This window comes from Cenococcum geophilum, assembly GCF_001692895.1.
Source record: "Cenococcum geophilum 1.58 unplaced genomic scaffold K441scaffold_65, whole genome shotgun sequence".
In the NCBI taxonomy this organism is placed as follows: Eukaryota; Fungi; Ascomycota; class Dothideomycetes; order Gloniales; family Gloniaceae; genus Cenococcum; species Cenococcum geophilum.
Window position 1 is genome coordinate 51,878 of NW_027137623.1, and position 144,179 is coordinate 196,056.

At 35.7% G+C, this 144,179-nt stretch overlaps 5 protein-coding genes across 5 annotated transcripts; 3 read left to right on the forward strand and 2 right to left on the reverse strand.

Annotated features, from left to right (window-relative positions):
• Positions 1 to 35,050: 35,050 nt before the first annotated feature.
• K441DRAFT_668698 (histone acetylase complex subunit) lies at positions 35,051 to 37,060 on the reverse strand. The gene is made up of 4 exons (XM_067650035.1): positions 36,737 to 37,060; positions 36,289 to 36,526; positions 35,717 to 36,104; positions 35,051 to 35,659 (listed from the first exon to the last, which is right to left on the reverse strand). Exons 1-4 carry the CDS (start codon positions 36,898 to 36,900, stop codon positions 35,478 to 35,480), a joined length of 972 nt encoding a protein of 323 aa, XP_067498115.1. The 5' UTR covers positions 36,901 to 37,060; the 3' UTR covers positions 35,051 to 35,477.
• Positions 37,061 to 37,162: 102 nt separating this feature from the next.
• K441DRAFT_668699 (uncharacterized protein) lies at positions 37,163 to 38,101 on the forward strand. The gene is made up of 2 exons (XM_067650036.1): positions 37,163 to 37,520; positions 37,587 to 38,101. Exons 1-2 carry the CDS (start codon positions 37,212 to 37,214, stop codon positions 37,893 to 37,895), a joined length of 618 nt encoding a protein of 205 aa, XP_067498116.1. The 5' UTR covers positions 37,163 to 37,211; the 3' UTR covers positions 37,896 to 38,101.
• Positions 38,102 to 64,631: 26,530 nt separating this feature from the next.
• K441DRAFT_668701 (uncharacterized protein) lies at positions 64,632 to 66,630 on the forward strand. Its single transcript, XM_067650037.1, has 5 exons — positions 64,632 to 65,290; positions 65,359 to 65,457; positions 65,519 to 65,556; positions 65,611 to 65,774; positions 65,846 to 66,630. Exons 1-5 carry the CDS (start codon positions 64,938 to 64,940, stop codon positions 66,266 to 66,268), a joined length of 1,077 nt encoding a protein of 358 aa, XP_067498117.1. The 5' UTR covers positions 64,632 to 64,937; the 3' UTR covers positions 66,269 to 66,630.
• K441DRAFT_304763 (uncharacterized protein) lies at positions 66,420 to 67,679 on the reverse strand. The gene is made up of 3 exons (XM_067641064.1): positions 67,657 to 67,679; positions 67,493 to 67,567; positions 66,420 to 67,349 (listed from the first exon to the last, which is right to left on the reverse strand). The coding sequence occupies exons 2-3, from the start codon at positions 67,494 to 67,496 to the stop codon at positions 66,628 to 66,630; spliced, it is 726 nt and encodes a 241-aa protein (XP_067498118.1). The 5' UTR covers positions 67,497 to 67,567; positions 67,657 to 67,679; the 3' UTR covers positions 66,420 to 66,627.
• A 96-nt stretch (positions 67,680 to 67,775) lies between these two features.
• Positions 67,776 to 70,311, forward strand: K441DRAFT_646209 (DUF1741-domain-containing protein; the record flags this gene model as incomplete). The annotated part of the gene is made up of 9 exons (XM_067646813.1): positions 67,776 to 67,859; positions 67,911 to 68,036; positions 68,087 to 68,167; positions 68,217 to 68,370; positions 68,422 to 68,534; positions 68,581 to 68,909; positions 68,959 to 69,369; positions 69,419 to 69,480; positions 69,538 to 70,311. 9 exons carry the CDS (start codon positions 67,776 to 67,778, stop codon positions 70,062 to 70,064), a joined length of 1,887 nt encoding a protein of 628 aa, XP_067498119.1. The 3' UTR covers positions 70,065 to 70,311.
• Positions 70,312 to 144,179: the final 73,868 nt, after the last annotated feature.

The following is a 144,179-nucleotide window of genomic DNA, read 5'->3' on the forward strand; positions in this document are numbered from 1 at the left end:
CCATAAATAAGAGGTAAGGAGCTTCTTTATAGATTAGAGAATCTATAATATAAACAGTAACTAGACTAGGAGACAGATATATAGACCTAGAGGACTTACTAATAGATCACAGTGTTCGGACTAAAGATTAAAAAGTTAATACTAAGATTAAGAAGCAAGAGAACTTTAAAAATTAGAGCGTGAGACGCAAACTAAAAAAAACTATAGAAGAGTTTAGGCAAAGAATTATCGCATGGTAAGAATAGAAACTAGATAAGAGATCTAGCATATTAGGACGTATAAAAGATAGAGCGCTAGTATATAGAATTACTAATAGGCCTAGGGTAAGCACATTAAAAGCTAAGTAGCTTATTGAACTAGAAAACGAAGAGGATCTAGGGATCCCTACTAGATTTAAGGAACAACACATAAAAGGTTATCACAATGCAGCAATAAGAAGATACTTCCTTACGGATAAGCTATATACACTCCAGTAGCTGTACTAAAAGTAGTATAGGTAGAGGTATAACGATAAGTGGGAAGATTTCTATATATAGTTAAATAAATAAGTTATCCAAGACTACCCAATTACAGAAAAGGTTATAAATTACATTAAAGGAGCCTTAATTATAATGTTAAAGGATCTAGAGGAGCGTTTAAGGGACTAGAAAAGCGAAAGGTATATCTTAGTACCTATAAAGGAAGTCGCAACGTTTAGATTAGTACGGTAGAGGTTTAAACTTAAAAATAAAGATGAGTTAAGAGTTAACCCAAAGCACCTAGCACACTATACGCTATTATAGATTGTATACGTGGATAATATATATAAAATGTATAAGAATCTAAAAGAAAAGAATTGGAAATACCCTATAAGGATATATTAGATAATAGATAAGCAATAATATAGAAATACTAAGTATATATACGGCTGGCATCTAGTGGAAGTTTAAAAGTTAGGTAACTTAAAACTTTAACTAGGAAGATTCCTTATAGAAGAATGCTTAGACGGACAATAGTAGTAAAAATGCCTAGAGAATATGTGTCTATAGCATATAGAGGACAAAAAGCGAATAAAGTATTGGCTAAAGAGTAAGCTAAGTATATAAGGATTAAGCAGCTAATAGTTGGGAAAAGTAGAGGCCTATAGGACCAAAGGGAGCCAATAGTAGAGCCTTAGACCCTTAAAGGAATTTAAGGACGATACCTAAATTTACGAGTTAAATGGCAAGATTAGTAGTTTAAAGCGCTAATAAATAGTAGAGCAACGCGAAACCACATCTTACTAGCCGTAGTTAAGAGGATAGGGTTACCTTATAGACAAAAGGAGCAACCTTACCTATTAATTACGATTTTAGGAGATCCAATAGCCTATAGAGAAGGGATTATTAATCTTAAAATAGGACCTATTTAAATAACCATTAAAGGAAAATAAATTAAGATGTCTTTTAATATCCTACTATTAGGAAGGGATAAGGTAGTATTAGGGATGCCTTAGTTATAGAAATATAACCTAAGGATTAATTAGGTCACAGGTTAAGTCGATATTAGAGATACTTAACACCACAAGATATAATAATAAGCTAAGTTAGTATAGTACTAAGTTAGAGCGACATATAAAGAGACTAAGTGAGGCTTAAGTTATATACTAAAAAGATACCATAAGTATAGTAAGAAACTATAGTTACCGGAAAGTAAAAAGCTATTAGAGTATACAGTATAGGACTATAAGATAGAGTTAGAACTAAAAATAAGTCTAAAGTTCTTTTTAATCTATAAGCTTACTGGAGAGGAAGGTAGAGCATTAAAAGAGTTTATCTAAAAAAACTTATAAAAGGGATATATTAGACCATTGTAGTTATTAGCGGGTTATCCAGTACTATTCGTACTAAAGAAGAATAGCAAACTAAGGCTGTATATTGACTATAAATAGTTAAACAGCATTACTAGAAAGGATAGGTATCCTTTACCCTTAATTAGCGAAATCTAGGATAGGATAGGTAACGCGCAAATCTTTACAAAGATAGATCTAAGATAGGCGTACTATTAGATTAGAATTAAGGAAGGTAATAAATAGAAGGCAGCCTTTAGGTTAAAGGAAGGACTATATAAACTATTAGTTATACAATTCGGGCTTATAAACGCACTAGCAATATTCTAGAAGCGTATTAATAATATATTAGGAAAACACTTAGATGAATTTATTATAGTATATCTTAACAATATTATTATCTACTTAATAACTAAGGAAGAATACGGAGAATATGTTAAATAGGTCTTAAGGAGACTATAGGAAGAATAGATGCTAGTAGCAATTAAGAAATGCGAGTTCTTTACTAGAAAGACCAATTTCGTTAAATTTATTATTAAACTAGGCTAACTTAGTATAGATCTAAAGAAGATTAAGGCTATAGTAAATTGGTAAGAACTAGAGAACGTTACGCAGTTAAGATCGTTCCTAGGGTTTTATAATTACTGTAAAAGCTTTATAGCGCAATAATTAAAGGATATTAAACCATTTACGCGATTAATAAAGAAAGAATAACTATAGATATAGGGAGAGGAATAGTAAGAACTCTTTAAAAAAATTAAGGAGTTGTTTACCTAGGAGCCAGTTCTTAAGATCTATTAACCAGGACTAGAAACGGTTGTAAAAATAGATATATTAGACTATACACTAGGGGCGTACTTTATATAGAAACATTAAGACGGATGGCACCTAGTAGTATACTATAGTCGGAAGATAATACCACTAGAGTTAAACTATAACATCTATAATAAGGAGTTGTTAGGTATAGTTATAGCACTAAAGAAATAGAGAGCATTCTTACAAGGCACAGAGAAACCATTTATAGTTAAAACGGACTATAAGAACCTAATAGGATTCTTAATAATAAAGGAGCTTAACTAAAGACAGGTTAAATAGGCAGAGATACTTACGGAATACTATTTTAAGATTTAGTATACTAAGGGTATAGACAATACGCGGGTAGACGCGCTAAGCTATAAAGCTAAACTACAAAGTGACGAAAAACTATTAGGGGCTTTACTGCGAAAAGACATAGACGGATTAATTAGGTATAACCATCTAAAGATTACAGTAACTTAAGAGAGTAACGAATTAAAGAAAGTCTATAAGATATTAGAAAGCTTTTAGGAATAAAGGATTCTAGAAGTATAACTAGAAGATCTATAGACGGACATATACGGAAATTAAGAAGTAAGGTATATCCTAAGAAATATAGCAGAGCAATTTATGGAAGAATTCTATAAGGGATTAACTTAGGGATATAATAGAGCTATAGGCTTAGTGTTAAGACTCTAAGAGAAGTATATTATTAATAGAATCTAGAAGATAGCTAGAAAGATTATAAAAGAGTATCTACGGTAGGAAAAAATTTACAAGCATCTAATTTTACTTTTCTGCCATTTTAGCATTTTCTAGCATTTCTAGCATTTTCTAGCATTTAGCAGCTAAATGCGGCATTTATTACTAAGTACTAGCATTTAGCGCCAAATGCCGCATTTATAATTAAGTATTAGCATTTAGCTGCATTTATAATTAAGTATTAACATTTAGCTGCATTTATTACTAAGTACTAGCATTTAGCCGCCAAATGCTGCATTTATAATTAAGTATTAGCATTTAGCTGCTAAATGCTAGAAAATGCTAAAATGGCAGAAAAGTAAAATTAGATGCTAGTAATTTTTTTCTAANGTTCTACATAAAGTTCGAGGTTCTGCATAAAGTTCCGCACGAAGCTCTGCGCGAAGCTCTACACGAAGCTCTGCACGAAGTTCTACACGAAGCTCTACACGAGGCTCTGCACGAAGCTCTACACGAGGCTCTGCACGAAGCTCTACACGAGGCTCTGCACGAAGCTCTACACGAGGCTCTGCACGAAGCTCTACACGAGGCTCTGCACGAAGTTCTACACGAGGCTCTGCACGAAGTTCTACACGAGGCTCTGCACGAAGTTCTACACGAAGCTCTGCACGAAGCTCTGCACGAAGCTCTGCACGAAGCTCTGCACGAAGCTCTGCACGAAGCTCTGCACGAAGCTCTGCACGAAGCTCTGCACGAAGCTCTGCACGAAGCTCTGCACGAAGCTCTTATACAAAGCTCTGCACGAGGCTCTACACAAGGCTCTACATAAAGCTCTGCGTACAGAGGCTCTGCACAAGGCTCTGCGCGAAGCTCTGCGTACGGAGGCTCTACACGAAGCTCTGCGTACGGAGGCTCTACACGAAGCTCCGCATCGGGTCCCCGCTATATTCCCGATAGCCTCTACACGTGCCTCTGACGACCGTCGCCGGAGCCAGATGACCGTCGCCAGAGCTAGACGACCGTCAGAGCCAGACGACCGTTGTTAGAGCTGGACGACCGTCGCCGGAGCCAGATGACCGTCGCCAGAGCTAGACGACCGTCAGAGCCAGACGACCGTCGTCAGAGCTAGACGACCGTCGTCAGAGCTGGACGACCGTCGCCGGAGCCAGATGACCGTCGCCAGAGCTAGACGACCGTCAGCCAGACGACCGTCGTCAGAGCTAGACGNCCGTCGCCGGAGCCAGATGACCGTCGCCAGAGCTGGACGACCGTCGCCAGAGCCACACGACAACCGTTCGAACGACCAGCCAGCGAACACAATAAACGATTCGATCGATCGAATCAAGGTGACATAGACAGGTAGGCACAGATAGGTAGGCATAGACGGGTAGGTATAGACAGACAGACAGATAGACAGACAGATAGACAGACAGATAGACAGACAGACAGGTAGGCAGGCAGGCAGGCAGGCAGGCAGGAGGCAGGTAGAAGAGAACCGTCGCTATATTATATTAAATTATCTAAAACAATACAATTTATTTTGCACCAACTGCGTAAAAAGAGCAATATTTATTGCTTAAAGTGAGCAAGATATATAAAATGCGCGAGGAGGGCATTATGTATAGAATGCGCGAGAAGGGCATTATNTACAGAATGCGCGAGAAGGGCATTATGTACAGAATGCGCGAGGAGGGCATTATATATTAATTGCGCATTAAGTGCAAAATGCGTAGTTAGCTGCACTGCATTATTGAATACAGCAGTATGCCGCAGTGTATTGTTGAATACAGCAGTATGCCGCAGTGTATTATTAAATACAGCAGTATGCCGCAGTGTATTATTGAATATAGCAGTATGCCGCACTGCATTGTTAAATATAGCAGTATGCAGCAATATGCCGCACTGCATTGTTAAATACAGCAGTATGCCGCACTGTATTATTGAATGTAGCAGTATGCCGCACCTTAGTCGATACCATACGCTACACGTTATAGTGCGCGGAATGCGCATTTGGCCGCCAAATGCTGCCAAATGCTGCAAAAATGCTGGTAAATTTTTTCCTGACGTAGATTGCCAAAGGAATAAATTAATAAGGCATAGGCTATACAAAGGGCTATAAACTATTAAAATACCAAAGAGATTATAGGAGGTTATATTATAGGACTTTATTATTTACTAAAGTTAAGAGATCCTATTACCGGATAAGATTATAACGCGATTTTAGTAATAGTAGATAAGCTTACAAAGTAAGAATACCTTTTTTTTATTATTTATTATCCGTTGTATTATACTACGTACAATACTGCGCATGCAGCCTCTGGGCTATGGCGCTATAGTTCTATATACATAAATCCTTTCTAGGCAGCTTAATATGTACTAGTAGCTATGTCCTAATAGTTTATAAACCCCTAAGGGTTTATAGCTCCTTAGTAGGATACTAAGTTGCTATAACTACTAGGGAATGAGAAAACTGTAGGAAAAAACTATAGGAAATCCTAACACCTATCCCTGTCCTTTTGCAATTTATTTCTTTTCTTTTNCTCTCTATTATCTTTTCCAAGAGCCTAGTAGGAGTTACCCCCTTCTAGAATCCTATCTGTTTTATTTATATACTAGTTTAGCTGCTTTAAGATTCTTACAGTCTTTACTATTAGCAAAGTGTTCTTCCTTACAATTAATGTAAAGAGGGGTAGTGTGCTTGCAAGGCCTACCTAATATTAAATAGGTAGGACAGTAGTGGTCTTTAGATAAATATACAGCCGTATAGAATCTATAGGCTTTAGTAGAGCATCTATCTCCTATATGGCCAAATTTTTGGCAGCTAGTGCACTGCGTAGTAGGAGAGACTTNGAGGTATTTTACTACCTTAGTAGCTGTACCTGCNATTGAGATCTCTTTTTGCTTAAGGATTTCTTGTCTTTTTTCCTCGTTCTCTATAGTAAAAACTATAGNGCCAAATCTNGTCTGCGGATNNTATCTTTTTACACTAGATNAGATCCATCTAGGTAGTCCTTGTATCTTTATAGGATTAAAGGTCTCAATTTCTTCTTTTAGAAGCTTAGAGCCTCCCTCTCCTAGAAAAGGTAGGGTGGGAACCCTATAGGCTATAATTTGAACCTAGGGCTCCAGTTTTTGTTCTCTTTGAAAGGTAAAATAGTTACGCTAGATATCCTTATATTTGACTAGGAAATCCGCATTATACTCTTCTGTAGTTATAAGGAGAATATTTTATTTTCCTTTGGTTCTAGCTATAGACGCTAGTACTAGCTTTTCTACTTGCAGTTTTAATGCAAATAGTTAATTGANTTTGTTTCGTATAGAGAAGGTATCTAGCAGTTGGTCCTTTTCGTCTATAATTAGGACTAGCTTCCTTTCTTATAGCTGCTTTTTCTTACTTCTAGTAGAAGTAGAACTCCTACTAGAAGGAGAAGGGGTAGAAGGTGGTGGTGGTNATGATGATGAGGAGGGTAGGGAGGACGAAGAAGGGAGGTCCTTCTTTAGCCTCTCTGNNTAAGTTTCCTTAGTAGGAGCTACCTCCTTACGGAGAGCTCTTACTTCTTCTACTAGTCCTCTTAGGACATCTTTTGCCTTTTCTTTTCCTTGTATAAAGGGGGTTTCTCCTGCTAGGATACTCCGTGTGTAGTCCTCTAGCTGTTTAACTTGTTCTTTTTCATCTTTTTCTTCTTCTTCTAGCCCTTTATAGGCCTNAGTTAGGCTTTCTAGAGCTTTTTGTAGGTGTTGTTTTGGAGAAAGGGGAGGGAAAGGTATGCTAGGTATACTATCCGTAGTAGTCGTTGGTTTTATTATCTTTTTTACAGGTTTTTGGTTTTAGTTTTTATTTTTAGGAGAAGACTAAGGATGTCCTCTTTTTTCTCCTGCCCTAAATAGGCCAGAGGAAGAAGAAGAGGGGAGAGAAAAAGTGAATATATCAGACTGATGATTACTTATTTCTAAAGGAGGCTTTTTTTTTTGCCTACTTGACTTCGGCATTTTATAGGGGGGTTTCCTAGTTTATACTATCCTTGTACCCTTTCTCCTTACTAATCTTACTAGAAGATTTCTGGGGAAAATTAGGCTAAAAGGTAGTAGAGAAACTAGCCCCTATTTTGTAGTTTTAGTATTGGTGGTAGTGGTAGTAGTTTTGGTATTCCTGTCTGTGCCTCGCTTACAAGCTAGGGCTACCCTTAGGAAAATTTTCTGTTGAGGGAAAGGGGGTAAGACGACGACTGAATCCACCTCTAGCTCGCTAGGCGGTAGGAATTAGGTCTTAAAAGTTGGAAAATCGATTGTTCTTGATGGAAAGATGGGTATGCGTAAGTTTTGGAGTGTGGCGCTACCTTTTGGTAAGGTTGCATGTGCGGTGAAGGTTTTAAGTAAGAATACTTTATAGCATACACAGAAGAAATATTAATAGAAGATGTCGCTATAATCTACGTTAAAGAAGTGTTTGTAAGACATAGAGCACTAAGCAAGATTATATTAGACAGAGATCTAAGATTTATAGTAGCATTCTAGGAGGTATTCTTAGCGGAGTAAGAAGTTTAAGTAGCAACTTCCACCGTATATTACCCGCAGACAGACGGTTAAACAAAAAGATTAAATTAGACGCTAGAACAGTATCTAAGGCATTATATTAATCACGTACAGAATAATTAGGTATTATTATTACTAGTTATACAGTTTATATATAATATAACACCTTAAGAAGGAATAGGCACATTACTATTTAAGGTAAATTATGGATATAAGCTAAGAATATCGTTGTTACTATAATAAGTAAAGAAAACAAGTAGTATAGCTAAAAAAAAGAATAAAGACGTTAATAAATCTTTATATAGACCTTATAGAATTAGTAAAGAAAGTATAAGAGAGAATAAAAAGGTACTATAATACTAAGAGATCTAAGGGACTAGATCTTAAGGAGGGAGATAAAGTATAGCTACTATATAAAAATTTTAAGAGTTAATAACCAAGCAAGAAATTAGACTATGTTAAACTAGGACCTTTTAAAATTACGCAAAGGATTTTACTAGTTACGGTTAAGTTAAACCTACCAGCCAAAATAAAGATCTACCCTATACAGTATATCGTAATACTAAAGCCAGTATATAGGAATATTAAGCTACTAGTTTATAAAGCAGACACATATAAAGGGCAGGAAGAAGATAAATAGTAAGTTTTAAAGATTATTAGTTATAAGGATATTAACAATAAAATATAGTACGAGGTTAAGTAGATAGGCTACAATAAGACTACCTAGGAATCACTAGAAAATTTAAAGAACGCTATAAGAAAGGTATAGAAGTATTAGAAAAGATTAGGTTAGGTAGTATTAATAAAGAAGGATCGCTAAAGAATAAGTCACCTAAGGGGGACCTAAGAAGAGCAGTTGCCGAACTACTTAGATCTATTTCCTTCTCTATTAAAAGAGAATCCGTTCTTTTATCACTAAGTTCCTATAAACCTTATTTTATAAGTTTCTACTCCTTAAAACAAACCTTCTTACGGACCTTCTTAAGACGGATTAACTAAGTAGATGCCGTAAGATAAGACTTAAGGGCCCGTTGCTAAGTATCGGCAGCCTTCTATTCTGCGTTATAAGAACGGCGCAGTTCCGCTAGAGCAATAGATAGTTTATTATCTAGCTGCGTAGTAGCAGATTAAACATAAGACCCTAAGACAAATTAATTAGAGAACTAGACGACTATTAAGAGTAATAGGTCGCGTATATTTAGTATTAGAGATAGAGCAAACGTCACAGGACAAATAAATATTCGCTTTAGTGTACTCTAAGTAAGAGGACGGTTGTCGCGAAGATAGGTTCGCCAACGCAATATAGACTAACCCCTCTTTTAAGCAGCAAGAACATGGAGACGATATAATCTCACTAAGAGACAATATTGCAGCAATGGTACGAGCACAACGTTAGGCGTGTAAGGAAGAAATTGCTTTAGGCATAATAAGTAATAATATTAACTAAATTAATTAGACGGATATTACACCTTTAGTAAACGACTTAGAGATATTTTAAATCTTTAAGGACGAAGATAAAGAGGAGGGAGATGGTGTTATGGACGCTTTAAGTACAATATTATAACTACTTAGAGAAGAGTCGGAAGAAGCTAGTTAGTTAATTTAAGCACGGTCTAGGATAGAGCTAGTAGAACTATATAACGAGGAATAGTAACTAAGGTCATATAATATGCTACGTATTAAACGAGAGGAATAGGAGGAACTTATATACCTTATATATAAGACGTATATTACGTACAAGAAGGATTTTATAGGAGTACGGTTATGTATTTAAGGACCCTTAATCCCTACCTAGATAGTTCCTTCCTTATAGTAATTCTCAGAATATAATTAGAGTTAATCTATTAGGCAACTACTCCACCAGTTGTTATTACTTGTCGATGATTATTACTTACATTTCCTATACACCTAGCCCAATAACAGGACCTACTGTAGTTCTTGCTACAAGGTTCCGTTATATTTAGTAAATGTAATAAATATATAGCCGGGTTACCTCTTTAGTATTAATGTTCTTATAATAGGGAATTAAGAATAGACGTTTACTAAAGTGATTAACTATAACTATAACTATATTATATCCGTTGCGGTCCCTAAGTAGTTTATAAAAGTCTATAAAGATATACTATTAAGGGCGCTTTAGTATTAGAAGTGGCTTAAGTAATCCTAGGGTTTTATCCCGTGGGATTATAGATCTCTAATAGTCTTTGCAGTTCTATATATATTAATTAATATTTATAACTATTCTTAGCTAATAGTAGCGGCGGTTAATAATCCTATAGGTTTTATTTTTGCTAGGGTATGCTATAAAGACTTAGTAATAAGCTTCGCGGATTAATTTAGTCCATAAATTAATTATTAATTTTTTTTAATATCTATTGTATTATACTACGTACAATACTACATATGCAGCCTCTAGGCTATAGCGCTATAGTCCTATATATATAAATCCCTTAGGGCAGCTTAATATATACTAGTAACTATATCCTAGTAATTTATAAGCCCCTAAACTAGGGGTTTATAGTTCCTTAGTAAAATACTAAGTTACAAGCAACTACTAGGGAATAAGAAAATGGTAAAAAAACTATAAAGAATAAGAGATCCTAACGCCTTTCCCTGTCCTTTTGTAATTTATTTCTGTCCTTCTACTTACTAATATCTCTTTTCTAGAAGCCTAGTAGGAGTTACCTCCTATAGATCCTGCTGTTATTAGCCACTTTTTAGTAGCTATCCCTGTCCTACTTAGAAATAGAAAAAGCGCCTCTCTTCCTTTTTATGTATAAAATAGCTTCTTTAGAGAGAGAGAAGAGCCTAGTTTCTTTCGCATTTCTCTTCTTTCTTCCCTATATAGATTGCAGTCTAGTAGTAGATGTCTAGGGGTTTATAGTGCTCTATATTCCCTAAAGCATCTACCTTCTTTATCCTCTCCTATTACTTTAGTAAAGGATTTAAAATAGCCTTTTTCTAGCTTTAGCTGGAATAAAGCCGATTGTAGCCTTTTAGGATATTTATCCTTAGGGGCTTTAAGAGAAAAGGAATGGCTTCCTTTACAGATCCTAGTATAGTGTTTTCCTTTATTCTTATTCTGCTGCTAGTTGTTTTTCTACTATTCTAGTATCTCTTCTCTTGCCGCTCTCCCCATATATAGGCTAAGAAGGTATAAAAAGATTGTAGTTTTCTTCTAGAAAGGCCCCTTTTTGCTAGCTTATCTACTATTTTGTTTCTATAGATTCCTAAATAGCTAGGAACCCAGTAAAAGTTGATATAAATCCCCTTACTAGCTAAATAGGAACAGCTTTGCGTAATTTTAAAGACTAGTTCTTGCCCCCCTGTAAGAGAATTAAGCTATAATCTCTTAATAGCCGCTTGGCTATCTATAAAGATATAGACTTGTTTCTCTTTTAGTTTTTATTGTTTTAGGTGTTCTAGGGCCCTATAGACTGCATAAAGCTCTATATCTATAATTTCTATATAGGGTCCTAGATTCCAATTCGTTGCATATTTAATCCTATTTCTCTCCCCTATTTTATATATAGCAGCTGCATTAAATTTATTGTCTTTAGAGCTATCTATATAGTATATATCTACTAGGTCCCACTCTAGGGATTCTTAGAAATTTTCTACTAGTCTTAGATGTTCTTGTACAGCTTCTTCTTTACTACCCCTTAAGATAGAAAAGAATGCAGAGATAGGAGGAGACCACGGTTTTTGCCATTCTAGAGAGATTTTCTCTATTTTCTAGTTTTGAATTAGCTGCTAAACTCTAGAGGCTAAAGATAGTAGCTATGTCTTTGGCTGTAAGAGGTACTTTATAGTAGAGTTTTTAGGGCTAGAACTAGAGCTAGAATTAGCTGCTAATTCGTCCCTATCTTTGCTAATCTCTTCTATATAAACCTTCTTAATTACGTGGTTTTTCTTAAATTTTAGGATTTTTAATGCGTAGTTATTGCAAAGCCTTTTAAATTTAATTCTAGGAGGAGGAATAGAGGCTTTAATCTTTATAGCTTGGCTAGGAGATCCTCTAAACGCTCCTAGAACTAGTTTTAGGGCCTTGTTTTATAGAGATTGGTACCTATCTAGTAAATAGTCTCTAGATTTGCTTTTCTACTAGCATTATATACCGTAGTCTACTATAATGGTAACGTAAGCTATATAGAGCTGTCGTAGGGCTTATAGAGATAGACCTCTTTATATATTACCTAGTCTTCTAATTAAATAGAAGGCTGTTTTTGCTTTAGAGATTTGTATTTCTATATATTGTTTAAACTTAAGCTTTAGTGTTTATAAATACTCTTAACCACCTAACTAAGGGTTTTATGATATATTTCTACGTCTTCTAGTTTAATAACGGCTTGTTTTGCGTTTAGTAGATTTGTATTACTAGTATGAAGTTGTATAAGCTCTGTTTTACTGACGGTTTAATCTATTAGTATCTTGCCTTAGCTTTAGGCATTAGCTATTACTGACGACCCTATTCTCTCTGGCTCTTCTTACTATTTAGACTTTGGCTGAATTTAACGTGTAACTATATTTTCATATCTTCTATATCAGCTTTGAGAGTAGGCTCCTTCTGTCTGTTCATGGTGCAGGTATTGCTTACTCTTTAGAAATAAAATAGGGGATATAGGCGATCCCTATAGTATCCCTGTTTCTAGTTCTACTTTTTCTTATATTTGCCNATTAAAGGAGAGCTGTAGCTTTCTATTGCTAAGGAAAGTAGCTACCTATTATGTAAACGCTATAGGTAGTCCTAGTTCCTTACAGATAGATANAAGCTNGTTTTTAGAGANATGGTCAAAAGCCCCTCTTACGTNTAGNAATAANGTAGTNGCTATCCTTTATCTAGCTTTTTTCCTACTATTTTTAGATTGGATATTATTTAGAAGTAATAANACTGCGTCTATTANAGACCGCTNTCTTCTTCCTCCTAGTTAAGAATCTTAAAGNAAGCTAGTAGTACTAGCTAGATATCCTAATCTAGTAATAAAGATCTTTTCTAAAGTCTTCCCTAGGCAGTTTAGTAAGGAGATAGGTCTATAGGACTTTGGTAAGGAATAGTCCTCCTTATTTACTTTAGGGAGAATAACTCCTTAAGCTTCTCTTTAGACCTTTAGCTAATAGCCTAGGATAAATAAAATCCTATAGATTCTATATAGAAGATCTTCTATAGTAGGGTAGGCCTTTTATAGAATTGTAAAAGATATCCTATCTGGTCCTAGAGCCTTTTTATTAAAGCTAGAGAAAATTGCTTATTTAACTTCTATTTTCTTTAGTTCTGGCCATTCCTATTTATTATCTATTATATAGTCCTTCTACTCTATAGGGCTAGTAGAAGGGGGGGGTTAGGGAATAGAGTAGTTGTAAAAGCTTTATACTGGTCCTTGAAGCTTTCTACTAGTCTAGTAATCCCGTCTTTGCTATACTGTAGACTAGGGATTATTCGCAATGTTCTCTCCTTTGTATATTTTAGGGTTGTAAAATCTTCCTTTTCTTGTGCTTTTTCTAGGAAGCTATTCCAGCAGCTAGTCTTAGCTTCTCTTATTGCGTAAAAGTATTAATTTTTGGCTTCTTTATAGGCTTCTAGTCTAGAACTTCTAGTAGGTTATTCTTCTTAAAGTCTCCCTAGGTTTGCCATTTTTTGTCTTTTCTTTAGAAGCTCTTTATTCNACNATNGTTTAGAGAATTCGCAGGTTCTAAATCTAGGGATAGCTTTCTCTGCTGCTAGCTTTATACCTCTAGTAAGATCTATTACTAGATTATCTACTAGTGTACTTAAGCTTCTATCCCTAGGTCTATAGGAATCTTCTAGAGAGGCTAGGGGACCTTTTTCTCCTATCTCTATATAGGGGTTTTCTCCTACTAGTTCTTCTAGTACTAAAAGTTTCGCTTCTAGTTCTAGCTCTAGAACTTGCTCTTTTAAAGAGGTAGAGAAAAGCTCTTAGTTTGCCTTTTTTATAGAGAAAGGAGTTTCTTAAAGAGGGTTTAGGTATCTTTACGTCTCTCTAGTAAATAGAGAGAATGCTATAGTCTTGTAATTAGATCCTATTTCTTCTATTATAGTCTAATTATCCTAGGTATTTTCTTGGAAGTTTCCTAAGTAGAAAGCTAGGTCTATAATAGACTTTTCCCTTATATTAGATCTATAGAAGGTCCCTTCCTATTCGTCTAAATTTAGTAGTTGGCAGTTATATTTGTCTAGCCAATCTACTAGTTCTTTAGCCTCCCTAGTTGGGTTCCTAGCTAGCGCGTTCTACTATTTATAGTGTAGGTTATAGTCTCCTATTAGTATAAAAGGGAGATCTATTTCCAGTTCTAGAATGGCCCTAGAGATAGTAGTTATACTACTTCTTTGGGTTCTAGAGTTTTCGTCCAGTTATCTCTTATTATAGATGTTAAATAGTAGAAAACTTTTAAGTTGGCTATAGATTTCTAATACTATAATATCTGTATCTTTGTAGATATCCTCCCTATTTCTATATTATAGAATACTAGAAATATTTTTCCTTATATAGATAGCTACTTTAGGTTAAATAGCTAGATTACTAGGGAGGATTAGGTTAAATATAAGATGTGGAATAGAAAAGTAGGATTCTTTTTGTCTATCTTTCCAGGTACTAGGCTCTTATACTAGAATAATATCTATTTTTTTCCTAAATCCTATTTCTAGTAGGGTTTGCTGTACTTCTTATCTTTTTCCTATATTGTGTTGTATAAAGGAGATTTCTCCCCTAGTTTTAGAAACTAGAGAGATCTCTTTTTCTTCCTATATAGAACCTTCTAAGCTTATACTTATTAATATACTAGCTTAGCTACTTTAAGAGACTTGCAGTCTTTGCTATTAGCAAAGTGATTTTCTTTATAATTGCTGCAAAGAGGGGTAGTATGCTTGTAAGGTCTTTCTATTATATTATAAGTGGAACAGGAGTGGTCCTTAGATAAATATGCCGCTGTATAAAATCGACAGGCCTTGGTAGAGCATCTATCTCCTATATAGTCAAAATTTTGGCAACTTGTACACTGTATAGTAGGAGAGACTTTTAGGTATTTAACTACCTTAGCAGCTACCCCTGTAATTAGGATTTCCTTCTGCTTAAGGATTTCCTATCTTTTCTCCTTATTTTCTATAGTAAAGACTATAGAGCCGAACCTAGTTTGTGGATTATATCTCTTTTCCCTAGGTGAGATCTATTTAGGTAACCCCTGTATTCTAATAGGATTAAAAGTCTCTATTTCTTCTTTTAGAAGTTTAGAGCCTTCTTCTTCTAGGAAAGGGGAGATAGGGATACTGTAAGCTACTACCTAAGCCTAGGGCTCTAGTTTTTGTTCCCTTTTAAAAGAGAAGCAGTTAGACTAGATTTCTTTATATTTAACTAAATACTCTGCATTATATTCTTCTGTAGTTATAAGGAAAATATTCTGCTTTTCTCTAGTTCTAGCTATAGTAGCTATTACTAGCTTCTTTATTTGCAGTTTAGATGTAAATAGTTAATTAACCTAATTTTATAGAGAGAAGACATCTAGAGGCTGGTCCTTTTGGTCTGTAACTAGGACTAGTCTCCTTTCTTATAACTGCTTCTTTTTTCCTCTAGTAGAGGTAGAGCTAGTAGAGCTAGTAGGGGGGGATAAGGAGGGAGGGGGAGAGGAAGAGGTAGTAGAGGAAGAGGTAGTAGAAGAAGAAGGAGCAAAAGTAGAAGAAGAGAGGCCCTTCTTTAGCTTCTCTGCGTAGGTTTACGTTTTTAGGGCTGCCTCCTTACGGAGAGCTCTTACTTCTTCTACTAGTCCTTTTAGGATATCTCTTTCTTTTCTTTCCTTTTCTTTTATAAAGGGATTTTCCCCTACTAGAACACTCTATATATAGTCCCCTAGTAATTTAACTTACTCTTTTTCTTCTTCTTCTTTTAGCCCTATATAGGCCTGGTTTAGGTTATATAGAGCCATTTATAGGTGCTGTTTTGGAGAAGAGGTAGAAGAAGGTATACTAGCCGAAATAGGCTTAGGTATTAGTAGCCTTCTTCTTTAGTTTTAGTTCTCTTTTCTATTTTTAAAAGAAGATTGCCTTCTTTTCCTTCTATTCTTTTTCTCTACGTCCTCCCTAGATGGGCAGGGAGAGGGCGGAAGAGAAGAGGAAGAGAAGGTAGGTGAGGTAGGTAAGGTAGGTAAGATAGCTAAGAGTTTGTCCTCGCTTGTCTCTATAGTGTCTTTACCTCTAAAAGGCTTAGTAGCCTAAGGTTCTCCTATCCCAAATAGGCTAGAGTAAGAGGGGAAAAGGAAAGTGAATTCCTTATTATTTATCTCTGTATTATTATCTTTAGGAGGCTTTTTAGGCTTAGTAGCCTAAGGATTCTTTAATATTTTATAGGGGGGTTTTCTAGTTTTTTCAGTAGATAATAACCTCCTTAGGTCTCTTATCTCCTAGTCTTAGAGGTGAAAAACTAGGCAAAAAGCCTTGCTAGTTTTTACTATCCTTTTTACCTTTTCTCCTTACTAATCCTATTAGAGGATTTCTAGGGAGACTAGGCTAGAAGGTAGTAGAAAAACTAGCTAAAAAAGACTAGCGTAGTTATTTTCTTTTCCTTTTAGAATTAGAAAAAACTACTAAAAAAAGTACTTGTTAGGCTTTTGCTAGCAAAAAAGCCCTAAAGGCAATCCTCCTCTTACTAAGGAAAGTCTGACTAAAAGAGATATAGAAAAGTACCTACACCCCCTATTTTATTAGGCTTTTACTTTCTATAGAAGAAAAACCTAAGAAAAGTCTATATTTTGTAGTTTTGGTATTAGTAGTGGTAGTAGTTTTAGTTTTAGTGTTCTTATCCGTGCTTTATTTATACGCTAAGACCCCTTTTATTAAGGCCTCTATCGCAGAATAAAGGGGGTAATGAGGGGAATAAGTTTACCTTTAGCTCGCTAGGTAGGCAGAATTAGGTCTTAGGAGTTAGGAAAACAATAGTTTTTAATAGTAAGATGGGTATGCGTAAGTTTGGAAGTGCGGCGCTACCTTTTAGTAAGGTTCCATGTGCGGTGAAGGTTTTAGTCCATAAATTGTTAATATTAGGGACTATAAGCTGCTCCTAGTATAGGAGCAATCCTTCCTTTGTCTTAGAATTGGGGTCTCCTTTTATAGCTTATTTATAAAGGGCCCTTAAGGCATTAGCCGTGTAGTTTATAGTTAGGAGGCGGTTAATTAGCCCTATTAGCTTATCTAATAACTCCTTTATTAATACTAGCTTGTTTTACTAGGAGTTTAGCTCCTTAAGGATTTATAGGTTAAGCTATTTTAGATAGAGGAGGGCGCGCGTTTAATATTAGGTCTTTAGCTTGTCCTAGAGTCCTATATCTTATTCTCTTTAGGTTAGGGTATTAGCCTTAAAGTTTTACTTACTAGAACGATATATAATTATAAAGAAGAATTAGGAGAGTATTTCGGCCTACTAAGCTTATTATTTAAAAAGCTACTTTATAGTTATAAAGTACTTTAGGGCTTTATAATCTATATATATCTTAATTTAGAAGTTTGTACCTTTAAGCTCTACGCGCTATTAAGAGAGTAATTAAATAATAGCTAGTATTTCTTTGTTATGTACTTTATAGTTATACTTAGCTAGGTCTATTATCTTTAAGAAGAAAGCTATAGGGTACTATTTACTGTCTAGATATAACTATAATAGGATTCCCGCTATAACCCTATTAAAGGCGTCCGTTTCTAGCATTAATTTAAGGTCTAGGTTATAGTAATAAAGAATTAGGGAAGAGATAAGCCGATTTTTTTCTCTCTCTTTAAAGGCTTTTATATAGCTATTATTAAAAATAAAAGGCGTGTCCTTCCTAGTTAGTTGTATAAAAGGTTTTACTATAATTCTATAGTTATAGATAAATTAGTAGTAGAAGTTATAAAAGCTAAGAAAGAATTGGATTTCTTTTGCTATATAAGGGGGCTTTTAGTTATAGATTACCTCTACCTTCTTAGGGTTAACCTTAATTCCTTCTATAGTTACAATAAACCTAAGGTATTTTTATATATTTAACCCTAAACTTATATTTCTTAATATTAACTTATAAGCCCGCGTTCCGTAGTCTCTTTAAAACCTTTTTAATATAAACTTAATACTTAAGTTTATTATCTAAGTATATAAGAATATCGTCTAGGTATACTGTATAGAATTAATTTAGGTAATTAAAAAGAACGTTATTTATATACCTTTAGTATATAGCTAATCCGTTTATTAGTCTAAAGGGAAGAACTTTATATTTATAGAAGCTATAATAGGTATAAAACGTAGTTAAATCTTTAGATGCGGGGTCTATTCTAATTTAGTGGAAAGCTTAATAGATATTAAGTTTAGTAAAGATCTTTACCCGGCTTAGACGTGTAAGGGTCTTATTAATTAAAGGAATAGGATACTAATCCTTTTAAATAATAGCGTTTAGCTTTTAATAGTTAATATAAAAGCGGAGGCCTTTATTAGGCTTTTTTATAAATAGNATAGGGGAAGTAAAAGNGGCTTAACTTNGCTNNATAAACCCTTTATNNAGGTTATTAATTAAGTACTACTTTATTACTTTTAGCTTATCCGTTAATTATTAGTAGAGGGGGCTATAACCTAGCAAGTTATTAGCTTCTAATTAAATCTTATAATTATATATCTAGTAAGGGGGTAACTTATCTAAAGCCGCCTTTAAGAATATATTCTTATAATTTATATAAATAGTAGAAAGGAGGCGTTTAACTAGTTTCTTATTAGTTTCCGCGGCTAGCTCTTCCTCCCTATTATTAATAATTTGGTTAATCTTATATAGGCTTATTATAAAGACCTTATTATCCTTTTAGTACATATTAAAGTGGAATACTATAGCGCTAATTACGGCGATATTTATAGTGGGGGGGGGTTATATAATAATAGGGGCGTATATAACTTTGTGGACTTCTAGGGCACTAGCGTTATTATTACTCCTTTTAACTTCTATTATATCTTTTAGAGGTTATTCCTTATATTCTATTAATGCGTTCTTTTTTATACTAGTTAAATCTACGTAAATTAGACATTATTTATATTACTATTTATCCCGCTTCTATATATAGAGTTTTTAAATAGTGCTGCTTTAGGGCCCAGGCCCACATAAAGGAGGAAGGGAGACGCGTAAGAGGCCAGCAAGGACAACAGCAAGAGAGAGAAAGGAGTTAAAGTAGAGCATAAAAGAACGCCAGGAAACCATCTACCGCAATACAATACTGGCTGGACTAATGCTGGAGAGGTATATGGGAGTCGAAGGTACAGAGGCTGACTAAGGCAAGAGAAACCCAAGCTATAGCATAGTTAACGCTATAGGGGGTAAACACTCTAGGGCTCCAAGAAGGCCTAATAAAGGCAGAAAATATAATGGCAACACTCTTAAGAATAGGAATAATAGGACTAAAAGACTAGCTCTACTGGGTAGGTGTCCTAATAGGTAGCCTAAGATGCGAATGTAGCTGGCCAAGATAGACACCAAAACACGTAATACTGTTATGCCCCTTACGCACTAACTAAAAAGTAATACTCTTAATAGCTGGCACAGAGAACTATAAGACACTACTCTCAATATAAAAAGGCCTTAAGGCGGTTACCTAGTAGCTTATTAGCCAAAATATACTAAACCAGTTCCGAGTTGCAAAGGAAATGACAATAAAAAGTAGGGGGGCGAGCAACGGGCGCCCCCTAATGACTCTATAGTAGTAGAGTAAAGTATACAATACTAGCGCGTCCGTAGGCTTGTTACGGCAGCAGTGGTTCCCAAGGAGGTTAAAAAGTAAGGTAGTAGAAGCACTACAGGTGACTTATAGGCGCCTCGCAGGCGCCTTGTAGGCGAGTCCCAAAAGGTAGGGAGATAGATTATGGGGTTTTCTTAAGTTGAGTCTTTCTTAATTTGAGTTTTCTCCCTATATGTAAATAAGGAGTAGTCCGCGTGGGCCTAATAGCGATCCGAATCGGACGTTAAGCAATAAATTATTATTATTATATATAGAGTTTTCTTTAAATATAGTGTTTTAGAAAAGTATTTTTATTAATACGGAGTTCTTTCTAGCTTTATAGCGGGCGTTTTTTTAGATAAAGGCTAGATTACGGGCTAGGACATTTTACTAGTAGGTATAGTTAGCCTCTATAATTAGTGTCTTATAGTTAGTTTAGATCTCCTTAATAAAGGAGGGTAACCTTAGTTTATCTTCCGGCTAGATAACCTGTCTTTATTATATATTTAACTAAATATTAAAATAGGACATATATTTTTGTCTAAGGATTATATTATAGGACCCTAGGTCTAAAATGCAAAAGGGGATACTATATTAGCGTTATCCGTTAAGAGCGATATATAACTTTAAGATATAGGTAATAGGCTAACCGGCTTAGCCGTTATAGCCTTTTACCTAGATAGGCTTCTCTAGTTAGATAGCTTTTGCATTTAAACACTTAGCAATATTATTTATATAGGCAGTATTTATAAAAGTAAAGCTATTTGCTCTAGTGTTAATAAGGGTAGTTATATTAACTCTATATTCATTTTAAAATACTATATATAGAACCGTAAAATACTTTCTACCCATTAACTAACTAAGATTAATCTCTTTAAAATCAATAGAGTACCCTAGGGGGGAGTCTTTCCCTAGGGTTCTTCTTTTCCTAACTTATTAGACGTTTTTCCTTCCTTTATTTCCTTAATATTACCTATATTCTTTAGCTCTGGGCAAGATAAGATAAAGTAACCCTCTTTATTATAGTTATAGCATATAGCCGAGGTAGGGTTAATTAGAGTATTACGGCGAATACTAGTTAATAGCGTGGTATATAGCTAGTTAGGCGTTACTTACCGGTGCGTAGTTATAACCGCCTTTAGTATAAAAGTAGTTATAGCTTATCTTCCTACTTCTGCTTTTATAGGTATAGCTAGCGAGTTTTAATTACTACGGAGTTGCTTCTACTAATTAGAGTAGGCGTTAATCTGCTTTAGTTCTAAGTCTAATAATAGGTAATAAGCTGCAAGTCTTTTATAAGTTAGTAAGTTATTTAAGGTTATAACGATTTTTTCTTATAGCTGGATTATTAGCTTATTATATAGGTCTAATTAGTAGTTCTTAAAGGGAACCTAGCCTTCTCCTATAAGGTATAGGAATTAAGTTTAGAATTTAGTAAAGGGTTAGTTTAGTTTTATTATTAGGCGATTATAGTTATAACGGGTATTTTATACTTTATTTAGGTTAATATAAATAGCCGCTAAGTACTATATTATCTTATTAATAGATATAAATCGGATAGGGAAGTCGTCCTTAAACTTGGCTTAAAGGTACCATTAGGCGTCCCTAGTGGTTTAACTAAAGAGGTAAAGCATTTTAGCTTCTTTAAAAAGGAAATAGTTATAGTTAACGCGGAGCTTTCCTTATACTTAAATCCTCTAATTCTTAAAGGTAGGGTCTATCCTATTAAATAGTAGTAGGGGGTTAGGGAGCTTAACGGACTTTAATTACTTTATTATTATATCCGTACTCCCTAGTATATTGCATTTAGTAGAGTAAATAGGTTAGCTAAGGCTTTAAGAAGGGGAAGCTAGGCTATTTTATAGGGCCGCGAGGCTTTCTAAGATCTCTTATATATTTCTTACTTTAAGACAATTAGCTTCCTAGCTAGCTATAAGGGCGCGAATATACTCGCGTATATTTATATTTATATTATTATCTTTAATTTCTAATCCCAATTGGATCTTAGGTTCCTCTTAGGTAGAGATAGCTCTCTTAAATAAACTTACTTTAGGTGTTATTATTAGCTTCCTAAGGTTTATTGGTATTATACGCTTTAGTTTTAATTCTGGGGGTATAGGTCTAGTCCTATTTAGCTTATAAGGTAGGATATTATCTAGGCCTTCTTAGGCAATATAGAGTTGTTTTAGTGTCTAAGTATAGCGCGTTAATACGTTATTATAGACGAAGTTTCTTTAGAGTGGGATATTATTAAGGCCTTCCTAGGCAAGGTAGGGTGAGCTTAGTATAATGTTACGGCTTAAATAAATACTTTTAAACCGAAGCTTAAACAAATACTATATTATAAAGATACTAAGCTAAAGAGAAGAAAAAGGGGTTACTAGGACCAATGTAAATAAATATATAAGGTAAGCCGCTAAGGCGCTAGCTTTAGGCGGGCCAATTATAGGTCGGCAGAATATAGTAAAATTTGGTAGGTAACGTATAATATAGATATACGCGTAGCTTTAATTCTAGTATTACTATATAGACTATAGACTCTAAAAACCCTACTATGCTAAGGGATATATAGTTAGCGGCAACTAAGCGAAATTAGATATATTCCGAGTTAGAAACCTATAAAAGGGGGGGTTAAAGATGGTAATATATATAGCTATATGTAAGTAGGAGCTTACCGTATATTATTTCCTACGCTTTAGACCAAAAAGTATCTTAGCTGTTACCGATCTTAAAAAGTCTATAAATATTATCGCTTATTAAAACCGGCTAGATAGGAAGGAAAAACTATTATTAATAGAAGGTTAATGTTTTTATTTCTATACCGCAAAAATAGGGGCTACTTGTTACGGCTTATATAAATACCTCTAAACCAAAGCTTGTAAAATGCTATATTACGAAGATACTAAGCTAAAAAGAAGGAAAAAGGGTTGCTAGGACCGATGTAAACAAATATATAGGGTAAGCTGCTAAGGCGCTAGCTTTGGGCGGGCCAATTATAGGTTAGCAGAATTTGGCAGAATTTGGCAGGTAATGTGCGATAGCGCCGTTACACCACCAATGTTTCCTATTTATAATTGCGGTATATAGTTATCCGCCCTATAGACTATTCGCTTACGCTTATAGTCCTATATAGCTTAATAGAATACTAAGCTTAACGGAATATATACTTAAGATTAAGCCTTACCTATTTCCTTATATAATTAAATTACTATAACTATATATATAGAAACTAAAATTATTAAGATATGTGTATAAGTTATACTTTATAAGTTATTACATATAGGAACACCTAATATTTAATTAGCAGCCCGCCTATATAACACGCCGTTTAAATATATCTATAACCGCGTTAACGGCATTAAGAGTAAGATGTAAAGGCCTAGTAGTAATAAGATGCTTAATTATACAACTTTACCAAAAGGTGGCGCCGTACTTTAAAACTTACGCATACCTATCTTCCTATTAAAAACAATTAATTTCCTAACTTTTAAGACCTAATTCTCACTACATAGCGAGCTAGAGGTGGATTTATTTGTCGTTTTACCCCCTTTTCCCTAATAGAAAATTCTTCTTAGGGGTAGTCCTAGCTTATAAGCGAGGTATAGACAGGAATACTAATACTAAATACTAAAACCACAAAATATAGAGGCTAGATTTTCTACTACCTTTTAGCCTAATCTCCCTAGAAATCTTCTAGTAGGATTAGTAAGGAGAAAGGGTATAAGGATAGTAAAAACTAGGAACCCCCCTATAATATATAAAATGCTAAGGCCTAATAGGTCTAAAAAAAAACCTCCTATAGAAATAAGTGATAAAGATTCTACATCTACTTTTTCTCTCCCTTCTTCTTTTCCTGGCCCGGTTAGGACAGGAGAAAAAAGAGGTTATCCTTAGTCTTCTCCTAAAAAAGAAAACCAAAAACCTATAAAAAAAAAAGACAATAAAACTAATAACTACTACGGATAGTATGGATAATATACCCTCCTTTTCCTTCTCTTTGGAATAATATCTAGGCTTTGCTCTAGAAAGCCTAACCAAGGCCTATATAGGGCTAGAAAAAGAAGAAAAAAAAAGAAGAAAAAAACAAGTTAAATAGCTAGTGTACTATACACGAAGTATTCTACTAGGAGGAAGTCCCTTTATATAAGAAGAAGAAGAAAAAGAAGAAGAAAAAGAGAAGGTAAATAATGTCCTAAAAGGACTAGTAGAAGAAGTAAAAGCTCTCCGTAAGGAGGTGGCTTTTACTAAGAAAACTTATATAGAGAGACTAAAGAGAGACCTCCCTTCTTCGCCCTCTCTACCCTCCTTATTACTACTACTACTACCTTTTAATAGGAGTTCTACTTCTGCTAAAAGTAAGAAAAAGCAGCTATAAGAAAGGAAGCTAGTCCTAATTACGGACGAAAAGGACTAACCTTTAAATACCTTCTCTATATAAAACAAAGTTAACTAACTATTTATATTAAAACTATAAGTAAAAAAGCTAGTACTAGCGTCTATATCACGGAACCTTATAGCAAGAACTACGATAGGCTCGTTAATAGGCTAGGTATGTAGGTGATGTAAGTTAAAGTCAATAACGTAATAATAACTGGTGGAGTGGTTGCCTAACAGATTAACTCTAATTGTATTCTAAGAATTACTACAAGGAAGGAACTACCTAGGTAGGGACTAAGGGTCCTTAAATACACAACCGTACTCCTATAAAATCCTTCTTATACGTAATATACGTATGCTCTATCTACTTTATTACGGATTATATAGATTATACAGATTATACAGATCACGTCACGTGACCTTAGTTACTATTCCTCATTATATGGCTCTATCGGCTCTATCCTAGACTGTGCTTATATTAACCAACTAGCTTCTTCCGTCTCTTCTCCAAGTAGTTATAATATCGTACTTAAAGCGTCCGTAATAGTCTATAGCTAAAACTAAAGGAAAATAAAATATTCTCCTTATGACTATAGAAGAGTATAATGTAGATTTCCTAGTTAAATATAAGGAGATCTAGTATAACTGCTTTACCTTTTAAAGAGAACAAAAATTAGAACTATAGGTTTAAATTATAGCGTATAGGGTTCCTACCCTACCTTTCCTAAAAGAAGGAGGCTCTAAGCTTCTAAAAAAAGAAATTAAGACCTTTAATCCTATAAGGATATAAGGACTACCTAGATGGATCTTATTTAGTAAAAAAGATATAATCTATAGACTAAATCTGGCTCTATAGTTTTTACTATAGAGAACGAAGAAAAAAGATAAGAAATCTTTAAGTAAAAAGAGATATTAATTGCAGGTACAGCTACTAAGGTAGTAAAATACCTTAAAGTCTCTCCTACTACGCAGTGCACTAGCTGCTAAAAAATTGGCTATATAGGAGATAGATGCTCTACTAGAGCCTATAGATTTTATACAGCTATATATTTATCTAAAAACCACTCCTGTTCTACCTGTATAATAATAAGTAAGCCCTATAAGCATACTACCCCTCTTTATATTAACTGTAAAGAAAACTACTTTATAAATAGTAAAGATTGCGAGGTCCTAAAAGCAGCTAAGCCAGTAGGTAATACTAGCTTAAAAGGTTCTATAGAAGAATAAAATAAAACAAATAGGATTCTAGAAGGAGGTAACTCCTACTAGGCTCCTAATAAAAAGATATTAAAGAGTAAAAAGATAGAAATAAATTGTAAAAGGATAGGGATAGGTGTTAGGATTTCCTATAGTTTTTCCTACCGTTTTCTTATTCCCTAGTAGCTGTAGTACCTTAGTATTTCATTAAGGAGCTATAAACCCTTAGGGGTTTATAAACTACTAGGATATAGCTACTAGTATATATTAAGCTACCTATAAAGGATTTATATATATAGAACTATAGCGCTATAGCCCAAAGGCTATATGCGTAGTATTGTACGTAGTATAATACAATTAGGCATTTAAAAAAAAGATGCTTAATTAATAATAGGAGGCTATACTCCTATTCTATATTAATTAAATAGACCGCCTTAGAGTTGGCGCGCTGTTTTACCAAGTCTATAATTACGCGTAGCGTATCCTTAAGCTCTATACACCTAACGGCACTAAACTACCTACTCTTAAATATGACTAGATTAAGATATTTAAAAAAAAACCTAATAGTATATAAGGTTAAGTAGAAGCCTATAGAGATTAATTAAGCTACTATAAATAATCCTACCGGGATATAGAAATAGTATACTTTATATAGAAATATAAAGAAGTAATAGTATTCTACTATGCGATAAATACAACCTTAATATGTCTAAATTTTATATTAGAATTAGTAGCAGCTAGTAGATAATTACGCGTATATTAGACACTAAGAGGATATACTTATCCAGTAAGATAAATCGCGATTTCGCGTTAATATTAGAGGCTATATCTAATAATAGGGTTATATTTACTTTAGCAGTTATTATTAAAGGCTAATAAATTATATATTAATACCTTAATGATATAAGTATACCTAGCAACTATATGCTAGGCACTTAAACTAAAGGCTATTTAAATAACAACCTCGCGTTTAATTGGATTTAGCACTTTAATAAGTAAAACGCTACTTAATAGATAGTTACGCATTAGCTACTATTACTAGATAGCTATATTTTATACCTTATAAAGGAATTTATATAATATTATAAGGAGAAGAATATATATTTATTAGCTATTCCGCCCCATATAAGCCACTTTCTATAACTACTTAATATTATTCTCTTTTAGCCGTTTAAGGACTACTATAGAGAGGCTATTAAGATAGCTGTGCGAATAGACTATATAAACCTTAATACTATTAAATTTCTCTATACTCTACACTAAATTTATATAGCTATATTTAAATCTTTATCTATCCTATTAGGATAGGTAAAGACTAGCCTTATTCTATCCTATTAGGATAGGTAAAGACTAGCCTTATTCTATATAATCCTAAGGTTATATTAACTAGATTACAACGTTAAATAGCTATAGTACGCCTATTTACACTACTACCTACAATACTATAACTACCGCGGCTATAACCTATAGTATTATAAATGTAACGGAACCTTGTAGTAAGAACTACGATAGGTTCGTCAATGGGCTAGGTGTGTAGGAAATGCAAGTACAAAAGTCGGTCAACGTAATAACAACTAGTGGAGTGGTTGCCCAACAGATTAACTCTAATTGTATTCTGAGAATTACTATAAGGAAGGAACTATCTAGGTAGGGACTGAGGGTCCTTAAATACATAACCGTACTCCTAAGAAAGTTATTGCTCTGTCTACTCTATCTACTCTATTCGCTTTGCAATAGATCTTATAGATTATATAGATTATACAGATCACATCACGTGACTCTGCTTACTATTCCTCGTTATATGGTTCTACGGGTTCCATCCTAGACCGTGCTTGTATTAACTAACTAGCTTCTTCCGACTCTTCTCTAAGTAGTCGTAATATTGTACTTAAAGCGTCCGTAACACCATCTCCCTCCTCTCTATCTTTGTCCTTAAAAATTCCTAGCATCTCCAGGTCGTTTACTAGAGGTATAATATCCATCTAATTAATTTGGTTAATATCGTTACTTATAATACCTAAAGCACCTTCTTCTTCCTCTATAGCCCGTTAGTCTCGTACCGTTGCTATAATATTGTCTCTTGGTGAGATAATGCCATCTCCGTGTTCTTGTTATGCGAAAGAGGGGCTAGTTTGCGTTACGTTGGTAAGTCCTTCGTCCTAGTAACCTTCCTCTTATTTAGAGTGCACTAGAGCGAATATTCGGTCATCCTATAACATTCGCTCTATCTCTAATATTAAATATACGCGACCTATTACTCTTAATAGTCATCTAGTTCCCTAATTGATTTGTCTTAGGGTCTCGTGTTTAGTTTGAGGCAGAAAAACTTAAGGGTAATCTTGCCGCAGCGCTGGCGGAAGCCCATCGTCGATCCAAAGAATCTGCTCGTGCCCTTAAGGCTTAGCAGTCTGCCTTTATGAAAGTTTAGCGTCTTTAACGCGTTTGTGAGAAGGTTTGCTCTAAGGAGTAAAAACTTATAAAATAAGGTCTTTAGGAACTGGGTAATAAAAGAACGGATTCTCCTCTAATAGAGAAGGAAATAGATCCGAGTAGTTCAGCAACTATTCTTCTTGGGTCCCCCTTAGGTAACTCGTTCTTTAGCGATCCTTCTTTATTAATACTATCTAACCTAATCTCTTCTAATACTTCCGTACCTTTCCTATAGCATTCTTTAAATTCTCTAGTAGCTCCTAGGTAGTTTTAGTGTAGCCTATCCACTTAACTTTATACTATGTTTTATTGTTAACGTCCTTATAACTAATAATCTTTAAAACTTGCCATTTGTCTTCTTCCTGTCCTTTGTATATGTCTGCTTTATAGACTGGTGGCTTAATATTTATATATACTAGCTCTAGCATTATAATATGCTATATAGGGTAGATCTTTATTTTAGCTAGTAGGTTTAACTTAAACGTGATTAGTAAAATCCTCTACGTAATTTTAAAAGGTTCTAGTCTAATATGGTCCAATTTCTTACTTGGTCGTTAACTTTTGAAATTTTTGTGTAGTAGCCACACTTTATCTCCCTCCTTAAGATCTGGTCCCTTAGATCTCTTAGCATTATAGTACTTTTTTATTTTTTCTTATACTTTCTTTACTAATTCCATAAGGTCTATATAAAGATTTATTAATGTCTTTATTCTTTCTTTAGCTGTACTACTTGTTTTCTTTACTTACTATGGTAATAACGATATTCTCGGCTTATATCCATAATTTGCCTTAAATGGTGATGTGCCTATTCCTTCTTAAGGTGTTATATTGTATGCAAACTATATAACTGGTAATAGCGATACCTAATTGTTTTATGCATAATTAATATAATGCCTTAGATACTGCTTTAGCGTCTAATTTAATCTTTCCGTTTAACCGTCTGTCTGTGGATAATATGCGGTGGAAGTTGCTGCTTAAACTCCTTACTCCGCTAAAAATACTTCCTAGAATGCTGCTATGAATCTTAGGTCTCTATCCAATATAATTTTACTTAGTACTCTATGTCTTGCAAATACTTCTTTAACGTAGATTCTAGCGACATCTTCCGCTGAGATTTCTTCTGTGTATGCTATAAAGTATCCCCACTTCGTAAGCTTATCTACTATTACTAAGATCACGTTATGATCTTGTCCGGTGATAGGATCTTTTAATTTTAGTAACTTAATAATAAAGTCCCATAATATGACCTCCTATGGTCTCTCTGGTGTCTTAATAGGTTGTAGCCCTCTATATAGCTTATGCCTTATTAGTTTATTCCTTTAGCAATCTAGATATTCTTTTATAACCTTTCTAGCTATCCTCTAGATTCTATTAATAATGTACTCCTTTTGGAGTCTTAACACTAAGCCTATAGCTCTATTATGTCCTTAAGTTAGTCCCTTATAGAAGTCCTCTATAAACTACTCTGCTATGCTTCTTAGGATATACCTTACTTCTCGATTTTCGTATATATCCGTCTATAGATCTTCTAGCTATGCTTCTAGAATTCTTTATACCCAAAAGCTTTCTGGTGTCTTGTAGACCTTCTTTAGTTTATTGTCTTCTTAAGTTACTGTGATTTTTAGGTGATTGTACCTAATTAATCTATTTATATCTTTTCGTAATAAAGCCCCTAATGGCTTTCCCTTATTTTATAGTTTAGCTTTACGGCTTAAAGTATCTACCCGCGTATTATCTGTACCTTTGGTATACTAAATCTTAAAATAGTATTCCGTAAGTATCTCTGCCCATCTAACCTGTCTTTAGTTAAGCTCCTTTGTTATTAGGAATTCTATTAGGTTCTTATAATCTGTTTTAACTATAAATAGTTTCTCTGTGCCTTATAAGAATGCTCTCTATTTCTTTAATGCTATAACTATACCTAATAACTCCTTATTATAGATGTTATAGTTTAACTCTAGTAGTGTTATCTTCCGACTATAGTATACTACTAAGTGCTATCTATCTTAATACCTTTATATAAAGCACGCCCCTAATATATAGTCTAATGCATCTATTTCTATAACCATCTCTAGTCCTAGTTAATAGATCTTAAGAACTGGCTCCTAGGTAAATAACTCTTTAACTTTCTTAAAGAGTTCTCTTTGCTCTTCCCCCTATGCCTATAGTTCTTCTTTCTTTATTAATCGCGTAAATGGCTTAATGTCCTTTAACTACTACGCTATAAACCTTCTGCAGTAATTATAAAATCCTAGGAACGATTTTAACTATATAACGTTCTCTAGTTCCTACTAATTTACTATAGCCTTGATCTTCTTTAAATCTATGCTAAGTTAGCCTGGTTTAATGATAAATTTAATAAAATCGGTCTTCTTAGTAAAGAACTCGCATTTCTTAATTACTACTAGCATCTGTTCTTCTTGTAGTTTCTTTAAGACCCATTTAACGTGTTCCCCGTGTTCTTCCTCAGTTATTAAGTAGATAATAATATCGTTAAGATATACTATAACAAATTTATCCAAGTATTCTCCTAATATATTATTAATACGCTTCTAGAACGTTACTAGTGCGTTTATAAGCCCGAATTATATAACTAATAGTTTATATAGTCCTTCCTTTAATCTAAAGGCTGCCTTCTATTTATTACCTTCCTTAATCCTAATCTAATGGTACGCCTATCTTAGATCTATTTTTATAAAGATTTGCGCATTGCCTATCCTATCTTAGATTTCGCTAATTAAGGGTAAAGGATACCTATCCTTCCTAGTGATGCTATTTAACTGTCTGTAGTTAATACACAGCCTTAGTTTGCCGTTTTTCTTTAGTACGAATAGTACTAGATAACCCGCTGATAACTGCGATGGTCTAATATATCCCTTTTGTAGATTTTCCTAAACAAACTCTTTTAACGCTCTACCTTCTTCTTCGGTAAGCTTATAGATTAGAAAGAACCTTAGACTTATTCCTAGTTCCAATTCTATTTTATAGTCCTATGCTGTATATTCTAATAGCTTTTCACTTTCTAGTGACCATAGTTTCTTGCCGTACTTATGGTATCTCTTTAGTACATGGCTTAGTCCTTTTTCTATTTCTTTGTAGGTTGCTCCTACTTAGTACTATACCAACTTAGCTTATTATTATATCTTGCGGCGTTAAGTATCTCTAATATTAACCTGACCTGTAATCTAATTAATCTTTGGATTATATTCCTATAACTAAGGTATGCCTAATACTGCCTCGTCCCGTCCTAATGGTAGGATATTAAAAGACATCTTGATTTATCTTCCTTTAATAGTTATCTAAATAGGTCCTGTTTTAAGATTAATAATCCCTCCTCCGTAGGTTATTGGATCTCCTAAAATTGTAACTAATAGGTAAGGTTGCTCCTTTTATCTATAAGGTAGTCCTATTCTCTTAACTACTACTAATAAGATATAGTTTCGCGTTGCTCCACTATCTATTAGCGCTTTAAACTGTTAATTTTACTAATTAATTTATAAATTTAGGTATCATCTTTGAATTCCTTTAAGGGTCTGAGGCTCTACTACTGGCTCCCTCTAGTCCTATGGGCCTCTACTTTTCCCAACTGTTGGCTGCTTAATCCTAGTGCACTTAGCTCGTTCTTTAGCTAATACCTAGTTCGCTTTTTATCTTTAATATACTATAGATATGTGTTTTCTAGGCATTCCCACTACTATCGTCCGTCTAAGCATTCTTCTGTAAGGAATCTTCCTGGTTAAAGTGCTAAACTTCCTTCCTCTTAGGCCTCTACTGGATGCCATCCATATATATATTTGGTATTCCTATACTATTACTTATCTATCATCCAGTATATCCTTATAGGGTATTTCCAATTCTTTTCTTTTGGATTCTTATGTATTTTATATATATCATCTACGCACGCAATCCATGATAACGTATAGTATGCTAGGTGCTTTAGGTTAACTCTTGGCTCGTCTTCGTCCCTAAGTTTAAACCTTTATCGTGCTAATCTAAACGTTACGACTTTATTTGTAGGTACTAAAATGCGTCTCTTACTTCTCTAGTCCTTTAAACGTTCCTCTAGATCCTTTAACGTTATAATTAAGGCTCCTTTAATATACGTTATGGCCTTCTCTATAATTAGGTAGTTTTAGATAACTTTCTTATCCAACCACATGTAGAAATCTTCCCACTCATTATTATGCCTTTGCCTATACCACTTTTAGTACAGCTGCTGGAGTATATATGGTCTGTCTATAAGGAAATATCTCTTTATTGCTGTATTGTGACAGCCTTTAGTATATCGTTCCTTGAACCTAGTAGGAATCCTTAGATCCTCTTCTTATTCCAATTTAGTAAGCCACTTAGCCCTTAGTGTGCCTACTCTCAGCCTATTAGTGATTCTTTATACTAGTGCTCTATCCTTTATACGTCCCAATGTGCTAGATCTTTTATCTAGTTTCTGTTCTTACCATGNGATAATTCTTTGCCTAAATTCTTCTATGGTTTCTTTTGGTTTGCGCCTTACGCTCTAATTCTTAAAGTTGTCTTACTTCTTAATCCTAGTATTAATTTTTTAATCTTTAGTCCAAACGCTTCGTTTAACTAGTAAATCCTCTAGGTCTATATATTCGTCTTCTAGTCTAATTACTATTTATACCGCAGATTCTCTAATCTATAAAGAAGCTCCTGGCCTCTTGCCTATAGGTGTCTTAATTCATACTCCGAATCCTTAACCCTTTAGGTTCTTTAATCCCGAACTTATTTCTGACTTAAGTTTAGCCCCTACCTTAGTCTAATTAGGCTTAACTAGTATCCTCGTCTTATCTTAAGAGTCCTAGATCTCACTTATCTCGTCTTAAAAATCTTGTGCCGTTAGGAATTCTTATCCCGAGCTCATTCGTATGTTTTTAAACTAAGCTACTGCTCTGCTCCATTAGTTTCTGTCCGTTGTGGGTCCTTAAGCTTGCCTTATCTTATCTTAAGAATCTTAGTCGTCTCTTATCTCTTCTTAAGAATCTTAAGCCTTTGGCCTTTTGCCTTTATCGAGTGCCGAAGTGGTTCGCTATCCTACTTCTCTTGCGTCTTATAAAGCGATAGATATCGTGTCTAGTAGGGTTTTGATCCCTACTAATATTCCCTATTTTATAGTGGAATCATCCTCTGCCTTTAGTATGATATCTCCAAGGTCTACTCGCTCCCAGTAAGCGGCCCTTATTACCTCATTATTACGGAATATTTCGCCTGGGTTAAATTCATCGTCCTTAATATCCGATCTGCGAACTGGTTTGTTAGTTCCTCTGTATCCTACAGGTGCTAGCTCCTATAGCTAATAGCTTACGCCGTACTTAGCGTCCTTATAAATTTGGCATACGTTATTATAACAAAACGCAAAACTTTTAATTAAACATTCTTTTATTCCTTGTAGTATATTATCGTCCCTCTATATATATATATCGTCTGCTAGTCTTATGCCTTTTACTATATAGTAACTCTACCCACTTCTATAGTCTCTAATGTAATAACCCTATTTTCCGCAATTTATGCAAGCTCCCTCTTTAAACCATTTCTCTTATTATAGAGTCCGCCTAAATGTCTTCTGCTATTAAAATCCCTAATTTGGCCTCTGCTCCTTAGACCTTTAATTACTTAATTCTTATCCTCTAGGTTTCTATGGTTTGCTCCATCTCTTATAGGCTTCTTTGGTACTACTTAGGTCTATTAGCTCTGCGCCATACCATAGTTTCTAACTTAGCTTTTATTGTTGCGTACTCTGCGCCTTATATAACTATAGAACTTTATCCTAGCCTCTCTTAGCCTATTCCCTTTAGTAGATCCGATTGTTAATCTTAATTGCCTAATCTATTAGTTCCCTTAGGGTGTCCGCATCTTCTATTAGGATAATCGCGTCCTAGACTTTAGCCTTAAGTCCCTGTTTATACTATGCCATAAGCGCCTTATTATTCCACTCTACTTATATTGCTAGTGTCTAGAACTATATTATATACTTAATTACTAAAGTTTGTTATATAAGGTTCTGGAGTTTTCTTTCCGCTATAGTTGTTTCTTCCAGGTCTCTAAATATCTGTGTAAGTCGTTTTGCGAATTCTTCCCAGCTTAAGAACATAAATCGCACGTCTTAGTTAGTGATTATTATTCCGTTTGCCTATATCTCTATAAAGTAGGGTTCGAACTACTTAAGTGCTTTTCCTAATAAGAATAGTCCTGCATAGGCTATCCGATCTATAGGTATAGGTAACTTTACTCCCTCCTATAAGACCTTAAAGTATATCTGCGTAAGGAATCCTTTAAGCTTTAACCTTTCTCCTGTGAATCTCTTAATTAATAGTAGCTTAATCTTTGCTGCTCCTATCCCGTTAAGTCTTTCTTCTAATACTATATTGTTAGCTGTTAACTAGTTAACTATTTCCTGTAGCTGTCCAACCGTCACAGGTTGCTATAAGTTAGTATCTGCTATACTAGTGTCACCTCCTGTCCTTAAAGTAGTTGCTGCCGTTAATGGCGTTATAGTAGCTGCTTTTGGTGGCATGTTATTTAACTTCTTATATTAATACCGTAACTAGGTAGTAATTGTATAACGGAACCTTGTAGCAAGAACTACGATGGGTTCGTTAATGGGCTAGGTATATAGGAAATGTAAGTATAAAAGTTGGTTAACGTAATAATAACTGGTGGAGTGGTTGCCTAATAGATTAACTCTAATTATATTCTAAGAATTACTACGAGGAAGGAACTATCTAGGTAGGGACTAAGGGTCCTTAAATACACAACCGTACTCCTAAGAAAGTTGTTGCTCTGTCTGCTCTGTCTGCTCTATTTGCTCTGCGACAGATCTTACAGATCATATAGATTATATAGATCACATTACGTGACTCTGCTTACCATTCCTCGTCACATGGTTCCACGGGTTCCATCCTGGACCGTGCTTGTATCAACCAACTAGCTTCTTCCGACTCTTCTCCAAGTAGTCGTAACATTGTACTTAAAGTGTCTGTAATAATAAATACCTAGTATACCGCGTAGCTTATAGATAACAATAAACCGAGTTCGCAGCTTTATTATTAAGCAGCCTAATAGGGTAAGGAATTCTTTATTAATGCTTTATAAGAGCGCTAGGAAAAGCGCTATACTTTACTTATTAGTAGAGGAGGACCTATATTTAATATAGGTAGCAGTATACGCCTATATAAAGCGTTAAAGGACTAACTAACAGGTTGTTTAAAAGGGAGGCTTAATACCTATAGTAGATGGACGGCTTAAAGTATTATAACGAGTTTAAAAGGAAGTAGAGAAAGTAGGTAGGGCAGCTGCATATACAGTAAAGAAGTAGGCAAAAGAGGACGCTACACAACATGCAGAGGCCTTAGACTCGTAATATTTGGCAGGATTATAGCTAGGCTATTGCTTAAGGTGCTCCACCAAGGATTTCTGTATATATATAGCCTACGCGGAAATCTACGGCTTTAAAATTATGTGGTGGGGCTCGTGTTCCGTTAAGCTCGGTGTTCCGTTAAGCTGCGTAGGACTATAAGCGTAAGCGAATAGTCCGTGGGGCGGATAGAGGGGAATTTTATGATTAAATGCTACCTAAATAAATGTTTAGATAATGCATAAGCAAAACTCCATATTGGTGACATCGCTATGGATTAAAAAAAACCACCCAGTGCCTGGCAGGAGAACCAATATTGGGATGGCCACTCAGCCCGTGCATGATAGCCAATACAATCATGATCACCGCCTTGGGTGTCTTAAATGCTGCCCACTATGTCCACCATTTAGGTACGTCGAATTGCATTATTCGCAATAAATTCGATTTCGACATCGAAGTGACCAGGGCGCGCCAATATCACTAAAGAATGATAGGGCCCTAAGTTATCACTTCAAAATTAAGTAAGAAGGCAAAAGCTTTGTCTACGCAACACCACGGATTTTATCGGTATACTCTTGTCCTGGGCTCTCGTATGTCGAAGCAAAGTATGTGTTTACGTTGGTGTCCTTTGATAGCCAGTTGAGCATACTGCTAAGTTCTTCACGTAACCGGTTGATGGATTGGTTATCCATGTTGGTTTGGGCGATCAGCTCTGGCATGGATACTAGAATCAAGGTTCAGTCATACGTATATGTAGACAGTCGGTAGGATAGATGCCTACCAAAGAGTCGCAGGAGGTGTTCTCCGCCATACACATCTGCAAGAGTTCTGCCAGCCAAATCTCCAGTTGGGGATTCCATCCTTGCATGAATATCGTAGAATTGTTCGCGTTCGAATCGGTACAAGAGAATTCGGCCCAAGCTCTTGTTGAAATACTCCTTCATCCCCTGGACAACTTCCTCGAGGATATCTGCTTCAGGGCTTCCAGGCCGCCTCTTAAGCCTTTCAACTTCGAAATATTCATCTAAGATAACACTAGCTGGCTTATCAGATGGTAAACGGACTAATTGAAGATTCTTGGTAACATTCTCCCAGTCGTCGACCAGCAAGCTCTTGAGTCTGTCTGGTGTATATATCCTCACTGCAAGCCGAGTCTGGAATGCATCCTCCTGTCCACGCCATCGTTAGTTATCAAATTTCCTATGGGTGTGTTAAACTGTAGGTAACCAAGAGGAAAACTGGCCAATAGGTGATTGTTTAGCCTATCGTATATAGACAATAGAAAGTGATCCACGAAGATGATCAAAAAATTAGGAGAAAAGCATATTAGCCCTATGTGTGGGTTTGACCAACCTTTTCTATTTCATAGTCTCTGCCTCTCTTCTGACCTCTGGGTCCGGTACCCGCAGCCACAGATGTCTGTCGTTCTTCACTACCTCTGGTAGAGCTGTGGGCCTTCTTCTTATGCGAAGTAGGAAGCGCTCTTTGGCTACGTTGAGCCTGTAACATATCGTGTCTTAAGTTATGAGCGAGCTCTTTGTTTTCTGGCGTGAGCTTGCGCAGGCGGTCTTCAGGAACCCAATCGTCCCACCTACAACCAGATAGTCAACTAAGATTCTTATAAACGCTAAGTAAAGATGCCAGACAACAATAGCGTTATACTTTTAAAAATTGAAAATAGTAACACGTAGACATTACAGGACCAAAACGTGACTGGATTCAACGGATGATGCGCAAAACTTGAAAATTGAAATGCAGACACAGAAAATTCTGTATTGAGAGTAAGAGAAGCGTAACATACGTATTCTTCCAACCTTTGTAGTGCACCTTATACTGGTACGCACTCTTCTTATCGTTTGGGTCCACGGGCTTAGAGTCAAGCACTTTCGCCTCGTAGAGAAGTTCGTGGTGGAAGCAAAGCGCCTTTTCATCCCTCTTGTAAAGTGGTTCTGACGGAGGGGCCATGGTTGGGCGAGGTGAAGATGGAGGAAGAACGGGGGCAGGAGTGAGAGGCAACGTTTAAATTTGGCTACTGAGAAGTGAATCAAGAAAACGAGACAAGTCAAAGAATAGTGGCACGACAGAACAAAATGGTTGACCTGAGATCTCACGTATTCACTTGTCAATGGAACTTTCATGTTCACAGTCCACCGAGTTTCTCAATGATACGCTAGACCGAAAGCGGCTGACGCGTTCGACATCAGCCTCACCGAGAGCAATTATTTCCCCACAGATCAGAGTCGAAGTCCAATTGCCTGCTTCGCGCATTACACATCATGTCGCCTTCAGAAAATTCTATTCTCACCAACTTTCTACTCCCTCCCGCTCCGCTACCGGCTATTATCTCACTCCGTCAGTTCACAGAACTCTTTCCCCGCGCGTACCAATCCAACCCGCACGTCAAAGTGCTCTATCAGGAGCTACAGCATCAGCGAGTTATTGATATCGATGATGTCAAGCGTGGGATAGCTACGGAAGTTAAGAGAGGAGAAAAACAGAGGCGGCAAATATCGCGAACCAGGCGAAAGCTAAACCAAGAATATGTAGCAGGAATAGGTGGACAAGAGGCTCTCATAGAGGCAGAGGTACGTATTTCGCTACAACAGGTCATTTTCCAGCGTTTACTCTTTTATCTCTGACTAGGGTTACAGCTATTTGGTAATGCAGCGAAACCTCCGACTACCCAGCGTCATACTGGGCAAACAATTATACCGGAAATGGGACATGCATGTGCTGATATTGAGGCAGAAATTTCAACTATGGAGGCAGAGGCCGAATCACTTCTCGCCGAGATTAGCACAACAATCGGCGATCTGAGTGACCTGCGGTACGGTCGCTTTACAAGAATTGGTGGCCTTGGTGAGGACCTCGGTCAAGACGTCCTTGGGGCTATTAAGAGATTGAATCTTGCTTGTGATGGTGCGACCAACCGTCGATCTAGCAGTTTAGATTATCATTAGTCCCAAAATTTTGGCTTTTATGACAGTTCATGTCAAGGTAACAAGAAGTGGTTAGATTGTTTAGGATTAGCTTCTAGTGACTAGTATTTCTGGCCACCTCGCCAAGGCAAGGTGTTGTCGGGGTAAGAAAGCAGCCTACTGCTCCGGCGGTTGCTCCAGCTTCTGTTCCGGCTGCTGCTCTCTCTGCTACATGTACTCCGTCTGCTCCGTCTGTTGCTCCTGCTGCTGTCGACTAAGATCGCATTTGCTTACCACCCTATTGCCTTCTACTCTATTGCCTACTACCCTCCTTTACTGCTTATATCTACCTTAGATTTTAGGGCTCTACTAATAATACACTCCCTAAATACTATGCGGACTCCCCAACTAATGCGCACACCCCTACCTAAACAGAGTTAGATCCTTCCACTTCAGGTTAAAACACCGCGTGCGTTTGACTTGTTTATATCTGCACCAGGGCGCGCCCAAACCTAGATCAACACTTTGCATTTGCCTTAACGTAGCTGACCAGGAAGCGAGCCACCCCACGTAGCGAGCCACACAAGAATATTCCTACCATTTTTTATTTCATAGCAAATCACACCAAAATTAAAAAGCCTTAGCATATTACACGATGCCAAATTAATCCTTGCCCTCTCGCGAAGCTAAGACTACCATTCAAAATATCATACAAGATCTTTCTTCTGGTGTTAAGCCGTTAATTCGCAAGGCCTCTAGCGCCCACAAAGCACCCAGATCTACCCCCACAATACGAAGCTTACTCAGGTTTATTATATCCTTTATAAGAATAGCAAATTATTAAATAGATCCACAAATATTAATCTTAGGGCCTTCCGTTAAAGGTTAATATACTTTTAAAAATAGCCTATTCCCTTTTAGAAAAAGGCTAAACTAGATATAAGCATTAGGGGTAGAGATTCGTTTAACGCCATAGTCTTAGTACTATATTAAGTCGTTAGCTTAACTGCTAAAGAGCTTAAAATAACAATCTAGTAGTTATACGTAATTAGTTTACGTTCTTTTATATCGTTTATAAGCGATATTAAGTTAAGTGTTTAAATTTTATTAGTAACTTTAACAAGAAGAAGGTAATATTAGGCCTTATAGTAGTAGCCTAGGTAATTATATTAGGCAAGACGTATAGGAAGAGGTTAAAATTTTAAATGCTCAGGAAAACGGGAGTGGCGTAGGAAATTTAGTTTCGCTAAAAGCGTTTTTAGGGCCCAGGGCTAGCTTTCCGCCATATCGGAGAAGCGGCTGAGGCCACCTAAGATAAACCAAGAGGCAACCTAGGGGTAACTCGCCTGTAAGGCACGTGCGCGGCACGTGCCTAGGGAAAACCCTTCCTTACCTCGCACACAGACTCCTCCTTTTCCCTCAAGGATTCGTCTGTCTATACAATATACCCTATTGTTCTATCAATTAGACTCCCTATCTATATCCTTACCTCACACTTAACAAGTGTTGCGGAACAGCCCTGATTCCAGTGGTGCACCACAAATGTGGTTAGTCACCCGCTTGCGGGCCGATTAACTCCGCACCAACGGAATCGCGTCTAAGTTACCTCAGCAGGCTCAGACGTGATTCCGTTAGTGCGGATTTTTAATCGGTCCGCAAGCTAACTAACTACATTTGTGCGAAACCACCGGAATCACGTCTGAGGGACATTTATCTCGCGGTTGAATTGCTCAACCACAACGGCTTAAAATACTACCAAAAGTTAATCGATTAGAGAGACGACCTAATATTTCATAAATATTGGGTCTAAATTAGCCTATAACTGCCTAAAGTGAAGATCATTTTCGCAAAAAAAAAAAATCCGTTCTTAGGAATCCTAACATTACCTATAATGTCGTAATAAGTATATATATAAAAGCCAAAAATCTATCACTAATAGATCTAGTTCTTGCAATCATTTTAAGCCTATATACAGGCCTAGACCTTAAGTGGGTAGTTTTAACAATTTTGTCAAAGATTGTATATATCCCCATACAAATTTAGGTAACGTGAGTCGTAATGGGTATATATATAAGGCCTAAAAATTCATCAATTATAGAGCTAATTCTTGCGATTATTTTAAGCCTATATGCAGCCCTAGACCTTACGTAGGTAGCTTTAATAATTTCATTAAAGATTGTATATAGCTCCCATATAAATAAGTCGCGTCGCTTAATAAAGTCTGGAAAAGTCCGGGCTTACAGCTCGGCGAGGTCACGGAAAAACTCGGCAAAGGTTATAAAGTTTAACAGGGTCAGAACCTTTCTAACTATGCTTAGCTTCTGACCCTACTAAGTTTCTATATATGCAGCGCATATACAAAATAAATTTAATTTTTAATAAAATTTTATAGTACTTGATAATTAATGGTATATAATAAATTATAAATATTAAATAACGCGTGGCTTATATATACGGGGTATATACACCCTACTAGCTACCACATAAAGTAAGCGAGCTAAGTTATTAAAACATGGACCGTATATACGCGTCGCATATCTATAACAATAGCGGTCGCACCAGAACTTCTCTATAACACTATAGTATATACTACAAGTATATACTATATAGCCTATGCATAAGCGCTGTATATGCTAACATTTGGCTAGGGCAATATTAATATCTTAATTTTACTTTGGTATACACTTAGCCTACGCTTACTATAAGCCTCACAATCGCAGACTTTAACAATCCGCAGGTGGCCGGTGCTACCAACCCCAGCGCCTTTAGGTACCACTATGGTAAGCATATACTTTATATATGCCCAGAAGAAGCATATATTAATAGAAGTACATAGGCCCAATCCTTAACCCTAACCCTAACTAGGTGATACTAGTTATAGAGAACGCGTATATAAAGTATATACTTATAGTAGATAAAGCACGCGCCGCCGCAGTAGTAGTAGGTAGAAGGTTGTCTTAGCATGCTCAGACCAAGAAACCGATGAATATCCGCTGCGCGGATAATCGAATATCCGCAAGCTAACCTATTCGATCGATCCATCTATTCCTTAGTCTGAGCCACTTTAGCAAGCTTTTGGAAGCTAAGCCGCTCTATTTATATAAGGTAAACCATTAACTTTAACGAAATTAATATAAGCAACCGCCACGTCTATTATCCTATAAATACCTACGTTAGAATCACCTTAATCAGCTCTCTAATTAATGGATTTTCCAGAACCAACTGCCAGCCATAGGTGCATCCAAAAGGCGTTAAAGAAACCCCTCTACTTCGTCTAGCAGGAGCTAGTCTTCTTAAGCTTTTAACAATAAACTACCTTCTCTATCTACTAATACCGCTAGAGGATTAAGAGATACAGCGGATATAGTACCCAAGGACATCAGCAGTCTCGTCCCACCCCTATTATCTCCCCTATCGCTATCCTCAGCTTAAATACGGTCCTCAATAGCCCACTTACCGCCACCAAACTACATAGATCCCCAAGAGGATAAAGAAGTAGGAGTTAATGAAATACCCGCAATATCCGCAATATCCGCAATATCCGCTAAGAGGATATCCGCTGCAGAGAAGGTCCGGGCAATTGTTAACCGTCTTAGGCTATAGCGGATGTCTATAGGAGACCTAGCACTTAAATGGATTATAATAGCTAAAGGTTTACGCAAGGCACTAAAGAAGAAAAGAGTAAGAGAGCTCCTTAGTAAACTCCTAGAGGATGCTAATATCCTAGATATCTATACTAAAGAGATAGAGAAACGCGGTATAGCAGGTGCTAGTATTACTCTTACTATTTAGGGAGAGCTTAAAGAGCTAAGGGAGAAAGAGTTACTATTTAGCGGCTTTAACTAATATGCGGATATTAAGCAGCTTGACCTCGGGCAGTGCTATTAAGCCATAAAGACTTACGCACCTATACTAGAGTATGTAATTATAGTATATCAAGAGGGTCGACGCAAATATTCTCCGTATAAAGGCCGTGCGGTTTTAATAGCTTCTACACTTGCATTTGGCCTTTTACGAAACTCCGCAAATTGTATCCCACGGCTGTTAGGGATATATCTCTAAGCCAACGGCATTAAGCGCCGCGTGCTTTCTATGCTCTATAGGCTTAGATTAATTAATAGTTATACTACTCTAAATCGGCAGAAGGAGCGGGTAGCCTAGAAGTTAAGGTTTAGCCTATAATCTCCGTGGTATAGGCGCACACTAACCTATATATAGGTGAAAATCCGTTTAATAGGTGCCGCTTCTAATACGATTATCATCTATAATAACTTTAACTACCTCTAATAAGTTTAGTATTAAACACTTAGGGATACTGGGACGTTCTATTCGCGTATAACTGGTAAGCTTATCTTTGGCGTATATATACCTAATAGTAGGCTTTAATAAAGTATACTTCGTGCGGATATCCCAATTAAGTTCTTAGATATTGTAGAGGCTCTAGGTAATCTATAAGACAAGATATAGAAGCAGATCTCGACAGCTTTAATTTATAAAGCTATTGTAGAAGTGTACCCAGGCCTTAATGTATTACTTAGCAAAAACCCACGGTTTAAACATTTATGTATGCCTACTATTAATGTAATACCCGCTGCGCGGACGTCTAGGCTCAACCTAGGACCTATTATAACTGGAGAGGCTTCTATATCTAAAACCTATAGGGTACTAGACGACATCTTTCTCCATTAAATAAATCTATAACGCACTAATAAAGTATTTAAGGAGCGACTGTTTCTAATCTATAGTGATTAAAAGACTATAAAGCTTATTCGGTTGTGTCGGGGAGAACATATTAAGTTAATATCCGCCTATAATAGCCTGCGTTAGGCTCTACCTATTCTAGCTCTTTAGCACCTAAAGCTAAACTACCTATATATAGTTATACGGTATTACTATAGTGGCGAGCAATTAGCCCAAGAGTACTCTACGCTATATACCTATATAAACCACCTAGGCCAAAGGAATATCCCAGCCAAGCGCGCGCCGTTTTATTATATGGAGGAGCTAATTCTCTATAGCTTCAACGCTTATATTATAGCGTTACTCTATACTTAGATTAAGGACTCCTATAACACTAAGTCGCCTATAGATATTAAGCGGTACCTTAAGAGTTTATCTCCGCAACGTCTATTAGCAGTAGTTAAGGATATCCACACAGCTGTTTTCGGTTAAGAAGTCTCTTAGGCGGCTAACCATGCTAGCTAGCCTACGGAACCGCAGTAAAAGGGTTACCCTAAGCAGGCTGGCAGTGCTATATCCTTACAAATACTTCCTAAGCCTGCTAATGCAGAGTTTCTAACGTATATCCGCTTCTTATAACTAGTAGAGACGTATAAAGTCCTTAAGCACGCTATTAAGCTTGCGGATATCGGCCTGCTCAGCTATATACTCCCCCACATCTATATCTATTTCGCAAATAGTTAAAACAAGAACTATCTACCAGAGATATTACGTTTTTTCCAGTTAACTTTAATAGATGCCTATTCCCCTAAGCTCTAGTAAGCTATCCTAGCGAATAGTCTAGTAAATAACCGCGGTAAATAGAATAGTTACTACCCAATAGATCTCAATAATGAGTTACTTAATAGGGAGCTAAAGCAGCTTATACACACTTATAGTAATTCAACGTTTAACCTAAACTCGCTCTTCCGCTAGAGTATCCATATAACTAATTATATAGGGCCACTACGTGTAAAGTTTAAGATCACGTTTAGCGAACGGATGTCTACTCGATATACTATTAAATCTACTACAGCGGATATTTAATCGCTTACTAATGCGATTGCCGCAGGCTCTATTATTCGCCATCAGGCACGGCAAGTAAAGATAGAAGCGCCGCCTCTATTACAACTAGGCATTAAACAGCTCAATCAATCTGCCCTTAACGAGTTCAATTTACAGCTAGGCGGTGATCTTTCCGCCATATTTAATGAGCTTAATCTCTATAACGATGATAATGAGTTAGATAGCTTTATACTGCCTACTAACTTTGCTTAAACCTAGCTTTAATGTCACGGCTTGAATAAATGCCTCTGAACCAAAGCTTGAACGAATGCTGTATTACCAAGATACTAAGCTAAAGAGAAGGAAAAGGGGTCGCCAGGACCGATGTAAACAAATATATAGGGTGAGCCGCCAAGGCGCTAGCTTTAGGCGGGCCAATCGCAGGTTGGCAGAATATGGCAGAATTTGGCAGGTAACGTGCGATAGCGCCGTTACATTACCCCCCTCTTTAAAAGAAAGCCTGCCCTTAGGCTTAGTTAGAAAAAATAGGGTAGCACTAGGCTTATAAATGTAGGATTATAAAAATATAAGATAAGGAGATAAAAGGGGATACGAGTCCGTCCTAACTAAGTATAAAGGGCGATTGTGGGCTAAGTGGAAGCACTAGGCCAGAAATAGTAGCCGCTAAAAGTCTTGGCACGGATCTGACCAATTAGATAACTTTAACCGGCGGTCAAAGTTCCTGGACATCTGAAATTTTACGGTACTGGCAGAAAACGGCAGAATATGGCAGAATTTGGCAGACAGCTGTATTAGGGCTTTGGGGCGTTTTTGTCCCTATATTCTTCCAGTAACTTATTATCTTTATTATACTAGTATTCTATTCATTCATCTAGGTACTTTGGGGGTCTAGGCGTATTAGGGTATTAGTTATGGAATTCTTTAAGCTTCTGGAGGCAGCCTATAAAGTTCCACGTAGGGTACTAGGTTAGGTTAGAATCGTAGCCCTTCCATTAGACACGGTATTTTAGCGCTCCCCGTACTATCTTATAGGCCAGTATTTTATTAACCTCCCATTCGTTATCACCGTTTACTTAAATTGGTAGGGGAGGCTCGTTCTTTTATCTAGGCAATAGGTTGTTTATAGCTTTCCGTAACTTATCTAGTAAGAAGATAGGGTGAACCCTAATTGAGTCTGGGAGCTTTATTTTGTATAAGTTGCCTATCTTTTTAAAAACCTTATACGGTCCTGCCATCTGGTAGTCCAGCTTACGGCTAGGTTGTTTAGTCCTCTAATTCCTTATTATAACCTAGACTATATCGCCAGGGGCAAAATCAGGCTCTTAACGGTATTTGTTCGCCTGCTGTTCCATTAACCTCTAAGCTTTTTCTAGGTTCTCGCGGGCTACTATCTAGGCCTCCTCTAATTGTTTGGCGTACTATTGGGCCTTAGTATAGGATAGCTTCTCTTGTACAGTCTGGGGTTCTTCTAGCCTTTTCCAGTTAAAGCTTGTGCGGGGTAAATATTCTATTTCTAGCTAAATTGGGGTAAACCCTGTGGAGTTATGGGGTAGGGTTGCTTGCGCGTAGTCTATTAAGGGTAGTAGTTTAGACCAGTTATCCTAGAAATAGTTAATAAAGGGCCTAAGCCTCTGGTCTAGGTACTGATTTACAATCTCTATCTGACCGTCTATCTAGGGGTAATAAGCTGTAGAAAGCTTTAGCTTAATGCCTAGGATCCAGGTAAACTTATTCTAGAAGGCCGATATAAACTATGGTCTATAATTGGATATAATAGTATCTGGTGGTCCGTAGATTTGGTAGACGTAATAGATATATAGCCGGGCTGCCTCTTTAGCATTAATGTTCTTATAACATAGAATTAAGAACGGGCGTTTACTAAAGCGGTTAACTATAACTATAACCATATCATATCCGTCACGGTCCCTAGGTAGTTTATAAAAGTCTATAAAGATATGCTGCTAAGGGCGCTCTAGTATTAGGAGTGGCTTAAGTAGTCCTAGGGTCTTATCCCATGGGATTATAGCTCTCTAGCAGTCTTCGCAGTTCCGTATATATTAATTAATATCCACAACTATTCTCGGCTAGTAGTAGCAGTAGTTAATAATTTTACGGGTCTTGTTCTTGCCAGGGTATACCGTAGAGACTTAGTAATAAGCTTCGCGGATTAGTTTGGTCCGTAGATTATTAACGTTAGGGACTATAAGCCGCTCCTAGTATAGGAGCAATCCTTCCTTTATCTTAAAATTGGGGTCTCCTTTTACGGCTTATTTGCGGAGGGCCCTTAAGGCGTTAGCCGTGCGGTTTATAGTTAGGAGGCGGTTGATTAGCCCTATTGGCTTATCCAAGGACTCCTCTATTGGTGCTAGCTCGTTTTACTAGGAGTTTAGCTCCTTAAGGATCCGCGGGTCAAGCTGTTCTAGATAGAGGAGGGCACGCGTCTAATATTAGGTCTTTAGCTCATCCTAGGGTCCTATGTCTTATTCTCTTTGGGTTAGGGCATTAGCCTTAGAGTTTTACTTGCTAGAACGATATATAATCGTAAAGAAGAATTAAGAGAGTATTTTAGCCCACCGGGCTTGTTGCCCTGTAAGCTGCTTTATAGTTATAAAGTACTCTAGGGCTTTGTAATCTATATATATCTTAATCCAGGAGTTTATACCTTTAAGCTCTACGCGCTATTAGGAGAGTGATTAAATAATAGCTAGTATTTCTTTGTTATGTACTTTATAGTTACACTTAGCCGGGTCTATTATCTTTAAGAAGAAAGCTATAGGGTACTATTCGCCGTCTAGATGTAACTATAATAGGATTCCTACTATGACCCTATTAAAGGCGTCTATTTCTAGTATTAATTTAAGGTCTGGGTTATAGTGATAAAGGATTAGGGAAGAGATAAGCCGATCCTTTACCTCTTTAAAGGCCTCTATGCAGCTATTATTAAAGATAAAAGGCGTGTCCTTCCTGGTTAGTTGTATAAGAGGTTTTGCCACAATTCCGTAGTTATAGATAAACCGGTGGTAGAAATTATAAAAACTAAGGAAGGACTAGATTCCTTTTACTATGCAAGGGGGCTTCTAGTTACGGATTGCCTCTACCTTCTTAGGGTCGACCTTAATTCCTTTTGTAGTTATAATAAACCTAAGGTATTTTGTACGTTTTACCCCAAACTTGCATTTCTTGATATCGACTTATAAGCCCGCGTTCCGTAGTCTCTCTAGGACCTTCTTAATATAAACTTAATACTTAAGTTTGTTGTCTGAGTATATAAGAATGTCGTCTAGGTATACCGTGTAGAATTTGTTGAGGTAATTAAAAAGAACGTTATTTATATATCTTTAGTACGTAGCCGGTCCGTTTATTAGTTTAAAAGGAAGAACTTTGCATTTATAGGAACTATAGCGGGTACGGAACGTTGTTAAATCTTTAGATATAGGGTCTATCCTAATTTGGTGGAAAGCTTAGCGGATATTAAGTTTAGTAAAGATCTTTGCCTGGCTTAGACGTGTAAGGGTCTTGTTAATTAAAGGAATAGGATACCGGTCCTTTTAAGTAATAGTATTTAGCTTCTAATAGTTAATATAAAAACGAAGGCCTCTATTAGGCTTTTTTACGAATAGGATAGGGGAAGTAAAAGGGGCTTAACTTAGCTCGATAAACCCTTTATCTAGGTTATTAATTAAATACTACTTTATTGCTTTTAGCTTATCCGTCAATTAATAGTAGAGGGGGCTATAGCCTAGCGAGTTATGGGCCTCTAATTAAATCTTGTGATTATATATCTGGTAGGGGGGTAACTTGTCTAAGGCCGCCTTTAAGAATGCATCCTTATAGCCTATATAAATGGTAGGAAGAAGGCGTTTAACTAGTTCCTTGTTAGTTTCCTTATCTGGCCTTTCCTCTCTATTATTAATAATTCGGTTAATCTTATATAGGCTCGTTGTAAAGACCTTATTATCCTTCCGGTATATATTAAAGTAGAACGCTACAGCGCTAATTGCGGCGATGTCTATGGTAGGGGGGTTAACTAATAATAGGGGCGTATGTGACTTTAGGGACTTCTAGGGTACTAGCGTTATTATTACTCCTTTTAGCTCCTGTTGCATCTTTTAGAGGTTATCCCTTATATCCTATTAATACGTTCTTTTCTATAACGGTTAGATCTATGCAATTTAGACGTTATCTATGTCATTATTTGTCCCGCTTCTGTATGTAGAGTCCTCTTTAAATGTAGCGCTTTAGGAGAGTATCTTTGTTAGTACGGAGTTCTTTCCAGCTTTGCGGCGGGCGTCCTTTTAGGTAAAGGCTAGGTCACGGGCCCGGACATCCTACTAGTAGGTAGGGTTAGCCCTTGCGGCTAGTGTCTTGTGGTTAGTTTAGATCTCCCTAATAAAGGAGGGTAACCTTAGTCTATCCTCTGGCCAGACAAACCGTCTTTTTTGCATATTTAACTAAATATTAAAATAGGACATCTATTTTTGTCTGAGGATTATATTATAGGACCCTAGGTCTAGGATACAAAAGGGGATACCGTATTAGCGTCGTCCGTTAAGAGTAATATGCAACTTTAAGACATAGGTAACAGGCCGACCGGCTTGGCTGTTATAGCCCTTTACCTAGACAGGCTTCTCTAGTTAGATAGCTTCTGTATTTAGAAACTTGGCAACATTATTTGTATAGGTAGTATTTATAAAGGCGAAGCTATTTGCTCTAGTGTTAATAAGGGCGGTTGTATTAACTCTATATCCATTTTNAGATACTNTANATAGAACNGTNAAATGCTTTCNACCTATTAACTAACTNAGATTAATCTCTTTNAGATNNATAGGGTACCCTAGGGGGGAGTCTTTCCCTAGGGTTCTTCTTTTCCCAACTTATTGGACGTTTCTCCTTCCTCCATCTCCTTAATATCGCCTATATCCTTTAGCTCCGGGTAGGATAAGGTAAAGTAACCTTACTTATCGCAGTTAAAGCACGTGGCCGAGGCAGGGTTAATTGGAGTATTACGGCGAATACTAGTTAATGGCGTAGTACATAGCTGGTCGGGCGAGGCTCGCCAGTGTATAGTTATAACCGCCTTTGGTATAAGAGCAGTCGTAACTTATCTTCCTGCTCTAGCTCCTATAGGTATAGCTAGCGAGTTCTGATTGTTATGGAGTCGCTTCTACTGATTAGGGCGGGCGTTAATCCGCTTTAGTTCTGAGTCTAATAATAGGCAATAAGCTATAAGTCTTTTGTAGGTTAATAGGTTATCTAAGGTTACAGCGATCTTTTCTTATAGCTAGATTGTTAGCTTATTGTACAGGTCTAATTAGTAGTTCTTAAGGGGAACCTAGCCTTCTCCTGTAAGGTGTAGGAATTAAGTCTGGAATTTGGTAAAGGGTTAGTTTGGTTTTATTATTAGGTAATTATAGTTATAATGGGCATCCCGTACTTTATTTGGGTTAACGTAGATAGCTGCTAGGTGCCGTATTATTTCGTTAACAGATGTAAATTGGATAGGGAAGTCGTCCTTAAACTTGGCTTAAAGGTGCCGTTAGGCATCCCCAGTGGTTTGACTAAAGAGGTAGAGTATTTTAGCTTCTTTAGAAAGGAAATAGTTATAGTTAACGCGGAGCTTTCCTTATACTTAAATCCTCTAATTCTTAAAGGTAGGGTCTATCCCGTCGGATAGTGGTAGGGGGTTAGGGAGCTTAACGGACTTTAATTACTTCGTTATTATATCCGTACTCCCTGGTGTATTACATTTAGTAGAGTGAATAGGTCGACTAGGGCTTTAAGAAGGGGAAGCTAGGCTATTTTATAGGGCTGTAAGGCTTTCTAGGATCTCTTGTAGGGTCTCTTGTATATTTCTCGCTTTAAGACAATCGGCTTCCTAGCTGGCTGCGAGGGCGCGAATCTGCTCGCGTATGTCTACGATATCATCATTATCTTTGATTTCTGATCCTAATTGGATCTTAGGTTCCTCTCGGGTAGAGGCAGCTCTCTTAGATAAGCTTGCTTTAGGTGCCATCGTTAGCTTCCTAAGGTTCGTTGGTATTATACGCTTTAGTTTTAATTCTGGGGGTATAGGTCTAGTCCTATCTGGCTTATGAGGTGGGATATTATCCAGGCCTTCCTAGGTAATGTAGAGTTGTTTTGGTGTCTAAGTATAGCGTATTAATGCGTTGTTGCAGACGAAGTTTCTTTGGGGTGGGATATTATTAAGGCCTTCCTAGGCAAGGTAGGGAGAGCTTAGTATAATGTCACGGCTTAAACAAATGCCTCTGAACCGAAGCTTAAATGAATGCTATATTACCAAGATACTAAGCTAAAGAGAAGGAAAAGGGGTTGCTAGGACCGATGTAAACAAATATATAGGGTGAGCCGCTAAGGCGCTAGCTTTGGGTGGGCCAATCGCAGGTCGGCAGAATATGGCAGAATTTGGCAGGTAACGTGCGATAGCGCCGTTACATTTAACCTGCATATAAGCTGCTTAATAAGTAATACAAGATATTAGCCACAAGCTACTACTATAACCGTTTAATATCCGCTATAGTTAGTAGCACTGGTATATATTCCCAAGTAATTAATATTATTAATTAATTAATCTATTTAGTTCCCGGGCCGCGCTTACTAGGGGTATAAAATAGGAGGGGGAGGGGGGGTCGTCCTAATAGATATTAGCTACTATAGTTGTAATATCCACTTAGCGGGTATAAGGTAAACTCACCTAGTATTAGCTAACCCCGCCTAATATCAGCCAACCTCGCCTAATATTAGCCCGCTATATACTAATTGGCGTTGCCGTTAATTTCCTATAGTGCTCTTCGCATACGTTTACCTCTGTTTAATCACGCTAACCACCTTTACGGTACTAATAAAGATATATCTAACTAGCAGGTTACTAGCGGCAGAGATATATCTAACGGCTAGTATAAGGGTAATAATAAAGGAGTAGGAGCTAGAGACCTAAGAGTTAGTAAAGGTATAGGTATATCCTCTTCCTAAGTTATTAGCAAGAGGTCTATAGCTGACTGTTAACTAGCCTATAATATATTAGCGCTACGGCGAGGTGCTAATTGCTACGGCGCTAATATTTCAAATCTCCTATCCGAAACCTGCGAAGCCCGTATAAGAGCTTATAATAAGCGCTTATCCGCAGCAGCGTGCTGCTCCAATGCTTAGGAAAACCGCTCTAATATCTACATAATTAACCCAGAAGGACCTAAGAGTTGCCCTATTTCTTCCTATTTCTGCTTTTATTCCTTATCTGCGAAAAGCTTAATAAGGGACGGAAGCTCCTTACTAAGGATATTGGGATCCCACTTAGGCATTGCTTGCCTTAATAATGCCGTATCTAAAACCCACCCTATGTTACGGGGGCGATGGGGCTGCTTATCCGGTATAACGCAATTAACTATAGGCGTCTATAGTGTATCCTAATACCTAGCCTCCGCCTATCGCATAAACCACTTTTATATATTACTTAACATAGGCTCCTAGCGGGTTTTCGCGATATCCGCACTATGGCTAGTGCGGATATTATACTCGCAATCTATAAATATTATTAGGTTACAGTTACTATAATATAAATCTTTACTAACAGTAGACTATAGGTCTCTATAGTGTATAAGTTATATCTCTCGCAAGTATACCTAATCCTTATTAACTAGCCACCATAGGGTGAACGGCAGTTTACCACGCAACTGCGCATTGGTTAACCGCTTCTTTAGGCGTAGGGTCAGTACAATAAGCTCTTTAGGTAGGCGTACTATAAAACCACTAGGGCTTAACCCACGCCCGCTTCTTATATCTACTAACTGCTTAGTACTAACTAACGCTATAGATAAAGCATCACCCGCAATATCCACAGTCTCTGCGTTTTATCGCCCGCGGATATTATTACACAGCGCGCTTGCGCGAAGATCGCCTATACACTGAGGTTGTGTATACTTAGAACCACCTAATTTATTGCAAGGACCCCGCCAGCGGCTCTTAACTATAAAGATTGCTTCGCCTAAGAGGCCTTCTCCTCGGCCTACCTAGCCAAACCGCTGTGTTAGCATATTATAAGATTTATAGCAAGGCATTCTATATTAGATCGAACGGTAGATATCTAGGACATCTATACCGTGTGCTACTACATCTAATACAACAAAAATTCAAATTTGAGACGTTAGGCGCGCGTATTTGGCGTATAAGCGGTCTTTATTAATATCCATAAGCGTTATATAGTAGCTCTAAACCACTTCTCTAGTAACAGCAGCATTATAGCCGCAATAGATTAACTAATTGCAAATAGTATCACAACAGGTAGCTATCCACTCCTTAAAATTAAAGAAGATAATCGTCTTTAAAATCAGCTAAAGTTAATTAAACTATTAGCGGTGTGCGGATATTAAGCGGCTTCTTAATTACTCGCCCTTTCCTTAGTTACTATTACTAGTAGTATACGAATACACTAGAGTAGCAGCAATAGTAAAGTAAAGAGCTCGAAAGTCCTTCTTTTCTAGCACAGTTATAACCCTCCGTATAATCTTTAGCTCTAGCCGATTAATTAGGGTTTTAATAACTTATATATTAGGTTTAAACCTAGCCAGCTTACATACAGTCTAAAACATAGAGGGGTTTAGCGTTGCGGTATATATAAACTAAGGCTTATCAACTAAGACCGAACGTACTTTAAAGAGTTATACGTACGCTATACGGAAGGTCTCTCCCCAATTAGCAAGTAGGTGTACTTTATTAACCACTATAAAGGCAACATAAGAACGAAACATCGGGTCTATTAGAACCTTATACAGCTTATTACTAACTAAAAGCTCTAGGGAGATAAGGATATATATATAGCTACCCGTGCGGATATCCTCAATTAGCTCAGCGGATATTATCTTCCCCTACACATAAACAGGTTGAATATAAGGTAGCTTTATAATCTTTTTTACTTACTCTAACCTAATCGCGTTAAGTGGAAGAATAATAATAACAACTGCATTAGGTACGAGATATAGTAGTGCTTACATTATCATACTCTTGCCAAAAGACGTCTTTACCACAAGCATAAGATCTCACCGCTCAAATATTAGCACCCTCAGGGCCTTAAGCTACTCCGTACAACCGCGGTACGGATATATCTCCGCAATAGCTTTATCTAGCTTACTTATTTAAAGCTAATAAGAGCTATTTATAAGCTAGGGTAGCTCCCTCCGCAGGCTATATAGCCGTAGAAACCGCTAGGGATCCATTTCAATGTAATCCCCAGCCCATTACGTACTGCCAGCTTGTTAATCTGCTTAACTGGCTTATAGTTTATAACCTCTTTACCTTATTCACTTTAATAAAGGCATTAGTGGATAGCGTTTAAAAGCAGCAGAGGGAGAGTAGAGGGTTAAATAAAGTCAGGGAGGACTTAAACACGTTGTAATAAATAGATCTTAATGGGTTTTAATTATTGGATTATGGATATAATAGATAGAGAGTAGGTAGTTAAGATTAACGCGTCGTTAGTGCGGATATTGCTAATTGTTCACTTTGGCAAACCGCGTCACGGCTATTTTAAAATTAATGTCAAGAACGGGAAGGCGGGGAGACTTCTTACGTAGACCATTCGATTCGCCGGAGCTTAGTATATAATCAATGAATTTTTCAAGCTACCTAAACTCGTCGTAAGAATAAGAAGTGAATATCCGTAATATTTGCTATGCGGATATCACGACGTGCGTTACAAACGTTGGCTAAAGTGTCTCAGACCTTACAGGGACAGATAGCCTAAACTAGTTTAGTGCCATCGGGCCGGATTTATCCGGCCTCCCTATGGTCTAAGTATGCTAAGATAAGGTAGAAGGCGTACGTAAATCTAGAGCCGTATACCTATAGCATATGCTAACCTTATACAGCCCTAGCTATAACCGTCTAAGATAACGTAAGTAGGTACTAGAAAGGCTCTATATAAGGAGTATATATATACTAAGCATAAACTAGATCCACCTAACCCTGCCTCCGCACTATCTACTATTAACTCTATAGTATAGGTCGTATATCTATACCTTATATACAGCATATACTGACAACAAATATAGCTGTAACATTATAGTAAATGGTATATAGATATGCGGCTAGGTCTTTACGGCCTAGCCTAGCGTATATTCTGTATATATATAGTATCTGCGTCCCACTAATAGAGTTATAGTACCGCCGCTATATCCGTAACGAGCACAGCAGTGCCCGTATATATTACTATATAGTTTACCAAAGGCATATACTTACCATATGCAGTAACTAACCCTCCTATTACTAATATGTTGGCTACAGAGTTAATTATAGGGGAGAAGTATATGCTATGTATATGCTATATATATATAACGCTAATATAACGTAGCGCCCTAAAGCGTTTTATTCTCTCTAGTGGCTAGCGGAATGCTAGGTACCTATATAAGCCTAGGTAGGTTATACACATACATTATATATATAGTACTAACACTATATACAGCCGTAGCCCTTTAGGGTTAAGAATTTTAGAGTATATAGACGCCTACACTTTAATCGCGTATACTTACTCTATACTTAGTATATATCTAGCCTAAGCTAACTAGATATAGTGCTTAAGACTAGGGGTTTACTACCTAATTTAGCAGGCAATTTTATTATAAGGTAAGAGCACTAGTGTCGCTTCTGCATATACGCACTATACCCTAATATATCTATCTATCTATCTATATATATACTTATTCCCCCTAAGTTTAATTTTAAACCTAAGAGTGCTTATAGGCCTAAGGGTAGCGTGTATGAGGAATAAGCATGGCTACTACTAAGACTACTACCCGATTCGGAAATAAACGCTTATCTTTATATCTAGGGAACTGGCAAAGTCCGACTTTATATAGGCCCTATATATATTACTAAAACCACTACTTAGTTATATTGCTAGCTTATATATATATACACTTTATATATATAAACCCCTATTGTCTTCTACTAACTATAGGTTAACGCGTGCTTATACTAGGCGTATACTAATAAAAGAGAAATAGCGCGTTAGCCTATCTACTCCCTCTACTGGCTTAAAACGCAGGGTTAGTATTTTACTTACATATATTTGGCATACGCTAACTATATACACAGCGCGGCCCGACCCTACTAGGCAACTATGAGGAGTCCCCTTTACCATCTACCCGCCGCTAAAGGGGTAAGCTTATCTTATATATACCCTATATAATCACAAGGAGCTCTTGCTGCACCCAGCCTAAAAAGACCAAAACCAACCAAAAGAACCCTAAAAAATACCTAGAGAATCCCCCTGAGATATATACATCGCAGGGGAGGCACACGTTAAACGACGGTGGTTTGCACTCGCGCGCGTCCACTAGAACCACGCCTAGCAATAGCCCTCTATAATAAGAATGGGCGAATACCACACTATAAAGCGGAAAGACCTTTATTAAGAAGGTATCTAACAAAATATAAAGCCTATTAGACGCGTCTAGTATCCGTAGTTACGGGGGAGTAACCGTTAGCTATAACGAACTAATACAGCTAGTAGAATGGCTCCGCTAGTCTAGTAAACCCTAGGCGCCCCTCTAGTAAACCCTTAACTAAATCCTCTAACGGTTAAGCAAAATTAAAAATAAACAAAACTCCTCTTTACTGGCGAACCACACCTAGGCCGCCGTAGCTATATATTTATAGTATAGGGAACCTACCCCCCTAAAGACAATATCTGGGCATATAATTATAATATAACTAAATATAGAAAAAGTAGAGGGGCTTAGGGGATAATTAGAAATAGAAGTCCTTATAGAGATTCGTAAAGAGGTTTACAACGCTATTATAGTCCGACACCTTAGGAGCGAAGATATTAAAGTTACCTTAAGGGACCAACAGGCAAAGGAACAAGCCGTTAGGGTAGGGGATAGGCTAGGAGAACGTATTAGTATAAAAGTGCTCTATAAAGATTACCTAGTTAAAGTCCTAGCGGTTTCCCTAAGCCTTAGGGTAGAAAAGGGATGCTAGGCGGATAATACAGCAACTATATATAAGATAGTAAAACAAACGAACGCCTTATACTAGGACTTAAGATTACCTAAATCTAATAGCTTTAATAGGAAAATGTAAACTAAGTATATAATAAGAATAATAAAAGAATATAAAGGTCGCTAGAGACTTGCTAGGGAAACGCTAGTTAAACGCATGGCTCCCTTATCGTTAGTATATATATACTAGGAATGCAAAAACTCCTTATTTAAAAAGGTATTATTATAAATGGCCTTATATACGACGCAAGGCTCTATAACCACAGACTCCGCCTAAAATAATACTATTGCTGTGTATAATAGGGATATACCTAATCCACATGCGCAGTATAGGTGTGCTGCGGCCACTATATAGGCCCCCATAATATAAGATAATACTTAAATTAAGACTAAATAAAATACGTAAACTGCCACTAAAGCATATATAAGGCGTAGGAGAGAGTAGACTGTATTAAATACAGGAGACGGAAGGTAAGGCTTAACAGCTGCGGGAATAACTGCACGCTAGGTTATACGAATGGAAATAACAGGCGATAAGCTAAGGGGGCGCGGGTGCCTTTCTAGCGTTTCCTACCTTTAATACTGGGGGGCTAGGCCAGCTATCCCAAGCCTTAACGGGCCAGAAGCGACGCCGCGCGATATTACTAAACCGTATAGGGATATAAGGGTCACAGGGGACATAAGGGAGAGAACGCCCTATAGGAAGACCCTTATAGACAGCTATAGCAAGCTTAAGACTAGGATAATTAAGAATTAGACTTAACGCGGTAAATATAATATTTATAGCCGACTTTTAAAGGGCATATAGCTAACTAGTAAAAACAGGGGAAGAACCGGAGATAATAACAAATTTAGATATAAAAGCGCTAGTAGGAATATAAAACACGGGAATAGAAAGCTTTATATAAAATAAGTAGCAACTAGGATATAGATATAAGAGACAGAAGTTCTAAATGTCCTAGAGAAAGTGGAAATAGAAGAAGTGAGGAATAAAGGAGAGGCGAAGGACCCTTGCTAGGGGTCCGCCACCTATCCATTATATAGTATAACTGCGGCAATATAAACCACTATCTCGCAAGGCCCTTACTAGACAGCCTAGACCTAGAGAAACACTATATCCTTACTATATAAGAGCCATATTACAATGCCTATATATAATTAATATACTGCCCCCAAGGATTCCAGCTCCTATATAAACCAAAAGCAGCTATACGCGTGTGCTTTATAATCAGTAAGGCTATTAGCCTATCCTTATAGTTATAGCAGGCAGTTAACCCAGATATTATAGTTATAATAATTTAGATATATAGGGGACCAGTATAGATTATTAATGTGTATAACCCTAGGGTCGAAGGGGTCCTATAAACAGAGAATATTATATTAGTAATAAGCTTACTAGAAACCAAAGATATAGAGTTTATCCTATTAGGAGATATAAACCTCTACTACCTATAGTGGGGGGGTATTTATATTACTACTAAATAATAGGTAGAGTGCCTACTAAGAGCTATAGACACCTGGGGCCTTAAGCTAGCTACCCCCCTAAGAGCAATTATATAGTAATGAGGCACCACCAGAAGTATAATTAACCTTATATTTATAGACGAAGGCCTATACTAGAGACTCGAAAGGTATAACCCTAAAAAAGAATAGGTACTTGCTTTAGACTATATCCCTATTTAGATATAGCTAAATCTAGATATTAAGGCGCAACCCAATAGCAAAAGATATGTAATAAGAAAGCTTAAAACAGATAGCTTTCTTAGCACAGTTAAATAACAACTTTAAGACCTAGAAGAAATCTACCCAATACCAAATAAGCGAGGCTTATTAGCTACCTTTAAGGAAATTAACTAAAGATTAGAAAGGATTTAGGCAGCAATTAAAAATAAGCTAGAAGAGTACTGCCCAGTCTTAAAACTGGGCCCCTATATACGACACGCATAGTCCGTATAATGCGCGGTTCTTGTTACCAGCTAATAATAAGCAAGAAGAAAATATATAAGTAGCCATAATTTTAAAGACGAGAGATAATATAAAGATATAAGAAACCAGCTAAAGAATACCCTAAAAAAAGAAGTAAAGAATAGCTGGAGACGGTTTATAAATAAGCATACTATTAACCTAAGCCTCCCCCACAATAAAGGTCTCTAGAGGATAGCGAAATAGGTAAAGAAAAAGGTGGGACGCCTAGTAGAAGACCTATACCTTCCGCCCCTATAAAGACTAGGTAAATTACTAGCTATAAGCGATAATAATAAAAAGGCAAAGATCCTTATAGAAAGATTTTCCCCTTAATTAGCTTTAGTAGACCTTAGCAATATTACGGGTAAAGCACTGGTGACTCGCCTAAGGGTTAACAGCGATATAATAACTAAAGAAATAACTAGAACTATTAGCCGCCTTTTAAATAATATAGTACTAGGACTAGATAGGATCCTAAATAAAGCCCTAAAGACCTGTGGACTATTAATAGCACCTTAGCTTACGGATATAGCTAGAGTATACTTTATAATAGGCTACTACTTAAGACTCGGAAGAGCTATAATAACGTTTATCCTACGTAAAGAAGGTAAAGCAGACTACTTATTTCTAGGGAGCTACCGCCCTATTGCCTTAGAGAATACCCTTAGCAAGATCTTAGAAAGGGTAATAGCAGATCATATAGTAGACACGGCTAAGGAACACGCCCTACTACTACAAAACTAAATAGGGGCAAGAAAGAACCGCTTAACACTATCAGCACTTACGCTACTCGCTACCACTATTAAATCTGCATAGGCGATGTGAAAGGACTTTATAGTATTAATGCTCAGCCTAGATATTAGTGGCGCCTACAATAACGTACCCTACAAGCGTCTCTTATATATCCTTAGGGTAAAAGGCTTTCCAGAATGGATTATATAATTTGTTTAAGGGTTTATAGGTTAAAAAGAAACATTATTAGTCTTTAGCGGATACTAAAGCCACCCTATTGCAGTTGTAATAGGAATACTATAAGGATTACCCCTCTCGCCTATACTCTTCCTTTTCTTTATAAGCAACCTGCTTAACTCCTTTAAAAAAGGGGCGACCTAGGGGATAGGCTTTATTAATAATATAAACCTAATTATATACGGGCTAATAGCCGTAGAGAATTGTAGAACACTAGAGAAAGCTTATAATACCTATATAGAATGGGCAAGACAATATAGAGTCCAATTCTTACTAGAGAAATACCAGCTAATCTATTTTATAAGAAAACGCAACTAATCTGCAGATCTCTAGCATATAATTCGCATCTAAGGCTTTAGGGGTTAACTAGTTTAGAGCCTAAGAGTATTAGGAGTATAGGTAGATAGTAAGCTCTAGTAGAGCGCATATATAGCGCAAGCGGCCCGTAAGGGCTAAGTATAGTATATCGCATTATCTAGGATTGTTAACTCTATATAGGGTCCATACTTTTAGAGGTTACGCCTACTATATATAGCAGTTGTCCGGCTAACTATAATATATAGGTCTAGTATTTAGGCCATTAGAGAATCTAAAAAAGGCCCCCCTAAATCGCTCCTTAAACTACTTTAAAAGGTCTAAATAGCTTGCCTCTAAAGTATAATAGGCGGATATAAGCGAACGGCTATAGCACTGCTTAAGAAGGAAGCTAATATTCCCCCCCTATAACTATATATTAAAGCTACTATAATATAAAGGGCATAAAAGGAACGCAACTCTAATATTATAAAGTATATTAAGACACGCTTAAATAAACTATGGAGGGACCTTAGGGCGCCTTATAGGAGAATAAACTAATAACCCTAAAGTAGGGAAAATATATTAGAGAAACAGGTAAAGAAAGCAGAAGAAGAATGGCGCTGCTTTAGGGCCTAGGCCTATATAGAGGAGGAAGGGAGACGCGTAAGAGGCTAGTAAAGATAATAGTAAGAGAGAGAAAGGAGCTAAAGTAGAGTATAAAAGAACGCTGGGAAACTATCTACCGCAATATAATACTGGCTAGACTAACGCTGGAGAGGTGTATAGGAGTTGAAGGTATAGAGGCTAACTAAGGCAAGAGGAACCTAAGCCGTAGCATAGTTAACACTATAGGGGGTAAACACTCTAGAGCTCCGAGAAGGCCTAATAAAGGCAGAAAATATAATAGCAACACTTTTAAGAATAGGAATAATAGGACTAAAAGACTAGCTCTACTAGGTGGGTATCCTAGTAGGTAGCCTAAGATATAAATATAGCTAGCTAAGACAGACACCAAAATATATAATACTGTTATGCCCCTTATGCACTAACCGAGAAGTAATACTCTTAGTAGCTAGCATAGAGAACTATAAGACACTACTCTTAATATAAAAAGGCCTTAAGGCGGTTACCTAGTGGCTTATTAGCTAAAATATACTAAACCAGTTCCGGGTTATAAAGGAAATAGTAATAAAGGGCGGGAGGGCGAGCAATGGGCGCCCCCTAATAACTCTATAGTAGTAGAGTAAAGTTTATGATACTAGCGCGTCCATAGGCTTATTACGGCAGTAGTGGTTCCCAAGGAGGTTAAAAAGTAAGGTAGTAGGAGCACTATTAGTAACTCGCAGGCGCCTTATAGGCGAGTCCTAAAAGGCAGGGAGATAAATCACGGGGTTTTCTTAAATAGAGTTTTCTCCCTATATATATATAAGGAGTAGTCCACGTGGGCCTAATAGGGATCCGAATCGGACGTTAAGCAATGAATTATTATTATATACCCTATATATATATAGCTAATGTTTAGCACTAGTAAGTAAAAAGCTAACGGGCTGTTATAGTGGTAGAGGTAAGAGCTCTAGTAAGTTTAGTTCCTTCTATTACGTATATTATGCTTATACTCTATATAAGCCGCAAGCAAAACCTGCTACTTAACTCGCCTTTACCGCGTAAGTCCTAAGCTATAAGTCCTAGCATATACTAGGCCTATGCGCTGCGTATATAGTATATAGTATGCATTATACACAGTTGGAGTTTTATTGGGGTTTGTTTAGTAGGTAGGCTAGGCATATACCCAATATAGGGCACGGGGCGATAGGCCTATATTAATTAATTCTTTATTTGTTATAGAACTCTATATAATACTTTCTATATATATACTATGCATATGCGCCCTATATGCTAACATTATACTCCTATACCCACTTCTTAAGCTCTGCTAGTTCTTTTACTTTATTATATACGTCTTTAGCTTGTTTTAATTTGTTAATTTATCGCTCTATATTTCTATATATAATATATATACCTCCTTTTCTAGCTCCTCTGTAGATAGGTAAGACCTATACCTCTTACCCGTAGTCCAGGGTATTTAACTTCGCGACAGTAGTAGTAGCATCTCCGCTGCATATGCGGTGGATACGCGCGACGTATCTAATACTAATACAATATTATTATCTACTATACTTATCTGCGAGATAATCTAGCCACTAGATATAGTAGGCTTAGGGGTATTAAATGGATTCTAAGGATTCTAAGGAAGATTTAGGCTAGGATTTCTAGCTCGCCGCTCAGCTAATTTCTACTATTTCTGCGCTGCTTAAGCTTAGTATATGCTTTATATATGCTTTATATATACATATATTATTTCTATAGCTATACTACTATCCGCTTTAAGTTACTCTGATTTTTCTATATATTATCTATTCCAGTCTCTTTATATAGCTCTTATAGATCGAACATTTCTTATATACAAAGTTTAAGCCTATACTAAAATATTAGAATATGCAGAGCATATACAGAGCATATACCGTTACCGCAGTACTACGGTAAGTACGCATAACTTTCGACCGGTAAAGTTATTATCTTAAAAGTGACTACTTTTACTAATTCCAGTATACTTCCGTATATACGCCCACTACTTATAAGGAACCTTTAACTTTTCCTTTATAAGCCTAGCTAGTATCTATAGTTTCTTCTTATTATTTATCCAAGACGTAAGCTCCGGATATAGTGTGCATATGCTTTATATACGCGCTATTAGTTTCTGCTCTATCTCCGCTTCCTATATCTGCTCTATAATATATCTTACTTTATAAGTTCGAAAGCGCTTTATAAAGTTTTATTTAATATGTACTAGGCAAAATACAAGCATATACTAAAGGTGTTTGTCCCATTTACGGGATGGGTCAATTATATATAGGTAATCTCCAAAGCCTATATATTATAAGCATATGCTTAGCATATATAGAGCATATATAGAGCATATATAGAGCGTATACTCACCGCCAGCTTATTTCTTATACATATCAACTATAGCAGTGCGAAGTCCAGTTCCGTAAATATGTGCAAATTGTATAGATAATCGAGCAGTATTACCTAAAACCTTAAATACTAGCTAAAACATCTTTATATACGCAGCACGTGTTTCTAGGTTAAGAAAGGCGTATACCTACACCTTAATTCCTATAAGTATTTAGCTTATGTATAGTATATATATAGTATAGGGTATACATACGTTTAGAATTCTCGTCCTATCCTACAATTAAGAATAGATTCGTTTTACCTTAAACTATCTTAAATAATAATAGGTCTATTTCGATATATGTTACGCGTTAAAATGCTTTAGCTTATGCATACGTACAACATACAATAAGGAAATGCTCGTTGTTGAAGTTATAAATTGCCCGAATCCATTACTCGGTGTTCTCTTTATATTGATTAATAGAGAACTTGCGTAGTATACCTACTACGCTTAGCCTTTGTATATACTTAGCGTGTATCTAACCTATACTTACCTATATATGCCGTCCCCTCTAGGAATTGTAGCATCCTTTCCTTACGAATTAGAGCAGTAATTCGATCCTTAATATTAAGACTACTATATACGGCACGTAGTGTCTGCGTTTTATACTTCCTACATAAAATATAGTACTGCGGCGATAGGATAAATCGACCTATATAATGGTAAGTAGTTATATTTATATATACTATGCATATACGGAGCATATATATAGTAAGGCTTAGGACATCCACCTACTTTATTACTTCAACTACATCATTAACAAGGTCAATTGGTAGCTTTATTAGATATAGTGGATAATATATATAAGAATTTCGTGTAATAAGGCAAATATAAGGATACCGTACTATATTAATAGGAATATAGCAGTCTAACTATACACCGCATGTTCGGCCTACTATTCTACCTTAGCCTTGCGGGTGGTCAAATCCTATATTAGCTTAGCATATGTATAGCGCATGCACGATATATACATTACATACCATAATATTTTCGCTTTGACGTTACATGTCCAATATAGGTATATTCTTATTTAACTTCCTAAACTTTATATTTAACGAGTAACTGAAGGTATTAAATATCTACCTAGGCAGTTGTCGATAATAAAGGCCAGGCAGTATACCATAGTTTAGTATTACTACTGCTAGAACAACCAATAAACTCTACCTGCATATAATAAGTATATATTGCGTATACGCCGGACATATACGTACTCTATGCTGAAAAAACATTATTAGTCTGCTTTCACTATATACACGTTCTTGTGTACTAGGGTAGATATACTGCCGCCATAATTATAGAACACTATAGTAGTAGCTGTATATTATAAGTATATACCTAATATATATAGATAATGCTTACTTCTCTATACTTTGCTTAAGCATTTTATTAATCTCTACTACCTGATATAGACAACTACTACGCTTTTAGAGGTTGTTAATTGATTTAAGCTTAACCCTATTATATACTAAGCATATACGGAGCATATCCTTATAGGCGTACTCGCAGTGTCTAATACCGCTACATTTAAACGCTTAGTAAAATGCTTTTTTACTCTCCTAATTATTTTTACTAAGAAGCTGTAGTTGTATAATCCTAGGGCTACTAGTTTAATAGAATAAGAATTAAATCTGCTAGATATATAAATACAGCATATACTTTGCATATATATTACTTACCTTTAATATATACCGATTAATAACCTCGCGTACTGTTTTTTTATCTGCATCTATAGACAGCAGAGGTATTACTTTATAGATAAAGTATGCAATTCCTTCTTTCCTAATTACTGGATATTATGGCATTATAATATAGTCTATTACCTCTTAGATGATAACTTAATACTTGCCGTTAGAGCTAATAAGTACTCTATAGTCTCGGAGTGTTTCCTAGCTATTTTAAGCATATATATAGCTTGTATATAAAGTCGGACATAGTTTTACCTGAGAGAGACCTATATAAAATAGAAGCCGCTGTTGCATACTATCTTAACCCTTACCCTCCTTATCCTCCTCCTTACCCTCTTTATCTTTAATACCCTCTCCGCCAATTATATTATCTTAAGAACTATTATCTTTATATTCAATATTAGGTAAGCTCTGGAATGCCTACGTATACTTAGCATATACGTAATATATAGTTATACATACTAACTAGTAGGCCGTTTAACCATCCTACTATACTCTTGTTTGCTTCAGTATAGTTTTCACTTATTATTTATATACTGTAATACGCGTAAATATATATATGTATATATATATATATATATATATGCGTATATCCTGTATGTCTGCGTATACATAGCATATGCCCTAGATATTTTGGTTTGTGCGGTCGCTTAAGTTAAATATAGCTACCAATGCGTGTTCTATATAGGTAAAAGTGTGACCCTGCCGACCTTTTTCCGGCGCTCTATCGGTGACCCCGTTCAGCTTTCGCCGACCCTATCAGTGACCCTATTCAACTTTTCCGTGACCCTGCTCAGCTGCACCCCGGAAAAGTCCCTCAGACTATAGAATCAACTTTTTGACAAAAAAGGGTAGCGATATCCGCTTGCGGATATGTAAGTCCGCTAATTGATTCTTCGGTCTGAGCTTGCTGAGGTAAGCTTGCTGAGGCACTGAGGTAAGCACATAAGCCTCAGACGTGATTTCGCAATTCGGAAGACGGCGTAGGTTATTCCGACGCTAGCTACAAACATCATGTCAGGGGTCGGTAAGTCATTAGGTCACGAGGTAAGGTTGAAAAAAAAGTCTATACATAAAGCTGTGGCCCATTGGCTGATCGAAATGCTTTCGGCTGCGCTGGGCGTCGATAAGATCAGCCGTCAGGCCATCCTCAAGCTGAAGGGAGCCGAGAATCTCGAGCCTTGCAGGTCCCTTTCCATCAATGTTTTCAAGAGTCTCCAATACCTCGTCGCCTTTCGTTTTCTCATACCCGGCTAGCCATGTCCCTCGGGGACATCAATTGCAACCCGAATTACCACCCGGATGACATACGAATGCTATCATGACCTAGATAATCTGTCTCCTTCCAACGCCCTGCTTTTGTCTACATCCTGATTGAGTAGCGCTGCTGCTCAGGATGCCGCCTCTCGTCGTCGAGTCGTGGACTTGGTACGGAGTTGTGGCATCTGTCACTCTGGCTCGTTTCGTCTCACGTACTTTGCTCTTCGGGACCATGAAGAAGCTGCAGATAGATGACTGGATCATGACCTTCGCATTCTCGGTATACACCACTTTCATGGTTAGCATTAACATTGTTGCAAATGCCAATTCCAACTTATTTCCCCCGGGTTTCGATATTAACGGCCTAACTGCACGAGAAATCTCCGATCGAGAGTATGGCAGCAAGATGGTTTTGGTAGTTGAAGAATGCCAATGTGTTACTATCTGGGCAGCTAAGGCCTGTCTTCTGATCATGTACTATCGGCTCACGTATGTCCGTCCGTCATTCACTATAGAGTCCCTTGCACTCGTTGGACTGACTACCGATTGGCCCGCAGTATTGCCTTAAAGGAGAATATAGTGGTTAAGATCCTAGCTGCATATGTGGCTTTCGGGTTTGTCTTCATGGAAATTTTCTACCTAGGAGTATGGTGCAGGTCAGTCCGACTTCGTTGGCAATGCAATGCTTGTTCTTTACTAATTGAAAGGGCACTACAGACCCTTTCGGGATTACTGGGCTGTGCCGACAACAAATAGTGAATACATCCAACAATTTGCAATAGGACCACTAACTAATTCAAAACGTGTAGTCCAATGCAATGCCGCTACAAATCATCTGATCACCAATGCAGTCTTCAACATTTCTTCCGACGTTGCGATGCTTACTATGGCTCTTCAGATGCTTATTCGAAGTCGCCTTCCAATTCGTAGGAAGCTTATTCTGAGTGGCATATTCGGCCTGGGAATATTTGTGGTACGTCAGCATGCTGTGTTCCATTTCCTCGACTTATCTCTAGAGTGGCTTGGTTCTCAACGTACGAACAGATCCTTGCTGCAGTGCTAAACAAATATTACTCTTTCTCCCAACCTTTTGGGAGCCTCTGGACGTTCTGGTATGTTCGGGAGTCGTCAACTGCCCTCCTCGTCGCCAACCTGCCATTCACCTGGACGCTCCTTCGGCGCATTTTCAACTTGCGCGCTTTCGACAGCAGCAGCACCTCGTCCCATCAATTACACTCACAGCAGACGCCAAGGGCTAGGAGATTTACAGCGGCGGTCAGGCGAGAAGATCCAAATGGGGCTAGGAGGACAAGTGAAAGAAGTGAGGGGAGTGATGAAAGTGCTGGTAGCAGCGGAAGTGCCACATTGCAAGCACGTAATCATGACAAGGCGAACAATTCCCTGTCGTTGAAGGACCATAACGTCTACGGGAAAGCAGATAGAGAAGCATTGGCTTCGGATTCATAGGACTTCAAGAATGATGCCGAGAGCCTAATTCGAAAGGTGTTAATGACTCCCGGAAGGCAGGGAAATGCTGCAGAAGACTCTGTGTAAATGGAACAATCACTCGTTGCACCAAATGGATAATTATAGGGATTACGACGCTTACGATCTTAAAAGTCTTATGGCCGTGCGATGATACCCAGGAAGTTTTAATGGTATATTGCCCCTGTAAAGTAATAACTTCCATTCTCAAAGCCTTCGCTAATTACCAAGGCTTTTTAACACTTTATGTTTGCAATCTAGAGATAGTCTTATATTTAAAGTTGGATTAAATCCTGTATAATATTGCGGACCAATTTGAACATTATTGAAGCATGGCCCATTTAGTCCAGGAACTTTTGACCACTGTTGTGCTGGCTGGAATCACCATCTATAAACTTCTCCAAAGCCTCCACAGCCCATTCTAAGCACCTCGTCATGTTCCCTTGAGCCTCGTCCGGCATTCCGAGGATTCCAATTTCTCTGCAGACCCCCTTATCCATTTTGCCATGTACATCTTTACCTTCAAAGAGGAATGCGTGATCTTTAACATAATTTGGCCAGACAACTTGGTCCACGTACCCTGGCGGGTCTTGCCAGAAGCCTTCTAACGTGACATAACCACTTCTGGCTTCACGTCTGGCCTTGGTAGTGGTATATGAGGTTCTAAGGAATAGTTTGATATCAAAGAGAGCCCGTATATCGGTCATAGAGTTTGAAAATAGTAAGAACCCATCAATGATTGCTATGGGTATATTCCAAGACTTGCCGGCCATTAGTTTTTTGACTCGTTCCTTGCAGCTCTCGATGAAGACAGGATCAACGCCATGTTCGCCAATAGCATTCTGATCTTCCTTGGAGATAGAATCTGGCGGGGATGTGCCATGAGATTTTACGTAAGAGAGTGCGGCGTGAAAGTGAGGAATGTTGAGGGATTCGAGACAATCCCAGTCTTGTACCCCTTCATTTAGTGGAATCTGGACGTCAGGGAGATAGAAGTCGTCAAGATGGATGATAAAAGTTTGTGGGATAATATCACGGAGGAGACGGGAGAGGGTCGTTTTTCCTGTCCGTAAAGGTCAGCTCAGTCTAGAAGGTCGAGGAGATTTGCTAGTTGAGAATTGCCTGACGATGATGGCCCAGAAATGCCAATGAGTAAAGCGGCACCGGGCGTAACAGAGGGCATTTTGTTCTCTTAGGGATACGGACTCATTCGATTCCCTTAATCCCCATTTGATAACTTTCACTTATGCTATCGTGAGAATTATTCTGAAGAATACCCTGCTGCGCGCTGTAAATATGCCTGTCGGTCAAAAGAAATTCATGGGTGACACATGCTTGGCAAGCACATGCGAGTTCATTGAGAAACGCACCATCAAACTTCCTTCTGCACCTCCTGTTCTCCAATACATGTGCTCACAGCACACCATTCTCCCGCTGGAATTTTTTGAGCCTGCCACCTTAGCGTCTTCTGCGCTCAGTGGCCGATCTCATGGAACCCTCTCCTCTTACCCAACAGTCCAGGCCGGAGTCGTTCCAGCCTAAGATTGTACGGTTGTACGAAGCATTATTTAGGGTTCGTCTATCACGGTATTACTTCAAGATTCAAGGGCTGAGTGGGAGATAGGAGGACGAAGAAGACTATGACCTGTCCGAGGGCTTTTGGCAGGAGTTTTTTCTCTTGCGACCAGACGCTGCGAACCTGAAGCGAATTCTGGGTTACCTGGGCGCCGATGACCTTCTTCACTTGCAGGTAAAACCAATGAGGTCAATCTACCCGTCTTAGCATCTAACAATGGCCAGGCTCATTCACAACAGCTCTTCTTCCGGGCTGTCTCCTGTGTCAAGCATGACACCCCACCATCCGACGAGGTTGCTCTCGATGTAAGACAGCTCCCGCCCGCCACCACAGTTCCGCCAACTTACGAACCAGACCTTAACAGTCTTCCTAGGTGCTGTCCTAAGCAAAAAATATACAAACCCAAGTTCCGACATCATCTCGGTTCTAACCGGCTTGCGCGATGCAGACGCTATCATGTCGGATTTTGTCGCTTCTTTAGACACTATCATACGCAATGGTCGAAACAGTAAAACACCATTTCTAAAATAGTCCACACCCCCACTCTAATTCTAAGTAGTGGAGGTGCGTCAGAAAGCTGCCCAAGTCGCGCTTTCAATTACGGCAGGGGCATATCAGACTAGTCTGATCTCATACTTCACTCACCGGGACCTCTTCCCTGCCCTAATGAAGGTACATAGTTCGAGCAATCCGTCTACTGCGATACTAAATTGTGTAGTGTGTCCAGGACTCCGAGAGCAGTACTCAAACTTTACGTCCCTTTTTTCTACTCGGCCTACTAGCCAACTACAACAAATTCGAATTTCAGAATCCGTATCGGCTACGACTTGATGACTTTGTTAATGACGCAACAATTCGCAAAATTGTGACGTGTTTTGGGTCCACGTGTTCTTCATCAAGGGACAGATATATTGCTGTGCAAGACGATTTACCAGAGGGTTGGAATCTGAGTGCTACGCTAAGTTATATCGGCCTTGGTGTCTTAGCTACTAGTTCCAGGCCTTCTACGCCAACTACTGAGGAGGCCGTCCCCCTATTCTCCGCCCTGTATGTCTGGCCAATCAACTGCCAGAACGAAGCTAACATTAACTGTCAGGCCAGGCTCGGAAGCTGGAATACTTCTTTCCACTTATGAGTTCGCTAATGCGAACAAACTATTTTGCTTCAATCTTGTTACTCTGCCCTCTCACATCAAAGGAGAAGCTTCGGCCTTGAGCTCCTTTCTTTCTCTAACCTCATATCTGTTCCAACATGCACACCGCTCGTTTCGGTCTTCCCTCTACACATATATAAGTCTTTTTATCTTGCAAATTCTCGTCGAAGATCAAATCTTAATCAAGCGAATGTGCGGTGAAGAGAGTAAGACATCTGTAAGGCTCTGTCGGCAACGGCAGCCGTACCTACCTGTAATTAGAGGGAGTCGACCAGCTACTTCCGTCATACTTGACATAATGATTGATGGTATCAATCATAATCTACGACGAAGGCTTGATGCTGAATTCTACATGTAAGCTATCAATTACCTAGCCCCACCAGCACCAACGCTAATACCTCAGATTATGCCTGGGCGTCATATTGCGGGTCATCTCCTTCTTAAGTAGATCTAGGCTACGTCTTGGTGCGGCAATTTACTATGGTCATTTTGAAGCCCGTCCGCTAACTGAGCTAAGTAAAGCATATCACTGGTCGGAACTTTGGCGCACCCTTCTGTCTTTCTTCCGATTCCTGGTAACATATTCAAACGACATCAAAACGCTTCCGAAATACGCTGAATTAGTGGATGACCTGGTTGATTTGATCGCTTTATCTCTCTCTAGTGGGGAGGCGTTTCTACCAGACTCAGCATCCTACGATGACCTCTTCTACAAGATTGTTGAGACCGGTGAAATTTTGACCAAGTTTCGTGATGCTTTTGAGCTATCTAATCATGCGGGCCCCAGCTCCATTGATATATTGGTCAGTGTATCAAGTCACTACTATACTCTTCTTGAAGGGGATGAGAAAGGCAAGGTCAAGACCAAGAATCTTAGTCCAAAGGAGGTAAGCAAAGTGATAAAGCAAGGTTACGAGACTCTGTCAATTCAAGCAACGGAGGGATTAGACCATTGGGACAAGTTCCGAGAGGCAGACCACAAGATGATATTGAAGAAGGTCGCTAGGGTCGCGGTCGAGGATGCGAAATCTCTGATTAATGGGAAGTGATTACACGTGGCAATCAAAGGTCTGTTAGATGAAGCGTTGAGCTTAAATTAACCCGCTTAAGATTTCATCTCCTACATGCTAAGGCAGAATCGCTCAATGAAGACTATCAAACACTGCATGTTGTTGATGTCACAAAATCGGCTATCCTCAAAAAATGAATGTTTATGGTCAACGCTAAGTTTCAGTCGTCCGCAATTAACCGTTAAAGATGATCTTAATAAAAATTAATAAAAAATTAATAGCAGCTTGTTAATATAATAAATAGCTTATAACGTAGTCTGCGGGCCAATGGGCTATGCGGGCCTCCAGGCCATATCAAACCCTCTAAAAATTCCATACTTTAATATCTTAACAACCACTTAATAATAAATTCTAATGATTTAGATTTAGACTTTTATATATACTCTGCAGCTTCTATTAAAGTTACATCGTAAATAGTTTAGTGGTTTTTAAGATATAGTAATCCGGCCTTATCTTGGCCCCTAAATTTTAATATCTTAAAAACTACTAAACTATTTATAATGCAACTTTAATAGAAGCTGCAGAGTATATATAAAAGTCTAAATCTAAATTATTAGAATTTATTATTATATGGTTATTAGGCTATTTCAACTATCTGGAAAATCCTTTTAGAGCTCTTGCTGCACCTAGCCTAAAAAGACCAAAAACAACTAAAAGAACCCTAAAAAACACCTAGAGAATCCCCCTAAGATGTATATATTTTAGGGGAGGCACACGTTAAATAACGGTGGTTTACACTCACGCGCGCCCACTAGAACCACGCCTAGCAATAGCCCTCTATAATAAGAACGGGCGAATACCACACTATAAAACGGAAAGACCTCTATTAAAAAGGTATTTAATAAAATATAAAGCCTATTAGACGCGTCTAGTATCCGCAGTTATAGGGGAGTAACCGTTAGCTATAACGAACTAATGCAGCTAGTAAAATAGCTCCGCCAATCTAGTGTACCTTAGGCGCCCCTTTAGCAAACCCTTAACTAAATCCTCCAACGGCTAAATAAAATTAAAAATAAATAAAACTTCTCCCTACTGGCGAACCGCACCTAGGCCGCCGTAGCTGTGCCTTTATAGCATAGGGAGCCTACCCCCCTAAAGATAATATCCAGATATATAATTATAATACAACTAAATATAGAGAAAGTAGAGGGGCTTAGGGGACAATTAGAAATAGAAGTCCTTATAGAAATTCGCAAAGAGGTCTATAACGCCGTTATAGTCCAATACCTTAGGAGCGGAGATATTAGAGTCACCCTAAGGGACCAATAGGTAAAGAAATGAGCTATAAGGGCAGGGGATAGGCTAGGAGAACGTATTAGTATAAAAGTGCTCTATAAAGATTACCTAGTTAAAGTCCTAGCGGTTCCCCTAAGCCTTAGGGTAGAAAAGGGACGCTAGGCGGACAATACAGCAACTATATATAAGATAGTAAAATAAACGGAACGCCTTATACTAGGACTCGAGATTACCTAAATCTAATAGCTTTAATAGGAAAATGCAAACTAAGTATATAATGAGAATAATAAAAGAATATAAGGGTTATTAGAGACTCGCTAGGGAGACGCCAGTCAAACGCATAGCTCCCTTATTATTAGTATATATATACTAGGAATGCAAAAACTCCTTATCTAAAAAGGTATTATTATAAATGGCCTTATATACGACGTAAGGCTCTACAACTATAAACTCCACCTAGAATAATACTACCGCTGCGTATAATAGGGACACACCCAATCCACATGCGCAGCATAGGTGTGCTACGGCCACTATACAGGCCCCCACGATATAAGAAATTGCTTAAATTAAGACCAAATAAAATGCGTAAACTGCCACCAAAGCACATATAAGGCGTGGGAGAGAGGAGACTGTATCAAATATAGGAGACGGAAGGTAAGGGCTTAACAGCTATAGGAATAACTGCACGCTAGATTATATAAATAGAAACAATAGGCGATAAGCTAGGGGGGCGTAGGTGCCTTTCTAGCATTTCCTACCTTTAATACTGGGGGGCTAGGCCAGCTATCCTAAGCCTTAATAGGCCAGAAGCGTCGCCGCGCGATATTACTAGACTATATAGGGATATAAGGGAGAGGACGCCCTATAGGAAGACTATTATAGACAGCTATAGCAAGCTTAAGACCAGGATAATTAAGAATTAGACTTAACGCGGCAAATATAACATTTATAGCCAACTCTTAAAGGGTATATAGCTAACTAGTAAAAATAGGGGAGGAACTAAAGACAATAATAGATTTAGATATAGAAGCGCTACTAGAAATATAAGATATAGGAATAGAAAGCTCTATATAAAATAAGTAGTAACTAGGATGTAGATATAAGAGATAAAAGCTCTAAATATTCTAGAGAAAATAGAAACAGAGGAAGCGAGGAATAAAGAAGAGGCAAAGGACCCCTACCAGGGGTCCACCACCTATCTATTATATAGTACAACTGCGGCAACACAAACTACCGTCTTATAAGGCCCTTGCTAGACAGCTTAGACCTAGAGAAACACTATATCCTTACTATATAAGAGCCGTATTACAATGCCTATATATAATTAATATACTGCCCCTAAGGATTCCAGCTCCTATATAAACTAAAAGCAGCTATACGCGTATACTTTATAATTAGCAAGGCTATTAGCCTATCCTTATAGTTATAGTAGGCAGTTAACCCAAATATTATAGTTATAACAATCTAAATATATAGGGGACCGGTTTAGATTCTTAATATATATAACCCTAGGGTTAAAGGGGTCCTATAAATAGAGAATATTATATTAGTAATAAGCTTACTAGAAACCGAAAATATAGAGTTTATCCTATTAGGAGATATAAACCTCTACCACCTACGGTAGGGGGGTATTTATATTACTGCCAAATAATAGGCAGAGTGCCTATTAAAAGCTATAGACACCTAGGGCCTTAAGCTAGCTACCCCCCTAAGAGCAATTATATAGCAATAAGGCACCGCTAGAAGTATAATTGACCTTATATTTATGGATGAAGGCCTATACTAGAGACTTAAAAGATATAACCCCTGTAAGAGTATATATATTAGGTCCCGCCGCGCTTACAACAAGTTCGCAAGCACTCTTAGTCTTTTTGGCCGTATGGTGACGTAGAGGCGGGCTACGTTATAATTGTGCTTGCGAACTTACTGGGGCCAGGTGTCGTGGGTTCGATCCCCATCGGTCACTTCGCTCTGGTATAGTCTAACACGCATCCGTACGATGAGGCGGGTCGGCTGAGTCCGATCGCTTATGTTATTGGGGACTAACTAATATGGTGATACTTTTGGCGTTTGATCCCTATGGCGCGAACGGGCGCACAGAGGAATCCCTGCGAGCGCTCGAGGACGAGCGCGCAGAGGAGAGGGCAATTGTAAGAGTATATATATTAGGTCCCGCCGCGCTTGCGACAAGTTCGCAAGCACTCTCAGTCTTTTTGGCCGTATGGCGACGTGGAGGCGGGCCACGTTACAACCCCAAAGAAGAATAGGTACTTGCTTTAGACCATACCCCCATCTAAATACAGCTAGATCTAGATATTAAGGCACAATTAAATAGTAAAAGATACGCAATAAGAAAGCTTAAGATAGATAGCTTCCTTAATATAGTTAAATAACAACTTTAAGACCTAGAAGAAATCCACCCGATACTAAATAAGCGAGGCTTAGTAGCTACCCCTAAGGAAATCAACTAAAGACTAGAAAGGATCTAGGNAGCAATTAAAAATAGGTTAGAAGAGCACTGCCCGGTCTTAAAAGCAGGCCCCTACGCGCGATACATATGGTCCATATAATACGCGGTTCTTATCACCAGCTAATAATAAGCAAGAAGAAAATACACAAGCAGCTATAATCCTAAAGACAAGAGATATTATAAAGACACAAGAAACCAGCTAAAGAATACTCTGAAAAAAGAAGTAAGGAATAGCTGGAGATAGTTTATAAATAAGTATACTACTAACCCGAGCCTTCCCCATAATAAAGGTCTTTAGAGGATAGCGAAATAGGTAAAGAGAAAGGCAGGACGTCTAGTAGAAAACCCACATCTTCCGCCCCTGTAAAGACTAGGTAAATTACTAGCTATAAGCAACAATAATAAGAAGGCAAAAATCCTTATAGAAAGATTTTCCCCCTAACTAGCTCTAGTAGACCTTAGCGATATTACGGGCAAAGCACTGGTAACTTGCCTAAGGGTCAACAGTGATATAACAACTAAAGAAATGGCTAGAACTATTAGCCGCCTTTTAAATAATATAGTACCAGAACTAGATAGGATTCTAAATAAAGCCCTAAAGACCTACGGACCACTAATAGCACCTTAGCTTACGGATGTAGCTAGAGTATGCTTTATAATAGGCTACTACCCAAGACTTAGAAGAGCTATAATAACGTTTATCCTATATAAAGAAGGTAAAGTAAACTACTTATTTCTAGGGAGCTACCGCCCTATTACCTTAGAGAATACCCTTAGTAAGATCTTAGAAAGGGTAATAGTGAACCGTATAGCAGATATGGTAGAGGAACATACCCTATTACTATAAAGCTAAATAGGGGCAAGAAAGAACCGCTCAATACTATTAGTACTTACGCTACTCACTACCACTATTAAATTAGCATAGGCGATACGAAGGGACTTTATAGTATTAATACTTAGCCTAGATATTAGTAGCGCCTACAATAACGTACCCTATAAGCGTCTCCTATACATTCTTAGAGTAAAAGGCTTCCTAAAATAGATTATATAATTTGTTTAAGGGTTTATAGGCCAAAAAGAAACATCGCTAGTCTTTAGCAGATACTAAAGCCCCCCTATTGCAGTTGCAATAGGAATACTATAAGGATCACCCCTCTTACCTATACTTTTCCTTTTCTTTATAAGCAACCTACTTAACTCCTTTAAGGAAGGGGCAACCTAGGGGATAGGCTTTATTGATAATATAAACCTAATTATATACAGGCCAACAGCCGCAGAGAATTGCAGAACGCTAGAGAAAGCTTATAACACCTATATAGAATAGGCAAGACAATATAGAGTCCAATTCTTACTAAAAAAGTACTAGCTAATCTATTTTATAAGAAAACGCAACTAATCTACAGATCTTTAGTATATAATTCGTATCTAAGGCTTTAGGGGTTAGCTAGTTCAGGGCCTAAGAGTATTAGGAGTATAGGTAGACAGTAAGCTCTAATAGAGCGTATATACGGCCTAAGCTGCCTATAAGGGCTAAGTATAGTATATTGTATTATCTAGGATTATTAATTCTATATGGGGCCCATGCTTCTAGAGGTTACGCCTACTATATATAGCAATTGTCCGGCCAACCATGACGTATAGGTCTAGTATTTAGGCCATTGGAGAATCTAAAAAAGGCCCCCCTAAATCACTCCTTAAACTACTCTAAAAGGTCCAAACAGCCTGCCTTTAGAGTATAATAGGCGGATATAAGCGAACGGCCACAGCACTGCTTAAGAAGGAAGCTAATATTCCCCCCCTATAACTATATATTAAAGCCGCTATAATATAAAGGGCGTAAAAGGAACGCAACTCTAATATTATAAAGTATATTAAGATATACCTAAATAAACTATAGAGGGACCCTAGGGCGCCTTATAGGAGAACAAACCAACAACCCTAAAGTAGGGAAGATATATTAGAGAAACAGGTAAAGAAAGTAAAAGAAGAATAGTGCTACTCTAGGGCCTAGGCCCATATAGAGGAGAAAGGGAGACGCGTAAGAGGCTAGTAAGGATAATAGTAAGAGAAAAAAAAGAGCTAAAGTAAAGTATAAAAGAACGCTAGGAAACTAACTACTGTAATGCAATACTAGCTAGACCAACGCTGGAGAGGCGTATAGGAGTTAAAGGTATAGAGGTTAACTAAGGTAAGAAGAACCTAAGCCGTAGCATAATTAACGCTATAGGGGGTAAATACTCTAGGGCTCTAAGAAGGCCTAATAAAGGCAGAAAATATAATAGCAATACTTTTAAGAATAGGAGTAATAGGACTAAAAGACTGGCTCTACTGGGTGGGTGTCCTAGTAGGTAGCCTAAGATGCAAATATAGCTAGCTAAGACAGACACTAAAGCATGTAATACTATTATGCCCCTTATATACTAACCAAGAAGCAATACTCTTAGTAGCTAGCACAAAGAACTATAAGACACTGCTCTTAACATAAAAAGGCCTTAAGGCGGTTACCTAGTGGCTTATTAGCTAAAATGTACTAAACCAGTTCTAGGTTATAAAGGAAATGGCAATAGAAGGTAGGGGGGCGAGTAATAGGTGCCCCCTAATAACTCTATAGCAGTAGAGTAAAGTTTACAATACTAGCGCGTCCGTAGGCTTATTACGGCAGCAGTGGTTCCTAAGGAGGTCAAAAAGTAAGGTAGCAGGAGCACTATAGGTAACTCGCAGGCGCCTCACAGGCGCCTTATAGGCGAGTCCTATAAGGCAGGGAGATGGATTATAAGGTTTTCTTAAATAGAGTTTTCTCCCCATATGTATATAAGGAGTAGTCCGCGTGGGCCCAATAGGGATCCAAATCGGACGTTAAGCAATGAATTATTATATTATTATATGGTTATTAAGATATTAAATTATAGATTTTCTAATTTTTAATAAGGTTTTAATGTGGCCCGGAGGCCCGTATAGCCTATTAGCCCGCAGACTATATTATAGGAAGTGCTGGAAATATTATATAAGTAAAAGCACTATAAAGATATAGATATTATAATATTAGAACTCTATAGCTAATTAAAAATATTTTCTATTTTTTAATATATTATAATAAGAAATAACTAAACAATAATTCTAGAACCTAAAGAAATAGTACAACAACTATCTCTATGTAACGGCGCTGGGGCACTACCCCTATAACGTCTATATGCAGCCTAGTTAGGGGCTCGCTTAGAGACTTGGCTTGTATATATAGACCTTTCCTTAACCTTCTTTTACTTCTTAGCTTAGTATCTTTATAAGATAGCATTCTATAAGCTTTAGTTTAGAGGCATTTATATAAGCCGTTATACTCTAGAACTAGAAATAGACCTCCTATTTATCCTCTCTTATTTTAGGTACTTTTAAGCGTTTTAGTACCTCTATAGCACCCTCCCTATACTTATTACCTCCTTTAAGCTTAATAACCTTCTTAATATACCTAATAATTGTAAATTTAGGTAAGCGGAGGTTGGTAAACAATATAGTTATAACGGCGCTATCGCACGTTAACTACTAAATTCTGCTATATTCTACTAACCTATAATTAACTCGCCTAAAGCTAGCGCCTTAGCGGCTTACCCTATATATTTGTTTATATCGGTTTTAGTAAACCCTTTTCTTTCTCCTTAGCTTAGTATCTTTATAATATAGTATTCTATAAGCTTTAGTTTAGAGGCATTTATATAAGCCGTAACATTATACTAAGCTCACCCTACCTTACCTAGGAAGGCCTTAATAATATCCCACCCTAAAGAAACTTTATCTGTAATAACGTATTAACGCGCTATACTTAGACACTAAAACAACTCTATATTACCTGGGAAGGCCTAGATAATATTCTACCTTATAAGCTAAATAGGACTAGACCTATACCCCTAGAATTAAAACTAAAGTATATAATACTAATAAACCTTAGGAAGCCAATAATAGTACCTAAAGTAAGCTTATTTAAGAGAGCTAACTCTATTTAAGAGGAACCTAAGATCTAATTAGGATTANAAATTAAAGATAATAATAATATTATAGACGTACGCGAGTAGATTTACGCCCTTATAGCTAGCTAGGAAGCTAATTACCCCAAAGTAAAAAATATATAAAAGACCCTATAAGAGATTCTAGAAAGCCTTATAGCCCTATAAAATAGCCTAGCTTTCCTTTTTTAAAGCCCTAGCTAACCTATCTACTCTACTAAATATAATATACTAGGGAGTATAGATATAATAATAAAGTAATTAAAGTCTGTTAAGCTCTTTAACCCCCTACTACTATCTAACGGGATAGACCCTACCTTTAAGAATTAGAGGATTTAAGTATAAGGAAAGCTCCGTATTAACTATAATTACTTTCTTTCTAAAGAAGCTAAAATACTCTACCTCTTTAGTCGAACTACTAGGGACGCCTAATAGCACCTTTAAGCTAAGTTTAAGGACAACTTCCCTATCTAATTTATATCTATTAATAAGATAATACGGTACCTAGCGGCTATTTATATTAACCTAAATAAAGTACAAAATGCCCGTTATAACTATAATCGCCTAATAATAAAACTAAACTAACCCTTTACTAAATTCTAAACTTAATTTCTATACTTTATAGGAGAAGGCTAGGTTCCTTTTAAGAACTACTAATTAGACCTATATAATAAGCTAATAATCCGGCTATAAGAAAAGATTATTATAACCTTAAATAACCTACTAACCTATAAAAACTCGCAGTATATTACTTATTATTAGACTTAAAACTAAAGTGGATTAACGCCCGCCCTAATTAGTAGAAGTAACTCCATAATAATTAGAACTCGCTAGCTATACCTATAGGAGCCAGAGTAGAAAGATAGGTTACGACTACTTTTATACTAAAGGCGGTTATAACTATATACTAGTAAGCCTCGCCTAACTAGTTACGTACTATGCTATTAACTAGTATTCGCCGTAATACTCTAATTAACCCTACCTTGGCTATATACTATAACTGCGATAAGGAAAATTACTTTATCTTATCCTACCTGGAGCTAAAGGATATAGGCGATATTAAGGAAATAGAGGAAGGAGAAATATCTAATAAGTTAGGAAAAAAAGAACCTTAGGGAAAGACTCCCCCCTAGGGTACCCTATTAATCTTAAAGAGATTAATCTTAGTTAGTTAATAGGTAGAAAGCATTTTATAGTTTTATATATATTATCTTAAAATAGATATAGAGTTAATATAACCGCCTTTATTAATACTAGAGTAAATAGCTTTACCTTTATAAATACTATTTATATAAATATTGTTGCTAAGTTTCTAAATATAGAAGCTATTTAACTAAAGAAGCCTATTTAGGTAAAAGGCTATAATAGCTAAGCCGGTCGGCCCGTTACCTATATCTTAAAGTTATATATCGCTCTTAACGGACGACGCTAATATAGTATCCCCTTTTACATCTTAGACCTAGGGTCCTATAATATAATCCTTAGACGAAAATAGATATCCTATTTTAATATTTAGTTAAACGTATAATAAAGACGGTTTATTTAGCTAGAGGATAAACTAAGGTTGCCCTCCTTTATTAAGGAGATCCAAACTAACCGTAAGATACTAGCCATAAGGGCTAACCCTACTTACTAGTAGGATATCCGGGCCCGTAACCTAGCCTTTACTTAAAAAAACGCCCGCTATAAAGCTAGAAAGAACTCTATATTAATAAAGATACTCTTCTAAAGCGCTATATTTAAAGAGGACTTTACGTATAAAAGCGGGATAAATAATAATATAGATAACGTCTAAATCGCATAGATCTAACCGGTATAGAAAAGAACGTATTAATAGGATATAAGGGATAACCTTTAAAAGATACAATAGGAGCTAAAAGGAGTAATAATAATGCTAGTACCCTAGAAGTCCCTAAAGTTATATACGCCCCTATTATTAGGTAACCCCCCTACTATAAATATTACTATAATTAGCGCTATAGCGTTCTACTTTAATATATACCGGAAGGATAATAAGGTCTTTATAATAAGCCTATATAAGATTAACTAGATTATTAATAATAGAGAGGAAAGGCTAGCTAAGGAAACTAATAAGGAACTAGTTAAACGCCTCTTTTTTACTATTTATATAGACTATAAAAATACATTCTTAAAGGCAGCCTTAGATAAGTTACCTTCCTACCAGATATATAATTATAAGATTTAATTAGAAGCCAATAACTTACTAGGCTATAGCCCCCTTTACTATTAATTAATAGATAAGCTAAAAGTAATAAAGTAGTACTTAATTAATAACCTAGATAAAGGGTTTATTAAACTAAGTTAAGCCCCTTTTACTTCCCCTATCCTATTTATAAAAAAGCCTAATAGAGGCCTTAATTTTTATATTAACTATTAAAAGCTAAACACTATTACTTAAAAGGACTAGTATCTTATTCCTTTAATTAACGAGACCCTTATACGTCTAAACTAGGTAAAGATTTTTACTAAACTTAATATCCGCTAAGCTTTCTACTAAATTAGGATAAACCCTATATTTAAAGATTTAATAACGTTCCGTACCTATTATAGTTCTTATAAATATAAAGTTTTTTCTTTTAGACTAATAAACGGACTGGCTACGTACTAAAGGTATATAAATAACGTTCTTTTTAATTACCTTAACGAATTCTATACGGTATACCTAGACAATATTCTTATATACTTAAACAACAAACTTAAGTATTAAGTTTATGTTAAAAAGGTCTTAGAGAGACTATAAAACACAGGCTTATAAGTTAATATTAAGAAATATAAGTTTAGGGTAAAACGTATAAAATACCTTAGGTTTATTATAACTATAGAAGGAATTAAGGTTAACCCTAAGAAGGTAGAGGTAATTTATAACTAGAAGCCCCTTTATATAATAAAGGAAATCTAGTTATTCCTTAGCTTTTATATTATTATTCATTACTTAACGTCCGATTTAGATCCCTATTGGGCCCACGCGGACTACTCCTTATTTACATATAGGGAGAAAACTCTATTTAAGAAAATAAGAAAACCCCGTAATCCATCTCCCCGCCTTTAGGGCTCGCCTACTTAGCGCCTGCGAGTTACCTATAGTACTCTACTACCTTACTTTTTAACCTTTTTGGGAACCACTGCTGCCGTAACAAGCCTACGGACGCGCTAGTATCGTAAACTTAACTCTACTACTATAGGGTCATTAGGGGGCGCCTGCTACTCGCCCCTTTGCCTTCTATTACCATTTCCTTTATAACCTAGAACTGGTCTAGTACATTTTAGCTAATAAGCCACTGGGTAACCGCCTTAAGACCTTTTTATATTAAGAGCAGTGTATTATAGTTCTCTATACTAGCTACTAAGAGCATTACTTCTTAGTTAGTGCGTAGGGGGCATAATAGTATTATATATTTTAGTGTCTATCTTAGCTAACTATATTTACATCTTAGGCTACCTACTAGGACACCCACCCAGTATAGCCAATCTTTTAGTCCTATTATTCCTGTTCTTAGGAGTATTGCTATTATATTTTCTGCCTTTATTAGGCCTTCTTAGAGCCCTTAGGTGTTTACCCCCTATAACGTTAACTATGCTACGGCTTAGGTTCCTCTTATCTAAGACAACCTCTATACCTTTAACTCCTATATACCTCTCTAGTGTTAGTCTAACCAGTATTATATTACGGTAGATAGTTTCCTAATACTCTTTTATGCTTTACTTTAGCTCCTTTCTCTCTCTTACTATTATCTTTACTAGTCTCTTACGCGTCTCCCTTCCTCCTCTATATAGGCCTAGGCCCTAATACGGCACCATTCTTCTTCTACTTTCTCTACCTGTTTCTCTAATATATCTTCCCTACTTTAGGTTTATTGGTTTGCTCTCTTATAGGGCACCCTAGGGTTACTCCATAGTTTATTTAGGCGTGTCTTAATATACTTTATAACCTTAGAGTTACGCTCCCTTTATACCCTTTGCATTGCAGCGGCTTCGATATATAATTATAGGGGGGGATATTAGCTTCCTTCTTAAGCAGTGCTATAGCCGTTTGCTTATACCCGCCTATTATACTCCAGAGACAAGCTATTTAGACCTTTTGGAGTGGTTTAAGGAGTGATTTAGGGGGGCCTTTCTCGGTTTCTCCTATGGCCCAAATACTAAATCTATACGTTATAGTTAGCCGGACAACTGCTATATATAGTAGGCGTGACCTCTAGAAGCATGGACCCCATATAGAATTAACGATCCTAGACATTGCGATATACTATACTTAGCCCTTACAGGCCGCTTATAACGCATATGCGCTCTACTAGAGCTTACTATCTACCCATACTCCTAATACCCTTAGGCCTTAAACTGGTTAACCCCTAAAGCCTTAAATATAAATTATATGCTAGAGATCTGCAGATTGGTTGCGTTTTCTTATAAAATAGATTAGCTAGTATTTCTCTGGTAAAAATTAGACTTTATATTGTCTTGCCCATTCTATATAGGTGTTATAGGCTTTCTCTAATATTCTATAATTCTCTGCGGCTGTTAGGCCGTATATAATTAGGTTTATATTATCAACAAAGCCTATCCCCTAGGTCGCCCCTTCCTTAAAAGAGTTAAGTAGGTTGCTTATAAAGAAAAGGAAGAGTATAGGTAAGAGGGGTAATCCTTATAGTATTCCTGTTGCGACTACAATAAGGGGGCTCTAGTATCCGCTAAAGACTAGAGATATTTCTTTCTAGCCTATAAACCCTTAAATAAATTATATAATCTATTCTAGGAAGCCCTTTACCCTAAGGATATATAGGAGGCGCTTGTGGGGTATATTATTGTAGGCACTACTAATATTTAAGCTAAGCATTAATACTACGAAGTCCCTTTGCATCGCCTATACAGATTTAATAGTGGCAGCAAGTAGCGTAAGTGCTAATAGTGTTAAGCGGTTCTTTCTTGCCCCTATTTAACTTTGTAATAGTAGGGCGTATTCCTTAGCCGTATCTACTATACGGTCCGCTATTACCCTTTCTAAGATCTTACTAAGGGTGTTTTCTAAGGCAATAGGGCGGTAGCTTCCTAGGATTAAGTAATCTGCTTTACCTTCTTTTTATAGGACAACCGTCGTTATAGATCTTCCGAGTCGCGGGTAGTAGCCTATAGCAAAGCATACTCTGGCTATATCTACAAGCTAAGGTGCTATAAGTGGTCCACAGGACTTTAAGGCCTTATTTAGAATTCCATCTAGTCCTAGTGCTATATTATTTAAAAGGCGGCTAATAGTTCTGGCCATTTCCTCTGTTGTTATATCGCTGTCGACCCGCAGGCGAGTCACTAGTATTTCACCCATAATGTTACTAAGGTCTACTAGAGCCGGTTAGGGGAAGAACCTTTCTATAAGGATCTTTGCCTTCTTATCGTTGTTGTTAGTAGCTTATACTTCCCCTGCTCTTTATAGGGGTGGTAGGTATAGGTCTTCTACTAGGCGCCCTGCCTTTTTTTTGCCCATTTCGCTATAGCCTAAAGGCCCTTGTTATAGGGGAGGCTCGAGTTAGTAGTATGCTCGTTTATAAACCGTCTCCAGTTATTCCTTACTTCTTTTTTTAGGGTGTTCTTTAACTGGTTTCTTATGTCTTTATATCGTCTCTCGTCTTTAGGGTTATAGCTACTTATATATTTCCTTCTTACTCGTCGTTGGCTGGCAATAAGAACCGCGCATTGTCCTTAGCTTTTATAACTTCTACCACTAGTTTATCTATAACTACTAAATTATAGTAAAACCTCTTATATGACTAACTAGGAAGGATATACCTTTTATCTTTAATAATAGCTATAGGAAAGCCTTTAAAGAGATAAAGGATTAGCTTATCTCTTCCCTAATCCTTTATTACTATAACCTAAACCTTAAATTAATGCTAGAAATGGACGCCTTTAATAGGGCTCTAGCGGGAATCCTATTATAGTTACATCTAGATAGCGAATAGTACCCTATAGCTTTTTTCTTAAAGATAATAGACCTAGCTAAGTATAATTATAAAGTATATAATAAAGAAATACTAACTATTATTTAATTACTTTTCTAATAGCGTATAGAGCTTAAAGGTATAAACTTCCGGATTAAGATATATATAGATTATAAAGCCCTTAAGTACTTTATAACTATAAAGCAGCTTACTAAATAATAAGCTTAATAGGCTAAAATACTTTTCTAATTCTTCTTTATAATTATATATCGTTCTAGTAAGTAAAACTCTAAGGCTAATACCCTAACCTAAAGAGAATAAGATATAGGACCCTAGGATAAGCTAAAGACCTAATATTAGACGCGCGCCCTTTTTTATCTAGAATAGCTTAACCCGCGGATCTTTAAGGAGCTAGACTTTTAGTAAAATAAGCTAGTACTAATAGAGGAGTTCTTAAATAAGCTAATAGGGCTAATTAACCGCCTTTTAACTATAAACCGCACGGCTAACGCCCTAAGGGCCCTCCGCGAATAAGCTATAAAAAGAACCCCTAATTTTAAAATAGAGGAAGGATTGCTCCTATATTAGGAGCGGCTTATAGTCCTTAATATTAATAATTTATAGACTAAACTAATCCGTAAAGCTTATTGCTAAGTTTTTACGGTATACCCTAGTAAGAACAAGACCCGTAAAACTATTAACTACCGCTACTACTAGCTAAAAAATAGTTGTGGATATTAATTAATATATATAAAACTGCGAAGACTATTAGAGAGCTATAATCCTATAGGATAAGACCTTAGGACTACTTAAGCTATTCTTAATACTAGAGCGCCCTTAGTAGTATATCTTTATAGACTTTTATAAACTACTTAGGGATTGTAACGGATATAATATAGTTATAGTTATAGTTAACTGCTTTAGTAAGCGCCCGTTCTTAATTCCCTGTTATAAAAATATTAATGCTAAAGAGGTAAATACTATTATGTCTAATTATAGGCTATAGTTTCTATTAGCTTTCTAAAATAAGTTTACCCGAATCTTAAGTATTAAGCTAAAGCTTTCTACGGCTTATTACCCCTAGATAGACGGTTAGATAGAGATTATAAATTAGTACCTAAACTAGAGACTTAGGCCCTTTATTAACTATTTTTAGGATATCTAGTTTAAACTACTACCCTTAATAGACTACGCGCAAGCAACCCTACCCTATAACTCTATAGGGTTTACCCTAATTTAGCTAGAAATAGGATACTTACCCTATATATAAGCTTTAACTAGAAAAGGCTAGAAGAACCCTAGACTATATAAAAGAAGCTATTCTATATTAAGGCCTAATAGTATACTAAATAATTGGAGAAGGTCTAGATAGTAGCCTATAAGAACCTAGAAAAAGCTTAGAGGTTAATAGAATAGTAGGTAAATAAACACCGATAAAAGCCTGGTTTTACCCCTAGCAATATAATCTAGGTTATAATAAGGAATTAAAAAACCGAACGACCTAGCTATAAGCTAAACTATTAGATAGTAGGACCGTATAAAGTTCTTAAAAAATAGGCAACTTATATAAAATAAAGCTCCTAAATTTAATTAGGGTTTATACTATTATTTATTGCTTAACGTCCGATTTGGATCCCTATTGGGCCTACGCGGACTACTCCTTATATATATGTGGGGAGAAAACTCTATTTGAGAAAACCCGTAATCTATCTCCCTGCCTTTTAGGACTCGCCTATAAGGCGCCTACGAGGCGCCTACAAGTCACCTATGGCGCTCTACTACCTTACTTTTTAACCTTTTTAGGAACTACTGCTGCCGTAATAAGCCTACGGACGCGCTAGTATTATAAACTTTACTCTACTACTGTAGAGTTATTAGGGGGCGCCCATTGCTCGCCCCCCCCTGCCCTTTATTGCTATTTCCTTTGCAACCTGGAACTGGTTTAGTATATTTTAGCTAATAAGCCACTAGGTAACCGCCTTAAGGCCTTTCTATATTAAGAGCAGTGTATTATAGTTCTTTATGCTAGCTACTAAGAGTATTACTTCTTAGTTGGTGTGTAAGGGGTATAATAGTATTATATGTTTTAGTGTCTGTCTTAGCCAGCTATATTTATATATTAGGCTACCTACTAGGACACCCACTTAGTAGAGCCAGTCTTTTAGTCCTATTATTCCTGTTCTTAAGAGTATTGCTATTATATTTTCTGCCTTTATTAGGCCTTCTTGGAGCCCTAGAGTGTTTACCCCCTATAGCGTTAACTATGCTATGGCTTGGGTTTCTCTTACCTTAGTTAGCCTCTATACCTTTAACTCCTATATACCTCTCTAGCGTTGGTCTAGCCAGTGTTATATTACGGTAGATGGTTTTCTAGTATTCTTTTATACTCTACTTTTACTCCTTTCTCTCTCTTGCTGTTGTCTTTACTGGCCTCTTATATGTCTCCTTTCCTCCTCTATATAGGCTTGGGCCCTAAAGCAGCACTATTTTTCTTCTACTTTCTTTACCTATTTCTCTAATATATTTTCCCTACTTTAGGGTTATTAGTTTGTTCTCCTATAGGGCGCCCTAGGGTCCCTCTATAGTTTATTTAGGCGTGTCTTAATATACTTTATAACATTAGAGTTACATTCGTTTTGCGCCCTTTATATTACAGTGGCTTTAATATATAGTTGTAGGGTGGGAATATTAGCTTCCTTTTTAAGTAGTGCTGTAGCCGTTCGCTTATATCTGCCTATTATACTCTAGAGGTAGGCTATTTAGACCTTTTAGAGTGGTTTAAGGAGCGATTTAGGGGGGCCTTTCTTAGATTCTCTAATGGCCTAAATACTAAACCTATATGTTATGGTTAGCCGGATAACTGCTGTATATAATAGGCGTAACCTTTAAAAGTATAGACCTTATGTGGAATTAACGATCCTAGATAATGCGATATACTGTACTTGGCCCTTATAGGCCGCTTACGCCGTATATGCGCTCTACTAGAGCTTGCTATCTATCTATACTCCTAATACCCTTAGNCCNTAAACTAGTTAACCCCTAAAGCCTTAGATATAAATTATATGCTAGAGATCTGCAGATTGGTTGCGTTTTCTTATAAAGTAGATTAGCTAGTATTTCTCTGGTAAGAATTGGACTCTATATCGTCTTACCTATTCTATATAGGTGTTATAAGCTTTCTCTAGTGTTCTGCAATTTTCTGCGGCTGTTGGCCTGTATATAATTAGGTTTATATTGTTGACGAAGCCTATTCCCTAGGTCGCCCCTTCCTTAAAGGAGTTAAGTAGGTTGCTTATAAAGAAAAGGAAGAGTATAGGCAAGAGGGGTAATCCTTATAGTATTCCTGTTATAACTATAATAAGGGGGCTCTGGTATCTGCTAAAGACTAATAATATTTCTTTCTAACCTATAAACCCTTAAATAAATTATATAATCTATTCTAGGAAGCCTTTTGCCCTAAGGATATATAGGAGACGCTTATAGGGTACGTTATTGTAGGCGCCGCTAATATCTAGGCTAAGTATTAATACTACAAAGTCCCTTCGCATCGCCTATGCGGATTTAATGGTGGTAGTGAGTAGCATAAGTGCTAATAGTGTTAAGCGGTTCTTTCTTACCCCTATTTGGCTTTATGGTAGTAGGTTGTATTCCTTAGCCGTGTCTGCTATATAGTCCGCTATTACCTTTTCTAAGATCTTACTAAGGGTGTTTTCTAAGGTAATGGGGCGGTAGCTTCCTAGGATTAAGTAATTTACTTTACCTTCTTTTTATAGAATAACTGTTGTTATAGCTCTTCCGAGTCGCGGGTAGTAGCCTATAGTAAAGTATGCCCTAGCTATATCTGCAAGCTAGGGTGCTATAAGTGGTCTATATATTTTTAAGGCCTTATTTAGAATCCTATCTAGTCCTAGTACTATATTATTTAAAAGGCGGCTAATAGTTCTAGCTATTTCCTCTATTGTTATATCGCTATTAACCCTTAGGTAAGTTACCGGTGTTTTACCTGTAATATTGCTAAGGTCTACTAGAGCTAGTTAGGGGAAGAACCTTTCTATAAGGATCTTTGCCTTCTTATTATTGTTATTAGTAGCCTATAATTCCCCTGCTCTTTATAGGGGTAGTAGGTATAAATCTTCTGCTAAGCGTTTTACCTTTTTTTTATACCTATTTTGTTATAGCCTAAAGGCCCTTATTATAGGGGAGGCTTAGGTTAAAAGTATACTCGTTTATAAACCGTCTCTAGTTGTTCCTTACTTCTTTCTTTAGGGTATTCTTTAACTAGTTTTTTATGTTTTTATATCGTCTCTCGTCTTTAGGGTTATAGCTACTTATATATTTCCTTTTTGCTTATTATTAGCTGGTAATAAGAACCGCGTATTATACGGACTATACGTGTCGCGCGTAGGGGCCTAGTTTTAAAACTGGGTAGTGCTTTTCTAGCCCATTTTTAATCGCTGCCTAGATCCTTTTTAGTCTTTAGTTAATTTCCTTAGGGGTGGCTAATAAGCCTCGCTTGTTTAGAATTGGGTAGATTTCTTCTAGGTCTTAGAGTTGTTGTTTAACTGTATTAAGGAAACTATCTGTCTTAAGCTTCCTTATTACATATCTTTTACTACTTAGTTACGCCTTAATATCTAAATCTAGCTGTATTTGGATAGGGATATAGTCTAAGGCGAGTGCCTATTTTTCTTTAGGGTTGTACCTTTTAAGTCTTTGGTATAGGCCTTCGTCTATAAATATAAGGTTAATTATACTTCTGGAGGTTCCTTATTGCTATATAGTTGCTCCTAGGGGGGTGGCTAACTTAAGGCCTTAGGTATCTATAGCTTTTAATAGGCACTCTGCCTGTTAATTAGCAGTAATATAGATACCCCCCTACTACGGGTAGTAGAGGTTTATATCTCTTAGTAGAATAAACTCTATGCCTTTGGTTTCTAGTAAGCTTATTACTAATATAATATTCTCTGTTTATGGGACCCCTTTAACCCTAGGGTTATATATATTAATAATTTATACTAGTCCCCTATATATCTGGATTATTATAACTATAATATCTAGGTTAACTGCCTGTTATAACTATAAGGATAGGCTAATAGCCTTACTAATTATAAAGTATACGCGTATAGCTGCTTTTGGTTTATATAGGAGCTAAAATCCTTAGGGGCAGTACGTCGATTATATGTAGGTATTGTAGTACAGCTCTTATATGGCAAGGATATAGTATTTCTTTAGGTCTAGACCGCCTAGTAAAGGCCTTATAAGATAGTGGTTTGTGTTACCGCAGTTGTACTGTATAATAGATAGGTGGCGGACCCCTAGTAAGGGTCCTTTATCTCTCCTTTATTCCTTACTTTTTCTATTTCTACTTTCTCTAGGATATTTAGAACTTCTATCTCTTATATTTATACCCTAGTTACTACTTATTTTATATAGAGCTTTCTATTTCCGTATCTTGTATTCCTACTAGCGCTTTTATATCTGAATTTGTTATTATCTCTAGTTTCTCCCCTGTTCTTACTAGCTGGCTATATGCCCTTTATAGGTCGGCTATAAATGTTATATTTACCGCGTTAAATCTAATTCTTAATTATCCTGGTCTTAAGCTTACTGTAGCTATCTATAGGGGTCTTCCTATAGGGCGTCCTCTCCCTTGTGTCCCTTATAACCCTTATATCCCTATATAGTCTGGTAATGTCGCGCGGCGCCGCTTCTAGCCTATTAAGGCTTAGGATGGCTAGCCTAGCCCCCTAGTACTAAAGGTAGGAAACGCTGGGAAGGCACCTACGTCCCCCTAGCTTATTGCTTGTTGTTTCTATTTATATAACCTAGTATGCAGTTATTCCCACAGCTGTTAAGCTCTTACCTTCCGCCTCCTATATTTAATGCAGTCTTCTCTCTTCTATACCTTATATATACTTCAGTAGCAGTTTACGCATTTTATTTAGTCTTGATTTAAGTAGTATCTTATATTATAAGGGCCTATATAGTGGCCGCAGCACACCTGTACTGCGTATATGGATTAGGTATATCCCTATTATATATAGCGGTAGTATTATTTTAGGCGTAGTCTGTAGTTATAGAGCCTTACGTTATATATAAGGCCATTTATAATTATTCCTTTTTAGATAAGGAGTTTTTGTATTTCTAGTATATGTGTGCTAACAATAAGGGAGCTATACGTTTAACTGGCGTCTCCCTAGTAAGTCTCTAGCGACCCTTATATCCTCTTATTGTTTTTATTATTTACTTAGTTTATATTTTCCTATTAAAGCTATTAGATTTAGGTAATCTTAAAGCCTAGTATAAGGCGTTCTATATGTTTTACTATCTCCTATATAGTTACTATGTTATCCGCCTAGCGTCTTTTTTCTACCTTAAGGCTTATAGAAACCGCTAGGACTTTAACTAGGTAGTCTTTATAGAGTACTTTTATGCCAATACGTTCTCTTAGCCTGTCCCCTGCCCTTACGGCTTATTCCTTTACCTATTAGTCCTTTAAGGTAACTCTAATATCTCCGCTCCTAAGGTATTAGACTATAACTGCGTTATAGACCTCTTTATAAATCTTTATAAGGACTTTTATTTCTAATTATCCCCTAAGCCCCTCTACTTTTTCTATATTTAGTTATATTATAATTATATACCCGGTTATTGTCTTAAGGGGGGTAGGTTCCCTATAGTGTAAAAGCGCGGCTACGGCGGCCTAGGTGCGGTTTGCCGGTAAGGGGGAATTTTATTTATTTTTAATTTTGCTTAGCCATTAGAGGATTTAATTAAGGGTTTGCTAAAGGGGCGCCTAAGGTTTACTAGACTAGCGGAGCCATTCTGCTAGCTATATTAGTTCGTTATAGCTAATAGTTACTCCCCTATAATTTTAGATACTAGACACGTCTAATAGGCTTTATATTTTATTAGATGCCTTCTTAATAGAGGTATTTCCGCTTTATAGTGTGGTATTCGCCCATCTTTATTATAGAGGGCCGTTATTAGGCGTGGATCTGACGGTTACGCGCGAGTGCAAGCCACTGTCGGTTAACGTGTGCCTCCCCTGCGATGTATATATCTTAGGGGTATTCTCTAGGTGTTTTTTAGGGTTCTTTTTGGTTGGTTTTAGTCTTTTTAGGCCGGGTGCAGCAAGAGCTCCTATTATACCACTTTATTAAAGAATACATAAAATTAATTAGTAGACACTCTTTTCCTTTCTAAATTAGATACTTTTTCCCACTAGGTTTTAGTTATAGGCTAAGGTTTTTATTATTAATAATAAGCTCTAATGTTGCTTATATAAGCGTTATATAAGAACACCCTAAAAGAACCCTATAGCTTTAGGCGGTGTATTAGCTTAGATTAGGTAATATATTAGCTAGTATATTAGGTAATATATTAGCTAGTATATTAGGTAATATATTAGCTAGTATATTAGGTAATATATTAGCTAGTATATTAGGTAAATATATTATTAATATCTAATGTCATAAAGCTAGATTAGACTATATTTTAGTAGTAACCTTATATTAGCTATAACCTTAAATATATAAGTTAAAGGTAATATATTAGCTAGTATTTTATGTAATCATAATTAGCTAGTATTATTAGTAATATATTAGCTATAGTATATTAAGGTAATATTATTAGCTAGTATATAGGTAATATATATAGCTAGTATATTAGGTATATTAGCTAGTATATTAGTTAATATATTAGCTAGTATATTAGTAATATATTAGCTATAGTATATTAGGTAATATATTAGCTAGTATATTAGGTAATATATTAGCTAGTATATTAGGTAATATATTAGCTAGTATATTAGGTAATATATTAGAATATAAGCTAAAATATAGACGTTCTGGAACTAGGGTCTTCTAGGTATATAGAGACTTAATCCCCTATAAATAGACATTATTAATTATATTAAGTTCACCTACTTTACCTACTTTACTATATCGTTCACCCTATTGTCCTATTGTAAAATTGCGTAAGCGGAGGTCGGAGGACGACAGGGTGAACGATGTAGTGAAGTAAGTGAAGTGGATAAACTTGATGTAATTAATGATGTCTATCTGCGGAGGATCGAGTCTCTATATACCTAGAAGACCCTAGTTCCGGAACGTCTATGTTCCGCCTCGTATTCTGATACGTTACCTAATACGCTAGGTGATACGTTACCTGACACACTAGGTGATACGTTACCTAATACACTAGGTGATACGTTACCTGACACACTAGGTAATACGTTACCTAATACACTAGGTGATACGTTACCTGATATACTAGCTGATACACTGGCTGATACCATCTGATACACTAGTTGATACACTAGCTAATACCATCTGATACACCGCNTAAAGCCGTAGGGTTCTTCCAGGGTGTTCTTATGTAATGCTTATATAAGCAATATTAGAGATTATTATTAACACGCCCCTATAAACAATATATTATATTACAATATTTTATTTATTAATTTTGTTCATTAATTTTGTTCATTAATTTTGTTTATTAATTTTATGTATTGAGTGACCCAAGAAGTAAGTTAAGCAGCCTTAATAAAAACCTTAGCCTATAGCCAAAACCTAGTAGGAATAAAAGGTCCAATTAGGAAGGAAAAGAGTATTTGCTAATTTTGTTTATCGATTTTATTTATCTATTGGTAGCAAGTTCATCTGCCTAACTAGATTCTTAAAAGTAGGTCTACTTAGTGCTTTGGTAAGCATATCAGCTAGCTATTCTGTTGTACTTATATGGCTTAGCTGTATTGTATTGTTTGTTACGTGTTCTTGCATAAAGTGGTATTATATATTAATATGCTTAGTCTTGGCATGATGTTCTAGATTGTTCGCCAATTCAATTACTAATAGGCTATCTATAAATAAATAGAATTTTTCTTTGTTTTCTATATTAAGCTGTTTAATAACGCTTATTAAATATAGATATTCCTTTACAGCCTCTTTTAGGGCCATATATTTAGCTTTATAGCTAGATAAAGCAACTGTTTTTTATAATTAACTTGCCCAGCTTATAGGGCTTCTACCAAATGAGAAGTAGTATGCGCTTATTGATTTTCGACCTATTATATCACCCCCCCAATCTAAATCGCAGTAACCTAAAATGTAAGGTTCTAATTGTCTAGAATAGGTAATTCCTAAGGTAGGGGTGTAATTTAGGTATTTCCAAATTTGATTTAGTGCCTAGTAATATATTTTATTTGGATTTGATATAAATCTAGCGTAGGTATTTACGTTATAGGCTATATTAGGCCTAGTCTTTATAGACAAGTATATTAGGCTTCCTACTTCTTGTTAATACTATTTTATATCTTTAGGAGAGGCCTGTTCTGTATTCTTTTCTATTTTTAAGCCAATAATTCTAGGGGTAGATACTGGATTTAGATTTTGTTTATTAAACCTTTGTAAGATATCTTAGGTATATTTCTTTTAGTTTAATTTTATAACCTTATTTTTACGGTCTCTAGTAATTTCTATACCTAGGAAATAGGAAACTGGTCCTAAATTTGTTAATTCTAGGTCTTTACCTAGTTTTATTTGGATTTTATTGATTTGTTTAATATTTGGGCTAAATACTAGTAGATTATTTATATGGCAGATTATTATAATGCCTAGTGTATCATTTTTAAATACTGCCTGATCTGTAAAGATAGAATAAAATCCTTCTTTTTTAAGGTTATTTGCTAGGTGGTTATACTATATTCTTAGTAATTGTTTTAGGCTATATAGAGCTTTATTTAATTTATATACCTTATTTAGTATTACAGTAATACCTTCTAGTTGTTCTATATATAGCTCCTTATCTATATTAGTATGCGTAAACGTATTTTTAAAGTCTTATTATACTATTTCCTAATTATGGTAAGCTGCTAAATATAGTAGCATTTTATATACTTCTAGGCGGCAAGTATTTATAAAGGTTTCTTTGTAATCTATGCTATATTACTAACTAAAGCCTTTTACTACCCATCTGGCTTTATATTTAATTATTTAGTTATTTTAATCTATTTTAATCTTATACACCCATTAAGTTTTTAGAGCCTTTCTATTGGGTGGTAGATTAACAATATTCTAGGTTTTTTATTTTTTAAGTTGATAGATTTCTATACCTATTGCTGTTTGCCAATTTGGCTAATTATGCGATTTTATAGCTTCTCTATAGGACCTTGGTTTATTTTAATTAGTTCCTAAAAGAGCTAGTTTGTCTATATTATTATCCTCTAATTCACTAGATTAATTTATCCTTAATATTTAATTTTATTTAGTTTAATTTTATTTAACAGATTAATTTTATTTAATAAATTTATTTAGTTTAATTTTATTTAACAGATTAATTTTATTTAATAAATTAATTTTGTTTAATAGCTCAATTTTATTTAATAGCTTAATTTTATTTATTTATTTGTTTATCTCTTTCGTTTAAATTAAATAGACTTTCTTTGTTAACTTCTAGGTTGGTTTCTTTGCTAGTATTAAAATTATAAAACTGGTTTTTTAGTATTTTAACATCTCTAGCCTAAGTAAGCCTTTTTAAATCTATGTTATATAATCTGTAAAGATTACTTCCAAATCCAAGTAATATTGCCTTTTTAGCTCTAGGCTCTAGTTTTTTAAGTCCTTTAGCTTTGTTTTTATAATACGCAATTAATCTAAATACTTTAATATTTATAATATCTGGTTTTATATTATAAAGTGCTTTATAAGGCGTCTTAAATTGCAATTAACTATGTGGAGTCCTATTATATAGGTAAACTGCTATACTTACTGCTTCCCCCTAAAGGTTCTTTAGTAGTTTTGTAGTGAATAAAATACAGCGTACCTTTTCTAGTATTATTTAATTTATTCGTTCTATTAACCTATTTTATTTGTGGGTATAAGTAGCTGAATATTGCTAAACAATACCGTATGTAAAGCAGGCTCCTTTAAACCTTTTATTTATAAATTTACCCCCCTAATCTAATTTTAGGTATTATATTTTCCTTTTTAATAGATTTTTAGCTCGATTTTTAAATTTTATAAAAGCTTTATAGGCTTCTAATTTAGATTTTAGTAATTTAAATTCTAAATATCTAGTAGCTNAATCTAGGAAGAAAATNATNTATCTTTCACNATTTATAGTTTNAGGGGATATTNGTCNANATAAGTCAGTTACTACCTTTTCTAGGTAAACTTTTGCTTTTAGTATAATTTCTTTATTTTGCTAACTTGTTAGCTTTAATTCTATATAAATTTTGTATTTATTAAATAGAATATTTAACTAAAGACCTAGAGTCTTTTGTAGTGAAATAGGATTTATATGGCCTATTCTTTAGTGCCAAAGTTTGATTTAATTTGCTTGTTTAAGCAAATTAATTTTATTTGTTAGCTTAATTAATTTTATTTACTTGCTTTTAACTTTTTTTAGTTTTTTTACTAGGCAGATTGTTTTATACTATATCTATATAGTATAGGGAGTTTCTTCCTATAGCTAAGATAAGTAGTTGTTTATTTTTATAAATATAGGCTTAACTGCCCTTAACTATAATTTTATAGCTAAGCTAATCTAGCTTACTAACAGAGATAAGATTATATTAAAAATTGGGTGTATATCTGCAGTTTTCTAGTATAATTTTATTTCCTTTATTTACTAATTTAATATTTCCGATTCCAATATAATTAATTAATGCATTGGTTCCCCAACTAATTTTCCTATAGGAATCTTTATAGCTTATAAAGTATTCCTTTTTAGTTATTAGATGCTTAGTAGCTCCTAAATCTAATATAAAATTAGCTCCTTTTTAATTTGGTTGGGGTTTTTTATTGGTAATAAGTACCTAATTAGTATCTATTAGATTAAGATTAATTTTAAAATTATCTTCTTCTATATTACTAGGATAGTTATTACTAGTATTTATAGACACGAGAGCTTCTTAAGGTTTTGGCTTATATTGGTGCTTAGTTTTAAAGCCTTTTGGGGCCTTTTTAGGAAATAAATAAAAACAGTCCTTTGTAGAATGCGTAGTTGTTTTACACTTCTTGTAGTACTTGTTTTTATATATTTAATTTATTTAATTAGTCCTAGGTTGTCGTCTAGACCCTATAATTAAGGCTATTTCCTAATCTTTAGATACCTGTCTTTTAGATTTGTCTAACAAGTTAGAAAATAGGTTTTCTAAGTTAATAGTACTAGAATTAGTTCTATAAGATTGGGTAACTATTATAACAAATCCCTTATAAGGACTGGTTAGGTTATTTAAAACCTAAGCAATAATCACCTAATTTGGTAATTCTATGCCTTTGGCTTTTAATTGGTTGGTGAGTTACTTTACTTTATTTAAATACTCCTCTATAGAAGAGTATTTAGATAAGGTAGTCTTAAAAAGCTTTTTGTAGATTAAGAATTCTAAGCTAAACCCTTTTAGGCTATAGAGATTTTTTAATAGTTTTTATGCTTCTAGAGCTGTTTTGGAATACCGTATTTGCAAGAAAGGTCCATCCTCAATTATTAGCCTTATATTGGCTAAGGCTTTTTAGTCATTTTCCCCTTTTAGGGTAACTCCTTCTTCTATAGCATTACTAAGCGATCCTTTTATAAGAAGTAATTGGACCTAAAGGCTCTAGACTTTGTAGTTGGATTGGCCAATAAGCTTTTTAATTAAGATTTTGTCTAACATTTTATCTGCAAATAGATAAATAGAATTAAATAATAGGATTTAAACAAAATCGAATAATAGGATTTGGACAAATAAAATTAAATAATAGGATTTAAATAAATAGATATAATTAAAAGAATAGATAAACCAAATAATATACTTAAGATTCGATTAAGATTCGATTAAGATTTGACTAGAATAAAATTTAAGTAATAGTGAAATAGAGATAAAATTGACTTAAGATATAGTTCAGATTTAATTAAAAAATTGGTCAATAATTAATTAATATTTGGTTAAGGTTAGATTTTGGAGTTTTAGTTAAAAATTAATTGAGATTTGGTTAAGGTTAGAGCAGCCGGGCTTATAACCTATAAAATTGCGTAAGCGGAGGTTGGAGGACGATAGGGTAAACAATATAGTGAAGTAAGTGAAGTGGATAAACTTAATGTAATTAATAATGTCTATCTGCGGAGGATTGAGTCTCTATATACCTGGAAGACCCTAGTTCCAGAACGTTTACGTTCCGCCTTGTATTCTAATACGTTACCTAATACGCTAGGTAATACGTTACCTAACACACTAGGTGATACGTTACCTGATATACTAGGTAATACGTTACCTAACACACTAGGTGATACGTTACCTGATATACTAGGTAATACGTTACCTGATATACTAGCTGATACACTGGCTGATACCATCTGATACACTAGTTGATACACTAGCTGATACCATCTAATACACCGCGTAAAGCCGTAGGGTTCTTCCAGGGTGTTCTTATGTAATGCTTATATAAGCAACATCAGAGATCATCATTGACACCTATAACCTCTATATATCTAAATTAATAGGTTATAAGCCTAGTTGCTCTAACCTTAACTAAATCTCGATTAATTTTCGACTAAAACGCCAAAATCTGACCTCAACTAAATATCAATTAATTATTAACCAATTTTTTATTTAAATATAAACTAGATCTTAAGTCAATTTCATCTCTATTTTACTTTCACTTAAATTTTATTTTAAGTCGAATCTTAATTAAATCTTAAGTGTATTATTTAATCTATCTGTTTATGTAACCTTTACCGCATATACAACCTTACTAAAAGGTAGCGCCACACTTTAAAACTTACGCATACCTATCTCACTATCAAAAACAATCGATTTTCTAACTTTTAAGACTTAATTCCTACTGCCTAACAAGCTAGAGGTGGATTTATTTGTCATTTTACCCCCTTTCCCCCAACAGAAAATTCTTCTTAGGGGTAGTCCTAGCTTATAAGCGAGGTACGGATAGGAATACTAAAACTAAATACTAAAACCACGAAATATAGAGGCTAGATTTTCTACTACCTTTTAGCCTAATCTCCCCAGAAATCTTCTAGTAGGATTGGTAAGGAGAAAGGGTATAAGGATAGTAAAAACTAGGAACCCCTATATAAGATACAAAATGCCAAGGCCTAATAGGTCTAAAAAAACCTCCTATAAAAATAAGTGATAAAGGTTCTACATCTACTTATTCTCCCCCTTCTCCTTCTCCTAGCCTAATTAGGGTAGGAGAAAAAAGAAGACATCCTTAGTCTTCTCCTAAAAAAGAAAATTAAAAACCTGCAAAAAAGATAACAAAACTAATAACTACTACGGATAGTACGGATAATATACCCTCCTATTCCTTTTCTCTAGAACAATATCTAAGCTTCGCTTTAGAAAGCCTAACCTAGGCCTATAAAGGGCTAGAAGAAGAAGAAGAAGAAAGAGAAGAAATAAAAGAATAAGTTAAATAGCTAGTGTACTATACACGAAGTATCCTATTAGGAGAAAATCCCTTTATACAAAAAGAAGACGAAAAAGAAGGAAAAAAGAAAAAGAGAAGATAAACGATGTCTTAAAAGGACTAGTAGAAGAAGTAAGAGCTCTCCGTAAGGAGGTGGCTCCTATTAAAGAAACTTACGCAAAGAGGCTAAAGAAGGACCTCCCTTCTTTATCCTCCCTACCTTCCTTATTATTATCTACCCCTCCTTTTAGTAGGGTAACTAGCAGCACGCCTAGCTCTAGCTCTACCTCTACTAGAAGTAAGAAAAAGCTACTATAAGAAAGGAAGCTAGTCCTAATTACAGACGAAAAGGACCAATTTCTAGATTTTTTTTAAATATCCGATTGTATTATACTACGTATAATACTGCGCATGCAGCCTCTAGGCTATGGCGCTATAGTTCTATATATATAAATCCTTTTTAGGCAGCTTAATATATACTAGTAGCTATATCCTAGTAGTTTATAGTTCCTTAGTAAACTAAGTTACTATAACTACTAAGGAATAAGAAAACGGTAGAAAAAACTATAAAAAATACTAATACCTGTCCCTATCCTTTTGCAATTTATTTCTATTCTTTTGCTCTCTAATATCTTTTTAAGAGCCTAGTAGGAGTTGCCTCCTTCTAGAATCCTATCTGTTTTATTCTTCTATAGAATCTTCTTTACGTACTAGTTTAGCTGCTTTAAGAGTCTTACAGTCTTTACTATTAGCAAAGTGTTTTTCTTTACAATTAATGCAAAGAGGGGTAGTGTGCTTATAAGGCTTGCCTATTGCTATATAGGTAGGGCAGTAGTGGTCTTTAGATAAATATACAGCTGTATAAAATCTATAGGCCCTAGTAGAGCATCTATCTCCTATATGGCCAAATTTTTAACAGCTAGTGCACTGCGTAGTAGGAGAAACTTCGAGGTAATTTACTACCTTAGTAGCTGTACCTGCAATTAATATCTCTTTTTACTTAAGGATTTCTTATCCTTTTTCCTCGTTTTCTATAGTAAAAACTATAGAGCCAAATCTAGTCTATAGACTGTGTCTTTTTGCACTAGATAAGACCTATCTAGGTAGTCCTTATATCCTTATAGGATTAAAAGTCTTAATTTCTTCTTTTAGAAGCTTAGAGCCTCCTTCTCCTAGGAACGGTATAGTAGGAACCCTATAGGCTATAATTTAAACCCATGGTTCTAGTTTTTGTTCTCTTTAAAAGGTAAAGCAATTATGCCAGATATCCTTATATTCGACTAGGAAATCTACATTATACTCTTCTACAGTTATAAGGAAAATATTTTGCTTTCCTTTAGTTCTAGCTATAGACGCTAGTACTAGCTTTTTTACTTGCAGTTTTAATGCAAATAGTTAATTAACTTTGTTTTGTATAGAGAATATATCTAGGAATTAGTCCTTTTCGTCTATAATTAGAACTAGCTTCCTTTCTTATATCTGCTTTTTCTTACTTCTAGTAGGGGTAGAGGTAGAGATAGGCGTGCTACTAGTTACCCTACTAGAAGAAGGAGGGGTAGACGATAATAAGGAAGGTAGGGAGGATAAAGAAGGGAGGTCCTTCTTTAGCCTCTTTGCATAAGTTTTTTTAATAGGAGCCACCTCCTTACGGAGAGCTCTTACTTCTTCTACTAGTCCTTTTAGGACCTCTTTTGCCTTTTCTTCTTCTTCTTCTTTTGCAAAGGGGTTTTTTCCTATTAGGATATTTTGTATATAGTCTACTAGCTATCTAACTTGTTCTTCTTATTCTTCTCCTTCCAGCCCTCTATAGGCCTAAATTAGGCTTCTTAAGGCCTTATATAGATGTTCTTCTGGAGAAAGAGAAAGAGAAGAGGGAGGTATACTAGGCATGCTATCCGTAGTAGTTATTAGTTTTATTATCTTTTTTATAGGTTTTTGGTTTTCTTTTTCAGGAGAAGACTAAGGATGTTCTCTTTTTTCTACTGTCCTAGATAGGCCAGGAGAAGGAGAAGGGGGAGAAAAAGTAGATGTAGAATCTTTATCACTTATTTCTATAGGAGGTTTTTTTTTTGGACCTATTAGGCCTTGGCATTTTGTATCTTATAGGGGGGTTTCCTAGTTTTTACTATCCTTATACCCTTTCTCCTTACTAATCCTACTGGAAGATTTCTGGGGAGATTAGGCTAAGAGGTAGTAGAAAATCTAGCCTCTATATTTCGTGGTTTTGGTATTTTTGGTATTCCTATCTATGCCTCGCTTATAAGCTAGGACTACCCCTAAGAAGAATTTTCTATTAGGGGAAAGGGGTAAAACAACAAATAAATCTACCTCTAGCTCGCTAGACAGTAGGAATTAAGTCTTAAAAGTTGGAAAATCGATTGTTTTTAATGGTAAGATGGGTATGCGTAGGTTTTGAAGTATGGCGCTACTTTTTGGTAAGGTTGCATATGCGGTAAAGGTTTATTTCTAGATATATTCTCTATACAAAACAAAGTTAATTAACTATTTGCATTAAAACTACAAGTAAAAAAGCTAGTACTAGCGTCTATAGCTAGAACTAAAGGAAAATAAAATATTTTCCTTATAACTATAGAAGAGTATAATGTAGATTTCCTAGTTAAATATAAGGAGATCTAGTATAACTGCTTTACATTTTAAAGAGAACAAAAACTAGAACTATAGGTTTAAATTATAGCCTATAGGGTTCCTACCCTACCTTTCCTAAGAAAAGGAGGCTCTTATTAATTTAGGTAAGCGGAGGTCGGAGGACAACAGGGTAAACGATGTAGTGAAGTAAGTGAAGTAGATGAACTTAATGCAATTAATAATGTCTATCTATAGGGGATTGAGTCTCTATATACCTGGAAGACTTTAGTTCTAAAATGTCTACGTTCCGGCTTATATTCTAATACATTACCTAATATACTGGCTAATACACTAGCTAATACTATTTAATATACTAGTTAATATACTAGCTAATACCATCTAATATACTGCGTAAAGCCGTAGGGTTCTTCTAAGGTGTTCTTATATAACGCTTATATAAGCAATATTAGAGCTTATTATTAACACACCCCTATAAACAATATATTGTATTATAATATTTAAAGTTTCTTTTAACTTTTATATATATTATAGATTAAGAAATAGATTAAGCCATAAAGGAGCTCTTGCTGCACCCGGCCTAAAAAGACTAAAACTAACTAAAAGAACCCTAAAAAAAACACCTAGAGAATCCCCCTAAGATATATATATCGCAGGGGAGGCACATATTAAATAACGGTGGTTCGTACTTGCGCGCGACCGCTAGATCTACGCCTAATAATGGCCCTCTATAATAAGAACGGGCGAATACCACACTATAAAGCGGAAATACCTCTATTAAGAAGGCATCTAACAAAATATAAAGCCTATTAGACGCGTTTAGTATCCGCAATTGCGGGGGAGTAACTATTAGCTATAATAAACTAATACAGCTAGTAGAATGGCTTCGCTAGTTTAGTAAACCTTAGGCAAACCTCTAATAAACCCTTAATTAAATCCTCTAATGGCTAAGTAAAATTAAAAATAAATAAAAACCCTTCTTACCAGCGAACTGCACCTAGGCCGCTGTAGCTGTGCTTCTATAGTATAGGGAACCTACCCCCCTTAAGATAATAACTGGGTATATAATTATAATATAACTAAATATAGAAAAAGTAGAGGGGCTTAGGGGATAATTAGAAACAGAAGTTCTTACGGAGATTTATAAAGAGGTCTATAATACTATCACAGTCCAACACCTTAGGAGTAGAGATATTAGAGTTACCCTAAAAGACTAATAGGTAAAGGAGTAAGCCGTAAGGGTAGGGGATAGGCTAGGAGAATATATTAGCATAAAAGTGCTTTATAAAGATTACCTAGTTAAAGTCCTAGTGGTTCCTATAAGCCTTAGGGTAAAAAAGGTACGCTAGGCGGACAATATAGCAACTATATATAAGATAGTAAAATAAACGGAACGCCTTATACTAGGTTTTAAGATTAGCTAAATCTAATAGCTTTAATAGGAAAATGCAAACTAAGTATATAATAAGAATAATAAGAGAATATAAGGGTCGCTAGAGACTTACTAGGGAGACGCTAAACGAACACATGGCTCCCTTATTGTTAGCATATATATACTAAGAATATAAAAACTTCTTACCTAAAAAGGAATAATTATAAATGGCCTTATATATAATATAAGGCTCTATAACTATAGATTACGCCTAGAATAATACTATTGCTATATATAATAGGGATACACCTAAACTACATACGCAGTATAGGTGTGCTGCGGCCACTATATAGGCCCCTATAATATAAGACACTGCTTAAATTAAGACTAAATAAAATATATAAACTGTTACTAAAGTATATATAAGGTATAGGAGAGAAAAGACTATACTAAATATAGGAGACAAAAGGTAAGGGCCTAATAGCTACGGGAATAATTACACGCTAGATTATATAAATGGAAATAATAGGTAATAAGCTAGGGTGACGTAGGTGCCTTTCTAGCGTTTCCTACCTTTAATACTAGGGGGCTAGGCTAGCTATCCCAAGCCTTAATAGGCTAGAAGTAACGCTATATAATATTACTAGACTAAATAGGGACCTAAGGGTTATAGGGGACACAGGGGACACAGGGGATATAAGGGAGAGGACGCCCTGTAGGAAGACCCTTATAGATAGCTATAGTAAGCTTAAGACCGGGATAATTAAGAATTAGACTTAACGCGGTAAATATAATATTTATAGCCAACCTATAAAGGGTATATAGCCGACTAGTAAGATTAGGGGAAGAACCGGAGTTAATAATAGATTTAGACTTAGAAGCGCTAGTAGGAATATAAGATATAGAAATAAAAAGCTCTATATAAAATAAGTAGCAACTAGGGTATAGATATAAGAGATAGAAGTTCTAAATATCCTAGAGAAAGTAGAAATAGAAGAAGCTATAACAGCACTATCGCACGTTACCTGCCAAATTCTGCCAAATTCTGCCGACCTACAATTGGCCCGCCTAAAGCTAGCGCCTTGGCGGCTCACCCTATATATTTATTTACATCGGTCCTAGCGACCCCTTTTCCTTCTCTTTAGCTTAATATCTTTGTAATACAGCATTCGTTTAAGCTTCGGTTTAGAGGCATTTATTTAAGCCGTGACATTATACTAAGCTCTCCCTACCTTACCTGGGAAGGCCTTAATAATATCCCACCCTAAAGAAACTTCGTTTGCAACGACGCATTAATACACTATACTTAGATACTAAACAACTCTACATTGCCTAAGAAGGCCTAGATAATATCTTACCTTATAAGCTAGATAGGACTAGACCTATACCCCCAGAATTAAAACTAAAGCGTATAATACTAATAAACCTTAGAAAGCTAACGATGGTACCTAAAGTAAGCTCATCTAAGAGAGCTGCCTCTACCTAAGAGGAACCTAAGATCTAATTAGGATCAGAAATCGAAGATAATAATAATATTATAGACGTACGCGAGCAGATTCGTGCCCTCGCAGCCAGCTAGGAAGCCGATTATCTTAAAGCGAGAAATACATAAAAGACCCTATAAGAGATCCTAGAAAGCCTTACGGCCCTATAAAATAGCCTAGCTTCCCCTTCTTAAAGCCCTAGCCGACCTATTTACTTTACTAAATGTAATACACTAGGGAGTACGGGTATAATAATAAAGCAATTAAAGTCCGTTAAGCTCCCTAACCCCCTACTACTATTTAATAGGATAGACCCTACCTTTAAGAATTAGAGGATTTAAGTATAAGAAAAGCTCTATATTAACTATAACCATTTCCTTTTTAAAGAAGCTAAAATGCTCTACCTCTTTAGTCGAACCACTAGGGACGCCTAACGGCACCTTTAAGCTAAGTTTAAGGACGACTCCCCTATCCAATTTATATCTATTAACGAAATAATACGGCACCTAGCGGCTATCTATGTTAACCTAAATAAAGTACGGGATGCCTGTTATAACTATAATCGCCTAATAATAAAACCAAACTAACCCTTTACCGAATTCTAGACTTAATTCCTATATCTTATAGGAGAAGGCTAGGTCCCCCTTAAGAACTACCAATTAGACCTATATAATAAGCTAACAATCCAGCTATAAGAAAAGATTACTATAACCTTAGATAACCTACTAACCTATAAAAGACTTACAGCTTATTACTTATTATTAAACTTAGAATTAAAGCGGATTAACGCCCACCCTAATTAGTAGAAGTAACTCCGTAATAATTAGAACTCACTAGCTATACTTATAGAAGCTAGAGCAAAAAGATAAGTTATAACTACTCTTTTATTAAAGGCGGTTATAACTACGTACTAGCAAGTCTCGCCTAACTAGTTATATACTACGCCATTAACTAGTATTCGCCGTAATACTCTAATTAACCCTGCCTTAGCTATATATTTTAACTATAATAAGTAGGGTTACTTTACCTTATCCTACCCGGAGCTAAAAGATATAGGCGATATTAAGGAGATAGAGGAAGGAAAAACATTAGATAAGTTAGGAAAAGAGGAACCCTAGGGAAAGACTCCCCCCTAGGGTACCCTATCGATCTTAAAGAGATTAATCTTAGTTAGTTAATAGGTGGAAAGCATTTTACGTTTTTATATATAGTATCTTAAAATAGATATAGAGTTAATATAACTACCCTTATTAACACTAAAGTAAATAGCTTTGCCTTTATAAATACTGCCTATATAAATAATATTGCCAAGTTTCTAAATATAGAAGCCATCTAACTAGAGAAGCCTATTTAGGTAAAAGGCTATAACGGCTAAGCCGGTTAGCCCGTTACCTATATCTTAAAGCTATATATCGCTCTAGACGGATAACGCTAATATAGCATCCCCTTTTATATCCTAGACCTAAGGTTTTACGATATAATCCTTAAACAAAAATATATGTCCTATTTTAATATCTAGTTAAACGTATAATAAAGACGGTTTATCTGGCCAGAGGATAGACTAAGGTTGCCCTCCTTTATTAGGGAGATCTGAACTAACCGCAAGACACTAGCCGTAAGGGCTAATTCTACCTACTAGTAGAATATCCGGGCCCGTGACCTAGCCTTTACCTAAGAAGACGCCTACCGCGAAGCTAAAAAGAACTCCATACTAATAAAGATACTCTCCTAAAGCGCTATGTTTAAAGAGGACTCTATATATAAAAGCGGGATAAATAGTAATATAGATAATGTCTAAATTGCATAGATCTAACCAGTATAGAAAAGAACGTATTAATAGGATATAAGGGATAACCTCTAAAAGATATAATAGGAGCTAAAAGGGGTAATAATAACGCTAGTACCCTAGAAGTCCCTAAAGTTACGTACGCCCCTATTATTAGGCAACCCCCCTACTATAGATATCGCCGCAATTAGCGCTATAGTGTTCTACTTTAATATATACCGGAAGGACAATAAGGTCTTTATAATAAGCCTATATAAGATTAACCAAATTATTAATAATAGAGAGGAAAGGCTAGCTAAGGAAACCGATGAGGAACTAATTGAACGCCTTCTTCCTACTATTTATATAAACTATAAGGATACATTCTTAAAGGCGGCCTTAGATAAGTTACCCCCCTACTAGATATATAATTATAAGATTTAATTAGAAGCCAATAACTTACTAGGCTATAGCCCCCTCTACTATTAATTAATAGATAAGCTAAAAGTAATAAAGTAGTACTTAATTAACAACCTAGATAAAGGGTTTATTAAGCTAAGTTAAGCCTCTTTTACTTCCCCTATCCTATTTATAAAAAAGCCTAATAGAGGCCTTTATTTTTGTATTAACTATTAAAAGCTAAACGCTATTACTTAAAAGGACCGGTATCCTATTTCTTTAATTAATAAGACCCTTATATGTCTAAGCTAGGCGAAGATCTTTACTAAACTTAATATCCGCTAAGCTTTCCACTAAATTAGAATAAACCCTATATCTAAAGATTTAATAATATTCCGTATCTGTTATAGTTCCTATAAATATAAAGTTCTTCCTTTTAGACTAATAAACGGACTGGCTATGTACTAAAGGTATATAAATAATGTTCTTTTTAATTACCTTAACAAATTCTGCACGGCATACCTAGACGACATTCTTATATACTTAGACGACGAACTTAAATATTAAGTTTATGTTAAGAAGGTCCTAGAGAGACTACGGAACGCGGGCTTATAAGTTAATATTAAGAAATACAAGTTTAGGGTAAAATGTATAAAATACCTCGGGTTTATTGTAACTATAGAAGGAATTAAGGTTAACCCTAAGAAGGTAGAGGCAATCTATAACTAGAAGCCCCTTTATATGGTAAAAGAAATCTAGTCCTTTTTTGGCTTTTGTAACTTTTACTACTGGTTTATTTATAACTACGGAATTGCGGTAAAACCTCTTATATAACTAACTAGGAAGGATACGCCTTTTGTTTTTAATAATAGCTATATAAAAGCCTTTAAAAAGATAAAGAATCGGCTTATTTCTTTCCTAATTCTTTATTACTATAACCTAGACCTTAAATTAATGCTAGAAACGGACGCCTCTAATAGGGTTATAGCGGGAATCCTATTACCGTTATATCCAGATGGTAAATGGTACCCTATAGCTTTTTTCTTAAAGATAATAAACCTGGCTAAGTGTAATTATAAAGTATATAATAAAGAAATACTAGCTATTATTTAATTACTCTCCTAATAGCGCGTAGAGCTTAAAGGTATAAACTCCTAGATTAAGATATATATAGATTATAAAGCCCTAGAGTACTTTATGACTATAAAGCAGCTTACTAGATAATAGGCCTAGTAGGCTAAAATACTCTCCTAATTCTTCTTTACGATTATATATCGTTCTAGTAAGTAAAACTCTAAGGCTAATACCCTTACCTAAAGAGAATAAGACGTAGGACCCTAGGATAAGCTAAAGACCTAATATTGGATGTACGCCCTCCTCTATCTAGAATAGCTTAACCCGCGAATCCTTAAGGAGCTAGACTCCTAGTAAAATGAGCTAGCACTAATAGAGGAGTCCTTAAATAAGCTAATAGGGCTAATTAACTACCTCCTAACTGCAAACCGTACGGCTAATACCCTAAGGGCCCTCTGTAAATAAGCTATAAAAGGAGACCCCGATTTTAAAACGGAGGAAGGATTACTCCTATACTAGGAGCGGCTTATAGTCCCTAATATTAATAATCTATAAACCAAACTAATCCGCGAAGCTTATTGCTAAGTCTTTATAGTATACCCTAGCAAGAACAAGACCCGTAAAATTATTAACTGCCGCTACTACTAGCTAAGAATGGTTGTGGATATTAATTAATATATACGGAACTGCGAAGACTGTTAGAGAGCTATAATCCTACGGGATAAGACCCTAGAACTACTTAAGCCACTCCTAATACTAGAGCGCCCTTAGCAGTATATCTCTATAGACTTTTATAAACTACCTAGGGACCGTAACGGATACGATATAGTTATAGTTTTTTTTTTTTATATCCGATTGTATTATACTACGTACAATACTGCGCATGCAGCCTCTAGGCTATGGCGCTATAGTTCTATATACATAAATCCTTTCTAGGCAGCTTAACATGTACTAGTAGCTATGTCCTAGTAGTTTATAAACCCCTAAGGGTTTATAGCTCCTTAATAAAATACTAAGGTGCTGCAACTACTAGGGAATAAGAAAACGGTAGGAAAAACNATAGGAAATCCTAACACCTNTCCCTGTCCTTNTNCNATTTATTTCTNTNCTTTTNCTCTCTAATATCTTTTTAAGAGCCTAGTAGGAGTTGCCTCCTTCTAGAATCCTATCTGTTTTATTCTTCCATAGAATCTCCATCACATACTAGTCTAGCTGCTTTGAGAGTCTCGCAGTCTTTACTATTAGCAAAGTGTTTTTCTTTACAGTTAATGCAAAGAGGGGTGGTATNCTAGTAAGGTTTGCCTGTTATTATATAGGTAGAATAGGAATGGTCTTTAGATAAATATGCAGCCGCACAGTATCTACAGGCTCTAGTAGAGCACCTGTCTCCTATATGGCCAAATTTTTGGCAGCTCGTACACTGCGTAGTAGGAGAGACTTCGAGGTATTTTACTACCTTAGTAGCTGTACCTGCAATTGATATCTCTTTTTGCTTAAGGATTTCTTGTCTTTTTCTTCGTTCTCTATAGTAAAAACTATAGAGCCAAATCTAGTCTGTGGATTGTGTCTTTTTTCACTAAATGAGATCCATCTAGGTAGTCCTTGTATCCTTATAGGATTAAGGGTCTTAATTTCTTCTTTTAGAAGCTTAGAGCCTCATTCTCCTAGGAAAGGTAGGGTAGGAACCCCGTGGGCTATAATTTGAACCCATGGTTCTAGTTTTTGTTCTCTTTAAAAGGTAAAGCAGTTATACCATATTTCCTTTATATTTGACTAGGAAATCTGCATTTATACTCTTCTATAGTGTTGTAAAAAGGAAATTTGTTTTCCTTTAGTTCTTCCTATAGACCCCTAGAACTGGGCTTTTTCTACTTGCAGTTTTAATGCAAATAGTTAATTGACTTTTTGGTTTCGTATAGAGAAAGTATCTAAAGGTTGGTCCTTTTGGTTTGTAATAAGGACTAGCTTCCTTTCTTATAGCTGCTTTTTCTTACTTCTAGTAGAAGTAGAAGGGGTAGGAGATGGTATTGGTAAGGAGGGTAGAGGGGACGAGGAAGGGAGGTTCTTCTTTAGTCTCTCTGCGTAGGTTTCCTTAGTAGGAGCTACCTCCTTACGGAGAGCTCTTAACTTCTTCGACTAATCCTTGTAGGATATATCTTTTGCCTTTTCTTTTCCCTTTATAAAGGGATTTTCTCCCTGCTAAGAATACTCCGTGGTATAGTCCTCTAGCTATTTAAACTTAATTCTTTTTCTTCTTCTTTTTCTTCTTCCTTCTAGCCCCTTTATAGGCCTGTATTAGGCTTTCTAGGCGCCTTTTGTAGGTGTTGTTTAGGAGAAAGGGGAGGGAAAGATATACTAGTGTAATACCAGCCGTAAAAGTTATTAATTTTGTTGTCTTTTTTGCAGGTTTTTGGTTTTCTTTTTCAGTAGAAGACTGAGGATGTCCTCTTTTTTCTCCTGTCCCAAATAGGCCAGGAGAAGGAGAAGGGGCAGAAAAAGTGAATGTAGTCGTAGACTCATTATCACTTATTTCTATAGGAGGTTTTTTTTTATGCCTATTAGACTTTGGCATCTTATAGGGGGGTTTCCTAGTTTTGACTATTCTTATACCCTTTCTCCTTACTAATCCTACTAGAAGATTTCTGGGGAGATTAGGCTAAAAGGCAGTAGAAAGACTAGCCCCTATTGGTATTAGTATTGGTATTAGTAGTAGTGGTAGTAGTTTTGGTGTTCCTGTCCGTGCCTCGCTTACAAGCTAGGACCACCCCTAGAGAAAATTTTCTGTTGGGATAAGGGCGTAAAATGACAAATAAATCCACCTCTAGCTCGCTAGGCAGTAGGAATTAGGTCTTAAAAGTTGGAAAATCGATTGTTTTTGATGGTAAGATGGGTATGCGTAAGTTTTGAAGTGTGGCGCTACCTTTTGGTAAGGTTGCATGTGTAGTAAAAGGTTATAGTTATAGTTATAGTTAACCGCTTTAGTAAACGCCCATTCTTAATTCCCTATTATAAGAATATTGATGCTAAAGAGGCAGCTTAGCTATATATCTATTACGTCTACCAAATCTATGGACTATTAGATACTATTATGTCTAATTATAGGCCACAGTTTATATCGGCCTTCTGGAATAAGTTTACCTAAATTCTAGGCATTAAGCTAAAGCTTTCTATAGCTTATTACCCCCAGATAGACGGTTAGACAGAGATTATAAATTAGTACCTAGACCAGAGGCTTAGGCCCTTTATTAACTATTTCTAGGACAACTGGTCTAAACTACTACCCTTAATAGACTACGCGTAAGCAACCTTACCCTATAACTCTATAGGGTTTGCCCCAATTTAGCTAGAAATAGAATACTTACCTCACACAAGCTTTGACTGGAAAAGGCTAAAAGAACCCTAGACTATATAAAAGAAGCTATCCTATACTGAGGCCTAATAGTATGCTAAACGATTGGAGGAGGCCTGGACGGTAGCCCGTAAGAACCTAGAAAAAGCTTAAAGGTTGATGGAATAGCAGGCGAATAAACACTATTAAGAGCCCGATTTTACCCCTAGCGATATAATTTGGGTTATAATAAGGAATTAAAAGACCAAACGACCCAGCTATAAGCTAGACTACTAGATAGCAGGACCATATAAGGTTCTTAAGAAGATAGGCAACTCGTATAAGATAAAGCTCCCAGATTTAATTAGGGTTTACCCTATCTTCTTACTGGATAAGTTACGGAAAGCTATAAACAATCTATTGCCTAGATAAAAGAACGAGCCTCCCCTACTAGTTTAAGTAAACGGTGATAGTAAATGGGAGGTTAATAAAATACTAGCCTGTAAGATAGTACGGGGAACGCTAAAATACCGTATTTAATAGAAGGGCTACGATCCTAACCTAACCTAGTACCCTATATAGAACTTTATAGGCTGCCCCTAGAAGCTTAAAGAATTCTATAACTAATACCCTAATGCGCCTAGACCCCTAAAGTACCTAGACGAATAAATGGAATGCTAGTATAATAAAGATGATAAGTTACCGGAAGAATATAGGGATAAAAACGCCCTAAAGCCCTAATATAGCTGTCTGCCAAATTCTGCTATATTCTACCGTTTTCTGCCAGTACCGTAAAATATCAGATGTCTAGGAACTTTAACCACCAGTTAAAGTTGTCTAATTAGTTAGATTTGTGCCAAGACTTTTAGCGGCTACTCTTTCTAGCCTAGTGCTTCCACTTAGCCTATAATTGCCCTTTATACTTAGTCTAGACNTATTTATATCCCCTTTATCTCCTTATTTTATATTTTGTAATCCTACGTTTATAAGCCTAGTGCTACCCTATTTCTAACTAAGCCTAAAAGCAGGCTTTCTTTAAAGAGGGAGGTGATGTAACGGCGCTATCGCACGTTATCTGCCAAATTCTACCAAATTCTACTAACCTACGATTAGCCCGCCTAAAGCTAGCGCCTTGGCGGCTCACCCTATATATTTGTTTACATTAGTCCTGGCGACCCCTTTTCCTTCTCTTTAGCTTAGTATCTTCGTAATACAGCATTCGTTCAAGCTTCGGTTTAGAGGCATTTGTTTAAGCTATAACACCTAGCACAGGACCTGTTCTATAGCCCCCTCCTATAAGATACGGTTGGCCTATTATAAGGAGACTCCTATAGGCAACGCAAAACGGGAACTGGCAGTAGTATAGGGTGTAGCGCCCCTATACTACTACAGCCTCCTACAGGGCGTAGTACGTAGTAGCTATTGCTAGCTTTAGGGACCTTACCCCTTAGCTAGGCTCTAACCCCTAGTACACCTAGTAGGTAGGTAGGATTACGTCCTAGCCGGAAAGACTACTACGTAGCTTAAGAGAACGGATACACGTGTTGGTGTACCAATAGATAGGACTGCTCGCTAGGGCAGTACGCTAGTGAGGTACGCTTAAGGAGTAAACAGAAGTTACTTAGGCGGGGGAGGCTTTTTAGCTAGGCCTTAACCGTAAAAGGTACCTAAGGCTTCCATATTACAGGATGCAGCTATAACGCCTTTATAGGATTACATTAGTAGGCGCGTAAGACGGGAGTTACAACCCCTGTAAATGGTAGCTTAAGCCTATACCGGCGGAAACAATAATAAAAGGCGTAAAACTAGAGGCTATAAAAGACTCCCAAGCCGTACAAAAGCATACCAACTCTAGGAGGAGACTCTTATATAAACTGCTGGGGGGCAGACTAGAACTTAGGTCTATCCTATTATAAAATACCCAAGAGAACTAGTGAAATTCCCCGTATTATTGGTGGTAGCAGCTAACTGCTTATAGAAAGCCCTAAGCCCTAGGGCAAGGTAAGGGAAAGCTACTTAAAAACTAAGGTAGAGGCCTAGATAAGCAGGCATGTCGAACTCTACTATATAACTACCTACCCTACCTTCCTTATCATCGTCTACCCCTCCGTCTTCTAGTAGGGTAACTAGTAGCACGCCTAGCTCTAGCTCTACCTCTACTAGAAGTAAGAAAAAGCAGCTATAAGAAAGGAAGCTAGTCCTAATTACAGACGAAAAGGACTAATTCCTAGATACATTCTCTATACAAAACAAAGTTAATTAACTATTTGCATCAAAACTGCAAGTAAAAAAGCCAGTACTAGCGTCTATAGCTAGAACTAAAGGAAAACAAAATATTCTCCTTATAACTATAAAAGAGTATAATATAGATTTCCTAGTCAAATATAAGGATATCTGGTATAATTGCTTTACCTTTTAAAGAGAACAAAAACTAGAACTATGGGTTTCTATAAACAATCTATTGCCTAGATAAAAGAACGAGCCTCCCCTACTAGTTTAAGTAAACGGTGATAGTAAATGGGAGGTTAATAAAATACTAGCCTGTAAGATAGTACGGGGAACGCTAAAATACCGTATTTAATAGAAGGGCTACGATCCTAACCTAACCTAGTACCCTATATAGAACTTTATAGGCTGCCCCTAGAAGCTTAAAGAATTCTATAACTAATACCCTAATGCGCCTAGACCCCTAAAGTACCTAGACGAATAAATGGAATGCTAGTATAATAAAGATGATAAGTTACCGGAAGAATATAGGGATAAAAACGCCCTAAAGCCCTAATATAGCTGTCTGCCAAATTCTGCTATATTCTACCGTTTTCTGCCAGTACCGTAAAATATCAGATGTCTAGGAACTTTAACCACCAGTTAAAGTTGTCTAATTAGTTAGATTTGTGCCAAGACTTTTAGCGGCTACTCTTTCTAGCCTAGTGCTTCCACTTAGCCTATAATTGCCCTTTATACTTAGTCTAGACNTATTTATATCCCCTTTATCTCCTTATTTTATATTTTGTAATCCTACGTTTATAAGCCTAGTGCTACCCTATTTCTAACTAAGCCTAAAAGCAGGCTTTCTTTAAAGAGGGAGGTGATGTAACGGCGCTATCGCACGTTATCTGCCAAATTCTACCAAATTCTACTAACCTACGATTAGCCCGCCTAAAGCTAGCGCCTTGGCGGCTCACCCTATATATTTGTTTACATTAGTCCTGGCGACCCCTTTTCCTTCTCTTTAGCTTAGTATCTTCGTAATACAGCATTCGTTCAAGCTTCGGTTTAGAGGCATTTGTTTAAGCTATAACACCTAGCACAGGACCTGTTCTATAGCCCCCTCCTATAAGATACGGTTGGCCTATTATAAGGAGACTCCTATAGGCAACGCAAAACGGGAACTGGCAGTAGTATAGGGTGTAGCGCCCCTATACTACTACAGCCTCCTACAGGGCGTAGTACGTAGTAGCTATTGCTAGCTTTAGGGACCTTACCCCTTAGCTAGGCTCTAACCCCTAGTACACCTAGTAGGTAGGTAGGATTACGTCCTAGCCGGAAAGACTACTACGTAGCTTAAGAGAACGGATACACGTGTTGGTGTACCAATAGATAGGACTGCTCGCTAGGGCAGTACGCTAGTGAGGTACGCTTAAGGAGTAAACAGAAGTTACTTAGGCGGGGGAGGCTTTTTAGCTAGGCCTTAACCGTAAAAGGTACCTAAGGCTTCCATATTACAGGATGCAGCTATAACGCCTTTATAGGATTACATTAGTAGGCGCGTAAGACGGGAGTTACAACCCCTGTAAATGGTAGCTTAAGCCTATACCGGCGGAAACAATAATAAAAGGCGTAAAACTAGAGGCTATAAAAGACTCCCAAGCCGTACAAAAGCATACCAACTCTAGGAGGAGACTCTTATATAAACTGCTGGGGGGCAGACTAGAACTTAGGTCTATCCTATTATAAAATACCCAAGAGAACTAGTGAAATTCCCCGTATTATTGGTGGTAGCAGCTAACTGCTTATAGAAAGCCCTAAGCCCTAGGGCAAGGTAAGGGAAAGCTACTTAAAAACTAAGGTAGAGGCCTAGATAAGCAGGCATGTCGAACTCTACTATATAACTACCTACCCTACCTTCCTTATCATCGTCTACCCCTCCGTCTTCTAGTAGGGTAACTAGTAGCACGCCTAGCTCTAGCTCTACCTCTACTAGAAGTAAGAAAAAGCAGCTATAAGAAAGGAAGCTAGTCCTAATTACAGACGAAAAGGACTAATTCCTAGATACATTCTCTATACAAAACAAAGTTAATTAACTATTTGCATCAAAACTGCAAGTAAAAAAGCCAGTACTAGCGTCTATAGCTAGAACTAAAGGAAAACAAAATATTCTCCTTATAACTATAAAAGAGTATAATATAGATTTCCTAGTCAAATATAAGGATATCTGGTATAATTGCTTTACCTTTTAAAGAGAACAAAAACTAGAACTATGGGTTTAAATTGTAGCCTACGGGGTTCCTACTATACCGTTCCTAGGAGAAGGAGGCTCTAAGCTTCTAAAAGAAGAAATTGAGACTTTTAATCCTATAAGGATACAAGGACTACCTAGATAGATCTTATTTAGTGTAAAAAGACACGATCTACAGACCAGATTTGGCTCTATAGTTTTTACTATAAAAAACGAGGAAAAAAGATAAGAAATCCTTAAGCAAAAAGAGATATTAATTGCAGGTACAGCTACTAAGGTAGTAAATTACCTCGAAGTCTCTCCTACTACGCAGTGCACTAGCTATCAAAAATTTGGCCATATAGGAGATAGATGCTCTACTAGGGCCTGTAGATTTTATGCGGCTGCACATTTATCTAAAGACCACTGCTGCCCTACCTGTATGGCAATGGGCAAGCCTTGCAAGCACACTACCCCTCTTTGNATTAATTGTAAAGAAAAACACTTTACTAATAGTAAAGACTGCGAGACTCTTAAAGCAGCTAAACTAGTACGCGAAGATTCTATAGAAGAATAAAACAGATAGGATTCTAGAAGGAGGCAACTCCTACTAGGCTCTTAAAAAGATATTAGAGAGCAAAAGGACAGAAATAAATTGCAAAAGGACAGGGACAGGTGTTAGGATTTCTTATTCCTTAGTAGTTATAGTAACCTAGTTTACTAAGGAACTATAAACTACTAGGACATAGCTACTAGTATATATTAAGCTGCCTAGAAAGGATTCATATATATAGAACTATGGCGCCATAGCCTAGAGGCTGCATGCGTAGTATTGTACGTAGTATAATACAACGGACATAAAAAAAAAAAAGTAAACGGCTATAATACTACTTAAGAAGGAAGCTAATACCCCCCCCCTATAATTATATATTAAAGCCGCTGCAATATAAAGGGTATAAAGGGAGCGCAACTTTAATATTATAAAGTACATTAAGATACGCCTAAACAAACTATAGAGTAACCTTAAGGTGCCCTACAGGAGAGCAAACCAATAACCCTAAAGTAGGGAAGAGAGAAAGTAGAAGAAGAATGGCGCTATATTAGGGCCTAGGCCTATATAGAGGAGGAAGGGAGACGCGTAAGAGACCAGTAAAGATAACAGTAAGAGAGAGAAAGAAGCTAAAGTAGAGCATAAAAGAGTACTAAAAAACCATCTACCGCAATATAATACTGGTTGGACTAACACTAGGGAGGCGTATAGGAGTTAAAGGTATAGAGGCTATCTTAGGTAAGAGGATCCTAAGCCTTAATGCTATAGGGGGTAAACACCTAAGGGCTCCAAGAAGGCCTAATAAAGGCAGAAAATATAATAGTTGTTAATGATGAGCTCTAATGTTGCTTATATAAGCATTATATAAGAACACCCTAGAAGAACCCTACGGCTTTACGCGGTGTATTAGATGGTATCAGCTAGTGTATCAACTAGTATATTAGATGGTATCAGCTAGTATATTAGCTAGTGTATTAGATAACGTATTACCTAGTGTATTAGGTAACGTATCACCTAGTGTGTTAGGTAACATATTACCTATTAATTTGCGTAAGCGGAGGTCGGAGGACTGTCAATGATGATCTCTGATGTTGCTTATATAAGCATTACATAAGGACACCCTGGAAGAACCCTACGGCTTTACGCGGTGTATTAGATGGTATTAGCTAGTGTATCAACTAGTGTATCAACTAGTGTATCAGATGGTATCAGCCAGTGTATTAGGTAACGTATCACCTAGTATATCAGGTAACGTATTACCTAGTGTATTAGGTAATGTATCACCTAGTATATCAGGTAACGTATCACCTAGTATATTAGGTAACGTATCAGAATACAAGACGGAACGTAGACGTTCCGGAACTAGGGTCTTTCAGGTATATAGAGACTCGATCCCCAGCAGATAGACATTATTAATTGCATTAAGTTCATCCACTTTACTTACTTCACTACATCGTTTACCCTGTTGTCCTCCGACCTCCGCTTACGCAAATTAATAGGTTATAAGCCCGGCTGCTCTAACCTCAACTAAATCTCGATCAATTTTTGACTAAAATGATAAAATCTAACCTCGATTAAATATTAATTAATTGTTAACCAATTTTTTGATTAAATCTAAACTAGATCTTAAGTCAATTTCATCTCTATTTTACTTTCACTTAAATTTCACTTTAAGTCAAATCTTGTTTGAATTCTATTTAAATCTTAATCGAATCTTAATCGAATCTGAAGTATATATCATTTAATCTATCTGTTTATTTAATTTTATTTACTTATCCAAATCCTATCATTCAATTCTACTTGTCCAAATCCTATTATTCAATTTTATCTATTTAATCCTATCGTTCAAATTCTATTGATCTATTCGCAGATAAAATGTCAGACAAAATCTTAATTAAAAAGCTCATTGGGCAATCCAACTACGAAGTCTGGAGCCTTCGGGTCTAATCACTTCTCGTAAAAGGATCGCTTAGTGATGCTATAGAAGAAGGAGTTACCCTAAAAGGGGAAATCGACTAAAAAGCCTTAGCTAATATAAGGCTGATAATTAAGAATGGACCTCTCTTGCAAATACGGTATTCTAAAACAGCTCTAGAAGCATAGAAACTGTTAAAAAATCTTTATAGCCCAAAAGGGTTTAGCTCGGAATTCTTAATCTATAAAGAGCTTTTTAAGACCACCTTATCTAAATACTCTTCTATAGAGGAGTATTTAAATAAAGTAAAGCAACTTACCAACCAATTAAAAGCCAAAGGCATAGAATTGCTAAATCAGGTAATTATTGCTTGGGTTTTAAATAACCTAACCAGTCCTTACGAGGGATTTGTTATAATGGTTACCCAATCTTATAGAACCAATTCTAGTACCATTAACTTAGAAAACCTGTTTTCTAACTTGCTGGACGAATCTAGAAGACAGGTATCTAAAGATCAGGAAATAGCCTTGGTTACAGGGTCTAGACGACCTAGGACTAATTAGATAAATNAAATACATAAAAACAAGTACTNNAAGAAGTGTAGAANAACTACGCATTCTANAAAGGACTGTTTTTATCTATTTCCTAAAAAGGCCCCAAAAGGCTTTAAAACCAAGCACCAATATGAGCTAAAACCTTAAGAAGCTCTTGTGTCTATAAATACTAGTGATAACTATCCTAGTAATATAGAAGAAGACGATTTNGAAATCGATCTTNATCTNATNGATACCGATTAGGTACTTATTACTAATAAAAACCCCTAACCAAATTAAAAAGGAGCTAATTTTGTATTAGACTTAGGAGCTACTAAGCATCTAATAACTAAAAAGGAATACTTTACAAGCTTTAAAGATTCCTATGGGAAAATTAGTTGGGGAACTAATGCATTAATTAATTATATTGGAATCGGAAATGTCGAATTAATAAATAAAGGAAACAAAATTGTACTAGAAAACTATAGATATACACCCAATTTTTAATACAATCTTATCTCTATTAGTAAGCTAGATTAACTTAGCTATGAAATTGTTGTTAAGGGCGGTTAAGCCTATATATACAAAAATAAACAACTGCTTATCTTAGCCATGGGAAGAAACTCCCTGTACTATATAGATATAGTACAAAATAATCTGCCTAGTGAAAAGACTAAGAAGGTTAAAAGCAAGCAAATAAATAAAATTGAGCCAACAAACAAAATCAATTTGCTTAAACAAGTAGATAAAATTAAACTTTAGCACTAAAGAATGGGCTATATAAATCCTATTTCACTATAAAAGACTCTAGGTCTATAATTAAATATTCTATTAAATGAATGCGAAATTTATATAGAATTAAAGCTAACAAGTTAGCGAAATAAAGAAATTATACCAAAAGCAAAAGTTTACCTAAAAAAGGTAGTAACTAACTTATATGGACTAATATCCCCTAAAACTATAAATAGTAAAAGATACATTATTTTCTTCCTAAATTCAGCTACTAGATATTTAGAATTTAAATTACTAAAATCTAAATCAGAAGCCTATAAAGCTTTTATAAAATTCAAAAATTAAGCTGAAAATCTATTAAAAAGGAAAATATAATACCTAAAATTAGATTAGGGGGGTGAATTTATAAACAAAAGGTTCAAAGGAGCCTACTTTACATACGGTATTGTTTAGTAATATTCGGCTGCTTATACCCACAAATAAAATGGGTTAATAGAACGAATAAATTAAATAATACTAGAAAAGGTACGCTGTATTTTATTCACTACAAAACTACTAAAGAACCTTTGGGGGGAAACAGTAAGTATAGCAGTTTACCTATATAATAGGACTCCATATAGTCAATTATAATTTAAGACGCCTTATAAAGCACTTTATAATATAAAACCAGATATTATAAATATTAAAGTATTTAGATTAATTGCGTATTATAAAAACAAAGCTAAAGGACTTAAAAAACTAGAGCCTAGAGCTAAAAAGGCGATATTACTTAGATTTAGAAGTAATCTTTACAGATTATATAACATAGATTCAAAAAGGCTTACTTAGGCTAGAGATATTAAAATACTAGAAAACTAGTTTTATAATTTTAATACTAGCAAAGAAGCCAACCTAGAAGTCAATAAAGAAAGTCTGTTTGATTTAAACGAAAGAGATAAATAGATAAATAAATAAAATTAAGCTATTAAATAAAATCAAGCTATTAAACAAAATTAATCTGTTAAACAAAATTAATCTTAATCTATTAGATAAAATTAAACCAGATAAAATTAAATATTAAGGATAAATCAATCTAGTGAATTAGAGGATGATAATATAGACGAACTAGCTCTTTTAGGAACCAATTAAAATAAACCAAGGTCCTATAGAGAAGCTATAAAATCACATAATTGGCCAAATTAGCAAATAGCGATGGGTGTAGAAATCGATTAACTTAAAAAACAAAAGACCTAAAATATTATTAATCTACCACCCAATAGAAAGGCTCTAAAAACTCAATAGGTGTATAAGATTAAAATAGATTAAAATAACTAAATAATTAAATATAAAGCCAGATAGGTAGTAAAAGGCTTTAGTTAGCAATATGGCATAGATTATGAAGAAACCTTTATAAATACTTGCCGCCCAGAAGTGTACAAAATACTACTATATTTAGCAGCTTACCATAATTAGGAAATAGTATAATAGGACTTTAAAAATACATTTACGCACGCTGATATAGATAAGGAGCTATATATAGAATAACTAGAAGGTGTTACTATAATACCAAATAAGGTATATAAATTAAATAAAGCTCTATATGGCCTAAAACAATTACTAAGAATATAGTATAACTACCTAGCAAATAACCTTAAAAAAGAAGGATTTTATCCTATCTTTGCAGATCAGGCAGTATTTAAAAATAATACACTAGGCATTATAATAATCTGCCATGTAGACGATTTACTAGTATTTGGCCTAAATATTAAACAAATAAATAAAATTCAAACAAAACTAGGCAAAGACCTAGAATTAACAAATTTGGGACCAGTTTCCTATTTCCTAGGTATGGAAATTACTAGAGATCGTAAAAATAAGGTTATAAAATTAAACTAAAAGAAATATACCCAAAATATCTTATAAAGGTTTAATAAACAAAATCTAAATCTAGTATCTACCCCTGGAATTATTAGCTTAAAAATGGAAAAGAATACAAAACAGGCCTTTTCTAAAGATATAAAACAGTATTAATAAGAAGTAGGAAGCCTAATATACTTATTTATAAAGACTAGGCCTAACATAGCCTATAACATAAATACCTGCGCTAGATTTATGTTAAATCTAAATAAAATACATTACCAGGCACTAAATCAAATTTGGAAATACCTAAATTACACCCCTACCTTAGGAATTACCTATTCTAAACAATCAGAACCTTATATTTTAGGTTACTGCAATTTAGATTAGGGGGGTGATATAATAGGTCGAAAATTAACTAGCGCATACTACTTCTTATTTGGTAGAAGCCCTATAAGCTGGGCAAGTCAATTACAAAAAACAGTTGCTCTATCTAGCTGTAAAGCTGAATATATAGCCCTAAAAGAGGCTATAAAGAAATATCTATATTTAATAAGCGTTATTAAACAGCTTAATATAGAAAACAAAGAAAAATTCCATTTATTTACAGACAGCCTATCAGCAATTAAATTAGCGAACAATCCAGAACATCATACTAAGACCAAGCATATTAATATACAATACCACTTTGTGCGAGAACACGTAACAAATAATACAATACAGCTAAGCCATATAAGTACGAAAGAACAGCTAGCTAATATGCTTACCAAAGCACTAAGTAGACCTACTTTTAAGAATTTGGTCAGGCAGATGAACTTGCTACCAATAAATAAATAAAATTAATAAACAAAATCGATAAACAAAATCAATTAGCAGACACTCTTTTCCTTCCTAATTGGACCTTTTATTCCCACTAGGTTTTGGCCATAGGCTAAGATTTTTATTAAGGCTGCTTAACTTACTTCTTGGGTCACTTAATACATAAAATTAATAAACAAAATCAATGAACAAAATTAATAAACAAAATTAATAAACAAAATATTGTAATACAATATATTGTTTATAGGGGCGTGTCAATAATGATCTCTAATGTTGCTTATATAAGCATTACATAAGGACACCCTGGAAGAACCCTACGGCTTTACGCGGTATATCAGATGGTATCAGCTAGTGTATCAACTAGTGTATCAACTAGTGTATCAACTAGTGTATCAACTAGTGTATCAACTAGTGTATCAACTAGTGTATCAGATGGTATCAGCCAGTGTATCAGCCAGTGTATCAGGTAACGTATCACCTAGTGTATCANNTAACGTATCACCTAGTNTATCAGGTAATGTATCACCTAGTGTGTCAGGTAACGTATCACCTAGTGTATTAGGTAACGTATCAGAATACGAGACGGAACGTAGACGTTCNGGAACTAGGGTCTTCCAGGTATATAGAGACTCGATCCCCAGCAGATAGACATCATCAATTGCATTAAGTTCATCCACTTCACTTACTTCACTACATCGTTCACCCTGTCGTCCTCCGACCTCCGCTTACGCAAATTAACAATCCTTTTATAAGAAGTGATTGGACCCGAAGGCTCCAGACTTCGTAGTTGGATTAGCCAATAAGCTTTTCAATTAAGATTTTATCTGACATTTTATCTACGAATAGATAAATAGAATTTAAACAATAGGATTGAACAGATAAAATTAAATAATAGGATTTGGACAAGTAGAATTAAATAATAGGATTTAGACAAGTAGAATCAAATAATAGGATTTAGACAAGTAGAATCAAATAATAGGATTTAGACAAGTAAATAAAATTAAATAAATAGATAGATCAAATGATATATACTTCAGATTTAATTAAGATTTAATTAAGATTTAAATAGGATTCAAACAAGATTTAACTTAAAGTGAAATTCAAGTAAAAGTAAAATAGAGATAAAATTAACTTAAGATCTAGTTCAGATTTAATCAAAAAATTGGTCAATAATTGATTGATATTTAATCAAGGTCAGATTTTGTCGTTTTAGTCGAAAATTAATTGAGATTTAGTTGAGGTTAGAGCAGCCAGGCTCATAACCTGTTAATTTGCGTAAGCGGAGGTCGGAGGACAACAGGGTAAATAATATAGTAAAGTAAGTAAAGTGGATGAACTTAATGCAATTAATAATATCTATCTACTAGGGATTAAGTCTCTATATACCTGGAAGACCCTAGTTCCAGAATGTCTACGTTTCGTCTCGTATTCTAATACGTTACCTAATATACTAGGTGATACATTACCTAACACACTAGGTAATACATTACCTGATACACTAGGTGATACATTACCTAATATACTAGGTAATACGTTACCTAATACACTGGCTAATACACTAGCTAATACCATCTAATACACTAGTTGATACACTAGTTAATACACTAGTTAATACACTAGCTGATACCATCTAATACACCGCGTAAAGCCGTAGGGTTCTTCCAGGGTATTCTTATGTAATGCTTACATAAGCAACATCAGAGATTATTATTAACACGCCCCCATAAACTGTCAATGATGATCTCTGATGTTGCTTATGTAAGCATTACATAAGAACACCCTGGAAGAACCCTACGGCTTTACGCGGTGTATCAGATGGTATCAGCTATGTCAATGATGATCTCTGATGTTGCTTATGTAAGCATTACATAAGAACACCCTGGAATAACCCTACGGCTTTACGCGGTGTATCAGATGGTATCAGCTAGTGTATCAACTAGTGTATCAGATGGTATCAGCCAGTGTATCAGCTAGTGTATCAGGTAACGTATCACCTAGTGTATCAGGTAACGTATCACCTAGTGTATCAGGTAACGTATCACCTAGTGTGTCAGGTAACGTATCACCTAGCGTATCAGGTAACGTATCAGAATACGAGGCGGAACGTAGACGTTCCGGAACTAGGGTCTTCCAGGTATATAGAGACTCGATCCNCCGCAGATAGACATCATTAATTGCATCAAGTTTATCCACTTCACTTACTTCACTACATCGTTCACCCTGTCGTCCTCCGACCTCCGCTTACGCAAATTTACATAAACAATATATTGTATTGCAATATTTTGTTTATCAATTTTGTTTATTAATTTTGTTTATTAATTTTGTTTATTAATTTTATGTATTAAGTAACCTAAGAAGTAAGTTAAGCAGCCTTAATAAAAACCTTAGCCTATGGCTAAAACCTAGTGGGAATAAAAGGTTTAATTAGGAAGGAAAAGAGTGTCTGCTGATTTTGTTTATCAATTTTATTTATCTATTAGTAGTAAGTTTATCTGCCTAACCAAATTCTTAAAAGTAGGTCCACTTAGTGCTTTGGTAAGCATATCAGCTAGCTGTTCTATTATACTTATATAGCTTAGCTATATTATATTATTTGTTACGTGTTCTTATATAAAGTGGTATTATATATTAATATGCTTGGTCTTGGCATAATATTCTAGATTATTCGCCAATTTAATTGCTGATAGGCTGTCTATAAACAAATGGAATTTTTCTTTATTTTCTATATTAAGCTGTTTAATAACACTTATTAAATATAGGTATTCCTTTATAGCCTCTTTTAGGGCCATATATTTAGCTTTATAGCTAGATAAAGCAACTGTTTTTTATAATTAACTTACCTAGCTTATAGGGCTTCTACCAAATAAGAAGTAGTATGCGCTTATTGATTTTTAACCTATTATATTACCCCCCTAATCTAAATCGCAGTAACCTAAAATGTAAGGTTCTAATTATTTAGAATAGGTAATTCCTAAGGTAGGGGTATAATTTAGGTATTTTTAAATTTAATTTAGTGCCTAGTAATATATTTTATTTGGATTTAATATAAATCTAGCGTAGGTATTTACATTATAGGCTATATTAGGCCTAGTCTTTATAAATAAGTATATTAGGCTTCCTACTTCTTATTAATACTATTTTATATCTTTAGGAGAGGCCTATTTTGTATTCTTTTCCATTTTTAAGCTAATAATTCCAGGGGTAGATACTAGATTTAGATTTTATTTATTAAACCTTTATAAGATATCTTGGGTGTATTTCTTATGGTTTAATTTTATAACCTTATTTTTACAGTCTCTAGTAATTTCCATACCTAGGAAATAGGAAACTAGTCCTAAATTTGTCAATTCTAGGTCTTTACCTAGTTTTATTTAGATTTTATTAATTTATTTAATATTTAGGCCAAATACTAGTAGATTATCTACATAGTAGATTATTATAATGCCTAGTGTATTATTTTTAAATACTGCCTNATCTGTAAAGATAGGATAAAATCCTTCTTTTTTAAGGTTATTTGCTAGGTGGTTATACTATATTCTTAGTAATTGTTTTAGGCCATATAGAGCTTTATTTAATTTATATACCTTATTTAGTATTATAGTAATACCTTCTGGTTGTTCTATATATAGCTCTTTATCTATATCAGCGTGCGTAAACACATTTTTGAAGTCCCATTATACTATTTCCTAATTATGGTAAGCTGCTAAATATAGTAGCATTTTATACACTTCTAGGCGGCAAGTATTTACGAAGGTTTCTTTATAATCTATGCCATATTATTAACTAAAGCCTTTTACTACCTATCTGGCTTTATATTTAATTATTTGGTTATTTTAATATATTTTAATTTTATACACCTATTAAGTTTTTAGAGCCTTTCTATTGGGTAGTAGATCAACAATATTTTAGGTCTTTTATTTTTTAAGTTAATCAATTTTTACACCCATCGCTGTTTGCCAATTTGGCTAATTATGCGATTTTATAGCTTCTCTATAGGACCTTGGTTTATTTTTATTAGTTACTAGAAGAGCTAGTTTGTCTATATTATTATCCTCTAATTCACTGGATTAATTTATCCTTAATATTTAATTTTGTCTGGTTTAATTTTATCTGGTTTGATTTTGTCTAACAAATTAATTTTGTTTAATAGATTAATTTTGTTTAATAGCTTAATTTTATTTAATAGCTTAATTTTGTTTATTTATCTGTTTATTGTTTAAATTAAACAGACTTTTTTCGTTGACTTCTAGGTCAGCTTCTTTGCTAGTATTAAAATTATAAAACTGGTTTTCCAGTATTTTAACATCTCTAGCCTAAGTAAGCCTTTTTAAATCTATATTATATAATCTGTAAAGATTACTTCTAAATCCAAGTAATATCGCCTTTTTAGCTCTAGGCTCTAGTTTTTTAAGTCCTTTAGCTTTGTTTTTATAATACGCAACTAATCTAAATACTTTAATATTTATAATATCTGGTTTTATATTATAAAGTGCTTTATAAGGCGTTTTGAATTGTAATTGACTATGTAGAGTCCTATTATATAGGTAAACTACTATACTTACTGCTTCCCCCTAAAGGTTCTTTAGTAGTTTTGTAGTGAATAAAATATAGCGTACCTTTTCTAGTATTATTCTATTTATTCGTTCTATTAACCTATTTTATTCGTGGGTATAAGCAGCCGAATATTACTAAATAATACCATATATAAAGCAGGCTCCTTTAAACCTTTTGTTTATAAATTCACCCCCCTAATTTGATTTCAGGTATTATATTTTCCTTTTTAATAGATTTTTAGCCCGATTTTTGAATTCTATAAAAGCTTTATAGGCTTCTAATTTAGATTTTAGTAATTTAAATTCTAAATATCTAGTAGCTAAATCTAGGAAGAAAATAATGTATCTTTTACTATTTATAGTTTTAGGGGATATTGGTCCATATAAGTTAGTTACTACCTTTTCTAGGTAACCTTTTGCTTTTGGTGTAATTTCTTTATTTCGCTGACTTGTTAGCTTTAATTCTATATAAATTTCGCATTTGTTAAATGGAATATTTGACTAAAGACCTAGAGTCTTTTGTAGTGAAATAGGATTTATATAGCCCATTCTTTAGTGCTAAAGTTTAATTTGATTTGCTTGTTTAAGCAAATTAATTTTATTTGTTGGCTTAATTGATTTTATTTGCTTGCTTTTAACTTTTTTAGTCTTTTTACTAAGTAGATTGTTTTGTACTATATCTATATAGTATAGGGAGTTTCTTCCTATAGCTAAGATAAGTAGTTACTTATTTTTATAAATATGGGCTTAACTACCCTTAACTATAATTTTATAGCTAAGCTAATCTAGCTTATTAATAGAGATAAGATTGTATTGAAAATTGGGTGCATATCTGCAGTTTTCTAGTACAATTTTGTTTCCTTTATTTACTAATTTAATATTTCCGATTCTAATATAATTAATTAATGCATTGGTTCCCCAACTAATTTTCCCATAGGAATCTTTAAAGCTTGTAAAGTATTCCTTTTTGGTCATTAGATGCTTAGTAGCTCCTGAGTCTAATACAAAATTAGCTCCTTTTTGATTTGGTTGGGGTTTTTTATTGGTAATAAGTACCTGATCGGTATCTATTAGATCAAGATCGATTTCGAAATCGTCTTCTTCTATATTACTAGGAGGATAGTTATCACTAGTATTTATAGACACGAGAGCTTCTTGAGGTTTTAGCTTATAATGGTGCTTGGTTTTAAAACCTTTTAGGGCCTTTTTAGGAAATAGATAAAAACAGTCCTTTATAGAATGTGTAGTTGTTCTACACTTCTTGCAGTACTTGTTTTTATGTATTTGATTTGTCTGATTGGTCCTAGGTCGTTTAGACCCTATAACTAAGGCTATTTCCTGATCTTTAGATACCTGTCTTCTAGATTCGTCTAGTAAGTTAGAAAACATGTTTTCTAAGTTAATGGTACTAGGATTGGTTCTATAAGATTGGGTAACCATTATAACAAATCCCTTATAAGGGCTGGTTAGGTTATTTAAAACCTAAGTAATAATTACCTAATTTGGTAATTCTATGCCTTTGGCTTTCAATTGGTCGGTAAGTTGCTTTACTTTATTTAAATACTCCTCTATAGAAGAGTATTTAGATAAGGTAGTCTCAAGAAGCTCTTTGTAGATTAAGAATTCCGAGCTAAACCCTTTTGGGCTATAGAGATTTTTTAATAGTTTCCATGCTTCTAGAGCTGTTTTGGAATACCGTATTTGCAAGAGAGGTCTATCCTTAATTGTCAGCCTTATATTGGCTAAGGCTTTTTGGTTGTTTTCCCCTTTTGGGGTAACTCCTTCTTCTATAGTATTACTAAGCGATCCTTTTATGAGAAGTAATTAAACCCGAAGGCTTTAGACTTTGTAGTTGGATTGGCCAATAAGCTTTTCGATTAAGATTTTATCTAACATTTTATCTGCGAATAGATAAATAGAATTAAATAATAGGATTTGAACAAAATCGAATAATAGGATTTAGACAAAATCGAATGATAGGATTTAGATAAGTAAAATAGAATGATAGGATTTAGACAAATAAAATCGAATAATAGGATTTAAACAAATAGATACGATTAAAAGAATAGATAAACCAAATGATATACTTAAGATTCGATTAAGATTCGATCAAAATTTGACTAGAATAAAATTCAAGTGATAGTAAAATAGAGATGAAATTGACTCAAGATATAGTTCAGATTTAATTAAAAAATTGGTTAATAATTGATTAATATTTGGTCGAGGTCAGATTTTAGAGTTTTAGTCGAAAATTGATCGAGATTTAGTTAAGGTTAGAGCAGCTAGGCTTATAACCTGTTAATTTGCGTAAGCGGAGGTCGGAGGACGATAGGGTGAACGATGTAGTAAAGTAAGTGAAGTGGATGAACTTAATGCAATTTATGATGTCTATCTGCGGAGGATCGAGTCTCTATATACCTGGAAGACCCTAGTTCTAGAACGTCTACGTTCCGCCTCGTATTCTGATACGTTACCTGATACGCTAGGTAATACGTTACCTAACACACTAGGTGATATGTTACCTGATACACTAGGTAATACGTTACCTGACACACTAGGTGATACGTTACCTAATATACTAGGTGATACGTTACCTGATACACTAGCTGATACACTGGCTGATACCATCTGATACACTAGCTGATACACTAGCTGATACTATCTGATACACCGCGTAAAGCCGTAGGGTTCTTCTAGGGTGTTCTTATGTAATGCTTACATAAGCAACATCAGAGATCATCATTGACAATACCTAAAATTAAATTAGGGGGGTAAATTTATAAATAAAAGGTTTAAAGGAGCCTGCTTTACATACGGTATTATTTAGCAATATTTAGCTGCTTATACCTATAAACAAAATAGGTTAATAGAACGAATAAATAGAATAATACTAGAAAAGGTACGCTGTATTTTATTTACTGTAAAACTACTAAAGAACCTTTAGGGGGAAGCAGTAAGTATAGTAGTTTACCTATATAATAGGACTCCATATAGTTAATTGCAATTCAAAACACCTTATAAAGCACTTTATAATACAAAACCAGATATTACAAATATTAAAGTATTTAGATTAATTACGTATTATAAAAACAAAGCTAAAGGACTTAAAAAACCCGAGCCTAGAGCTAAAAAGGCGATATTACTTAGATTTGGAAGTAATCTTTACAGATTATATAACATAGATTCAAAAAGGTTTACTTAGGCTAGAGATGTTAAAATACTAAAAAACCAGTTTTATAATTTTAATGCTAGCAAAGAAGCCGACCTAGAAGTCAATAAAAATAGTCTATTTAATTTAAACGAAAGAGATAAACAGATAAATAAATAAAATTAAGCTATTAAATAAAATTAAGCTACTAAATAAAATCAATCTGTTAAACAAAATTAATCTATTAGACAAAACCAATCTGCCACACAAAATTAAACCAGATAAAATTAAATATTAAGGATAAATTAATCTAGTAAATTAGAGGATGATAATATAGATAAACTAGCTCTTTTAGGAACCAATTAAAATGAACCAAGGTCCTATAGAGAAGCTATAAAATTGCCTAATTGGCTAAATTGGCAAACAGTAATGGGTGTAGAAATCGATTAACTTAAAAAACAAAAGACCTAGAATATTGTTAATTTACTACCTAATAATAAAAAGGCTCTAAAAACTTAATGGGTATATAAGATTAAAACAGATTAAAATAACTAAATAATTAAATATAAAGCCAGATGGGTAGTAAAAGGCTTTAGTTAGCAATATGGCATAGATTATAAAGAAACCTTCGCAAATACTTGCCGCCTAGAAGTGTACAAAATGCTACTATATTTAGCAGCTTACTATAATTAGGAAATAGTATAATAGGACTTTAAAAATGCGTTTACGCATGCTAATATAGATAAGGAGCTATATATAGAACAACTAGAAGGTGTTACTGCAATACCAAATAAGGTATATAAATTGAATAAAGCTCTATATGGCCTAAAACAATCACCAAGAATATGGTATAACCACCTAGCAAATAACCTTAAAAAAGAAGGATTTTATCCTATCTTTACAGATTAGGCAGTATTTAAAAATAATACACTAGGCATTATAATAATCTGCCATATAGACGATCTACTAGTATTTGGCCTAAATATTAAATAAATAAATAAAATCCAAACAAAACTAGGCAAAGACCTAGAATTGACAAATTTGGGACCAGTTTCCTATTTCCTAGGTATAGAAATTACTAGAGATCGCAAAAATTATATTATAAAATTAAACCAAAAGAAATACACCTAAAATATCTTATAAAGGTTTAATAAATAAAATCTAAATCCAGTATCTGTTAATTTGCGTAAGCGGAGGTCGGAGGACAACAGGGTGAACGATGTAGTGAAGTAAGTGAAGTGGATGAACTTGATGCAATTGATGATGTCTATCTGCGGAGGATCGAGTCTCTATATACCTGGAAGACCCTAGTTCCGGAACGTCTACGTTCCGCCTCGTATTCTAATACGTTACCTAATACGCTAGGTGATACGTTACCTGACACACTAGGTGATACGTTACCTGATACACTAGGTGATACGTTACCTAACACACTAGGTGATACGTTACCTAATACACTAGGTAATACGTTACCTAATATACTAGCTAATACACTAGCTAATACCATCTAATACACCGCGTAAAGCCGTAGGGTTCTTCCAGGGTGTTCTTATGTAATGCTTACATAAGCAACATCAGAGATCATCATTGACAGTATCTACCCCTGGAATTATTGGCTTAAAATAAAAAAGAATACAGATTAGGCCTCTCCTAAAGATATAAAACAGTATTAATAAAAAGTAGGAAGCCTAATATACTTATCTATAAAGACTAGGCCTGATATAGCCTATAACGTAAATACCTGTGTTAATAATAAACTCTGATATTGCTTATATAAGCATTACATAAGAACCCTAGAAGAACCCTACGGCTTTACGCGGTGTATTAGATGGTATCAGCTAGTGTATTAACTAGCGTATCAGATAGTATCAGCTAGTGTATTAGGTAACGTATTACCTAGTATATTAGGTAACGTATTACCTAGTGTATTAGGTAACGTATTACCTAGTATTATTAGGTAACGTATTACCTAGTATTAGGTAACGTATACCTAGTGGTAATTAGGTAAGTATTACCTAGTATATTAGGTAACGTATTACCTAGTATATTAGGTACGTATTACCTAGTATATTAGGTAATGTATTACCTAGTATATTATAGGTAACGTATTACCTAGTATATATTAGGTAATGTATTACCTAGTAAATTAGGTAACGTATTACCTAGTATATTTAGGTAATGTATTACCTAGTATATTAAGGTAAATGTATTTACCTAGTATTATTAGGTAATGTATATTACCTATAGTATATTAGGTAATGTATTACCTAGTATATTAAGGTAATGTATTACCTAGTATATTAAGGTAATGTATTACCTAGTATATTATAGGTAATTGTATTAGTATTACCTAGTATATTAGGTAATGTATTTACCTAGTATATTAGGTAATGTATTACCTAGTATATTAGGTAATGTATTACCTAGTATATTAGGTAATGTATTACCTAGTATATTAGGTAATGTATTAGAATACGAGATAGAACGTAGACGTTTTGGAACTAGGGTCTTCCAGGTATATAGAGACTCGATCCCCCGTAAATAGACATTATCAATTGCATTAAGTTTATCCACTTCACTTACTTTACTACATCGTTTACCCTGTCGTCCTCCAACCTTTACTTACCTAAATTAACAAGAATTGCCAAGTTAGGTGATTGTTGCTTGGGTTTTAAATAACCTAACCAGTCCTTACAAGGGATTTGTTATAATGGTTACCTAATCTTATAGAACCAATTCTAGTACTATTAATTTAGAAACCCTATTTTCTAACTTATTAGACGAATCTAAAAGACAGGTATCTAAAGATTAGGAAATAGCCTTGGTTATAGGGTCTAGACGACCTAGGACTAATTAGACAAATTAAATACATAAAAATAAGTACTGTAAGAAGTGTAGAATAACTACGCATTCTACAAAGGACTATTTTTATCTATTTTCTAAAAAGGCCCCAAAAGGCTTCAAAACTAAGCGCCAATATGAGCCAAAACCGTCGTCGTCTCCCCCTTCGCTCCTCCGTCGTCGTTGCTAGGGCCCCCCTAGCTATATAGCCCCTACGGACACGTTACCAGACGCCAAATACTAGACATATTACAACCTCTACTACAACTAGTCTACAGCCATTGCGCTGTAGACGACCTCCACTACAACCTGTCTACAGCTATTAAGCTGCAGACGACCTCTACCGCAACCACTACCACTACCACTACCGCTACAATATACCATACAACACCGCACTATAGGCGTACCGCAGATGCGTAGATAGGGTAGCTACAGCAGGGGGGAGAGGGGAGGGGGGCTGGCCCGTGTTACTTTAGTACGTAAAATATAAGGTATATAGGCGAATTGGTGTTTATACCCTATACAAGACAACCTTGTAAAAAAATTTCCTACTAGGGTGGGTTTATATAGCAAGGTTCGCCCTTATAAAATACCATTAATAGCCTACTTTTAAGGAGAGTAGCTATTAATTACTAATTCCCTACCTATTCTTAAGTAAGGAGAAGAAATAGGTTACATTACCGAAAAAGTCGTATAGGAATAACTGGTAGTTGTTTCTAAGCTGGCAAACTATAAAGATCCCTTTGTTTTTATATGCAAAATGTTACTAAATCTATCTTTTAGAGCGCTTTTTCTACTCTAGGAACGGCAGAATACAGCAGAAATAGATAAAAGAGCCAGGATTTCTTTATTTCCTTAGTGCAAACTAAATATTAGAGAGCAAAATACTAGGATAAAACTCCCCTAGCACTTAAAACCGGGCCAGAGTATCCACTTAGTTACTAGTGCATGTTAAGCTGCCTTAGAAGGATTTATATATATAGGACTATAGCGCCATAGCCTACGAAGGCGCGCGGCATTGAAATCCGTCCTTTTTTATTGGTTACATTGGCGAGGATTTTTATTAGCGAACCCCACTAAAAGCTCCTCGTCCCACCAACACTAATCTAAATTTATTACTTTTTGATTATGGGGAGGCACGCTACTGACGTTGATAAAGCTGTCTTCTTAACCCACTTACTTTATGTCTATTAAGCTGAAGCTGCGCGTAGAGCAGGGCTTGCTAAATCAACTACTATAGATATTAAAAATGCCTCCGTAGAGGTCTAAATCCAGTACAACAAAAAGGGCCTCCCTCCCCCTATAATTTAAGAGCAAGTGGAGCAAATTAAGCGTAAAAAAGGCAGTGGGGCCTTTAAGAAGATTATAGATAAAGAGGTTATTAAGTTAATGGAAGCTTATACGTTGAATAAAACATAAAGAAAGAAGCTATAGCATATTATTACTAAGGAAGAGGGCTTTTTTAATATCCACCATAGAATAATTAAGAAGAAGTTATAGGCCCGTGGCCTCCGCCAAGCAAAGTCTATAAAGAAGCTAAGTCTTACAGATATCTAAAGAGCTTAATAGTATGAGGTGGCGTTGTTACGGAAGGACTAGGGGATAGAAGAGTGGCGGAAGGTTATTTTCTCTAACGAAGCCTCTATTATTATCTCCGTAAAATATAGTATATAAAATATCTCACGGTGAATAGGAGATAAGGAGAGATATTACCCGGATTGTATTAAACGGCGGTATAATAACTACTCAGAGGCTATGTTTTGGGGGTGCTTTATATATAATTATAAAGGGCCTTGCTATATCTACTATAAAGAAACGGAGGAATAAAAGGAGGTAAATAAGGTAGAGATGAAACGGATAAATAAGGAAGAGATAGAAGCTGAGTGCCGTGCAGCTTTTAATACTTAAGAAAAAGAGAAAGAAAAGAAATGGGATAAGAAGGGGCAGAAGTGGCCTACACAACGTGCTTCTTAGGAGGTCTTTTAGAAGAAGAATATGTTTAAAAAGGGGGCATTACAAGGTAGAGTTAATAATCTACGTTATACGTACGAAGTCCTTAAGCTAAAGCTAATTCCTTATTGGAAGGAACTTATGCTCTAACGCTATAATCCAGACACTTTTAAATGCGATTAACTTCCTTATGTTTTTTAATAGGATAACGCTCTGTCACGGGACGGGCGCAGTGGCTACAAGACGTTGCGCGATCGATCGTAAGGGTCAAGGGCGTAAGGAGGTGATATACCTACGCGTAGCTGACATAAGCTGTACGCGAGGTGTACGCGAGAGCACGGGGCTCTCCTATGGAGGCCCCTGCGGTAGGGTTCTGTGACACTACCCCCCCTCCTATAGAGGCGGAGCTCTGGCGACGCTGTGGTTACTATATATATATAGAAGGGACACTTAGGGTATAGAAAAGAAGAAAGGGGGGTATCGCTAAAGGCTTAAAACAACGTTATGTAATAAGGCTTAGCATCTAAGAATCTGACTAATTAGATAACTTTAACCGCCGGTTAAAGTTCCTAGACATCTTAACGATATTCTAGTTACGTAATCGCACTTTACCACAATCTAACGGCAATCTAACGGCAATTTACCCCTATGTGGTAATATACAACGGTTTAACTCTATAAGGGCTCCTATAGAGGATTAGGTATAAAATCTCTGCTTAGGCCCGGTTTCTATAGGTTCGCGTAGTAAAAGTCGCTAATTAGATCCTTTACATTTTCGAAGTCTTCCCATAGTTGCCATTCTAGCTAATTTATGTTGAATCCTGTGTATATAGCTCTGTAGTAGAGCCATCGTCCTCTGCCTTTGCTAAAGTATTTAGAGTCGATAATTTGTTTAACGGTCTACTCCTTGTGGTTCTTGTCTTCGTTCTTATCTCAGATTAGTACTAGTAGGGGTTTAGGCTATATTTGCCCCGGTAAGGGGTTAGGCTAATAAAGGTGTAGTAGCCATGGGTGAAATATAGGCTATATCCCGCGGGTGGCTAGGGCAGGCGGGAGCTCTAGCTTATATACGGCTCCCCTGTTAATGACTTATTTAATTAGGTAGGGGCTAAGGTTCTTATAATCGAGTGACTTTATAGGCCTCTGCGTAAAGATATTGCGTATATTTAGCTATACCCAGTCGCCAACACGCATCTCCGGTAGTGGCGTTCTATAACAGTCGGCGAAATAAGCCTACTTTGCTTAAGCCCAGGCCATTTCTCCCTTATAGTAGTTAAGTGGATTTTTTATATAGTCTATATACTAGTTAGTAAATAGCATCTTAAGGCGTTTTCTATATAGCAGTTTCTTATTAATAGGTTCTAGTGGTTCTATGCCGGATTAGGGGTAATATCCCTTATTCACGAAGAACGGGGTAAGTCCTATAGTAGTTAAGACGTGGTTATTCGCTGCGAATTTACCTAGTAGGAGGTAATCTACCTAGTTATCTTAACTATAGGCGACTACCTATCGTAGGTACGCTTTTATACTAGCATTAGCGTTTTCTAATTGCCAAGTAGTTTCGTAATAAAAGGATATAGATATCTTAACGGAGATGCTAAGGCGTTAGCAGATTCGTCTCCATATATTAGAGCCAAACTATATGCTTTAGTCGGATGTAATCGAGTTAGGTAACCCATATAATCGGTAGATTTCGCGGAGGAAGGCGTTAGTAATATTACTAATGGCTACGCCTTCGGTATAACGGAACCTTATAGCGAGAACTACGATGGGTTCGTCAATGGGCTAGGTGTGTAGGAAATGCAAGTATAAAAGTCAACAACGTAATAATAACTGGTGGAGTGGTTGCCTAATAGATTAACTCTAATTATATTCTGAGAATTACTACAAGGAAGGAACTATCTAGGTAGGGACTAAGGGTCCTTAAATACATGACCGTACTTCTATGAAATCCTTCTTATACGTGATGTACGTCTTATACGTAAGGTACGTAAGTTCCTCTTATTTCTCTTGTTTAATACGTAGCATATTATATGACCTTGGTTACTATTCCTCGTCATATGGTTCTATCGGCTCCATTCTAGACCGTGCCTAAATTAACTAACTAGCTTCTTCCGTTTCTTCTCTAAGTAGTTATAACATTATACTTAAAGCGTCCGTAATACTATCTCCCTCCTCTTTATCTTCGTCCTTAAAGATTTAAAACATCTCTAAGTCGTTTACTAGAGGTGTAATATCCGTTTGATTAATTTGGCTAATATTATTGCTTATTATACCTAAAGCAATTTCTTCTTTATACGCCCAACGTTGTGCTCGCACTGTTGCTGCAATATTGTCTTTTAGTAAGATTATGCCGTCTCCGTATTCTTGTTGTTTAAAAGAGGGGTTGGTTTATATTGCGTTAGCGAACCTATCTTTATAATAACCGTCCTCTTGCTCGGAGTGTACTAAAGCGAATATTTGTTCGTCCTATGATGTTCGCTCTACTTCTAATGCTAAATATGCGCGACCTATTACTCTTAATAGTCGTCTGGTTCCTTAATTAATTTGTCTTAGGGTTTTATATTTAATCTACTGCTGCGCAGCTAGATGGTAAACTATTATAAGCCCTTGCTAAGTTGGAACGTTCCCGTAATGCGGAACAGAAGGCCTTAGATGCTTAAATTACAGCATCTACTCGTCTGCTTTGTCTTAAGAAGGTTCGTAAGAAGGTTTGTTTTAAGGAGTGGAAACTTATAGAATAAGGTTTATAGGAACTAGGTAATAAAAAAACGGATTCTCCTTTAATAGAGAAGGAAATAGATCTAAGTAGTTCGGCAGCTGCTCTTCTTAGGTCCCCCTTAGGTGACTTATTCTTTNGCGATTCTTTTTTATTAATACTGCCTAACCTAATCTCTTCCGATACTCCTATACCTTTCCTATAGCGTTCTTTAAATTCTTTAGTGGCTTTTAGGTAGTCTTAGTATAGCCTATCTACTTAACCTCGTACCATGTTTTATTGTTAATATCCTTATAATTAACGATTTTTAATACTTACTATTCGTCTTCTTCTTATCCTCTATACGTGTTTGCTTTATAGGCTGGTGGCTTAATATTCCTATATACTAGCTCTAGCATTGCGATATGCTATATAGGGTAGATCTTTATTTTAGCTAGTAGGTTTAACTTAAATGTAACCGGTGAAATCCTTTATGTAATTTTGAAAGGTCCTAGTCTAATATGGTCTAATTTCTTACTTAGTCATCAACTCTTAAAATTTTTGTATAGTAGCCATACTTTATCTCCCTCCTTAAGATCTAGTCCCTTAGATCTCTTAGCATTATAGTACTTTTTTATTCTCTCTTATACTTTCTTTACTAATTCTATAAGGTCTATATAAAGATTTATTAATGTCTTTATTCTTTCTTTAGCTATACTACTTATTTTCTTTACTTGCCGTAGTAATAATAATATTCTTAGCTTGTATCCATAATTTGCCTTAAATGGTAATATGCCTATTCCTTCTTAAGGTGTTATATTATATACGAACTATATAACTAGTAATAGCAATACCTAATTATTCTGTGTATAATTGATATAATGCCTTAGGTACTACTCTAGCGTCTAATTTAACCTTTCTGTTTAACCGTCTGTCTGTAGATAATATGCGGTAGAAGTTACTGCTTAAACTCCTTACTCCGCTAAGAACACTTCCCAAAATGCTGCTATAAATCTTAGATCTCTATCTAATATAATCTTGCTTAGTGCTCCATGTCTTATAAACACTTCTTTAACGTAAATTCTAGCGACATCTTCCGCTAAGATTTCTTCTATATATGCTATAAAGTATCCCCACTTTATAAGCTTATCTACTATTACTAAGATCGCGTTATAATCTTATCCGGTAATAGGATCTTTTAATTTTGGTAACTTAATAATAAAGTCCTATAATATGACCTCCTATAGTCTCTCTAGTATTTTAATAGGTTATAGCTTTCTATATGGCTTATACCTTATCGGTTTGTTCCTCTAGTAATCTAGATATTCCTTTATAACCTTTTTAGCTATTCTCTAGATTCCATTAATAATGTACTCCTCCTAGAGTCTCGACACTAAGCCCGTAGCTCTACTATGTCCTTAGGTTAGTCCCTTGTAGAAGTCCTCTATAAACTACTCTGCTATGCTTCTTAGGATATACTTTACTTCTCGATTTTCGTATATATCCGTCTATAGATCTTCTAGCTATGCTTCTAGAATTCTTTGTGCCTAAAAGCTTTCTGGTATCTTGTAGACTTTCTCTAGTTTATTATCTTCTTAAGTTGCTGCGATTTTCGGATAATTGTACCTAATTAACCTGTCTATATCTTTTCGCAATAAAGCCCCTAATAGCTTTTCCTTATTTTGTAGTTCAGCTTTACGGCTTAGAGCATCTGCCTGCGTATTATCTGTACCTTTGGTATACTAAATCTTAAAATAGTATTCCGTAAGTATCTCTGCCCATCTAACCTGTCTTTAGTTAAGTTCCTTCGTTGTTAGGAATCCTGTTAGGTTCTTATAATCCGTTTTAACTATAAATAGTTTCTCTATACCTTATAAGAATGCTCTCTATTCCTTTAATACTATAACTATACCTAATAACTCTTTATTGTAGATGTTATAGTTTAACTCTAGTAGTGTTATCTTTCGACTGTAATATGCCACTGGATGCTATCTATCTGGATGCTTTTGCATAAAGTATACTCCTAGTGCGAAGTCTAATATATCTGTTTCTACAACCGTCTCTAGTCCTGGTTAATAGATCTTAAGAACTGGCTCCTAGGTAAATAACTCTTTAATTTTCTTAAAGAGTCCCTGCTATTCCTCTCCCCATACCTATAGTTCTTCTTTCTTTGTTAATCGCGTGAGTGGTTCGATGTCTTTTAACTACTACGCTATAAACCTTCTACAATAATTGTAAAACCCTAGGAACAATCTTAATTGCATGACGTTCTCTAGTTCTTGCCAATTTACTATGGTCTCGATCTTCTTTAAATCTATGCTAAGTTGGCCTAGTTTAATGATAAATCCTACAAAATCGGTCTTCCTGGTGAAGAACTCGCATTTCTTAATTGCTACTAGCATTTATTCTTCTTATAGTCTTTTTAAGACCTATTTAACGTGTTCCCTATATTCTTCCTTGGTTATTAAGTAGATAATAATATCGTTAAGGTATGCTATAACGAATTCATCTAAGTGTTCTCTTAATATATTGTTAATACGCTTTTGGAATATTGCTAGTGCGTTTATAAGCCTAAATTGCATAACTAATGGTTTATATAGCCCTTCCTTTAACCTAAAGGCTGCCTTCTATTCGTCGCTTCCTTAATTCTAATCTAATAGTACGCCTATCTTAGATCTATCTTCGTAAAGATTTGCGCATTACCTATCCTATCTTAGATCTCGCTGATTAAGGGTAAAGGATACCTATCCTTTCTAGTAATGCTATTTAACTGTCTATAGTTAATACACAGCCTTAGTTTGCCATTTTTTTTTGGTATAAATAGTACTGGATAACCCGCTAATGACTGCAATGGTCTAATATATCCCTTTTATAAGTTTTCTTAAATAAACTCTTTTAATACTCTACCTTCTTCTTTAGTAAGCTTATAGATTGGAAAAAACCTTGGACTTATTCCTAGTTCTAATTCTATTTTATAGTTCTATGCTGCGTATTCTAATAGCTTTTTACTCTTAGGTAACTATAGTTTCTTGCTATACTTATGGTATCTCTTTAGTATATGGCTTAGTCCTTTTTCCGTTTCTTTATAGGTTGCTCCTACTTAGTACTATACCAACTTGGCTTGTTATTGTATCTTACGGCGTTAAGTATCCCTAATATTGACTTAACCTATAATCTAATCGATCTTTGGATTATATTCCTATAACTAAGGCATTCCTAATACTGCCTTATTATTCCCTAATAGTAATATATCAAAAAACATCTTAATTTGTCTCCCTTTAATGGTTATCTAAATAGGTCCTGTTTTGAGATTAATAATGCCTCCTCCGTAGGCTATTAGATCTCCTGAAATTGTCACTAATAGGTAAGGACATTCCTTCTGTCTGTGTGGTAATCCCATTCTTTTGACTGCTATTGGCGAGATATGGTTTCTTATTGCTCCACTATCTATTAGTGCCTTAAACTGTTGATCTTGCTATTTAACTCGTAAATTTAGGTGTCGTTCTTAAATTCCTTTAAGGTCTAAGGCTCTACTACTAGCTCCCTCTGGTCCCGTGGGCCTCTACTTTTCCTAACTATTGGCTACTAGATCCTATTTATACTTGGTCCAACTTAGGCCAATACTTAGTTTGCTTTTTATCCTTAACATACCATGGATAGGTATTCTCTGGATATTCCCACTATTGTTATCCGTCTAGGCATTTTTCCGTAAGGAATCTTCCTGGTTAAAGTGTTAAGTCCCCTTGTTCTTAAACTTCTACTAGGTGCCAACTATATATATATTTAGTGTTTCGATACTTCGCCTTGTCCGTTATCTAATATATTCTTATTAAATACTTCTAATTTTTATCTTTTAGTGCTCTATGTATATTGCACGCATTATCTATGTATGCTATCCATGATAATATATAATGTGCTTGGTGTCTTGGGTTAACTCTTGGCTTATCCTCATCCTTAAGTTTAAACCTTTTGTTAATTTGCGTAAGCGGAGGTCGGAGGACGACAGGGTGAACGATGTAGTGAAGTAAGTGAAGTGGATGAACTTGATGCAATTGATGATGTCTATCTACGGGGATCGAGTCTCTATATACCTGGAAGACCCTAGTTCCGGAACGTCTACGTTCCGTCTCGTATTCTGATACGTTACCTGATACACTAGGTGATACGTTACCTGACACACTAGGTGATACATTACCTGATACACTAGGTGATACGTTACCTGATACACTAGGTGATACGTTACCTAATACACTAGGTAATACGTTACCTGATACACTAGGTGATACGTTACTGATAACACTGGCTGATACACTGGCTGATACCATCTGATACACTAGTTGATACACTAGTTGATACACTAGTTGATACACTAGTTAATACACTAGCTGATACCATCTGATACACCGCGTAAAACCGTAGGGTTCTTCCAGGGTGTTCTTATGTAATGCTTACATAAGCAACATCAGAGATCATCATTGACACGCCCCCATAAACAATATATTGTATTACAATATTTTGTTTATCAATTTTGTTCATCAATTTGTTCATTGATTTTGTTTATCAATTTTATGTATTAAGTGACCCAAGAAGTAAGTCAAAGCAGCCTCAATAAAAACCTTAGCCTATGGCCAAAACCCAGTGGGGAATAAAAGGTCCAATTAGGAAGGAAAAGAGTGTCTGCTGATTTTGTTCATCGATTTTGTTTATCCATTGGTAGCAAGTTCATCTGCCCTAACCAGATTCTTAAAAGTAGGTCCACTTAGTGCTTTGGTAAGCATATCAGCTAGCTGTTCTTTCGTACTTATATGGCTTAGCTGTATTGTATTATTTGTTACGTGTTCTCGCACAAAGTGGTATTGTATATCAATATGCTTGGTCTTAGCATGATGTTCTGGATTGTTCGCCAATTNAATTGCTGATAGGCTGTCTGTGAACAAATGGAATTTTTCTTTGTTTTCTATATTAAGCTGTTTAATAACGCTTATTAAATATAGATATTCCTTTACAGCCTCTTTTAGGGCCATATATTCAGCTTCACAGCTAGATAGAGCAACTATTTTTTATAATTGACTTGCCCAGCTTATAGGGCTTCTACCAAATGAGAAGTAGTATGCGCTAGTTGATTTTCGACCTATTATATCACCCCCCCAATCTGAATCGCAGTAACCTAAAATATAAGGTTCTGATTGTCCAGAATAGGTAATTCCTAAGGTAGGGGTGTAATTTAGGTATTTCCAAATTTGATTTAGTGCCTGGTAATATATTTTATTTGGATTTAACATAAATCTAGCGCAGGTATTTACGTTGTAGGCTATGTCAGGCCTAGTCTTTNTAGACAAGTATATTAGGCTTCCTACTTCTTGTTAATACTGTTTTATATCTTTAGNAGAGGCCTATTCTATATTCTTTTCCATTTTTAAGCCAATAATTCCAGGGGTAGATACTGGATTTAGATTTTGTTTATTAAACCTTTGTAAGATATTTTGGGTGTAATTCTTTTNGTTTAGTTTTATAACCTTATTTTTGCGATCTCTAGTAATTTCCATACCTAGGAAATAGGAAACTGGTCCCAAATTTGTCAATTCTAGGTCTTTGCCTAGTTTTGTTTGAATTTTATTTATTTNTTTAATATTTGGGCCAAATACTAGTAGATCGTCTACATGGCAGATTATTATAATGCCTAGTGTATCATTTTTGAATACTGCCTGATCTGCAAAGATAGGATAAAATCCTTCTTTTNTAAGGTTATTTGCTAGGTGGTTATACCATATTCTTAGTGATTGTTTTAGGCCATATAGAGCTTTATTTAATTTATATACCTTATTTGGTATTGCAGTAACACCTTCTAGTTGTTCTACATATAGCTCCTTGTCTATATCAGCATGCGTAAACGCATTTTTAAAGTCCCATTGTACTATTTCCCAATTATGGTAAGCTGCTAAATATAGTAGCATTTTATACACTTCTGGGCGGCAAGTATTTACGAAGGTTTCTTCATAGTCTATGCCATATTGCTAACTAAAGCCTTTTACTACCCATCTGGCTTTNTATTTGATTATTTGGTTATTTTGATCTGTTTTAATCTTATACACCCATCGAGTTTTTAGAGCCTTTCTATTGGGTGGTAGATCAACGATATTCCAGGTCTTTTGTTTTTCAAGTTGATCGATTTCTACACCTATCACTGTTTGCCAATTTAGCCAATCAGGCGATTTTATAGCTTCTCTATAGGACCTTGGTTCATTTTAATTAGTTCCTAAGAGAGCTAGTTCGTCTATATCATCATCCTCTAATTTACTACATTAATTTATCCTTAATATTTGATTTTGTCTAGTTTAATTTTGTCTAACAGATTAGACAGATTAAGATTGATTTTATTCAACAGATTAATTTTATTCAATAGCTCGATTTTATTCAATAGCTTAATTTTGTTTATTTATCTGTTCATCTCTTTCGTTCAAATTAAACAGACTTTCTTCATTAACTTCTAGGTCGGCTTCTTTGCTAGTATTAAAATTATAAAACTGGTTTTCCAGTATTTTAACATCTCTAGCCCAAGTAAGCCTTTTTAAATCTATGTCATATAATCTGTAAAGATTACTTCTAAATCCAAATAATATCGCCTTTTTAGCTCTAGGCTCTAGTTTTTTAAGTCCTTTAGCTTTGTTTTTATAATACGCAATTAATCCAAATACTTTAATATTTATAATATCTGGTTTTGTATTATAAAGTGCTTCATAAGGCGTCTTAAATTACAATTAACTATGTGGAGTCCTATTATATAGGTAAACTACTATACTTACTGCTTCCCCCCAAAGGTTCTTTAGTAGTTTTGTAGTAAATAAGATATAGCGTACCTTTTCTAGTATTATTCGATTTATTCGTTCTATCAACCCATTTTGTTCGTGGGTATAAGCAGCCAAATATTGCTGAACAATACCGTATGTAAAGCAGGCTCCTTTAAACCTTTTATTTACAAATTTACCCCCCTAATCTGATTTCAGGTATTATATTTTCCTTTTTAATAGATTTTCAGCTCGATTTTTAAATTCTATAAAAGCTTTATAGGCTTCTAATTTAGATTTCAGTAATTTAAATTCTAAATATCTAGTAGCTAAATCTAGGAAGAAAATGATGTATCTTTCACCATTTATAGTTTCAGGGGATATTGGTCCATATAAGTTAGTTACTACCTTTTCTAGGTAAATTTTTGCTTTTGGTGTAATTTCTTTATTTCGCTAACTTATCAGCTTTAATTCTATACAAATTTCGCATTCATCTAATAGAATATTTGATTGTAGACCTAGAGTCTTTTGTAGTGAAATAGGATTTATATGGCCCATTCTTTGGTGCCAAAGTTTAATTTTATCTGCTTATTTAAGCAAATTAATTTTATTTATTTGTTCAAGCAAATTGATTTTGTTTATTAGCTCAATTTTATTTATTTGCTTACTTTTAACCTTCTTAGTTTTTTCACTAGGCAGATTGTTTTATACTATATCTATATAGTACAGGGAGTTTCTTCCCATAGCTAAGATAAGCAGTTGTTTATTTTTATATATATAGGCTTAACCGCCCTTAACAACAATTTCATAGCCAAGTTGATCTAGCTTACTAACAGAGATGAGATTATATTGAAAATTGGGTGCATATCTACAGTTTTCTAGTACAATTTTGTTTCCTTTATTTACCAATTCAACATTTCCGATTCCAATATAATTAATTGATACATCGGTTCCCCAACCAATTTTCCCATAGGAATCTTTAAAGCTTGTAAAGTATTCCTTTTTGGTCATTAGATGCTTAGTAGCTCCTAAGTCTAATACAAAATTAGCTCCTTTTTAATTTGGTTGGGGGTTTTTATTAGTAATAAGTACCTAATCGGTATCCATCAGATCAAGATCGATTTCGAAATCGTCTTCTTCTATATTACTAGGATAGTTATCACTAGTATTTATAGACACGAGAGCTTCTTAAGGTTTTAGCTCATATT

What these genes read in the sequence shown, in the direction of transcription:
- K441DRAFT_668698 (XM_067650035.1), bottom strand. Translation starts at nt 36,900, where the DNA reads ATGGCCCCTCCGTCAGAACCACTTTACAAGAGGGATGAAAAGGCGCTT. An exon ending in TACAAAGGTTGGAAGAATAC is followed by an intron (nt 36,527 to 36,736) that starts GTATGTTACGCT and finishes ATCTGGTTGTAG; the next exon opens with GTGGGACGATTGGGTTCCTG. An exon ending in GAGACTATGAAATAGAAAAG is followed by an intron (nt 36,105 to 36,288) that starts GTTGGTCAAACC and finishes TGGCGTGGACAG; the next exon opens with GAGGATGCATTCCAGACTCG.
- K441DRAFT_668699 (XM_067650036.1), top strand. Translation starts at nt 37,212, where the DNA reads ATGTCGCCTTCAGAAAATTCTATTCTCACCAACTTTCTACTCCCTCCC. An exon ending in AGGCTCTCATAGAGGCAGAG is followed by an intron (nt 37,521 to 37,586) that starts GTACGTATTTCG and finishes CTAGGGTTACAG; the next exon opens with CTATTTGGTAATGCAGCGAA.
- K441DRAFT_668701 (XM_067650037.1), top strand. Translation starts at nt 64,938, where the DNA reads ATGCCGCCTCTCGTCGTCGAGTCGTGGACTTGGTACGGAGTTGTGGCA. An exon ending in TACCTAGGAGTATGGTGCAG is followed by an intron (nt 65,458 to 65,518) that starts GTCAGTCCGACT and finishes AGGGCACTACAG; the next exon opens with ACCCTTTCGGGATTACTGGG. An exon ending in TCGGCCTGGGAATATTTGTG is followed by an intron (nt 65,775 to 65,845) that starts GTACGTCAGCAT and finishes ACGTACGAACAG; the next exon opens with ATCCTTGCTGCAGTGCTAAA.